The sequence below is a fragment of the Bufo gargarizans genome, chromosome 2 (assembly GCF_014858855.1).
Source record: "Bufo gargarizans isolate SCDJY-AF-19 chromosome 2, ASM1485885v1, whole genome shotgun sequence".
Taxonomy (NCBI): Eukaryota; Metazoa; Chordata; class Amphibia; order Anura; family Bufonidae; genus Bufo; species Bufo gargarizans.
The window spans coordinates 621,397,267-621,541,445 of record NC_058081.1 but is presented as its reverse complement, the minus strand read 5'-3'; the positions used below and the strand labels follow the sequence as shown (position 1 = coordinate 621,541,445).

The 144,179-nt window shown below is 46.2% G+C and overlaps 3 protein-coding genes across 3 annotated transcripts in view; all 3 read left to right on the top strand.

Annotated features, from left to right (window-relative positions):
- The first annotated feature begins 43,777 nt into the window (after positions 1-43,777).
- On the top strand, positions 43,778-70,431 carry UBE2M (ubiquitin conjugating enzyme E2 M). Its single transcript, XM_044282111.1, has 6 exons — positions 43,778-44,184; positions 47,648-47,742; positions 64,195-64,233; positions 67,595-67,698; positions 68,366-68,429; positions 68,898-70,431. The coding sequence occupies exons 1-6, from the start codon at positions 44,076-44,078 to the stop codon at positions 69,036-69,038; spliced, it is 552 nt and encodes a 183-aa protein (XP_044138046.1). The 5' UTR covers positions 43,778-44,075; the 3' UTR covers positions 69,039-70,431.
- Positions 70,432-86,058: 15,627 nt separating this feature from the next.
- On the top strand, positions 86,059-94,285 carry LOC122926841 (charged multivesicular body protein 2a). Its single transcript, XM_044278342.1, has 6 exons — positions 86,059-86,198; positions 87,167-87,349; positions 87,708-87,887; positions 88,418-88,548; positions 89,693-89,754; positions 93,835-94,285. Exons 2-6 carry the CDS (start codon positions 87,182-87,184, stop codon positions 93,954-93,956), a joined length of 663 nt encoding a protein of 220 aa, XP_044134277.1. The 5' UTR covers positions 86,059-86,198; positions 87,167-87,181; the 3' UTR covers positions 93,957-94,285.
- A 39,582-nt stretch (positions 94,286-133,867) lies between these two features.
- Positions 133,868-144,179, top strand: part of LOC122926840 (charged multivesicular body protein 2a-like) — a 14,144-nt gene continuing 3,832 nt past the window's right edge. The window contains exons 1-5 of the mRNA XM_044278341.1: positions 133,868-133,985; positions 137,560-137,741; positions 138,098-138,277; positions 139,032-139,162; positions 140,269-140,330. Of these exons, the coding sequence (XP_044134276.1) occupies positions 137,652-137,741; positions 138,098-138,277; positions 139,032-139,162; positions 140,269-140,330 (463 nt within the window). The 5' untranslated portion in view covers positions 133,868-133,985; positions 137,560-137,651. The remainder of the gene's footprint in view (positions 133,986-137,559; positions 137,742-138,097; positions 138,278-139,031; positions 139,163-140,268; positions 140,331-144,179) is intronic.

Sequence of the window (144,179 nt, the reverse complement as noted above, 5' to 3'; positions counted from 1 at the left end):
CCAAAGTCTGAGAGCCATAGTGTTTTATGTTCTCTAGTGAACTGTTGGGGATTATAAAAATTTAGTACTCCATGGAAGTGTGATACTCCCTGAAGCAATCGATAACGCAGAGGCCCGGATGATCGGGGCACGTGTCGCACTGAGTGGTGGTGTCCTTCCGTATCCCCCTCCTGCGACACACTCTGCACTTTTTTTGGGTTCGTCCCTTCTTTCCAGTATGGGGGACCACACCTGGAAAGTGTTGGCCAGGGACGATCCGGGCGCCTCCAGTTCCCGAGGTACTCCGGCCTGCTCTTTCCCGGTCCGAAAAGATCAGGTCCTTGAGGACTGCCTCATAGAATTGGAGGAATGTCCCTGTGCTGCCAGCGCTTCGGGATAGTACAAAAGAGTTGTACATGGCAACCTGCACCAAGTAGACCGCAACTTTTTTGTACCATGCCCGGGTTTTGCGCATGGCGTTATATGGCGTGAGGACTTGATCCGAGAGATCAACTCCTCCCATATACCGATTGTAGTCGACGATACAATCGGGCTTGAGGACCGTTGCCGCGGTACCTCGCACAGGGACTGGGGTGGTGCCGTTACCGTGGATTGTGGACAGCATAAGGACATCCCTCTTGTCCTTATACCTGACCAGCAACAGGTTTCCACTGGTAAGTGCACGGGTCTTACCCCTGGGGATAGGTACCTGGAGGGGGTAGGCAGGGAGGCCGCGCTGATTTTTCCGCACGGTCCCACAAGCGAACGTAGATCTGGCGGCAAGGGACCTGAACAAGGGAATGCTGGTATAAAAGTTATCCACGTACAAGTGGTAACCATTATCCAGCAGTGGGTACATAAGGTCCCACACGAGTTTCCCGCTAACACCCAGAGTGGGGGGACATTCTGGGGGTTGAATACGGGAATCTCGCCCCTCGTACACACGAAATTTGTAAGTGTACCCTGAGGTACTCTCACAAATTTTGTATAGCTTCACGCCATACCTCGCTCGCTTTGTGGGAATATATTGGCGGAAACTGAGTCTCCCCTTGAACGCAATGAGCGACTCATCAACCGCGACCTCCCTTCCAGGTACGTAGGCCTGCTGAAATGTGGCCCCAAAGTGATCGATGACAGGCCGTATCTTATACAGCCGGTCATAGGCAGGATCACCTCGGGGTGGACATGCTGCATTATCGGAATAATGCAGACATTTCCGGATGGCCTCAAACCGGGAGCGTGTCATGACCATACTGTACAGTGGGGTCTGGTACAGGACGTCCCCACTCCAGTATTGCCTGACACTGGGTTTTTGGACTAGACCCATATGCAGCACGAGGCCCCAAAATGTCCTCATTTCGGCTGCACTGACCGGCGTCCAGCCACCGGGTCTAGCCAAAACTGAGCCTGGGTTTTGAGCGACGAACTGTTGGGCGTACAGATTCGTCTGCTCCACCATCAAATTCACCAGTGGGTTACTGAAAAAAAAACTAAAATAGTCAATTTCAGTAAACCCCACTGTGGGAATCTGGATTCCAGGATTGCCAGCGAAATCCGGAATCTCAGGCTCAAAGTCCACTGGGGGACACCAGCTAAGTTCATCGGCAGGGGTCTCCGGTGAACTTATTTGGTGAGCCGGGAAACCAGTACGAACCCCAGGGCGGCTCGTACTAGGGTGGGCCACAGGATCCCTAGCATGTGCGGCCCCTGGCTCCGCCTGGCGGCGTCTCCGCCGCCTTGGTGGCTCATCGTCATCCGATGATGATGAGGAGGATGCTGATGATAAGAGGAATGTGGGGTCATCCTCATCCTCACTGGGGCTCTCGGAGTCGGAGGCAATCTGGGCATATGCCTCCTCGGCCGAGAACACCCGGCGGGCCATGGGTGTGTGTGCGTGTAGGTGTGCGTGTGTGTAAAACTTTATTATATGTGCGTGTGTGTGGGGGCAACGGGTGTTCGCGTACTAAAAAAAGGAAAAAAGGGCAAGTGTTAGGAAAAAAAAAAAGTTGCTGATTAGCGGTACAACGCTGATCAGCGGTGGGGCAGGCGATGCGCTAACAGTGGACGGACGCTAAAAAGTGCCGACCAGTCAGCGAACGCAGAAAAAAAAGTGGTGGTGAGGGGGCTAGTGGTGGTGGTGGGGGGGGGGGGGGTTGGGGGGAGTGGTGGGGGGATGGGTGGAGGGGGTGGGGGGGCTGGTGGTGGTGGGGGGCTGGTAGGGGGGGGCAAGTGGCAGGGGGGGGTCTGGGGTCTGATAGATGGATCAAAAAAAGTTTTGTGTAAAAGTTAAAAGTTTTTTTTTTTTTTTTTTTTTTCCTAACTAACTTTTCCCTTCTTTCCCTGCCTAACGATGCCTCTCCCTCACTGACCCTAACCTACCTGGGTGGCGATGGGTGCAGGAGGGTGATGGATGGCGATTAGGGGGACACAGGAGCTGGTGCTGGACGATGCTGCCGGGTGCTCGTGCAGAACAGGAAGAGGAGGGGAGAGAGGAGCGCAGGAAGTTTGAATCTCGCGCCTCTCTCCCCTGCACCAATCAGCACCCTGGACAGCAGTGTTCAGCACCAGGGCCAGCACCGCCTCCTCAAATCCTCGGACTGCGATTGGTGGTGTATAATTACGCCACCGATCGCAGTCTTTTTCCGGTTCATCGGGTCACCGGACACCCGAATGGACCGGAAACGCAGAAAACCGCAGGTCTGAATTGACCTGCGGTTTTCTGCGATCGCCGATACGGGGGGGTCAAATGACCCCCCCCTGCGTTGTTACGGGATGCCGGCTGAATGATTTCAGCCGAAATCCCGTTCCGATTAACCCCCGCGGCGCCGGAATGCCGATTTTAAGTCAGGACGTACCGGTACGCCCTTGGTCCTTAAGGACTCGGGAAATAGGGCGTACCGGTACGCCCTGTGTCCTTAAGGGGTTAAAGATAAAAGGGCATTCTCAAGGGAACCATCTTATACACATTTCTTCTTTAAGCTTTTACCTTCATACATATACTGCACAATACTTACTCTAATCCCAGAATCCAGAACTGTTTTTAACAAAGATATACTTCTAACTCCTTCATATTCTTAGATTGTAGAAAGAGCTTGCAGTTCATCTCCCTGTTTGCCAAAGTAATGGCGAGCAAAAAGGTAACTTTCATGGACAGGTATTTTAAGTCAACCTTCTGCAACAGCTGAAATGGAGGTAAGCGTAAGCCCTCCGGAGAATAGGTCTGAGGACTACAGGTCCTATTCTGACTACACTCCTGAGGACCTCTTGATAAGATGGCTACGGGCAAAAGGTGTCAGAAAGGTAGCTGCTAAGGCAGATATCTAAACTTTCATTCTAACAACACTAAGGACTTTTTCCAGACCCTCCTGTAAAAATTCAAGAAATTTAGTAAAGCAGAGTATTGAGGGAGTCCACCTCTTTTCTGTATAACAATTGGAAAAGATCCTCTTCATCTAGGCATAGCATGCTAGATTGCAATAGGAGCTGGTCAAACTCCAGGCTGTCAGGTTGAATCTCTTCAGATCTGGGCAGGCCTGTACTCCCAGTGATACCAGGTTCTGCGCTTGGGAACGTTTCCAATATTGCCCTCATCTAGATCAGCTGGGTAAACCAAGACGTCTACGGCCAGAAAGATATGATGGCAATTACCAAGGATTAGTCCTGTCTGATTTTCAGCAATACCCTTGGTATCATGGAAACAGGAGGGAATATATAGGCCAGCCTGAACCTCCATGATACAGGAAGCAGAATGTCTCTACCTTGGCATTGAACCTTTTAGCCATGAGATCTATCTTTGGAGCTCCCCATCTTAAAGTAATCTGCTGGAAAATATATGGATTTAAAGACCACTCTCCCATAACAGACTGTACATTGAGTGTACCACGGATGTGTACAACTGATAGATGGGTAGGTTCATCTCTGCCCAATTCAGGGTCATACCCACTTCCTTGAGAAGGAGTTGTGATTGAGTGCCTCCCTGCTTGTTTGTGTACAGGGCCAATGTCATGTTGTCTGATCTGATCCTAACCATTCTATGAATCACGGGAACAAAATGAAAAAGGGGTAACTGAATTGCTCTGAGTTTTCTCAGATCAGAAGATACTAGCCTCTCCTGTGAATTTCTAGTGGCTCACAGTTTCCCCAATCTAACCACCAATGCATTGGTGGTTAGTAAGGTCCTGCAGTTAGTTCCAAGACTTCCAGTCGGAACAGCCATTTGAGCGACCAATGGGCTACTAAAGACGCAGCACTTCCTCTCCAACCTACTTGGGTTTTTGCTTTAAATTGCAAAGGACCTCCTGTTGTGGAGGTCGAAGATGCCAGAGAGCCAAAGGTATAGTTTCCACTGTGGCTGATATAAGGACCAGTACCCTCATTAAAGTCCTGTTAGAGACCTTTAATGGAATGGATAGACATTTTACTGCAGCTATCAGCCTCTCTCGCCTTGCAGAAGTTAAAGGTACCGTCAAGTGTATGAAGTCTATTATGAATCCCAGAAATGTCTTTTCTCTGGCAGGCTGGACATCTGACTTGTCCCAATTTATTATCCACCAGAGAAGCTGGAGGAAGGAGACCGTGAACTCAAAAAGACTATTCAGAAGCTTCTTTGAAGACACCTTTATAAGCTAGTTGTCTAGGTAAAGGATTACGGTTATGTCCTGTGACCTTAGTGCTGCTGCCACCAGTGCCACTACCTTTGTGAAGGTATGAGGAGAGGATGATATCCCAAAGGGAAGAGATCTGAACTGCAAGTGTCCTATACTGCCTTCAAGCAAGACTGCTATTCTCAGATATTGCCTGTGCTGTTTGGCAACTGGAATATGAAGTCTAGAGTGGCCATGTAGTCTCCTTGTTCTAGTATCCATGTGACAGATCTTATTGTCTTGATAAGAAACTTCCTCCCCCTGATATGGCAATTAAAGTCAAGAAATCTATGGAGTATCCATAGCGAATCATGTTTAGGACCCAAGAGTCCCGCATAGTCAACACTTATATGTTTTGAGGGACAACTATTTGAATGTCTCCTACTTCCACAGGCCACTTCTAGATTCAGAATTATTTTTTTTCCCCTTTATAATTCCCTGTCTGATGTCTGGCCCTTCCCTTTCTGAAATCAGTTCCTCTACGAGCCCAAAAACTACCACATCATGCAGTGTGGGTTCTTTTGATGGCTCCTGGGAAAGTCACTGGCAACATATATTATATCCTTTGTTGTCCAGAAAAGGTATATCATGGTCCCTGCAGCTGAGTTTGGAGGTAGATTTCCTTCCACCCCTTGGTGCCAATCCCAAGCTCTGAACCCCCTTCCCAGAAATTACATCAGATGAGCAGAAAAAAACTTCAAATAAAATCCGCCTGCAAAGGGTGAGCAACTAAAGGGCAGACAACATAAATGTATAAGCGTAATAGAATAATTCCCCAAGAGAAGAAAAAAATTTGTGCTCTTCAAACAGCTGAGAAGCAGAAGTGACGTCACTTCCACAGGATGTGACACCATGCCACATACTTCAGGTGGCGCTGGCAAAATCATGCTCTGCCAACGCATCCCAACCGAGAATGGTAAAGCAACTTCTCCCAATGCTCCAGGAGCAATCTGTTGATGAACAATGTTATTTCCAGCCTGATGTCACACAGCAAAAGTGATACCTAAGTGGCTTGGAGAACAAAACATTGACATTTTGGGTACATGGCCAGTAAACTCCCCAGATCTTAATCCCATTTGGAACCTGTGGTGAACCCTAAGTGTATGTTCATCTGGCTAAAAAAAATACACTAATCTGACACTGATTCAGCAAAGGAAAACAGGCATTTTCAGCTGTTGAATCCACAACCAAAACCCACCAACAGTTCTCCCATTTAGGCCTCATGCACACGACAGTTTTTTTTCACGGTCCGCAAAAACGGGGTCCGTGATCCGTGACCGTTTTTTCGTCCGTGGGTCTTCCTTGATTTTTGGAGGATCCACGGACATGAAAAAAAGTCGTTTTGGTGTCCTGCCTGGCCGTGCGGAGCCAAACGGATCCGTCCTGAATTACAATGCAAGTCAATGGGGACGGATCCGTTTGATGTTGACACAATATGGTGCCATTTCAAACGGATCCGTCCCCATTGACTTTCAATGTAAAGTCTGGAGTTCTTTTATACCATCGGATTGGAGTTTTCTCCAATCCGATGGTATATTTTAACTTGAAGCGTCCCCATCACCATGGGAACGCCTCTATGTTAGAATATACTGTCGGATATGAGCTACTTCGTGAACCTCAGATCCGACAGTATATTCTAACACAGAGGCGTTCCCATGGTGATGGGGACGCTTCAGGTTAGAATACACTACAAACTTTGTACAAGACTGCCCCCTGCTGCCTGGCAGCACCCGATCTCTTACAGGGGGATATGATAGCACAATTAACCCCTTCAGGTGCGGCACCTAAAGGGGTTAATTGTACTATCATATTCCCCTGTAAGAGATCAGGGCTGCCAGGCAGCAGGGGGCAGACCCCCCCCCCTCCCCAGTTTGAATATCGTTGGTGGCACAGTGTGCGCCCCCCATCGGGCCCCCCCTTCCTCCCTCTAATGTTAGAAATCGTTGGTGGCACAGTGTGCGCCCACCATCGCCCCCCCTCCCTCCCTCTATTGTAATAAATCGTTGGTGGCACAGTGTGCGCCCACCATCGCCCCCCCCCTCCCTCCCTCTCTATTGTATTAAATCGTTGGTGGCACAGTGTGCCAACCACCATCGGCCCCCCCCTCCCTCTATAGCAGTAACAACATTGGTGGCAGTGTGCGGCCTCCCATTCCCCCCCCCCCCATCATTGGTGGCAGCGGAGTTCCGATCGGAGTCCCAGTTTAATCGCTGGGGCTCCGATCGGTAACCATGGCAACCAGGACGCTACTGCAGTCCTGGTTGCCATGGTTACTTAGCAATAGTACAACAGTAGAAGATTCATACTTACCTGCTTGCTGCTGCGATGTCTGTGAATGGCCGGGAGCTCCTCCTACTGGTAAGTGAAAGGTCTGTGCGGCGCATTGCTAAAGAACTGTCACTTACCAGTAGGAGGAGCTCCCGGCCGTTCACAGACATCGCAGCAGCAAGCAGGTAAGTATGAATCTTATACTGTTGTACTATTGCTAAGTAACCATGGCAACCATGGCTGCAGTAGCTTCCTGGTTGCCATGGTTACCGATCGGAGCCCCAGCGATTAAACTGGGACTCCGATCGGAACTCCGCTGCCACCAATGATGGGGGGGGGGGAATGGGAGACCGCACACTGCCACCAATGTTGTTACTGCTATAGAGGGAGGGGGGCCGATGGTGGTTGGCACACTGTGCCACCAACGATTTATTACAATAGAGGGAGGGGGGGGGCGATGGTGGGGGCACACTGTGCCACCAACGATTTATTACAATAGAGGGAGGGAGGGGGGGCGATGGTGGGCGCACACTGTGCCACCAACGATATTCAAACTGGGGAGGGGGGGGGTCTGCCCCCTGCTGCCTGGCAGCCCTGATCTCTTACAGGGGAATATGATAGTACAATTAACCCCTTTAGGTGCCGCACCTGAAGGGGTTAATTGTGCTATCATATCCCCCTGTAAGAGATCGGGTGCTGCCAGGCAGCAGGGGGCAGTCTTGTACAAAGTTTGCAGTGTATTCTAACTAGAAGCGTCCCCATCACCATGGGAACGCTTCTGTGTTAGAATATACTGTCGGAAATGAGTTTTCACGAAGTGAAAACTTAGATCAGAAAAAGCTTTTATGCAGACGGATCTTCGGATCCGTCTGTATGAAAGCAACCTACGGATCACGGACACGGATGCCAATCTTGTGTGCATCCGTGTTCTTTCACGGACCCATTGACTTGAATGGGTCCGTGAACCGTTGTCCGTCAAAAAAATAGGACAGGTCATATTTTTTTGACGGACAGGATACACGGATCACGGCCTCGGCTGCAAAACGGTGCATTTTCCGATTTTTCCACGGACCCATTGAAAGTCAATGGGTCCGCGAAAAAAAGCGGAAAACGGCACAACGGCCACGGATGCACACAACGGTCGTGTGCATGAGGCCTTACTTTAATGTTAAAAACTCCACCTTGTGCACAATGTAAAATAGTAGATGTTTTTTCAGTACCTTATTTGAAAAATGCTTGGGAAGTGACGTTACTTCTTGGAAGCAAATTTGATTGTGGATTTTATAGTAGTCAATGGGGAAGCAGAGAAACCTCAACCAAATACTCTTCTAATACTTGTTGGTAGCGGATTAATCAGGTCTCCATCAGACGTAGCACGATGAACAACAGGGTTTTATTCAGAAATAACAGCACAACATAGGAATTTTAGTAAGATCAGAATCTCAGCACATCTGCTTCTGGCTTTCTCCTTTCAGCTCTCTGTACATGTGCAGAAAGTCACTGCCCCTTCCTGCCTTTTCTTTTTAGCAGTACTTTATTAGCAACATAAATAGAGATGAGCGAATTTTTAAAAAATTTGATTAGTCCGGTTCGCCGAATTTTCAGAAATGTTTCGGTTTGATCCGAATTTATTGGCGGCGAATCGCCTTAAAGAAACGCCTATTTCCTGGCTGCAAAAAGCCTTTAAAGTGGTGTAGAACACTGTGCCTTGCAGTAACACGCTTAGGGAGTCTGCTGTGGTAGTGAAACAATACTGTGAGTCAGTATGACATGCAGATGACAGACGTCGCTCTTAGAATCACTGCACACTTCACTTATTTGGGCAGTCACGGGGCCAAAACTGACCAAATAACTCAAGTATGAACTCAGCCTTACAGGTCGATGTTAGTATCAAGAAGAAGCGCACTTTTTTATACACCATCGTCAGCTGATTCCACATACAGTTGTGTTCAAAATAATAGCAGTGTGTTTAAAAAAGTGAATAAAGCTCAAAATCCTTCTAATAGCTTCTATTTCCATACACAAAAATGCATTGAGAACACTTACACATTCTATTCCAAATCAAAACATGAAGAAAAATATATAAAATTTGTGTTGTTCCTCTAAAAAAATGGAAGAAAAGTGAATATTAGACTGTTCAAAAAAATAGCAGTGTTTGTATTCTTCTTTACAAACTCAAACATTCACTATATAAACTTAAAAATGTTTGAAGATTTTGCTTTCCTTTGAATCACTTAACTAATATTTAGTTGTATAACCACTGTTTCTGAGAACTGCTGTACATCTGTGTTGCATGGAGTCAACCAACTTCTGCAGGGCCGGCTCCAGGTTCATGTGGGCCCTTGGGCGATAAATCCCAGTGGGCCCCCATGAGGCATTTTTTTACAATGACATGTCCCCCTGTGGCTCCCACACTGTATAATGACCCCCAGTGGCCCCTATACAGTATAATGACTACTAGTGGCCCTTCACACAGTATAATGAACCCCCAATTCCCCCCCCCCCCACTGTATAATGACCACCTGTGGCCCTGCATTCAGAATAATAACCCCCAGTCGCCCCCATTCAGAATAATGACCCCCAGTAGCCCCCACACTGGGGGAATACTGTATGGAGGGGGCTCTGGGGGTCATTATACTGAATGGAGGGTCATTGGTGATCATTATACTAAATGGGGGACACTGGGGGTCATTATACTATGTAAAGGGCCCTCACAGTATAATGACCCCACAGTGACCCTCCATTCAGAATAATGACCCCCAGTCGCCCCCACACTGGGGGTTATACTGTATGGAGGGGGCACGAGGGGTTATTATATTTAATGGGGGCTCTGGTGGTCATTATGCTAAATGGAGGGTCAATGGGGATCATTATACTAAATGGGGGGCACTGGGAGTCATTATACTGTGTAAGGAGCCCTCACAGTGTGATGAATGACCCCCCAGTGGCCCCCTCACATACCTATCATTGCAGGGGAGCTGGTGGTCCTGTCATTCACTAACCGCAGCTCTCTGCGCTCCTGCAGCAGTGAGCCAGGCCTGGTGGAGAGAAGGAGATGTGCAGTGATGTAGCTAGAACTGACTGGGCCCCACAGCAAATTTTAGTACGCCCCCCTCCCCCCCAATGTGTGTTCACATCACGTTTTTCCTATCGGTTTGATGTATACAAATGTGCAGCACTCCACGTTTTTGTATGCTGCAGAGTCAAGTAAAAAATGCATACGTTAACGTATATGTTTTTTTACAATGGAACTGTATGGTGAACGGACGCCACTGTACGGCATCAGTCTGAGGCATCTGTTAACGCATACATTTTTGGTATACATTAAATGGATGGCACAAATGGGATGTAAACCCAGCCCTAGTGTCAGAATAAGCCCCAGTACACAGCGGAGCAGCGCGGCGGAGAGGGGAGGCCGCCATGTACTGACAGAGCGCTACCTGGTCCTGGTGGTCAGGGATGAGGACTGTGCTTCCCAAGGTTCATTTTCTACAAGGAAATACAGGGCACAGTATAATACACTAGAATCTATGTAATATAAAGATATTAGCCCTACCCCGAATAATAATACAATTAGGGGGTCATTTATTATATAGAAATACGTCTATATTAGGCGTATTTCTGACACAGATTGTGGCGCAAAGGTCCTTAGCAACGCAATCTGTATCTTTTCCCGCTCATGCCAGGTCTAAAAAAAGTGGTGTGGGCATGGAAGGGGATACAGTTATGGCCATGCAGTTATTGGATACCACCGCCATATAGTGATAACACCGCCATACAATGATAAAACCACCATACAGTGACCGGATAAAAGGGTATAAGAGGGCACAGTACAGGGAATGACTATGGGCACTGGACAGGGTGTGGTAAGAGGGCACAATGCAGGGTATAAAGGGGCACAGTACGGGGTGGGGGGCACAGTCACATGACCCTGTGACGTTAGAAGGTCCTTATGGTGAATGCTGTTCAGATGCCACCATAATGAGAGGCAGAGGAGTGAGACAGGGGCCCTGGATGGACAGGAGGGGTGGACACAGCAAGTAGGTGGAAGGGGCTCTGAGGGGATTCATACAAGTAGTGGCAGGAGGTCTGTGCAGGGTAGCAACAGGAGATAGGAGGGTGAAACAGGAGCTCTGGATACATGAGGGAGGAAAGGAGACAGCAGGGGCCCCATGAGGATGAGATAGGGCAGGATATGTGGGGGGGGGGGGGGGGCAGGTGTCATGGGGGCAAACTGCTTAATGAAACAGTAACACAACTAAATAGAATGAAGCAGCAGTAGATTAAAGAGTCCCCCCCCTTCTGTCCCACAGACAAGAGACAGTCACAGTGCAGACTCACTCACAGACTGTCTACACACTTCTCTGCTCCAGCTCCAGCCCTGCGGTCTCTCTCCTCAGGCAGCATGTGTCCTGTGTAGAGGGGCGTGTCCTGTGTAGAGGGGGCGTGTCCTGAGTCTCTGCAGCTCAGAGGGCCCACCAAAGGGGTACTGCGCAAGTGAAATGACAGCAGTGAGAGCTCCCATCTGTATTGATGGAAGTGCTCATAGCAGCTCAGTGAGCCCCCCCCCAGGAGCATTGGGCCCCGGCACTTGCCCGGGGATGCCGGGTTTTGACGCCGGCCCTGAAACAGGTATTCCAGCCCAGGATGATTGGACTACATTCCACAGTTCTTTTCTATTTCTTGGTTTTGCCTCAGAAACTGCATTTTTAATGTCACCCCACAAGTTTTCTATTGGATTAAGATCCAGGGATTGGGCTGGCCACTCCATAACGTCAATCTTGTTGGTCTGGAACCAAGATGTTGCACGTTTACTGGTGTGTTTGGGGTCGTTGTCTTGTTGGAACACCCATTTCAAGGGCATTTCCTCTTCAGCATAAGGCAGCATGACCTCTTCAAGTATTCTGATGTATTCAAACTGATCCATTAACCCTGGTATGCGATAAATAGGCCCAACACTGTAGTATGAGAAACATCCCCATATCATGATGCTTGCGCTACCATGCTTCACTGTCTTCACAATGTACTGTGGCTTGAATTCAGTGTTTGGGGGTTGTCTGACAAACTGTCTCCAGCCACTAGACCCAAAAAGAAAAATCTTACTTTCATTAGTCCACAAAATGTTGCGCCATTTCTCTTTAGGCCAGTCAATGTGCTCTTTGGAAAATTGTAACCTCTTCAGCACATGTCTTTTTTTTAACAGTGGGACTTTGCGGGGGCATCTTGCAGATAGATTGGCTTCACATAGGTGTCTTCTAATTGTAACAGTACTCACAGGTAACTATAGACCTTCTTTGAATTTCCTGGAACTGATTGTTGGCTCAGTCCTTTCTATTTTGGCTATTCTTCTATCCAGGTACACTGTTCTTCTGAACAATGTCTGGAACAACCCATTTTCCTCAGATTTTCAGAGAGAAATGCACTGTAACCAGCATGTACAACATTTGCTACCTTCCTTTCTTAAATAAGGGCAATAATTGTCACCTGTTTTTCACTAATTGAACTCCACACTGCTATTATTTTGAACATGCCCCTTTCAATAAGTGATTGAATTACAGAGAGTCAGCAGCATGCATGGCATGACTGCTGGGTCAGTTGGATTTCTATCACTCTACTACACCTGCTAGTAAATTATTTGCCATTTAGAAATACATTTTTTACCAAAAACAGTGATTGATCAGGTTAGTGAAGTCTGACTGCTATTATTTTAAACACAACTGTAGATGTCTACAGAGACTGTTCGACAGAGTAGAGCAGAGGTCTGCAGTAGGTTTGTGTTAACGTCACTGATTATTTTGCCCTTCCTCTGATCCGTCAGCATTTCGTCAGTAATCCATGAGTAATGCTAATGCCCAAAAAACAGGAGTGGATCCAAAACAGAGATGACACATGAATGGAATATTTGCATGTCTTCCCTTGTTTTGTACCCACTCCTTCTTTTGGCTACCAAATCACAAGTCAATTCTGATGGAACCATACAGGCCTTACAGCTGCTACACAGACAGGATCCATTGTGTGTCTCATTTTTCCTTCCTTCTGACAGATCAGAAGAAAGGTCAAATAAATGATGATGTCAGGCAGGCTGAAAGGCAAAATAGTGGCCCAGTCATGAAGTGGGGAGGGTGGGAACAGCATGAGAAATCCACAGAGTGGCCCTATGAAATAGTGGTGAGGTGGAAGTAGCATAAGGAGGCCACATAGTGGCACAATGACAGACTGTGGAGGTGGCGGCAGCAGCATCAGGAGGAGGCCACAGAGTGGCACAATGACAGTGTGGAGGTGGCGGCAGCATCAGGAGGACACAGTGGCAAGGTGACAGTGTGGAGGTGGCAGCAGCATGAGGAGATCACAGAGTGGCAAGGTGATATAGTGTGGAGGTGGCAGCAGCATCAGGAGGCCACAGAGTGGCAAGGTTACATAGTGTGGAGGTGGCAACAGCATGAGGAGACCACAGAGTGACCTGGTGACACAATGTGGAGGTGGAAGCCGCATAAGGAGACCGCAGAGTGGCAAGGTGACATTGTGTGGAGGTGGCAGCAGCATCAGGAGACCACAGAGTGACCCAATGACAGTGGGAGGTGAGTGGCAATAACAGTATCCGCTGACGATGGTGGGTGTAAGAAGGAGCACTTGGCATCAGGCGAGTGGCAGCATCAGAATAGTAGCTGAGGCAAGTAGACAGAAGAAACCGGTCTCTTTTGTCAAAGTGTTGGTGTGGCACCATGGATGATCTAGTCTGATGCATCAGGCATTGGTGGGTGGAAATCCTGTCTGATCCATGCCTGATTCATCTTGGAAAAAGGTCAGGCGAGTTCTTTTTGGGGTAACTATGGCCCCCGCTGCCCTAAACACCCTTTCTGATGCCACACTACTGGCCGGCAGGACAGCTTTTCCAGGGCAAACTCTGCCAGTTGCGGCCACAAATCCAGTTTGGCTGCCCAGTAGTCCAGCGGATCTTCAATGTGGGGTAGTAGGTTGCTGTCCAAGTATGCCACCACCTGCTGGTTCAGGTTCTGCTCTATGTCTGGCTGCTGGTGAGTAGTTTCTTCACTATGCGTGTGAAGAAAGCTGCTCATCAGCGACTCTAGACTCAGGCTGCTGCTGATGGAGCTGGTACTGCTCCTGCCACCCCATCTCTCCCCAGCAGACATGCCGCCCAGTCAGACCTACGAAAGGATGGATGATGGCGCAGATAGGCAGAGGCCAACTGACTACATAGGATGTCTCTATAGTAGTTCAGTTTGTCCTCCCTCTCAGCGGGTGTAAAAAAAGGTGGAGAGACAGAAGTCATCCCACTGCCGAATGGTGACAATTCGGCTGTCACTACGCAGGCAAGTGAGCATGCATCGGGCAATTTGTGCAAGTGACTCGGAGGGACTCCCTGCCTCCATCTCCACGGCATACTGCCACGGTGTGTCTTGGTCCTCTTCCTCATCGCCCTGTAGGTCTTCTGGCTGCTCCTGCTCCTCCTCTCCTATCACCTGTGTATAAAAACCACCCATTTCGCTACACATTGCTTGTGCTCCAATGTGCTCCTCCTCCAGTTCAGCCCCCACTGAGCTGCCAATAACTGACATCGAAGTTACACAGGGGAGTACTTCTGTCCATTTAGATCATCAAGAAATCATTTATGGCCTTTCTCTGTTCATATAGTCGGTCCAACATATGGATTGCGGAATTCCAATGGGTGGAAACGTCGCATATCAGCCTATGTTTGGGGATGCCGTTCTGCAGCTGCAGCTCAATGAGGGTGTGCTTTGCGGTGTCCGAGTGGCTGAAATGCATGCTAAGTTTCATGGAGATTTTTAGGATGTCTTGCAGATGGGTGGAAGACTTCAGGAACTGCTTGACAACCAGGTTGAACACATGTGCCATGCAGGGCGCATGGCTCAGCCCTTCTTGACGCAGCACCGACATCATGTTCTTCCCTTTGTCGGTCATCATGGTTCCGATTTGGAGTTGTCGCGGAGAAAGCCAGTATTTGATTTCTTGATTAAGGACACGGAGCACTTCCTCCCCTGTGTGCCCTGCACATGTGGTATGCTGGAGGGGCACTGTGAATTGTCCCTGCAGTGGAGGCTGAGGACACGGTGGAGGATGAGGAGGCAGAGGCGGACATTGTCGCAGGACCAACGGCGTGAGAACGTGGAGGCGGCATTGGCATCACCTGGCCAAGTTGCTGGTGTGGCTGTGCAGAAACCACATTCACCCAGTGGGCCATAAAGGACATGTATTGTGCCTGACCATAGTTACACACGTCGGCGCAGCCGTGCACTTTGGCAGACACCGACAGGCTCAAGGACTGGCCCACCTTTTGTTCTACATGTGTGTGCAGGGCTGGTACTGCCTTTTTGGCAAAGAAATGACGACTTGGGACTCTCCATCTCGCCTCGGCACAAGCCATCAGTTTTCTGAAAGGTGCAGAGTCCACCACTTGGGAGGGACTGCAGCACCAGCAACTTGAACAAGAGCACGTTCAGCTTCTGCACTGTTGGATTAGTGCACGCATACTGTTGTCTCTCGGCAATCGCTTCGGTGATCAATTGCTAACGGAATGACTGACGAGGAGGAGGAGGAGCATCAGGACCAGCAGGTGATGGGAAGGACAGACAGCTCCCTTTGGCTGAGGTGATGGAGCCTTGACTGCCTGAAATCGGCTGCATGCCACTGGGTGATGCACCGGTTGCTGCCGCAGGCTGGATCACCACATCGGAGCCACGGTTCTCCCAGGCCAACGTAGGGCCGTGGTGCCAAAATTGACACCCTAGCCACGCTTCACTTTCTGCCCACAGATTCTACATATGGCCATTTTCACCTCCTCCGGCGGCTTAACAAAAAAACTGCCACACCGCTGAGTAGGTGATTTTACACCCAACACTACGCACTGACTGACTGCTACCGCCGCTGCCTCCGTGAACCGCTACTTCCCTGGCAGGTAGGCTCCTGCGAAGCGGGTGGTCTACCCCGGGACGTTTAGCTGCCGACCTCCCACTGCTGCCACCCTGCTGACTCCTTGCCACTCTAGCGACTTGCTGCCTCTGCTGCTGCCTTACTGGTAAGCTGCCACCCTCTTCTCCTGATGATAATGGAGCCCCTTCATTAACCCAGCTACCATGTGCGATCAGCTACATCATCATCATCGAGTACTGTCTGCATGTCACTGATGTCCTCCTCAATGGTCTCTGGGTCAGGAGCCTGACTGCTTGCAACACCAGCTCCCATGACACTCTCTTTATCACTACTTGCCCGCCTAGTGAAGGAAGCGGCGGATATCTCCTCCACATATTGGCTTGCCAATAGCTGCTGACTTTATTCTAGTAGCTCACCCTCACTGTATAGTGGAGCTGAGCCCACAGCATACATTACTTCTCTGGCTGCCACCACACAACAGCTAATAAGCCTTCACACTAAAAAACACAAAAAGGTTATTTAGAATATATAACTGCATAGCTGAACAGCAGATTTTTATTTTGCCACTATTACATGACATAGAGGGCTTTAAACATATACAGTGGGATGCGAAAGTTTGGGCAACCTTGTTAATCGTCATGATTTTCCTGTATAAATCGGTTGTTACGATAAAAAATGTCAGGTAAATATATCATATAGGAGACACACACAGTGATATTTGAGAAGTAAAAAGAAGTTTATTGGATTTACAGAAAGTGTGCTATAATTGTTTAAACAAAATTAGGCAGGTGCATAAATTTGGGCACCACAAAAAAGAAATGAAATCAATATTTAGTAGATCCTCCTTTTGCAGAAATTACAGCCTCTAAACGCTTCCTGTAGGTTCCAATGAGAGTCTGGATTCTGGTTGAAGGTATTTTGGACCATTCCTCTTTACAAAACATCTTTAGTTCATTCAGGTTTGATGGCTTCCGAGCATGGACAGCTCTCTTTAAAGAGGACCTTTCACTAGTTTAAAAACTAAAAACTAACTATATCAGTGGGCAGAGCTGCGCCCAGGGGCACCCCTGCACTTACTAGTATGTCTGGGCGCCGCTCCGTTCGCCTGGTATAGGCTCCGGTGTCTGCAGCTCCCTTTGTTGTACTGGGCGGAGTTTTTGTATTAGGCGTGTCCCTTGCTGCAGCGCTGGCCAATCGCAGCGCACAGCTCATAGTCTGGGACTCCCTCTGCATAAATGCCTTAGTGGATTTTGAGCAGTGTTTAGGGTCGTTGTCTTGTTGAAAGATCCAGCCCCGGCGCAGCTTCAGCTTTGTCACAGATTCCTGGACATTGGTCTCCAGAATCTGCTGATACTGAGTGGAATCCATGCGTCCCTCAACTTTGACAAGATTCCCAGTCCCTGCACTGGCCACACATCCCCAAAGCATGATGGAACCACCACCATATTTTACTGTAGGTAGCAGGTGTTTTTCTTGGAAAGCTGTGTTCTTTTTCCTCCATGCATAATGCCCCTTGTTATGGCCAAATAACTCAATTTTAGTTTCATCAGTCCACAGCACCTTATTCCAAAATGAAGCTGGCTTGTCCAACTGTGCTTTAGCCCACCTCAAGCGGCACTTTTTGTGCTGTGGGTGGAGAAAAGGCTTCCTCTGTATCCCTCTCGCATACAGCATCTCCTTGTGTAAAGTGCGCCGAATGGTTGAACGATGCACAGTGACTCCATCTGCAGCAAGATGATGTTGTAGGTCTTTGGTGCTGGTCTGTGGGTTGACTCTGACTGTTCTCACCATTCGTCACTTCTGTCTATCCGAGATTTTTCTTGGTCTGCCACTTCGAGCCTTAACTTGAACTGAGCCTGTGGTCTTCCATTTCCTCAATATGTTCCTAACTGTGGAAACAGACATCTGAAATCTCTGATACAGCTTTCTGTATCCTTCCCCTAAACCATGATGGTGAACAATCTTTGTCTTCAGGTCATTTGAGAGTTGTTTTGAGACCCCCATGTTGCTACTCTTCAAAGAAAATTAAAAGAGGAGGGAAACTTACAATTGACCCCCTTAAATACTCTTTCTCATAATTGGATTTACCTGTGTATGTAGGTCAGGGGTCACTCAGCTTACCAAGCCAATTTGAGTTCTAATAATTAGTTCTAAAGGTTTTGGAATCAATAAAATGACAACAGTGCCCAAACTTATGCACCTGCCTAATTTTGTTTAAACAATTATAGCATACTGTAAATCCAATAAACTTCATTTCACTTCTCAAATATCACTGTGTGTGTCTCCTATATGATATATTTAACTGACATTTTTTATCGTAACAACCAACGATTTATACAGGAAAATCACGACGATTAACAAGGTTGCCCAAACTTTCGCACCCCACTGTAACTGCACCACTGAACTGCAAATATATTTTACTTTTGCCACTAATACATGCCACAAAAGGCTTTAGAACATATAACTGCACTGCTAAAGGGCAAATATATTTTTCTTTTGCCACTAATACAAAAAGTACTTTAATTTTAGCACTTCACCACACAACGGCTAAGCCTTTTTTTTCCCACTGATACAAGCAAAACAATGACTACCTATCCTGATAGTTCCATAGCTGGCTTGAGTTTTTCAAGTTTTTAAGTACTTAACAGCGGCCCAGTCTCTTTGACTGGTTTGCTTAAGTGTTTGCAAAGAATTCAAACTGTTGCTGTGATATCTGGGCGAGTCGTGTTTGCTACATACAATCAGTGATGGTCAGTTCGCCGTGTTCGCCAGCGAACAAATGCGAGCTGCCATCTTAACTATCTAAACTCACAAGTCGGCGAGGCACAGGTAAGCACTTACCTGTGCCTGCGCCGGTCTGAAACAAATGCGGTCACCGGGAGCAGGCAGTTCCGAGAACAGCCCGATGAATGCCCCCACTGCTTGTCTGTAACTGTCACTTTCTATGTTTGGTAGTCTATTTTGAATATAGAAAGCTGTCATGATTGCTTCAGCCTAATATGCTGTTGGTAGATCTGCGTCAAACAGCGTACTTCTTCCACTTTCACAGAGAGGTCAATTCTTTCTATCTACAACACCGTTTTGTTCGGGTTTGTATGGTACAATAGTCTGGAATAAGATTCCATTTCTCTTTAAAATGGTTTGTGTCTTCTCACTTGTGTATTCAGTTCCATTATTTCCTTGTTGAATCTTTGGCTTTTTCCCAAACTTATTCTTGAAGTTTCTCTGAAACAAAATGTATTCTGTGAAGCAAATAAACAACTGTACACCCTGAATAATCAATAAATAAATCATAGTATTTACTGGTTCACAAACATCTGTGTGTATTAAGTCAAGTGGCTGCTCTGATCTTGTGGCACTATTTTTTAGGAAATGTTTTTCTGGACACTTTCCCTTTAAGGCAGTTTGTATATTTCATCACCTGATTGCACTGGTCTATTTTAACACCTTCAGCAAGTTGGTCTGGAACTAGCTTTCTTATTGGGCCTGGGTCTCTATGTGCAAGACCTCTGTGCCATACGTGAACACAATCCTTGTGCTGTTCTTGTTGGCAGTACACACACTATCTTTGCATCTTAGTTCATACAGTTCATCTGTAATTTTTCCTTCTGCAAATATGTACCCTTGTTTTGAGATGATGTAGTGGTCATTCTTAGGCTGGTTTCACAAGGGCGTTGCGGATTGGGGCCAGGTGCGTTCAGTGAAACTCGCACTATTTTGCAAGCAAGTTCAGTCAGTTTTGTCTGCGATTGCGTTTAGTTGTTCAGTTTTTTCTGCGCGGGTGCAATGCGTTTTGATGCGTTTTTCACGCGCGTGATAAAAAACTGAATGTTTACAAACAACATCTCTTAGCAACCATCAGTGAAAAACGCATCGCACCCGCACTTGCTTGCGGATGCAATGCGTTTTTCACGCAGCCCCATTCACTTCTATGGGGCCAGGGCTGCGTGAAAAACGCAGAAAATAGAACATGCTGCGATTTTCACGCAATGCAGAACTGATGCGTGAAAAACAACGCTCATGTACACAGCACCATTGAAATGAATGGGTCAGGATTCAGTGCGGGTGCTATGCGTTCACGTCACGCATTGCACCCGCGCGGAAAACTCGCTCGTGTGAAAGGGGCCTTACTGGAATGTGGAGACCTGACAATTAACGTAGCCATCTCCTAGTCCTTAATTAGCTATGATCACTTTCTGTGTCTTAGGGTACTTTCACACTAGCGGCAGGACGGATCCGACAGACTTTTCACCCTGTCGGATCCATCCTGACACTATTTCACTGTGTCGCAGACTGCCGCTCTGTCCCAATTGACTATAATAGGGACGGGGGTGGAGCTCCGGCGCAGCATGGCAGTGCACGGCGAGAGGCCGCCGGACTAAAAAGTTGGACATCCAGTACTTTTAGTCCGACGGCCTTTCGCTGTGCACTGCCATGCTGCGCCGGAGCTCCGCCCCCAATCCCCATTATCGTCACGGCGAAATAGCGGCAGGACGGATCGGACAGGGTGAACAGCCTGTCGGATCAGTCCTGCCACTAGTATGAAAGTACCCTTAGGCCTCATGCACACGACAGTGAAAAATGGCTGTGTGACGGCCGTCTAAGTAACGCCCGTCGCACGGCCATTTTTAGCACCAGTGAAAGTCTATGGGGCTAATCACATGGCCGTTATTTTAACGGCCAGTGAATAGCGTCCGTCCAGAAATAGGATATTGTGACGTAGTGGTCTGTGACGGAGTCTGCGCACACACAGAGACCTCACGTGACCGGGGTATTACCATCCGGCTAACACCCCCCACTACACTTCGGTAACTGCCACCACGTGGGTTCCCGGTCCACGAGCCGACTATCCGGGTCATTCACTATCACACAGATCAGTGGATGAACCGGATATCACTTACTGACCAACCGCAGTCAATCACCCCCAGCTACAATTCCTAAATGCAATTTAACTAACTACCTGGTAACGTCTCTTCAAAGGCAGGGTACGTTGTTCAGCAGCTTAGAATATGGAAGACTTGGCTATTTAGATTTTATAATCTTTAATAAGAGGTAAAAAGCAGTGCATACAAGTCTAATGAAAATGACTATAAATCTACAGAATAATAATAACACGACAGTTCAAAGGAAAGGGAAAAAGATGAAAGAAAACTTAGTTTCTCTGGAGGGTTTCAGATGGTCGTTCCTATGTCCTTTTTGAATCCTTGCAAACCCCTTTTCAGTATGTATCAGGGGAGACCCTCAAAGTTCTTCTGATACAGGGATATGCCGTCAATGTCCAATTAAGTGTCTGGTTTTGTTCCATGGGTCTCTCTCCTCTGTCCTTGTGCACAGATTTTTATGAACTCTCCCATGGGCAGGAGACTTACTCCTGTCAGCCAATGGCAGCAGAGTGACTGTGAAACTTAGGGATTGGCCTCCAAGTGTTTTATGACCCCATCAAAGTTCAGTTCCTACAATGAGGAATATACTTAAGCTCGTATCTCCCTGATACATCGGCATATTTTTATACAGAATACATATTTGCGATCCTTATTTATTTACATACAGAATGAGACCACACACGGTAATGCTGGGACCTGTAGTTCTTCTACCACCCATAGGTCAGCTACAGAATCACATCCTCTAGTCATATTTAATACCCAATTAACCACAATACTCTGTAGAGCCTGGATCTGGTGTCAGAAAGGGCATAAGTTGATTCATAAATGAAATATGAAAGTGGACTGGTTTTATGCCCAGAGCTAATTAAGGGCTATTAGCTCTCCTCAAACCAGACCTGGAAATTAATGACGTCACGCTCCAGCCAGGCTTGACAGCGAGCTGATCTTATCTTAAAGGACAGGATGAGCTGGGCCTGGTATAGCCTTTATGACCTTTTTATAGCCGGCCTCAAAGAGTAGTGGTAATAAAAGTGTCCATCTATATCATAGGTGACCCACGCTTCAGGAAGATGAGAGTTCACCGTTTTTTTACATATGCCAGAAGCATATAAGATGGCTACCCAGAGGAGATATGTATGTATGCCGGCACAGATATGTCCTATCTTTGGCCGTTTTCACGGCCGGACGGACCCCATTGAAATCAATGGGACCGTTTTTAAAGGCCAATTGACAGGAGTGCACCCGTCTAAAGGGACGTTAAAAACGGGTACACAGGCCATTTAGGGGTTAAAAAAACTCACCTCATCCACTTGCTCGCGGTGCGGCAGTCTCTGCTCTCTTCATTGAGCAGGACCTGCTATCTACGTGGTGACGTAACCATTCGGTAGGTCCTGTTCTGTGAAGAGAGAAGAGACTGCTGCAGCGCGAGCAAGTGGATAAGGTGAGGGTTTTTTTGTTTTTGTTTTTTTACGGGACACTATGGGGGCATTATAAAGCTGGGGGCCCTAAAAAAAACACACTATGGAGGACATTATTTAAGATGGGGCTCTACATTGGGGACATTATTTAAGATGGGGCTCTACATTGGGGGCATTACTAAAGCTGGGGGCAGCAAATAAAAAAAATTATATACACTGTGGGGGACATTTATTTAGCTGGGGGCCTACATGGGGGGCATTATTAAAGCTGGGAGCAGTAAAAAAAATCCTACAGTATGGGGGAAATTATTTTAGCTGGGGGCCTAGCATCCTGTGGGTGTTCTCAGAAGGGTGGGTCTAGAAATAACTGACAATCAAATTCATCCATTTTCTATGTCCGTTTTTAACGGCCAGAAAATGGATGCACACACTGATGCAAAATAGCCATGAAAAACTGAGTGTGTCCGTTTTTAACGGAGGTTTTTTTTCACTGTGGTGTGCATGTAGCCTTACTTTGGTCAAGGTTAGAGAAGAAGTTTCTGTCATTTGTCATATGACTACTTTCTCCAGATTCTATACACCATACATGTTTTGATGTATTTGAATTAATAATAAATGCAAGATCAGTACTTGGAGTGTTAATTTCTTCTCTGACAGTACTTTTAACTCTTTGTTGAACCCTTTGCCTTTTTAGCTGATTCATTATTCATAGCTTTCCAAACTCTGCAGTCAGCTTTCAGATGACCGGTTTCTTGCCTACAAAACACTAACATGTCTCTGCTTGTGACTAGATCCTGTGTCTTAGGCCTCATGCACACGGCCGTTGTTTGGGTCCGCATCCGAGCCGCCATTTTGATGCGGACCCATTCACTTCAATGGGGCGGCAAAAGATGTGGACCGCACTCCGTGTGCTGTCCGCATCCGTTGCTCCGTTCCGTGGCCCCGGTAAAAAAATATAACATGTCCTATTCTTGTCTGCGCTTTGCGGACAAGAATAAGCATTTATATTGACGGCCGCCTGTTCCGTTTCCCAAATTGCGGAAGGTACACGGGCGGCTTCCGTTTTTTGCGGACCGCTAAAAAAACGGCACGGTCGTGTGCATGAGGCCTTTCATGCAGATTCTGCTCTGTGACTTTTATTTTCATTTTCTGATTTTCTCTTTAACTCACCTACAAACTTTTCTTTAACCAGTACAGGACCGCCGCACGCAGGATTGCGTCTTTGCGGCGGCCCTGTTATTCCTCCTGGACGCGCCGGGGCGTCATCTCGCGAGACACGAGATTTCCTGTGAACGCGCGCACACAGGCGCGTGCGTTCACAGGAACTGCAGGTAACTAGATGCGATTTTTTAACCTCTAAAAGGTATATTAGACGCTGTTTTGATAACAGCGTCTAATATACCTGCTACATGGTCCTCTGGTGGTCCCTTTTGCTTGGATCGACCACCAGAGGACACAGGCAGCTCTGTAAAGTAGCACCAAACACCACTACACTACACCCCCCCCTGTCACTTATTAACCCCCTGATCACCCCATATAGACTCCCTTATCACCCCCCTGTCATTGATCACCCCCCTGTCATTGATCACCCGCCTGTAAGGCTCCATTTAGACGTCCGTATGTGTTTTGCGGATCCGATCCATGGATCCGCAGATCCTCAAAACACATACGCCATGCCCCTCACGGAATACCTTGGGGTATCTTTCCAAAATGGAGTCACATGTGGGGTATTTATACTGCCCTGGCATTTTAGGGGCCCTAAAGCGTGAGAAGAAGTCTGGAATCCAAATGTCTAAAAGTGCCCTCCTAAAAGGAATTTGGGCCCCTTTGCGCACCTAGGCTGCAAAAAGTGTCACACATGTGGTATCGCCGTACTCAGAAGAAGTTGGGCAATGTGTTTTGGGGTGTCTTTTTACATATACCCATGCTGGGTGAGAGAAATATCTCTCTATAATGACAACTTTGTATAAAGAAATGGGAAAAGTTGTCTTTTAGAGAGATATTGCTCTCACCCAGCATGGGTATATGTAAAAAGACACCCCAAAACATATTGCCCTACTTCTTCGGAGTACGGCGATACACATGTGTGACACTTTTTTGCAGCCTAGGTGGGCAAAGGGGCACAAATTCTAAAGAGCACCTTTAGGATTTCACAGGGCATTTTTAACACATTTGGATTTCAAACTACTTCTCACGCATTAGGGCCCCTAAAATGCCAGGGCAGTATAACTACCCCACAAGTGACCCCATTTTGGAAAGAAGACACCCCAAGGTATTTCGTGATGGGCATAGTGAGTTAATGGAAGTTTTCATTTTTTGTCACAAGTTAGTGGAATATGAGACTTTGTAAGAAGAAAAAAAAAATCTGCATTTTCCACTAACTTGTGACAAAAAATAAAAAGTTCTATGAACTCACTATGCCCATCAGTGAATACCTTAGGGTGTCTACTTTCTGAAATGGAGTCATTTGTGGGGGTTTTCTACTGTCTTGGCATTGCAGAACCTCAGGAAACATGAAAGGTGCTCAGAAAGTCAGAGCTGCTTCAAAATGCGGAAATTCACATTTTTGTACCATAGTTTGTAAATGCTATAACTTTTACCCAAACCAATAAATATATACTTATTGCATTTTTTTTATCAGACATGTAGAACAATACATTTAGAGAAAAATTTATATAGAAATGTAGTTTTTTTTCAAAAAAAATTACAACTGAAAGTGAAAAATTTCATTTTTTTGCAAACATTTCGGTAAATTTCGATTAATAACAAAAAAAGTTAAAATGTCAGCAGCAATGAAATACCACCAAATGAAAGCTCTATTAGTGAGAAGAAAAGGAGGTAAAATAAATTTGGGTGGTAAGTTGTATGACCGAGCAATAAACCGTGAAAATAGTGTAGTGCAGAATTGTAAAAAGTGGTCTGGTCATTAAGGGTGTTTAAGCTAGGGGAGCTGAGGTGGTTAATATACTCCAGAGTGAGCTCATTATCTGCACGTGTATCCAGTGCGGTCACAAGTGTGTCATAACTTACTGGAAAAACCGCTGAGTAAGTGTGGCGACATAGAGATCTTTTATTTCTTCTTTAATACCCTGCAGCTGCTCTACAATTTGTAAGGTATTTCTTATATAGTCCTGCATATTCTGGCCCTTGCTTAGCTTAGACTGATACAGTTTTCTCATTAAATAGAGCTTGTTTCTGAGATTCATTCTTTCACACACTTTCTGTAGCTCCTCCCACATCTCTTTTGCAGTTTCACATTTACATATGTGCACAATCTCATCATAATCTTTACTGAGGGAGATGGTGCTCTGTGCTTTCTGATCCTTCTCCAGCCAATCCTCTGGTGGTGGGTCTGGTTTACATTCTTGTGTGTATTTCCACATACCTTATCTTATTAGAAACGTCCTCACTTTGAATTTCCAGGATTGGTAATTTTGGTTAGTCAGGACTGACACTGTGAATCTCACTGAAATGCTGGTGTTGGCCGTCTTTGCTTTTTTTGTCCTCCTATATGCTGTGTGCTTCTGGGCCCATAACCGACCCTGCCATTTTTCACCTTAAGGACCAGGCCATTTTTTGCAAATCTGACATGTGTCACTTTATGTGGTGATAACTTTAAAACGCTTTTACTTATCCAGGCCATTCTGAGACTGTGTTCTCGTCACGTATTGTACTTCATGACACGGGTAAAATTAAGTTAAAAAAAATAAATTATTTATAAAAAATTCAAAATTTACCAAAAATGTAGAAAAATTTTCACATTTTCAAATTTCAATTTCTTTACTTTTATAATAGATAGTAATACCTCCAAAAATAGTTATTACTTTACATTCCCCATATGTCTACTTCATGTTTGGATCATTTTGTGAATGCTTTATTTTTATTTTTTGGGGGACATTAGAAGGCTTAGAAGTTTAGAAGCAAATCTTGAAACTTTTCCGAAAATTTCTAAAACCCACTTTTTCAGGACCAGTTCAGGTCTGAAGTCACTTTGTGAGGCTTACATAATATAAACCACCCAAAAATGACCCTATTTTACAAACAACACCCCTCAAGGTATTCAAAACTGATTTTTACAAACTTGGTTAACCCGTTAGGTGTTCCACAAGAATTAATGGAAAATAGAGATAACATTTCAAAATTTCACTTTTTTGGCAGATTTTCCATTTGAATCTATATTTTCCAGTAATAAAAAGCAAGGGATAACAGCCAAACAAAACTCAATATTTATGGCCCTGATTCTGTAGTTTACAGAAACACCCTATATGTGGCCGTAAACTGCTGTACGGGCACACAGCAAGGCGCAGAAGGAAAGGAATGCCATATGATTTTTGGAAGGCAGATTTTGCTTGACTGTTTTGACACCATGTCCCATTTGAAGCCCCCCTGATGCACCCCTAGTGTAGAAACTCCAAAAAAGTAACCCCATTTTAGAAACTAAACCCGTGAAGGCATACAAAACTGATTTTACAAACTGTGTTAACCCTTTAGGTGTTCCACAAGAATTAATGGGAAATAGAGATGAAATTTCAGAATTTCACTTTTTATGGCAGATTTTCCATTTTAATAAAAAAAATTGCCACAAACAAATCAGGGGTTAACAGCCAAACAAAACTCCATATTTATGGCCCTGATTCTGTAGTTTACAGAAACACCCTATATGTGGTCGTAAACTGCTGTACGGGCACAAAGCATTGCGCAGAAGGAAAGGAACGCCATATGGTTTTTGGAAAGCAGATTTCACTGGGATAATTTTAAGCTGCCATGTTACATTTGAAGATCCCCTGATGCACCCCTAGAGTGGAAACTCCAAAAAAGTGACCCCATTTTGGAAACTACGGGATAAGTAGGCAGTTTTGTTGGTACTATTTTAGGGTACATATGATTTTTGGTTGCTCTATATTGTGAGGCAAGGTAACAAGAAATAGCTGTTTTGGCACCGTTTTTATTTTATTTATTTTCAGGTGGTATATTTATAGAGCAGGTTGTTACGGACGCGACAATACCAAATATGACAACTTTTTTGGGTTGTTTGTTTTAGTTCCACATAAGCATTTTTGAGAAAAAAAATGATTTTTTTAGTGTCTCCACATTTTGAAAGCTGTAGTTTTATTTATTTTTTGGGCGACTGTCTTGTGTAGGGGCTCATTTTTTTAAGGATGAGATAACGGTTTGATTGGTACTATTATAGGGTGCATATGACTTTTTGATCGCTTGCTAATACACTTTTTGTGATGTAAGGTGACAAAAAATGGCTTTTTTACACCGTTTTTATTTTATTTCTTTTATGGTATTCACCTGAGGGGTTGGGTCATGTGATATTTTTATAGAGCAGGTTATTACGGACGCGGCGATACCTAATATGTCAACTATTTTTTTATGTAAGTTTTACACAATGATTTCATTTTTGAAAAAAAAATAAAAATCATGTTTTAGTGTCTCCATAGTCTGAGAGCCATAGTTTTTTCAGTTTTTGGGCCATTATCTTAGGTAGGGCAAGATTTATGCAGGATGAGATGACGGTTTGATTGTTTTTTTTTTACACCGTTTTTATTTTAATTTTTTTACTGAGGGGTTAGGTCATGTGGTATTTTTATAGAGCCGGTCGTTACGAACGTGGCAATACCTAATATGTATACTTTTTTTATTTATGTAAGTTTTACACAATAATATCATTTTTGAAACAAAAAAAAATTATGTTTTAGTGTCTCCATATTCTGAGAACCATAGTTTTTGGGGGATTATCTTAGGTAGGGTATCATTTTTGTGGGATGAGATTGGCACTTTTATGGGGTGCATATGACAATGAATGCATTAGCTGTATGGATAATACAGTGTGTATTACTCATACAGCTTCCTGCCTGTGAGATCCAGGGGGCTGGATCTCACAGGCTCTACACCGGAAGGCTTCGGGCTGCCTTCCATGCCATCGAGTCCCCGTTACCTGCACCTGTTCGATCCCCATGAAGTATATGTACAGTACAGACCAAAAGTTTTGGACACACCTTCTCATTCAAAGAGTTTTCTTTATTTTCATGACTATGAAAATTGTAGATTCACACTGAAGGCATCAAAACTATGAATTAACACATGTGGAATTATATACATAACAAAAAAGTGTGAAACAACTGAAAATATGTCATATTCTAGGTTCTTCAAAGTAGCCACCTTTTGCTTTAAATACTGCTTTGCACACTCTTGGCATTCTTTTGATGAGCTTCAAGAGGTAGTCACCTGAAATGGTTTTCACTTCACAGGTGTGCCCTGTCAGGTTTAATAAGTGGGATTTCTTGACTTATAAATGGGGTTGGGACCATCAGTTGCATTGTGGAGAAGTCAGGTGGATACACAGCTGATAGCCCTACTGAATAGACTGTTAGAATTTGTAATATGGCAAGAAAAAAGCAGCTAAGTAAAGAAAAACGAGTGGCCATCATTACTTTAACAAATGAAGGTCAGTCAGTCCGAAAAATTGGGAAAACTTTGAAAGTGTCCCCAAGTGCAGTCACAAAAACCATCAAGCGCTACAAAGAAACTGGCTCACAGGCGGACCGCCCCAGGAAAGGAAGACCAAGAGTCACCTCTGCTGCGGAGGATAAGTTCATCCGAGTCACCAGCCTCAGAAATCGCAGGTTAATAGCAGCTCAGATTAGAGACCAGGTCAATGCCAGAGTTCTAGCAGCAGACACATCTCTAGAACAACTGTTAAGAGGAGACTGTGTGAATCAGGCCTTCATGGTAGAATATCTGCTAGGAAACCACTGCTAAGGACAGGCAACAAGCAGAAGAGACTTCTTTGGGCTAAAGAACACAAGGAATGGACATTAGACCAGTGGAAATCTGTGCTTTGGTCTGATGAGTCCAAATTTGAGATCTTTGGTTCCAACCACCGTGTCTTTGTGCGACGCAGAAAAGGTGAACGGATGGACTCTACATGCCTGGTTCCCACCGTGAAGCATGGAGGAGGAGGTGTGATGGTGTGGGGGTGCTTTGCTGGTGACACTGTTGGGGATTTATTCAAAATTGATGGCATACTGAACCAGCATGGCTACCACAGCATCTTGCAGCGGCATGCTATTCCATCCGGTTTGCGTTTAGTTGGACCATCATTTATTTTTCAACAGGACAATGACCCCAAACACACCTCCAGGCTGTGTAAGGGCTATTTGACCATGAAGGAGAGTGATGGGGTGCTGCGCCAGATGACCTGGCCTCCACAGTCACGGGACCTGAACCCAATCGAGATGGTTTGGGGTGAGCTGGACCGCAGAGTGAAGGCAAAAGGGCCAACAAGTGCTAAGCATCTCTGGGAACTCCTTCAAGACTGTTGGAAGACCATTTCAGGTGACTACCTCTTGAAGCTCATCAAGAGAATGCCAAGAGTCTGCAAAGCAGTAATCAAAGCGAAAGGTGGCTACTTTGAAGAACCTAGAATATGACATATTTTCAATTGTTTCACACTTTTTTGTTATGTATATAATTCCACATGTGTTAATTCATAGTTTTGATGCCTTCAGTGTGAATCTACAATTTTCATAGTCATGAAAATAAAGAAAAGTCTTTGAATGAGAAGGTGTGTCCAAACTTTTGGTCTGTACTGTACGTCACGGGTCTTTAAGTCCCGCAAATAAATTACATACATGTACGTCATGGGTGTAGCACTGACTTTCTTCTTTCTCAGCTCTGTGTACCTGTGCAGCAAATCTCCGCCCCTTCCAGCCTTTCCTTTTTAGCAGCACAAAAACACATAATTTTTTAAAGCCTGGATGCAGAAGGGTAATACAATTATTATAATATATGGAGATGCACCTTGGGGAAGAGATGCCAAAGCCTGTTCTGTATGGATCAGAAATGCATCATCCATGACTCACCCATGATACATCATCCATGACTGAGATGTAAGAACAATGTAATATTTAGGGGGGTAAATTCATTCCAGAGGCCACATGGCAAGCCCATTATAGTCAGTGGTCGACAGATAATGTCGAATGGCATTTACCTTGCAATGGACACTTGCTGTCGGTGCTTGTGCTGAGACAACCCCTTTGAGGAAAATCAGGTTGCCAAACTATCTTTAAAAGACAAGAGATAAAAGAAAACCCCACTCTGAGCTGGTCCCAAGAATATGGCAACAAGGTTGTAAATTAGTGGCTGCAAATGACTAGCAGCCAGTTTAGACCCCTGAGTTCTTAGGCCTCTTTCACACGAGCGTGTCCGGATAAGGTCCGGATGCGTTGCGGCAAACCCGCGCGAGTAGGTATGCAATTGCAGTCAGTTTTGACTGCGATTGCGTTCCGTTGTTCAGTTTTTATCACGCGGGTGCAATGCGTTTTGCACGCGCGTGATAAAAAACTGAATGTGGTACCCAGACCCGAACTTCTTCGCAGAAGTCCAGGTTTGGGTTCAAGGTTGTGTAGATTGTATTATTTTCCCTTATAACATGGTTATAAGGGAAAATAATAGCATTCTGAATACAGAATGCATAGTACAATAGGGCTGGAGGGGTTAAAAAAATAAAATAAAATTTAACTTATAATTTAACCTTAATCCACTTGTTCGCGCAGCCGGGATCTCTTCTGTCTTCTTCTTTGAGGAATAGGACCTTTGATGACGTCACTACGCTCATCACATGGTCTATCACATGACCCATCACCATGGTGATGGATCATGTGACGGACCATGTTATGAGCGCAGTGACGTCACCACAGGTCCTTTTCCTGTGCACAGCAAAGATGAAGACAGAAGAGAAGCCGGGCTGCACGAACAAGTGGATTAAGGTGAGTTAAATAATTAATTTTTTTTTAACCCCTCCAGCCCTATTGCACTATGCATTCTGTATTCAGAATGCTATTATTTTCCCTTATAACCATGGTCCCCATCCCGATCATCTCCTAGCAACCGTGCGTGAAAATCGCACCGCATACACATTTGCTTGCGATTTTCACGCAGCCCCATTCACTTGCGTGAAAAACGCAGAATATAGAACATGCTGCGATTTTCACGCAACGCACAAGTAATGCGTGAAAATCACTGCTCATGTGCACAGCCCCATAGAAATGAATTGGTCCGGATTCAGTGCAGGTGCAATGCATTCTCCTCACGCATTGCACCCGCGCGGAAATCTCGCCCGTGTGATTAGTGTGCGGTTCCAGTCCAAAAACATTTTTCGGCTTATAGCCTTCTTCAGTACAACCGGATCGAGCCGCATAGTTGAGGGAAGAAAAAAAGCATGGAGGTAGTGTACCCTCAGTGGGTGGCAGGAAGCTGCGTTGGTGGGGGGCTCTGTGGCCCTGTGTGACGAGCGTTGTGGTTAGGCAGTAGCCTGAATGCCAAGGCGCCATGAGCAGTTTGCTCTCTTCCTCAGTTATGTACCAATAAAGATACAAGCCGGCTATATAATGTCAGAGCTCTGGATATGACATCACAAATACAGAGCTCCGGTTTTAAATATTTGGGTTGTATCTCTATTGTTACATGCCTGTATTTAACTTATTACAATACTTCACTTATACATTGCGAGCAATGGGACTTCTATGAGATACCTGGATCGGGAGACAGTGGCCTAGTTACACATTTCCCAGGGTTGTGCCTGATTACACAACCCTTTCTGGTGAACGCAGATAATATGCCTGTATGATGTTAAAGGGTGTGGGGCAATGCACTAGAAGCACAATTTCTTGGCCCTTTTTTTATTTTTTGGTCATTGTCGTTCAATTTTGTGGAACTGCGGGATTCCTGGTACTGTGGCAGTAAGGCTGTGTTCACACTGCGATTTCAGTCCATGTTTGGCATAGCGTATTTTTGTCCTATAAGACGCACCCTGGTTTTAGAGGACAAAAATAAAAATATTTTTCATTAGACCTCAAATCGGACCATCAATCAGACCCCCAATGTTAATAAGACCCCAATAAGACCTCAGCTCAGACCCCAGATAAGAGCCCCAATATAAATAAGACCCCCCATTGAGACCTCAGATCAGCCCCTCCGCCTCCAGCCATAGATGAGCCCCCCCCATGCCTTCAGCCATAGATCGGCCTCCCATGCCTCCAGCCATAGATCAGCCCCCCATCCCTCCAGCCATAGATCGGCCTCCCATGCCTTTAGCCATAGATCGGCCTCCCATGCCTTTAGCCATAGATCGGCCTCCCATGCCTTTAGCCATAGATCGGCCTCCCATGCCTCAGCCATAGATCGGCCTCCCATGCCTCCAGCCATAGATCAGCCTCCCATGCCTCCAGCCATAGATCAGCCCCCATGCCTCAGCCATAGATCAGCCTCCCATGCCTTCAGCGATAGCTCAGTCCCCATGTCTCAGATCACATAAAATAAAATCAACTTATCTCTCCTGCTTTGCATACCGCCGCTCCTCACCTCCAGTGCTGCTCTCTTTTTTATGCCATCACAGAGCGCCCTCCCGCTGTGCGCAGCCACAGCACAGCCGACAGCAGAGTACCAGGAAGAGGCGAGTACAGAGCACGGGGAGCTTCCCAGTCCTCCGGTACTAATGACCGCTTCTATAATGGAAGCCTTCATTAGTATTCGCCCCATAAGACGCAGTGACATTTTTGTGGCACAACTTTTACTCCACTGACTGTCAGGGCTCTTTCACACGAGCAGATGCTGTGTGTGGAATCCGCTACGTGAAAGAGAGCCAGGCCATTTGTCGGGACTAGACGGGGTAGGGGAGTGGAGAAGATATGGGATTCAAGCGCTGGGGGATTATCACGATCGGCGTGACTATCACATACGTGACACAGAGGGAGGGAAAGAGGAAGGCCCTGCCCAAGTGAGAGGGAAGGTGGTGACCCCTGACTCACCTTGCGGCTGGCACCTGGCTGCCCTGACGTCCCTAGACGGGTTCCTCACCCGTACGCCGATCACGTGCCTAAAACCCTGGCTTTCCCTAAGATGAGCCCTAGATAGTGAACAGGGCGGTGGGAACACTAGTCCGCACCACTAGCTCTAAAGGAAAACACCAAGGGGAGGACAGACAATACAGACTAAACATATAATCCCAGGTGGGCGACAACAGGAGACAACAAAAAGCCCAACAGGGATCCGGAGGGAAACACTCTGGAACAACAACCAGGATTCACAGCTCCAGTGGGTCAGTATAGATGTCCAGGCAGGAAGCTCTATAACTGGCAACTAGAGAAGTGTGAGAGGAGAATATAAGGAGGTTGGGAGTGGCAGACAAGAAACAGCTGAGGAGGAGAAGCTACGGATCCCTGAGTGAGACAAAAAGGATTGCAAGGCAAACACAGAAAACAATCACTAAGAAACAACGTGATCTTTAGACATAGAGCGCGCAGCCACCCGCTGCGACTTCCTGACCCCGGGTATAACGGAGTCAGACGTGGCTCTTGACACCCTCGTGACAGGGATATATACGAAGGCAATCAGCTGCTCACATTCTCTCGGATCCAAGACAAATTCTTGGTGCCAAGTACCCTGTTTTATAGGTACCTGCAGCTGCGTCATGCACTTCAAGCCCAGTTTAGGGGTGGAAGTAGAGGTATATCCAAGTATCCTATCATTGGAATTCTGAGGTCTCAAGGCCCTAGAGGAATAGTGTCGGTCCTCTACACTCACTTGCTCGATTGCCGCATGCTGGTGACCCCGTTGGCCGTCGAGGACAGGTGGAAAAAGCTCATACCCTCCTTGACCTCTGAGGAGTGGGAGGAGGCTTTAATAGCTCCAACTAGAGTGCCCCCCTCTATTAATACCAGGATGATCCAGCTCTTTATTCTACACTACAGTTATTTAACTCCCACTAGGCTCCACAAGATGGGCAGGATGGATAACTCCAGGTGTCACAGATGCGGTGTGGAGGGGGCAGATTTTTGGCACATGATCTGGGTTTGCCCATCTATCTATCAGTATTGGATATCGGAACTGGAGATTCTCAAGGCACTGGTGCCTCCAACACTGCAGCTGTGCCCCAAGATGTGCATCCTAGGTATAGTGGATGAAGAGTCTTAGTCACACTATCATAGGATTTTCCTGGAAAGAACACTGTTTATGGCCAGAAAGGCGATTGCCCTGCGTTGGATGGGGGACACTCACCCCACAAAAGGTCAATGGCTTTCCTTAGTAAATAGCGCGGTCTCTATGGAGAATATAGTCTATAAGCATAGGGGATGCCCGCAAAAATTTGACAGGGTCTGGGGGGACTGGTGTTCGTCCCCACTTACCATGCACGGAACGCGCCAATACTCGGCGGCCGACGGCCCTCACTAGCCCTTTCGAAGCAAGTGGTTGGGCTTGATGGATAGTTTTGTATGATCTATTTAAGCTTAAGTGTTCACCTGTATGTGTTATGTACCTGTAAGTCTATGTCCCATAACAGTACCGTATGTGCAACTATTGTGCATGTCGTGCCTAGATGTCCATAGCTGATTGATTGTTACCTTAGCCTCTAATGTGCATTGTATCTGCATTTATGAATGGCCCCTGCGAGGGTCACTGTGATATTCTGTGTGGCATACTTGTCATATTACTCTTCAATAAAACGAGTTAAAAAAAAAAAAAAAAAAAAGAGAGCCAGGCCGCGCTCTGGACAGCAGAGACACAGAGCATTAACATGATTGATAATGCTCTGTGACCTTTTTACTACAAAATCACAGTGACAACTTTATCGAACTGTGATTTTGTAGTAAAAAGATCACCGAGAGGTGCGGAGCATTATCAATCATGTTACTGCTCCGTGTCTCTGCTGGTCAGAGCGCTGCTTGGCACTTTTTCACGCAGTGGATTCCACGCACGGCATCCGCTCGAGTGAAAGAGTCCTAAAGGGGTTGTGCAGTGCAAAGATACGGTAATCAATATCAGATCCGCAGTGGCCCAACTCCTGGCACCCCCACCGACCAGCTGTTTGGAGTTCTTGTGCCTCAAAATTAATCTGCCTCAAAATTCCCTGTGCACAGTGTGCACGAGCACCACTACACCTCCAAACGGCTGATCGTGGGGGTGGCGGAAGTTGGGCCCCTGTATATCTGATACTGATGACCGTATCATTGCACTTCACAACCCTTTTACAGTCAATGGAATAAAAGTTGTGCCACCTGCAATACAAAATCCATCCGATTTTTTGCGACTGTTGTATGTTGCACTGCAACACCATTCATTACATTCCATGTTGCTATGTATCCCCAGCCTAAATCTCCCTTTTAAACCACCACCTCTAGGGGAGAATATCTCTGTAATACTGCATGTGCACTGTACTTTCATTAGAGCCATAGAGACATATCAACAGTTTGTAAGTAACTGTCCCTTACAATTTTGATCAGTTGGGGTCTGAGCGCTGAGACCCTCACCGATCTCTAGAGAGGGACATGCTTTTAGGACAGAGCCCATAGACTTTTTATTGAGTCCATTTCACTTCCTGTCCTGCAGTGAGGATCGTGGGGGCTGAGCGCCGAGAACCCAGCAATCTAAACTTGTGATATGTCACTTTAAAGGGGTTGTCTCACTTCAGCAAGTGGCATTTATTATGTAGAAAAAGTTAATACAAGGCACTTACTAATGTATTGTGATTATGTGATTGTCCATATTACCTCCTTCCCTGGCTGGATTCCTTTTTCCATCACATTATACATGGCTCATTTCCCTGGGTTACTACCACCCTGCAATCCATCAGTGGTGGTCATGCTTGTAAACTATAGGAAAAAGTGCAGGCATTTCAAGTGGCTAGGATCACAGGAGTGTGCATAGGCTGGAGCTTTTTCCTATAGTGCTCAAGCATGGCCACCGTTGCTGGACTGAAGGGTGGTCGCAACCCCAGCCCATAACTGTGCCATCCACAGATCCCCCCCCCCCCGCCGCCGTTGCTCCAGTATACAAATATAAGATGTCATATTCAATTAATAGTTATTAAACATGCCCCCTCACTCCTATTACTACCTTACATCCTAATCGCTTCTGTAGAATTCAGGCAGGCAGGCCGGCGCGTCTCTCACTGACGTCACTTGCCTGCGCCGCCTGCTTCATTCATAAAGTAGGCGGGGCAGGCACGTGACAAGAGTTACGCTGCCGCCCGCCTGAATTCTACAGAAGCGATTAGGATGTAAGGTAGTAATAGGACTGAGGGGGCATGTTTAATAACTATTAATTGAATATGACATCTTATATTAGTATACCGGAGCTATACTACACTGACTGCACCGCCCCGCCGCTATTGCCAGCCCCCAGATCCTCCTCCCAGTCCCTCCCCGAGTCCCCGCTCGCTCCTACATCGCAGCTTGCAATGTAAAACTGCAAGCATTCACCCCATAAGACGCTGGGGCATTTCTCCCCCATTTTGGGGGAAGAAAAATTGCGTCTTATGGGGTGAAAAATACGGTAAGTATAAAGTCCTTTTACAGTCGAGTCCATATTGATAAAGAACCTTGAAAGCTGAAAATACCTATGATTGTTGGGTTTAGTTTCTGATCATGAGCAACTTTGATTGGGATGTTTTTGGTCTGGCTTTAGGAGTCATGGTACATGTTTTGTTTGTTCTTTACTGTGTTTGGAAAATTGCAGAACATTATAGAAAGGGAAATCTCAGTAACAGAGTACACTAGGTGACATAGTGGGGAAGCTCTGGGGAAACTGAGGCTCAGTAACAGAGTACACTAGGTGACATAGTGGGGAAGCTCTGGGGAAACTGAGGCTCAGTAACAGAGTACACTAGGTGAATATAGTGGGGAAGCTGAGGCTCAGTAACAGAGTACACTAGGTGACATAGTGGGGAAGCTCTGGGGAAACTGAGGCTCAGTAACAGAGTACACTAGGTGACATAGTGGGGAAGCTCTGGGGAAACTGAGGCTCAGTAACAGAGTACACTAGGTGACATAGTGGGGAAGCTCTGGGGAAACTGAGGCTCAGTAACAGAGTACACTAGGTGACATAGTGGGGAAGCTCTGGGGAAACTGAGGCTCAGTAACAGAGTACACTAGGTGACATAGTGGGGAAGCTCTGGGGAAACTGAGGCTCAGTAACAGAGTACACTAGGTGAATATAGTGGGGAAGCTGAGGCTCAGTAACAGAGTACACTAGGTGACATAGTGGGGAAGCTCTGGGGAAACTGAGGCTCAGTAACAGAGTACACTAGGTGACATAGTGGGGAAGCTCTGGGGAAACTGAGGCTCAGTAACAGAGTACACTAGGTGAATATAGTGGGGAAGCTGAGGCTCAGTAACAGAGTACACTAGGTGAATATAGTGGGGAAGCTCTGGGGAAACTGAGGCTCAGTAACAGAGTACACTAGGTGAATATAGTGGGGAAGCTGAGGCTCAGTAACAGAGTACACTAAGTGAATATAGTGGGGAAGCTCTGGGGAAACTGAGGCTCAGTAACAGAGTACACTAGGTGAATATAGTGGGGAAGCTGAGGCTCAGTAACAGAGTACACTAAGTGAATATAGTGGGGAAGCTCTGGGGAAACTGAGGCTCAGTAACAGAGTACACTAGGTGACATAGTGGGGAAGCTCTGGGGAAACTGAGGCTCAGTAACAGAGTACACTAGGTGACATAGTGGGGAAGCTCTGGGGAAACTGAGGCTCAGTAACAGAGTACACTAGGTGACATAGTGGGGAAGCTCTGGGGAAACTGATGTCTGAATTTTGTTACTTTCTATAGTTGTTCTGGTAGTTGAAGCAATGGGGAATAATTTTAGTATACCCGAAGGTTATAAGACAGCCAAAAATATTGGTGAAGGAAAAAGGAGGTAAGGAGGGTCTGAAGAATGTGGACAGAGTATTAGAGAAGGCAGGGATGAAGTATTGGAATCATAACCTAGAGGTCTGGGAAAGAGTCAGTAGGACATATTGTGGTTAGATAAAGGATCATGGATGTGAAGAAATGGTTGATATATGGATAAAAGTAGCTTGTGAGGTTGAAACTGAGGGATGGAAGGGAGAAGTTGTACGAGGTAGATTGTTGTATACTCAGAAACAGAAAGACAGCACCATTCCTGGTCGACACAGGGGACAGCCAAAACAGTAGTAGACCAGAGTTTCTTGCAGCCTCATCAGTTAACCCCTTGTTATGTACCAGCTGTGGGATTCACAGGAGAAACTGTTTTGTCTGTGAATCTGAACCAGTTAAACTAAAGATAAAAGATAGTATGGTTACTTGTTACCCAATTGTTAGTTAAAGGAAACCTGCCTGAACCTATTTTAGGGACTGATGTTTTGCAAGCTCTGGGAGCCCACATACACTTTTACCCCGATGGCACTACCTTTGTAAGTTCTGGGGCCCCAAAGGAAGTATTATGTCCCTTAATAGTGACACTGGCCCTGCCTGAGACTGAACCATCAGAATTAACCCTTGTAGACAGGCTGTCCCGCTAATACCCTGCTGTTCCCAATAAAGAAGAAACCAGTTAAGGGACAGCCTGTCAGTTACAGGATGGTTCATGATCTTAGAGAAGTTAACAAGGTGAAAGTTTTACAAACTCCAATAGTGCCAAACCCACATACCTTACTGTCACAAGTTCCATCCACTGCTACGTGTTTCTCAGTGATAGATCTGGTAAATGCTTTCTTTAGTGTCCCTTTGCACCAAGACCACAGTATCTGTTTGCCTTTACATTTTAGGGTAACCAGTATACTTGTACCGTCCCGCCCCAGGGAGCGCAGAACTCCCCGACCATGTATTCACAGGCTCTGCAATATTTACAGACTGGGCACCGCCCGGCTCAGTGGTCCTGTTACAATACGTGGATGATTTGCTCCTGTCTGCTGAAGACAATGAGACTTGCTGTGAGGCAACTATATCTCTTTTAATGTTCCTACATCAGAACGGCTCAAAACAGAAGCTGCAGTTTTGTAAAAACAAGGTTGTATTTCTAGGACACCGCCTCTCCCATGGAGCTCGACACCCAACCCCACAAAGAAAGGAACCTGTTGAAAGGATACAAGTGCCCAAAGGAGCACAAAGCCTAAGGCCCCTTTCACATGATCGAGTATTCCGTGCGGGTGCAATGCATGATGTAAACGCATTTCGCCCGCACGGAATCCGGACCTATTTATTTGGCCTCATGCACACGACCGTTGTGTGCATCCGTGGCCGTTGTGCCGTTTTCAGTTTTTTTTCGCGGACCCATTGACTTTCAATGGGTCCGTGGAAAAATCGGAAAATGTACCGTTTTGCAGCCGAGGCCGTGATCCGTGTATCCTGTCCGTCAAAAAAATATGACCTGTCCTATTTTTTTGACGGACAACGGTTCACGGACCCATTCAAGTCAATGAGTCCGTGAAAGAACACGGATGCACACAAGATTGGCATCCGTGTCCGTGATCCGTAGGTTGCTTTCATACAGACGGATCCGAAGATCCGTCTGCATAAAAGCTTTTTCAGATCTAAGTTTTCACTTCGTGAAAACTCATATCCGACAGTATATTCTAACACAGAAGCGTTCCCATGGTGATGGGGACGCTTCTAGTTAGAATACACTACAAACTTTGTACAAGACTGCCCCCTGCTGCCTGGCAGCACCCGATCTCTTACAGGGGGATATGATAGCACAATTAACCCCTTCAGGTGCGGCACCTGAAAGGGTTAATTGTACTATCATATTCCCCTGTAAGAGATCAGGGCTGCCAGGCAGCAGGGGGCAGACCCCTCCCCCCCCTCCCCAGTTTGAATATCGTTGGTGGCACAGTGTGCGCCCCCCATCGGGCCCCCCCTTCCTCCCTCTATTGTTATAAATCGTTGGTGGCACAGCGTGCGCCCACCATCGCCCCCCCTCTATTGTAATAAATCGTTGGTGGCACAGTGTGCGCCCCCCATCGGGCCCCCCCTTCCTCCCTCTATTGTTATAAATCATTGGTGGCACAGTGTGCACCCCCCATCGGCCCCCTCCCTCTATAGCAGTAACAACATTGGTGGCAGTGTGCGGCCTCCCATCTCCCCCCCCCGGATCATTGGTGGCAGCGTAGTTCTGATCGGAGTCCCAGTTTAATCGCTGGGGCTCCGATCGGTAACCATGGCAACCAGGACGCTACTGCAGTCCTGGTTGCCATGGTTACTTAGCAATAGTACAATAGTAGAAGATTCATAGTTACCTGCTTGCTGCTGCGATGTCTGTGTCCGGCCGGGAGCTCCACCTACTGGTAAGTGACAGGTCTGTGCGGCGCATTGCTAAAGAACTGTCACTTACCAGTAGGTGGAGCTCCCGGCCGGTCACAGACATCGCAGCAGCAAGCAGGTAAGTATGAATCTTCAACTATTGTACTATTGCTAAGTAACCATGGCAACCAGGGCTGCAGTAGCTTCCTGGTTGCCATGGTTACCGATCGGAGCCCCAGCGATTAAACTGGGACTCTGATCGGAACTACGCTGCCACCAATGATCAGGGGGGGGGGGAGATGGGAGGCCGCACACTGCCACCAATGTTGTTACTGCTATAGAGGGAGGGGGGGCGATGGTGGGCGCACACTGTGCCACCAACGATTTATTACAATAGAGGGAGGGAGGGGGGGCGATGGTGGGCGCACACTGTGCCACCAACGATTTATAACAATAGAGGGAGGAAGGGGGGGCCCTATGGTGGGCGCACACTGTGCCACCAACGATATTCAAACTGGGGAGGGGGGGGGGGGTCTGCCCCCTGCTGCCTGGCAGCCCTGATCTCTTACAGGGGGATATGATAGTACAATTAACCCCTTCAGGTGCGGCACCTGAGGAGTTAATTATGCTGATCACGGCCCCCAGTAAGAGATCGGGTGCTGCCAGGCAGCAGGGGGCAGTCATGTACACAGTTTTTCAGTATATTCTAACCTGAAGCGTCCCCATCACCATGGGAACGCCTCTGTGTTAGAATTTACTGTCGGATCTGAGTTCCACGATGTAGCTCATATCCGACAGTATATTCTAACATAGAGGCGTTCCCATGGTGATGGGGACGCTTCAAGTTATGTTCGGGTGTCCGCCTGGCCGTGCGGAGGCAAGCGGATCCGTCCAGACTTACAATGTAAGTCAATGGGGACGGATCCGTTCGAAGATGACACACTGTGGCTCAATTTTCAAACAGATCCGTCCCCCATTGACTTTCAATGTAAAGTCTGGACGGATCCGTCTAAGGCTACTTTCACTAGAAATGTTTTAACAATATAATGCAGACGGATCCGCTCTGAAAGGAGCCACCGTCTGCATTATATGAACGCAAGTGTGAAAGTAAAGGGACTCATTCTTTACATTGAAAGTCAATGGGGACGGATCAGTTTGCAATTGCACCATATTGTGTCAACGTCAAACGGATTGACTTGCATTGTAATTCAGGACGGATCCGTTTGGCTCCGCACGGCCAGGCGGACACCAAAACGACTTTTTTTTCATGTCCGTGGAGCCTCCAAAAATCAAGGAAGACCCACGGACGAAAAAACGGTCACGGATCACGGACCTACGGACCCCGTTTTTGCGGACCGTGAAAATAAACTGTGGTGTGCATGAGGCCTTTCAATGGGGCTGTGTACATGTGCATTGGTTTTGGCGCAGAATATAGAACATGCTGTGATTTTCACGTAACGCTGGTCCTATAGAAGTGAATGGAGCTGTGTGAAAATCGCATCCGCAAGCAAGTGCGGATGCAATCTGTTTTTCACGGATGGCTGCTAAGAGATGTTTGTATACCTTCAGTTTTTTATCACGCGAGTGCAAAACGCATTAAATCGCATGGCACCCGCGCGCTAAAAACTGAACAACTGAATGCGATCGCAGACAAAACTGAATGACTTTGCGCATTTTTTACTGAACGCATTCGGACCTAATCCACACACACTCATCTACAAGAAGATACAGTAAATAATTTCCATACATTGAAGCTGTGCATAACCTCGGCCCCAGCCCTGGGTATTCCAAAATATGACGAGGAATTTAACCTGTTCTGTTCATATGTGGAACAATTAATTAGTCAGCAGCAGGATGTAGGGAGTTTCTGTGTACAGATAGGCCGCTCTCTCGCTTCCTTGTCAGAATTTGACAGAGGAGAGAGTTATGTTTGTTCTGAGTTTCGGGAGGCGCTGCTAACGAATACTAACTCTGAGATACGATGCTGCAGAAACCTTCTATAATTATTTGCAGTTTTTAACCATTAAAGACTAATTCTGCAATTATGGTGCGAAAGTATTGCCTTTTATGAATAACCAATCAAATCATTAGTTTCGCTTTCCACCCCTTTGGGGGGTCTATGCTTATCTGTAGTGTTATAAAAATGTATTCTCGTATGGAATAAATCAGAGAGAGATAATTTGATTAAAGGGAACCTGTCACCAGGATTTTGTGCATAGAGCTGGGGACATGGGCTGCTAGATGGCCGCTAGCACATCCGCAATACCCAGTCCCCATAGCTCTTTGTGCTTTTATTGTGTAAAAAAACTGATTTGATACATATGCAAATTCCCCCCCCCCTTTATTGATGTAATGCTCACTGATGATAATATTGTATTATGCCTGACAGATCTATTATGAAGGCGAATTGTTGCGTCTATATTTACACGATGCTAAATATCTGTACCTACAATATTACTCAATAAAAGAGTTAAAAGTTAAAAAAAAACCAAAAAAAAAAAAACAGTTTTGATCCATATGCAAATGACCTGATATGAGTCCTGTATCCGGAGAGGAGTCCAGCGGAAAGGAGCCCAGCACCGCCCCGCGTCCTCCGAATCTCCTCCTTGCTGGCTGACGTCACAGAGCTGGAGCGCCGAAATCTCGCGATGCGCGAGCTAGCGCATGCGCATTGTCGGCATCATGTTCATTCCCTGTACTGGCATCAGCACAGGGAACGAACTACGCATGCGCTAGCTCGCGCATCGCGAGATTTCGGCGCTCCAGCTCTGTGACGTCAGCCAGCAAGGAGGAGATTCGGAGGACCCGGGGCGGTGCTGGGCTCCTTTACGCTGGACTCATCTCCGGATACAGGACTCATATCGGGTCATTTGCATATGGATCAAAACTGTTTTTTAGCACAATAAAAGCACAGAGAGCTATGGGACCTGGGCAGGGGCGTAGCTAACGGCTCATGGGCCCTGGTGCAAGATTTCAGCTTGGGCCCCCCTTCCCTCAGTGCATTGTGTGTCTTCTTATGAGTCACAAGGGTCTTTGGGCCCCCTCAGGCTCCTGGGCCCAGTAGCGACTGCTACCTCTGCACCCCCTGTAGCTACGCCCATGGACCTGGGGACTGCAGATGTGCTAGCGGCCATCTAGCAGCCAAATCCTGGTGACAGGTTCCCTTTAAGCACGTGAGTCTGTGTCAGCTCTCCGGGCGCTCATAAAGAAAACTTCAATTGGGACCCCTCAAGACTTGCCACTCCATAATGATAAAAAAATTATAATTATCAAGAAGGCCTGAATTTTTTCCCCTGCAACTCCGGGCTCTCACTGGCCTCAGCTTGCAAGTTGCAACCCCATTTATTTCTATGGCTTCCCCGCTATATAGCAATCCCTGGTCACATGGATCCACCTGCAGGGCCGGCAGCATACCCAAAAAGGTGACAGCAATCTCTCCCGAAAGTAACCCTTGGCAACTACGCAGAGACTACAAAGATCCAATCATATCCAAACACTACGCGTCACTTCCGCACCTCGAGCTCCTTCCGAACGTTTCCGGAATTTGCCGCCTGACGCGACGAAAGTTTCGGAAGCCATTCGGGACGGCTTCCGAACGCCAGGGTCTCTGTTTCCGGAACTTGCCGAGTGCCGGGACGAGTGTTTCCGAACCTGCGCAGTAGCAGCAGCCAGAGTGAAGCGCCCGCAGAGCATAGTGTTTCCGCTGCCGGGCTCAGGGTAGAGCCGGCCTAGTGTTTGCTGCGTCCGGCCTCCTGACTAGCGCTCTCGGCGGAGGCTTCCCCGGCTGCGGCCTGGCCTGTACGTGAGGCAGACGGAGGAAGGGACGGAGGGAGGCCGGGAGCTTCCCCCGGTGCGGGACACAGGGAGAGCCGGAGGTACCGGGTGAGAGAAAGAGAGAGGCCCGCGGGGGAATCCAGCATCATGATCAAACTCTTCTCCCTAAAGCAGCAGAAGAAGGAGGAGGAATCTGCGGGCGGCACCAAGGGGAGCAGCAAGAAGGCGTCCGCCGCACAGCTCCGCATCCAGAAAGGTGAGCAGGGCCTGGCGCTGCAGCCCTGCTGGGCGGCCACTGGGGGGCGCTGCAGCCGTGCACTCAGCCTGTGGGGGGCGCCAGTGCCACACTACTGAACCTGGGGAAGGGGGGCGCTCTGGGGGGAATTTTCCAACTCCTAGTTGACCCAGTACCAAAAGTTTCTGCTTACCCTCAATGCTGGGACTTGTAGTTCCCCTTCTGCTTGAGATCCTAAAGCATTATCATAAAACCCTCTTCATTTCTGGACATTCCAAAAAAAAAACCTAATCGGATCCCAAAGATTGCCAATCGCAACGGCGACCATAATGGTTATCAGGGGGACACAAAGGACCTGGGTCACCGAGCGTGGCCGCTTCGTCCATAGCGACCAATCTGAGTTCAGCTTTCAGCTCCTGAAATGTGGTGGGAAGAGGAAACATGGGTTCTGATTGGTAGATTCGGTTGTAATGGCCATTCTGAAGCCAGGGTGCGCCCGGAGGGGTTGTCGGTGCCCGTTTCCATCCCCCAACACAGAAGCTGTTCTCAGTATTTTATTGGATGTCCTCTGTGAACTGCAGATTTTTGGGGTTCGTTCAGCTTTCCTTCACATTTGCAGCCCATGAAACCCCATTGGGGTATATTGAGGTAACGGGGGGTTAACAGCCGCAATTAAAATCAGCTCTATCGTATAACTCAGAAAATGGCCTCTTAAAGGGATTGCCCCATGGACATCATTAGGAGGAATTGGGGAGCCCCCACCTGTTAGTGACTGTGTAGCCGCCAAGATCTAGGTGTTTGAATGGCGGGTGAGCACACATGGCCCCCTGACTTCTCAGGGGTTGTCACTGTCACCGGTGCCTTGTCTGATGTGCCATACCAGCAGCGGCTGATAACAGAAAACAATAGATGGTTTGTTGCCAGATATACATTACATACGTGCTGCTCCCACTGATCTTTTTGGGGGGAGGGGGGATTAGTAGCCATATACACTGAACATGTAATGATCTGACCCTCGACCCCGATTCCTTGTGCACAGATCCTGCCGAAAATGACCAGATCACCCGTCAGTACTGGACCTAGCCTGACTGACCGCTCTGAGATCTGCAGGACCTGGTCCATCACAAGCGTCTCTTTTCACAATCGATGTGTTGATTTCGGTTCCCAGAGCAGCCCCCGTGCTGCCGGCCCCTCACATTCCTCAGCCCGGACCGTGTACACAGGCACCAGCAACACCCGCTGCAGGCTCCCAGCATATCAGTCGTTACATTGTAATCCTTGTCTGGGGGGCTTTTTACCGGTAGGGGGTCTTCCCCCAGCCAGACCTACCTGCCATCAGCGATCCCGGGAAAGTGGTTGTCAGCCGCAAATAGCTGGTGTTTCCGTTTTATGGAATGTCCAGGATTCTAGAGGAATGGGTCACATATCCTGGTCCATACTGATCGGGGGAGGGGTTTACCGGAGATCCTGAATTCTCATCTCATTATCAGATTGCCACTCCTCCTATACCTGGGATACTCCCATCGTCCGCATTGTCCACAGGATAGGTGTTAAGTATCTGACTGCTGCCTCTATAGGGCTGATGGAGATAGCAGAGTCCAGTCCTATAGACCTTGAGAGGGGCAAGCATGACCAGCGCTCCATTAGGTCTGAACAAGGACTTTGGGGAGGGGGGGTACCTCACTCCTTGGGGAGAGAACGCCTTAATCGGCGCAAGGAGACTTATAGGCTATACATACTTCTCTGGAATTCGGGGAAGAAAGGGATGCAAATGAGCTCTTAAAGGGTTTGTCATGAGAAATAACGTTATGTAGCGGACTGACATTAGCGATGTGCAGTACATAACCGTATGCTTTATAACTGCCTGCCTGCCGCCGTTCTCTTAAAATAAAGACTTAAAAAAAATGCTAATGAGCCTCTAGGTGCTATTAGGGCGTTGCTTCAGCATCTAGAGGCCGGTCTACGCACTCTTTGGCACGCCCAGGTCCAGTTGATTGACTTTCGAGTTCTCCTCAGTGTCCTGTAAATCCTGCGCCGTCTCTTTTAGTAATTGGTGCAGTGAGTGAAGGACGCTCTCCTGCTGCCGGCTTCCTTCCTTTGGCGCAGTGAGGAAGCCGGCAGCAGGAGCGCGTCCTTCACTCACTGCGCCTGCACTGAATACTAAAATGGACGGCGCAGGCGTGGGATTTACGGGACACTGAGAACGCAGACGTCAATCAGCTGGACCTGGGCCTTGCCAAAGGGTGCGTAGACGGAGCCTCTAGGTGCTGAAGCAACGCCCTAATAGCACCTAGAGGCTCATTAGCATATTATAAAAGTCTTTATTTTAAGAGAACTGCGGCAGGCGGGGAGTTATAAAGCATACGGTTATGTACTGCACATCGCTAATGTCAGTCCGCTACATAACGTTATTTCTCATGACAGAAACCCTTTAACAAGCTCTGCCTCTAACGCCACCAGATGTAAGGGTACTTTCACACTTGCGGCAGAGGATTCCGGCAGGCAGTTCTGTTGCCAGAACTGCCTGCCGGATTCGGCAATCCGGACTTAAACTGATGACATTTGTCAGACTGATCCTGATCCGTATGACAAATGCATTGAAATACCGTATCTGTGTCTCTCCGTTGTCATTCGGAAAAACGGATCCGGTATTAATTTCTTTTGCACTTTTAAAGGTCTGCGCAGACCGGAAAGCCGGATCTGTTTTGCCGGAACACTTAATGCCGAATCCAGCACTAATACACTTCAATGTAAAGATTTAAATGGATAAATTACAACCTTTTCCCACAAAACTATACCTCAGTCTGCTCCGCTCCTCCTGCTCTGTAACCTGCTGATTGCTTTGTATTTTGTGGTGAAAGGTCCTCTGAGATCTGAGCCAAGAGGTCACAAGCAGCCAAGAAGTTGCAGCGGGTGTGCCCCCTGGCACAGTTCTTGGTGAAAATAACTGGATTAAATAATTGGATTGTCCGGTGAAGCTCTTTCTTTGGCTACTATAGTGTCTCTATAACAATAACATATTAACCCCTTTATTTCATTGCAGTGTAGAAACCGCCAACAAGCTGCTGTTGACAGATTTGATTCTATGTTCTTCTATTCATTTAGCTCTGTTAGCCCTCGGTGGTGTCCTGCTGGGGATCTGATGGTCCATGAAGTGACTGCCTGCTGCACCCCCCAAGTCTAACAGCACACATACCATGTCTGTGATGCTGACGTCCTACCTATCAATCACATTGAGAGGACAAGTCGGAGGGCAGCAGCATTCCTCATAATCTTTCTGATTGGTTTCTCTGAAACAAGCTCACCTGGAAGGGTGTATTGGATCATAATTGGAATCTCCACAACTATTCACCCTAGAAAAAAAATTATATAATTTCACTAAGCGTGAATATGCCTGGTTTAATAGGGTTGGTCATGGCTGGAGCCGCACGTGGACCTGTGTAACATGCCGTTCTTATTCACAAAGCTGCTGTTTGTGTTCCAGATATTAATGAACTGAATTTGCCGAAGACGTGTGAAATAGAATTCTCAGACCACGACGACCTCCTAAATTTCAAACTAGTCATCTGCCCCGATGAGGTGAGTGTCTCAGGGTCGCGTTCTCCACAAGTCTATGCACGGACTATCTGCTGATCACACAAAGCAACGTCTAAGGCTACATTCACACAATCGGAAGTGTTTTGCGGATGCGTAAAACACAGGTACCAGCCATGTGCGTTCCACATTTTGTTGACCGCACATGGCCGGCACTATGTAGAAAATGCAAGAATAGGACTCTCTATATTTTTGCGGGCCTCGAAACAGAACTACATTGAAAGGACTGGGTCCGCAAGCGGAATGGATGCGGACCCATTCATACGGTCATGTGAATGGACCCTAACAGTGGTGGTGGCATTCAGAGCCCGTAGCTTGTATAGGCAGAAAGCCAGGGTTCATTAAAAATGACGTTATTTAATTTAAAGGTGTTCTCCGAGACCTGGGACTCCTTTTCATGTGCCAGGGTGCACAAGTCTCGCCTGTCACCGGTGCTCTGTTTCCAGCCATGAGCTCCCTTCCACACACATCACCGCTGGCAGCAGTGTCGTGCCTGTCGATGGCACGTCACACATCTGGTCCAGCGGGGACCAGAAGCAGAGGAGAAGGGAGCTTAGTGCAGGAAACATGGTGTATGAAAAGGGGTTCCTGGTCTCAGTGAACCCCTTTCATTAAAAATAAGTCCCACAATGAAATGCTAAACATATGTTATCTTCACAACTGCAATAACCTGGACAATAAATTTATAGCATTATTCATGATTATCGGTGTATGCTGTAAAAATAAATGGCTTTTTTTTTTTTTTTTTTTTTTTTCCTCTGCAAAATGAAATGCCAGTGTACTGTATGTGTACCAGAAAAGGGAGCGCACATAAAGTACAACCTGTCCCGTTAAATAACAAGTCCGACATAACAAACAGTTATGACACCAGAAGGCAAAAGAGGAACATTAAATTGACACTGTCCAGCCCGGGCAGCTAACTGTTCTGCTTTAAATGCTGCTATCTCCTGCATGGTAGCCGCTAGAAAAATGCAACTGGTCTTGTTTGAAAGCTGACATTTCAGAAGACCAGAATGACAGCTAAAATCCAAGCAACAGAGGAGAGATCACTGTTAGAAATCAAGTCAGGAATAATCGCGGGTAAAACCTGCTTTTACTTTCAGCTTCATTCACAGCATCCTGAATTCTATCAGTGATATCTTCCCCTGTACTGAACATATTGCTCTCATTCTGGTGTTGTCTGAAAGCTTGGAATGTCAGCTTTCAAACAATACAATATCTTTTGCTGGTACAAAACCATAGATATGAGCAGATAAAGCAGACCCCTTCCCTGTGAGTGTGGAGGAGAATGAGTGAGTAAAAATATGTAGAAATGTGGTATTATAATCCGTGTACAGACCCACACATAATAAAATATTTTTACAACACAGTGAACACCGTAAATAAATTCCACAAAATAATGTAAAAATTGCTGTTTTCCAATCTTTCCCCTTAAAAATAAAATAATAAAAAGTTATTTAATACATCATATATACCCCAAAATGGTTCCTAAAAACTAAAACCAATCCCGCAAAATAAAAAATTCAAAAGTTATGACTGCTAGAACACGAAGGGGGAAAATATTATTGATTCCTAAGGCTAAAATTAATGTCACTAAGGGGTTAAAAATGCAACAGTGTTCCCTGGGTTGTGTGCCAACAAGATTTACTGCAGACTCGCATTAATTATTAACAATAAAAAAAGTGACATTTTTGGGAGGGTTTTTCCAATTTTAAGGAGTTTCCCCTTCTGGCACGTCAATAGCATATGTCTTTGACCCGCTCCTCTATCAAGAATAGAGCCCGCTGTGAGCGGAGAGCACACCGCGCACGTGTACCATCCTCTCCATACACCGCCGAGATGTTCAAAAATGGCTGAGCCAGCGTTAGGTTATTTTCGAAGGTCCTGTAGGGTGGTCACACGTGTGCTGTTAGCTGTCCATTGACTTCTATCCCTGTTCTTGAGATAACAGCGGCGGGATATCCTATAGATTATGTCAAAAATGTCCTGAAAGGGAAGACCCCTTTAAGGAGTTAATTGGGCTCTTAAAAGGGACTTATAAAATGAGAAAAAAAACTTCCCTACCAGAAACACCACAACTGTCCATGGACTGGCCAAGGACCTACAACTAATTCGGGCTAAGCTGCAGTACTAGATACAGCCTCAGGGTGGCACTGTTCCTGGAAATAAACAACAGCTCTTGTAATCAGCAGCAGTCTGTGAACTGATTCTCTTGCAATTAGAATTTTGCTCTGTTTAGCTTTGTCGGGAAAGCTCCAGTCATACATGTTAGTCAGAAGGATTGGTTTTGGCCTCTATTTGGCAGGTATAAGTCAAGATATGGTGATGCCCAGTATTAGGTTAATGGAGGCTATAATAGATGCTACATGGCATCTGTCACTGGCCTCCATTAAACAGATTCCTTGAGGGGCTCCAGTAACTTCACTGCCTACATCTCACCCATGGAGAGTGGAGGCCGCCCTCGTGGCCCCTGGAGGCAGTCCCTTGTGGTCCTCTATAAACCAGACACACTGCCTGCATACTTATCACCTCTGACATCCAGAGTCATGGGAGCCGAGGTGACTCTTCTGACACAAGCAAGCCAAATTGCTAGCACCTTCTGTCTCTTCTTCCTTTGTGTGCCCCCACCCCAAGAGGTACACCTGTGACGCATGCGAGTGCAGAGAAAGGGGGGGGGGGGGGGAGTAGTCGGGCCACCATGCAGGTTGTCGGGTTTCATGTGAGACAGTCATGGGTAGAGAGGGGGAGATGTGGCACCTGTGCAGCCTCTGCCAAATGAAGTTGAGGAGCAGCCAGAACTTCACATAAAGTAGAATTTCAGAATCTGCATGGACAGACAGCACGTATTCTGCAACTTGTGCAGGTAACATAAGGGTACGATTTATCAAAACTGGTGTAAGGGAAAACTGGCTAAGTTATCCATAGCAACCAATCAGATTTCACCTTTTATTTTTATTTTTAAAGGAGCACTGAAAAATGAAAGAGCCTTGTTTTAATTTTTATTTTTAAGATGTTCACATAGCTGTATAAGGCCTTGTATTTTTTAACGCCACTATTTCTTTTACCACATCTTGTGTTGGAAAATGGGAAAACATTTCTTTGTGGGTTGAAATCGGAAACAAATTGCAAATCTAAAAGTAACATGACAAACGATTACTGTGATGCCAAATTTATTTAGTTTTCTTATGTTTTACTTTAAAAACATTTTTTTTTTTTTGTTCGCCATATTCTGACAGGCATAACATTTTTATTTCTGTCTACATAGCTGCTTGTTTTAGGTGGGGCGAACTGCTGTTTTTAACGGTACCATTTTGGGGTGATGACTTATCTTTTTTTATTCAATTTTATGTGGGGAATAAGGTGACCAAAGTAAAAATGGGAAAGGAGAGTTCTTAGAATTTTTTTATTATTTTTGTGTTTTTATATTTAAACTTTTTTTTTCCCCCCACTAATTTTTAGTCCTCATATGAGACTTTGACATGTGTTCTTCTGATCCTATGTCCCATAGACAAATAGCCAGGTCCATAAATATTGGGACATCGACACAGTTCTAACATTTTTGGCTCTATACACCTCCACATTGGTTTTAAAATGAAACTAACTAGATATGCTTTAACAGTCAGCTTTAATTTAAGGGTATTTACATCCAAATCAGGTGAACGGTGTAGGAATTATAATCTCATCGGGCAAAACATTGTGAACGGAGTATCAGGCTACATACAGCGGTGCCCAGGGATCTTAGTGCACTTATATGGGCGCCGCTCCGTTCTCCTGCCATGCCCTCCGGTATCTTCGGTCATTTTGGGGTGGAGGAGGAGACTACTACCCTTGTTCTCCTGGGCGTCTCCTTCTCCCAGGCTGTAGCGCTGGCCAATCGCAGCGCAGAGCTCACAGCTTGGGAGAGAAAAAACTCCCAGGCTGTGAGCTCTGCGCTGCGATTGGCCAGCGCTACAGCCTGGGAGAAGGAGACGCCCAGGAGAACAAGGGCAGTCTCCTCCTACTATAACCAGGAACTAAGTCTCCGCCTACTATAACCAAGTGACCAAAGATACGGGAGGGTATTAGAAGGAGAACGGAGCGGTGCCCAGGGATAATAGTAAGTGCAGTGAGATCCCTGGGCGCCGCTGTACAGATCGTGACACTTAGTTCACAATGTTTTGCCAGGTGAAAGGTCCCTTTTAAAGCTGACAGTCTGCAGTTAAAGCACATCTTGTTAGTTTCATTTCAAATCCATTGTGGTGGTGCATAGAGCCACAAACGTTAGAATTGTGTCCATGTCCCAATATTTATGGACCTGACTGTAATAGAATACTATTGTGGTCTTTGTGATTCTGATACTCTGGCTGAGAAGCCGTGCCAGGCTGTCATGTAAACAGATCCGAGCCCGCGATTTTGCCCGCCGGGGCTCCAATTGGAAGGCAGAGTTAGCCTCCTCTCTTAGATTAACCCCACTGATGCTGCGATCGCCGCATCTGAGGGGCCAAATGACTGTGATCATTTTTCCTGCTGGCCGTCTGAACCAGTGTCATCAGTGGGCAACTTAAAGGGAGTTCTCCACCATGACCTATCCTATGACGTCTAAGGCTAGGTTCACGTCATCTTTGGCTATTTTTTCCAAACCTCTCCCCCCAAACAGTGGAATTTGACGGTCCATAGGTTTCCAATGGAGCTTTCATCATGGTTAAAAGGGTTTGTTTGCCTCTAATTCTGGTTGGACTTTTTTCATCAGTACCAACGGAGACCCTCTCATTTTTCTACAACAACAATATCAGGATAGAAAAACTTGGTACCATGTGAACCTAGCCTTGGGTTGCAGCGGAAACAAACCCTTCCCCGCTCTGTTGTGCCGTCCGGTTCTGATACAGATAGTTGTCCTTTTGGAGCGTGGCCTGCACTATGATAGGAGCAGCAGCTGCTTTTCTGGTATACGCAGGATTTTTACTTTTTAATTTTCTGGATCAGCAATCTGTTAACTGGCGAGGAAAAGTTGATTAAGTAGGTTAATAGGAAGCAGACACACGACCTGTTTACTGGCTCTTATCTAGGACACCAGACGCTGAACCTCAGATTATAGGAGACAGGCTCTTCAGTAGACAACGATACCCAGAATTTTTAAAGTGTTTATATTTTGTACTTTATTTTTGCGATATTGCATCTGTTGCCATAATTTTACCACAATTCACATGTGGCTCTGGCGCAACCTTATCTAACTAAGGTTAGGCCATCGCTGTTCTGTCCTGGAGAACCCATGAATAGTATTTCTCACCCATATTCATTGGGGGACACAGGAGCCGTGGGTATAGCTATGTCCTCTAGTTGGCGTTGACTCTAGGAAAAGCTGTTAGCTCCTCCCCTGGCAGCTATACCCCCTCCAGCCTGGAGAGAGAGCTTCAGTTTTTTCTAGTGTCAATAGCTCCTGAAGGTTTTTTATTAAAAAATTTTATTTTTCAGGTGGGAAACAGTGGTCGCCTAGCCTCCCTGTTCTCCCGGGGGAGCACGCCAGCGTTGGTCCGCCACGCTGCCTCCTCCCCCACAAGAAGACCAGGTGGGCCAGGGCAGCCTCGCTCCCCTGCATCCCGCCAGCGGAAGGGTCACCCATCCAAGTTCCTCTCACAGCGTCCTGCCAGTAGCTGAAGGGGTGGCCCTGCTGGAGAAGAGGAAGGGTGAAGATGGCAGCAGGACCGATAAGTGATGCCTGCTCCCGGCCTTCGACCTCCCTCTCTAGAAGAGGCTCTCTCCGGTCTCCTGCGTGACTCGACCGGCAGCGATTCGGTTGCACAGTTGTGGGTGAATTTATTATACATGAGCCACTGCAGTAACTTGATCCGGAGCAGAGGAGTACATTCATGCTGGGAGGGGGAGGGACTATCGGGCGCTTGGTCCAGCCACATAGAGGAAGCGGCACAAGCTCCCACTTGCAGGACAGGCGGCACAGGCAGGTTACTGTTTGGAGGCGCTGTGGGGTTTACAGATTGGCACGCACACCGCTGCGGCAGATGCTGAGCGGGTGGGGCCTTCTCTTCCCGCCACAGTGTTCAGGATCCTCCTTTCTGGGACTGCGGACTTCGCTCCTGGCTCTGGTAGGAACTATTGTCTCCTCTCCTCAGGTCACTGTACCCTCTCCACCTCAGCTGTGTCCTTCCTGGATAGCCGTCATGTCTGACCCCACGGGTGCTCATACCAAGCTGCCAATAGCTGTCCATTATGTCTGCTCCATGTGTCAGGCAAAATTCCCTTGCGGGCAACCAGATTCTGCTTGTCAGGCGCCCAGGCAGGGGGGGGCCCCCCTTTAGCCTGTACTGCTACCTCCCCCCTTGACATCTGAGTTGCCGGATTGGGCCAGAACACTCTCTCAGGCGGTGGAAAACCTTGCTACAATTTCCCAATCCACCCTTTCTATAGTGGGTCGCTTAGTTGAGAATCCGCCACCAGCAAAAGCTGCATCTCCCTCGGATGCACCCTTCAGAGCTTCTTGCTCGGGTGAGACCCCCCCTTCCCCCCCCCCAGGTCACCTCCCTTTGGTGAATCCGTCAATCACAAAGCGTTCCAGAGTAGACCACGTTTCTTCCTCTGACGCGCCTCCTTTTCCACCCCGTGTACGATCTCTCAGGTTTTTCTTATCCTGGGGACTTGCCGTCCGAAGGAGAATTCTGTTGTGGACATGGATACGGAGCAGCCTTCCAAGTTGGCCTCCACTGTAGATAGCCTCATTGCCATCCGTGACACCTTCCAGGTGAAGGATGATAGGACCCCCCCTCCACTGACCAGCAGGGGGTGTCCTTTTTCTGTCCGAAACAGGCCTCGACGGTGTTTCCTCGCCATAATGATTTTTCGGCGGTGGTTTCTAAGGCTTGGGATTATCCAAATATGTGTTTTCCACCCTAAAAAAGCTGGATGTTCTATATCCATTCCCAGCGGATTGTGTGTCCATGTGGACATCCCCTCCTAAGGTCGACCCATCAGTGTCGGCTATTCCTGTGGCCGATGGATCCTCCCTTCAGACCCCTGAAGACCGTTGAATGGAATCCTTGACGAAGTCCCTCTTTGCTGCTACAGGGTCAGCCCTTAGGCCCGTGTTCGCTCCTGCGTGGGGGGCAAAGGCAATCTCTGAGTGGGGCAGCCAGCTGGACCAGGACTTGGTATCTGTGGTACCCGCTCAGGATCTTCGATCCTTGTCACAACTGATTGCCCAGGCGGGGAAGTTCCTCTGCGAAGCGTCCTTGAACGCAGGCGCCCTCATTGCGCGCTCTTCAGCACTTGCAGTCACCTTATAACGCGAGCTCTGGCTGAGAGTGTGGGCAGCGGACGCGACTTCAAAGCGTTCTCTAACCGTGATTTCCTTCACCGGCGCCCGTCTCTTTGGTACACGGCTGGGCAAGATTATTTCCGAGGCCACGGCAGGCAAGAGTACCCATCTCCCACAACCTAGAGCGAAGCGTGCCTCTCACGCTAGGTCAGGTTCCTCACGTGGTAGACCTTTTCGTTGTTTCGCTAGTTCCCGCCCCGCGTCAAGCTTTTCCACTGAGGGGGCGGGTTTACTTCCCAGGATTGACGCAAAAAGCCGTCCTTTCAGGCACAGCCATCCTGGCGTCTCAGGCCGCTAGACCTTCCGCGGCTAAGCAATCCTCAGCCTGAAGGTGCGCCCCCATCCAACAGGGTGGGGGGCAGCCTCCTCTTCTCTTCAAAGACGTCTGGTGGACCCACGTCTCCGACGCTTGGGCACTCGAGATTGTATCTTCAGGATAAGCAATCGAGTTCGCGTTTCAATCCTGTCCTCCACGGGACCCAGAGCGGGCGACTGCCTTCTCCCAGGCCATTCAGTCCCTCCTGGACCGAGGAGTCATCTCTCCTGTTCCCCTGCCCTAGCAGAGAGTTTCAATGGGTTCTACTTTGCGGTCCCCAAAAAGGAGGGCTCTGTGCGCCCAATCCTGGACCTCAAACTGCTGAACAGGAATCCCTTTGTTCCGTAATTACTTCTCTAGAACGGGGGGAATTCCTGTCGGCCGTAGATATCCAGAATGCTGACCTCCACGTCCCCATTGCGTGGAGTTATCAGCGCTTCCTGAGGTTTGCATTTAGAGACCATCATCACCAGTTTGTCGTCCTCCTGTTCGGGCTGGCGACTGCGCCTTGGGTCTTCACAAAAATTCTGGCCCCTCTTTTCGCCCTGCTCCGTTCCAGAGGCATCTTCCTTATGCCTTATCTGGACGACATCCTCAAGGTTCCCTCTTTCGCTGGGACCGGTCTTCCATCAGCATTTAAGGTCTCTTCGTTTGACAGCGTGGCCATTAAAACTGCCATTCTAACGCAAAGAGGTTTTTCGGCGGATGTCATCCGCACTATGATTCAGGCCAGGAAGCCTGCATCGTCCAGGATCTATTACAGGACCCGTAGGTCCTTCCTGGCTTTCTGTGAAAGCCGAAATGTTCCACCACTTCGTTTTTCTCTCCCTACGGTCCTGTCCTTTCTTCAATCAGGGTTGAACCTTGGTCTGGCCCTTAGTTGTTTGAAGGGTCAGGTGCCCGCACTTTCCATCCTTCTCCAGCACACCCTGGCCTGTAAAGACTCTTCTTCAGGGTGTGGCACATACGGTCCCTCCGTACCGTCCTCCTTTAGCGCCTTGGGATCTGAATTTAGTCCTCTCAGCGCTCCAGGCTTCCCACTTTTGAGCCCTTGTGGGAGATTTCTCTCCGACTCCTGTCCTGGAAGGTAGTTTTCCTTGTAGCCATCACTTCCATTAGACGGGTGTCCGAGTTGGCAGCGCTCTCTTGCAGAGAACCCTTCCTGGTTATTCATAAAGATGAAGCGGTTCTCCGGCCTGCTCCTTCCTTTCTTCCGAAGGTGGTCACTGACTTCCATATCAAAGAGGAAATTGTCCTTCCCTCACTGTGTCCCTCTCCTTCACACCCTAAGGAAAGGGAGTTACACAATTTGGATGTTGTCAGAGCTCGTAAGATCTATTTGGCAGCCTCCGGTCCCTTTTGCTGTACGGACTCCCTTTTTGTCATTCTGGAGGGTCCTCACAAGGGATTGGCGGCTCCAAGGTGGCAATCGCACGTTGGATTCGGGCTGCAATTGTGGAGGCATATCGCGCCCGGGGCAGGGTTTCTCCCTTAGGTGTCACGGCTCACTCCACCAGAGCTGTGGGCGCATCTTGGGCTCTGAGGAATCACTCTTCGGCTGCACAGTTGTGTAAGGCGGCTATCTGGTCCTCCTTACACACTTTCACAAAATGTTACCAGGTTCATACTTATGAATATGGGCGAGAAAATAAGATTTTTGTAAAACTTACCAGTAAAATCTATTTCTCGCTCTTTATTGGGGGACACAGCACCCACCTAGTATGTTGTTCGGCCACAGTGGTGGCAGTTGCTGGTTAGAACCCCGTTGGGTCCTTGGCATGGCTGATGTTCCACTTCTTCATTTTTTATTTTTTTTTTATTTTTTTCGTTGGTTGGCTTGCTTCTCCTACTGCTTGTGCACAAACTGAAGCTCTCTCTCCAGGCTGGAGGGGGTATAGCTGCCAGAGGCATAGCTAGATCTATGGTTCCTGTGTCCCCCAATGAAGAGTGAGAAAGAGATTTTACTGGTAAGTTTTACAAAAATCTCATATCACCTATCCAAAGGATACGTACTAAAAAATCAGATCGCAGGGGTCCAACTGCTGTCCCCTTTCTGAACGTAGCAGTAATGCACATGTTGGTCCACTGCTCCATTCGCTTCTATGGGTCTGACAGAGCACTGTCTACCTCCTTGTTTTTTTCTTTTTGTCAGGTTTTACACTACAGGTGCATTCGCATGACGTATGTCATTTGCGGTCCACAAATTGCGGATCTGCAAAATACTGATACTGGCTGTGTGCGTTTCACATTTTGCAGAATGCACATGGCAGGCCCTCTGATGAAATGCCTTTTCTTGTCCTCAATTGTGGACAAGAATAGTATATACTCCAGGATTGGGTCCTCTGATCCTGGTCATTCTACCAGGGAGCCAGGCTGTCAGCAAATGAATGCGCATCTGCTCTAGAGTGTACGGGACATGTGTGCAGTCTATTTTCTCGCTCATATCATTGGGGGACACAGGACCGTGGGTATAGCTTGCTGCTGCCACTAGGAGGCGACACTAGGCTGAAAGCTGTTAGCTCCTCCCCTGCAGGCTATACCCCCTCCAGCCTGGAGAGAGCATATCAGTTTTTAGCTTAGTGTCGTAGGAGGCAGACCTGGCGTTTGTATTTAAAAAAAAAAAAATTTCACAGATTCTTGGAAGGGGGCACAGGGTCGCTTGCGTCCCTGTATCCCCGGGAGGCTGGCCGGTGTACCTGATTCACCGCCTTGCTTCCCCCCCCCCCCCCCCCCCCCAGCAAAAGGGTCACCCTCTCTTCAGCCCTTCTCTGCCCGGACCCCTGTCGCCTGGTGCCAGCGGTCATAGGGTGGCCCTGCTGGTGTTGCATCTGAGGGTGAAGAACACAGATGAAGACAGGTAAGTAGATCTGCTTCGCCCTCAGCTGCCAGTGGCTTCCCCAAAGGCTCTTCCCTCCACACTCCATGTGGAGATGTCGGCAAAGGAGAGGGTCTCCTACATGTTCGTCCCCCATCGTCCGGTCCGATACCGCCAAACCCCCCCCCCCCCCCCACGCGCTTGTCCGCCTTCCTACCTCTCCGCTCCGCGTGATTAACCGGGTTCGGTATTAAACGGCAGCATAGCCCCAGTCTGCGCTTATGCGCCTGGGAACGCATTCTTAGGGCGCCGGGCACTACGTTCGCCGCAGCGGTCCCTGTACTGCTGCGGGCAGGCACGGATCATGGGGGAGCATTAGGCACGCTGACCGCAGCATCAGCGGTCACGTGGGGCTCCTCAAGGGGGGGGACTCGCTTCAGCATTAGGCTGCCGCTACCGAGCTGGAAGGGGGCGTGGCTTATTCTCCCGCCCTGATTAAACTTCCTGCTTCTTCTCCGGCGCTCCGTGGGTAGGACACAGGACCTGGGACCTCCATACTGGTAGGCGATCCATACCCCACCCAGCAGGAGATTTGACTATGTCTGACCCGGCCGCTGACCCCCCCCCCCCCCCCCTCCCTCGGGCACCTTGTAAGACCACTTACTATGCCTGCTCTGTGTGCTCAGCAAAATTCCCTCGTGGTCAGTCACTATCACTGTGCTCTGCATGTCAGAAACCTGCACAGAGCCATCCCCCTAGGGCACAACAGCACACAGAAGCCCTGGATCGTCCTGTCCAGGGTGAACCAGACTGGGCAAGGTCCCTGTCACGGGCAGTGGAAGACCTCTCTAAGATCTCCCATTCCACCCTTTCATTGCTGGGTCGTTTAGTGGAGAAATCGCCACCGGTGCAATCCGCACAGTCGCATTGCACACAAACCAGAGGCAGACTTCCTAGTAAGCGTCCCAGAGCAGGCACCCGTTCCTCCTCTGACGCCTCAGCATCCCCCCCCTGCTCCTGGCTCCCATTCACAGGCGTCCTCCCTTTTAGGCGACGCACTGTCAGAGGGAGAGCTTGGGGATTCGAATGCAGATATGGATCTCGAGCATTCTTCTCAGATTGCATCCATGGTGGATAGCCTGATTTCGGCAATAAGGGACACCTTCCGGGTTCAGGAGGACCTTCCCTCCACTAGCCAACAAGGGGTGTAGTTTCTGCGTGCAAAACAGACCCCCAAGGCGTTCCCGTTACACAAAGATTTTTCTGTCGTTGTCACCAAGGCTTGGGACCAGCCAGGTTTGCGTTTTGTTATTCCGAAACGCCTAGACCTACTCTACCCTTTTCCACGCGAGACCGTGGAACAATGGTCCTCCCCACCGAAGGTGGACCCGCCGGTGGCTCGCTTGGCAAAATCTACGACCATTCCGGTGGCGGATGGCTCTTCCCTCCAGGATCCAGTGGACCGTTGCATAGAGTCACTCTCTAAGTCAATCTTTACGGCGAGCGGTTCAGCATTGCGTCCGATTTTCGCCTCTGCCTGGGTAGCCAAGGCGGTTTCGGAGTGGTCCCTCCGGTTGAGCCAGGACATTGTGTCCAACCTCCCGCCCGCTGAACTTGAATTGTCGGCGCTCCAAATTTCTCAAGCGGGAAAATATCTCAGTGAAGCGGCACTGGATGCTGGGTCGATGGTCGCCCGTTCTTCGGCTCTCGCCACTTCGGTCCGCCGGGAGTTGTGGCTCAAGGCCTGGAAGGCTGATTCTTCCTCTAAACGCTCCCTGTTGAGGCTTCCAATTTCTGGGTCTCGGCTGTTTGGACCCAAACTAGATGTGATTATCTCAGAAGCCACGGGTGGGAAAAGCACCCATCTGCCCCAACCCAAGGCAAAGCGGCCTTTTCAGTCCAGATCTGCGTCTTCTCGCTTCCAGTCCTTTTCGCCGTTTTTCGGGCACCCGTTCAGCACCCACCTCTGTGGTGGGACCGCCCAGTCAGGATCGGCGGAAGGGCCCATCCTTTAAGCCCCAGCAGGCCTGGCGTCCGCGTGCTCAGCAGCCTCGCGCAGCCCCTGGTAAGCAGCCTTCAGCATGAAGGTTTGTCCCCACCCTCTCAGGTGGGGGGGCGTCTCCTCCTGTTCCAGGAGATTTGGCACGCCCACATTCCGGACGCATGGGCGCTCAAGGTCGTCTCCTCGGGCTACAAAATAGAGTTCAGGTCTCTTTCCCCCAACTGTTTTTTCCTCTCCCAGCCCTCCAGGGATCCCGTCTGGGCCGCGGCTTTCTTGCACGCTGTCCGGTCACTGCTCTCCCGGGGGGTGATTTCACCTGTTCCCGCGGAGGAGCGGTTTACAGGTTTTTATTCCAACCTGTTTGTGGTCCCCAAAAAGGAGGGCGATGTGAGGCCGGTGCTGGATCTCAAACTTTTGAACCGTTATCTGCGGGTTCAAAGGTTCAGAATGGAGTCCCTCCGTTCCGTGGTTGCTTCACTGGTAAAAGGGAGCACATGGCGTCATTGGACATACAGGATGCGTACCTCCACAGCCCACCAACGGTTCCTCCGATTTGCCATCCAGTCAGATCACTACCAGTTCGTCGCTCTGCCGTTCGGTCTGGCGACGGCCCCGCGGGTATTTACGAAGGTTCTTGCCCCTCTTCTGGGGATTCTGCGATCCAGAGGCATTACCCTTCTCCCAGTATCTGGACGACATCTTGGTCAAGGCCCCTACAGCGTCGCAATGCGAAGAGAGTCTTCGGATCACGATGAGCACGCTCACTCGCTTCGGGTGGATTCTCAACCTGAGGAAGTCATGCCTGTCTCCTACCACTCGGATCAGGTTCTTGGGCATGACTCTGGATTCCGAAGCTGCCGTGGTACGTCTGCCACTGGACAAGAGATCGGGCTTTCAGGATGCGGTGCGTCTGCTCATCCAGCACCGCAGGGTGTCGATTCGCAGCTGCATGCGAGTACTGGGTCTGATGGTGGCCTCATTCGAGGCGGTACCGTTCGCCCAGTTCCACACCAGGGAGTTTCAGCGGCTCATTTTGTCCTCCTGGGACAAGTCCCGGGATTCGCTGGACCTCAGGATCTCGCTGTCTCAGCCCGTGCGCGCGGCTCTTACCTGGTGGATGGTTCCGGACCACCTGTCCTTCGGGGAAGTCTTTCCTGCCAGGTGTCATGGACGGTAATTACGACCGACGCCAGCCTCCGTGGCTGGGGAGGGGTCTTCGGTACCCGGACAGCCCAAGGCGTTAGGTTAGTTTGGACTCCGACAGAGACCAATCAATATACTGGAGCTCCGGGCCATCTACCTCTCCCTCTGCCATTGGACCCCATATTTGCAGGGCCGTCCGGTCAGGATACAGTCGGACAACGCCACAGCGGTTGCCTATATCAACCACCAAGGGGGGACTCGCAGAGGGACGGTGATGAACGAGGCCGCAAGGATTCTGCAGTGGGCGGAAGCCCATGTCCCGGTGATCTCGGCAATATTCATCCCGGGTGTGGACAATTGGACAGCGGATTTCCTCTGCCGAACGACGGTGGACTCGGGGGAGTGGTCTCTCCATCCGGAGGTGTTCGAGGACCTTTGTCTCCGGTGGGGTCGCCCGAAAGTGGATCTGATGGCATCCAGGCTAAATCACAAACTCCTGTGCTTCCTGTCTCGCGCAAGAGATCCGATGGCGTACGACGTAGACGCTCTCGTGGCACCGTGGGACAACTTTGCGTTTCTGTACGTGTTCCCTCCGTTGCCGCTCCTGCAGCGGATCCTTCGCAGAATTAGGATGGAGGGCATTCAGACGCTTTTGATCGCCCCAGACTGGCCTCGTCGAGCTTGGTACTCGGAGCTCGTTCTTCTTCTGGGGGACGTGCCGTGGCCTCTTCCACTCAGACCCGACCTGCTCTCACAGGGCCCAGTCTTCCACCAGGGTTTACATACGCTGCGTTTGACGGCGTGGCTATTGAAACCTTCCTGCTGAAGCAAAGGGGTTTCTCAGATGCGGTCGTTCGCACGATGATTAGGGCTAGGAAGCCCTCCTCTGCCAAAATCTACTATCGAACGTGGAAGTCTTTCCTTAAATTCTGTGAGGACAGCAATCTCCCTTCCAGGAAGTTTTCCCTCCCTACGGTGCTGGCCTTTCTTCAGGCGGGTTTGGAGCTGGGATCTAGCTCTGAGTTCGCTGAAAGGGCAGGTTTCTGCTCTTTCCATTTTTTTTTCCCAGCGTACACTGGCGGTACTGGGCCCGGTCAAGACCTTCATACAGGGAGTGGCTCACACCGGGGCCCCTTATCGGCCGCCGTTGCATTCCTGGGACCTGCATTTGGTGCTGGTGGCGCTCCAGTCCGAGCCATTTGAGCCTCTGCGAGAAGCCTCCCTCCACATGCTTTCGTGGAAGGTCGCGTTTCTGGTTGCCATTACCTCCATCCGTCGGGTGTCGGAACTGGCGGCGCTCTCGTGCAAAGAACCCTTCTTGGTGTTCCATCAAGACAAGGTGGTACTCCGGACGGTGCCGTCGTTCCTTCCGAAGGTGGTGTCGGCGTTTCATGTTAATAAGGACATTGTTCTGCCCTCTTTTTGCCTTGAGCCTTCTCATCCTAGGGAGGTGGCTCTCCACCGTCTGGATGTGGTGCGGGCATTGCGGATCTACCTGTCAGTGGTGGCCCCCTTTAGACGCACGGACTCACTGTTCGTGATCTAGGAAGGTCCTCGTAAAGGTTTGGCAGCCTCCAAGGTGGCGATTGCTCGGTGGGTTAGATCGGCTATTGCCGAGGCCTACCGCTCCAAGGGCAGGGTTCCTCCTCCCGGTATCACGGCTCACTCTACAAGGGCGGTCGGGGCTTCGTTGGCTCACCTTCACCACGCTCCGGCGTCTCAATTGTGTAAGGCAGCGACTTGGTCGTCTTTTACACACCTTCGCAAAATTTTACCGGGTGCATTCTTTCGCCTCGGCGGATGCTGCTCTCGGCTGCAGAGTGTTACAGGCCGCAGTGTAGTGTCTTACATGAGGGAGTTGGGGCCAGTGGTTGTTTTCCCGCCCCGGGGACTGCTTTAGGGCGTCCCACGGTCCTGTGTCCCCCAATGATATGAGCGAGAAAACGAGATTTTTGTGAACTCACCTGTAAAATCTTTCTCGCTTTATTCATTGGGGGACACAGTACCCACCCATTTTTTCTTGTTGTTCTGAGGCCAGTGGGTCCGAGTTGCCGGTTGGGACTGGTGTCCGGTTCGGTTTTTGTTGGGCAGTGGTCCTTACCAGTTATGTTTTTGATTCGGTACTGTTTCTCCTACTGCTGAAGCACAAACTGATAGCTCCTCCCCTGCAGGCTATACCCCCTCCAGCCTGGAGAGAGCATAACAGCTTTCAGCCTAGTGTCGCCTCCTAGTGGCAGCAGCAAGCTATACCCACGGTCCTGTGTCCCCCAATGAATAAAGCGAGAAAGAGATTTTACAGGTGAGTTCACAAAAATCTCGTTTTATATTGCCGTCAAGGCTCACCCCCTCCCCATGACATAACATCCCATTTACTTGCATTATTATGTACTGTTTAACTGTAAGGATGACATTTTATAAAGATGCCATTAATATTTCAGGATGGAGCCATCTGAATTGTAAGCTCGGGTCAGGCTGCTGCTGTAAAGCTGTTATATCATTGTCAAGGTTTCAAACACAGGTCTTTGTAGTAAAGCTCTGACTATTTAAGGGTGCTTTTACACGGGCCGGCAGTTATCTGGAGTGAATTGATTGTTCCTGATCATAGCCAGCTCATTTATAGCTGTAGGTGTCGCGTGAAAGATGCAAACACCCAACGAACAAGTATTTGGTCGACCATTAGTTGATCATCTGCATAGTTACTGGGAAAGTCTGTTCATAGGAACATTTTGTTTCTGGTTATTGCTCCGATCCTTGGCCCATGTAAAAGCCATTACTCGGTGCCTCCTGATGGAGGCATCATCTGTCATCTGATCTATATGGTGGTGCTAATTTTCATTCTGTTTTCATTCTTTAAGGGTTTTTACAAAGGTGGAAAATTTGTCTTCAGTTTTAAGGTACGTTATCTGAGATGTTGGTAACATAGTTTGTAAGGCTGAAGAAAGACTAGATCAGTCCTGTTATCCTGTGAGTTGATCCAGAGAAAGGCATAAAAAAATGTGGAAGCCATGTTTCCTCATTCAACAAGCCTTCTCCAGAAATCTAGTAGCTATAGCCTGTAATATTATTACACTCCAGAAATACATCCAGGCCCCTCTTGATTTCCTTTATTGTACTCACCATCACCACCTCCTCAGGCAGAGAGCTCCATAGTCTCACTGCTCTTACCGTAAAGAATACTCTTCTATGTTTGTGTACAAACCTTCTTTCCTCCAGACGCAGAGGATGTCCCCTTGTCACAGTCCTGGGAATGAATAGATGATGGGATAGATCTCTGTACTGACCCCTGATATATTTATGCATAGTTATTACATCGCCCCTTAATCATCTTTTTTCTAAAGTGAATAACCCTAATTTTGATAATCTTTCAGGGTACTGTAGTTGCCCCATTCCAGTTATTACTTTAGTTGCCCTCCTCTGAACCCTATCCAGCTCTATGTCTGTCTGCCTTGTTCACAGGAGTCCAGAACTGTACAGTCCTGCTAGGTTACAAATCCCTAGTCAGACCGCACAGTACTCCATGTGCGGCCTGACTAGGGATTTGTAACGTAGCAGGACTATGTTCTCATCACTGGCATCTATGCCCCTTTTGATGCTACTCATTATCTTTCTGGCCTTGGTAGCAGCTGCCTGACACTGGTTTCTGCAGCTAGTTTGCTGTCCTTTTCCATGTCAGTGTTGAGCTACTTTCACACTTGCGGCAGAGTGATCCGGCAAGCAGTTTCGTCGCCTGAACGTATGCCAACTGATGGCATTTGTAAGACTGATCAGGATCCTGTAATGCCTGATCAGTCAGAAAAATGCATTGAAATGCCGCATCCGTCTTTCTGGTGTCATCCGGCAAAACGGATCCGGCATTTCTATTTTTCACCTTTTTTTTTCTTTTCGGTCTGCGCAAGGATTCGGCATTCAGGCAAGTCTTCCGTTTTTTTCACCGGAGATAAAACCGTAGCATGCTACGGTTTTATCTTTTGCCTGATCAGTCAAAATGACTGAACTGAAGACATCCTTATGCATCCTTAACGGATTACTCTCCATTCAGAATGCCTGATCAGTTCTTTTCCGGCATTGAGCCCTTTTGACGGAACTCAGTGCCGGAAAAGAAAAATGCTAGTGTGAAAGTACCCTAACCCAGTATTTTACCATTTAGTATGTACGAATGACTTGCATTATTCCTTCCCATGTGCATAAACTTACATTTTGTCAGTGTTAAACCTCATCTGCCAATTCTCTGCCCAAACCTCCAATCTATCCTGATCCCCAGATCCCTAGCAGTATACTGTCCTTTTCCGTGTTAATTACTTTACATGTTTTAGTGTCATCTGCCGAAATTGATATTTTACTGTGCAAGCCTTCTACAAGATCATTAATAAATATATTGAAGAGAATAGGGCCCAATACTGACCCCTGAGGTACCCCACTAGTGACAGTCACCCAATCTTAGTGTTACTGTTAGAAAACAGAGGGTGGTTATCATTGAGCCAGTTACTTACCCACATGGACATTTTCCCCCAGTCCAAGCATTCTCATTTTATATTCTAACCTTTTATGTGGTACAGTGTCAAGTCAAGATGTACGACATCCATTGACTCAATCTTCATGTTATCAGAAGAGGGACGTTATATATTTGTTAGGTGTTCCTACCAATATCAATGGGCGTTGCTGACGATGTTATCTCCAGCCCGTGGCTCAGAAGCCACACGTGCCTTGTTGACTCCCTGCGGTATAGCTCACCAAAGGAGTCCTGAGTTATGGCCATATTTACTAGTAGCTGACAGTACTGCAGATGTATCCTAACCACCAATTTGGATGGCAGAATACTAGTCACACTGATATAGGTATTGGCAAATTCATGATTCCCAGCCCCACCCCACACATACACATTTAAAGGGGGTTGTCAAGGTTTTTTATTTATTTTACCATAGTGCTATAAGCCTGGTAAAAAAAAAAAAAAACAATTCTCTTTCTGTGCGTCCGGCTCTGTCCTCTCCCTAAAGCTGAAGATAAAGGCAGTGCCGTCCTGTATACTGCTGCAGCAAATCACTGGCCTCAGCAGCGCATGGCGCGAGCCCGATGAGGCCAGTGATCGACTGCTGCAGTATGTAGACAATCACTGCTGCTTACCTTGGGAGAGGACAGTGATGGCGCAGGAAAGTTAGGGGTTTTCTTTAAAAAAATAAAATTATCAAACAAAGCTCCCAGCACTGGTAAAGTAAAAAAAAAAAAAAACAGATAACCATTTTAGTATGTCTGTCCTCCATTTTTGAGTTCAGTGTCGTCTGACCATCACTCAAAATTGAATATCAATGAAAAGGTTGGCAACCTGTGGTCTGTGGCATCTATAATTCTATTATGGGAGGTTTGATGTGATCATGTCTATGAGCAGATGTAGTTTGTGTGCTCAGACGTGTATAACGCTGTGGACCTAATATACCTGGCGTCCCAAACACACTGTTCTATGGTGGGCAGCCAGTCATACGGAGAGTGCTGTTTTTGTGGTGGACAGTAGTGTTGAGCGAAGTGAGCTTCGGATGCTTCATTCGAAGTTGCTTAGTTCAAAACTTCTGAATAATACTGTACGGAGATTCGTCTCCGTACAGTGTTAGAATGTATGGGCTCCGATGAGCCGAAGTCAGTTATTCGCAAACTCGTGCATGACTTTAAGAATCGACTACCGAAGTTATTCAACAAACTTTAAAACTTGAAACTGAACCCTGCTTTGGTTCCGAGGTACTTACTAGTCACGCACAACTTCGCAAATAATTTACTTCGGCTAATCGGAGACCATACATTCTAATACTGTACGGAGACGGATCTCCGTGTAGTAGTATTCTGAAGTTTTGAACAAAGCGACTTCAGATGAAGCATCCGAAGCTTGTGTCGCTCAACACTAGTGGACAGCCAGGCATACAGAATGTGCTGTTTTTATGGTGGACATGAGTTAAGCATACAGACTGTGTGCGGTTTTATGGTGAATAGCTAGAATCTTGGAACCCATAGACATCCTTGGTGGGAGCGTTTTACCCTGGTGCTGTTTACTCACTGCCTGGAATAGGACAAAGCTAAGTAGACAGCCCATAGTGTAACTTGCAGATACTAATATTCCAGCAGTACTAACCATCCCACATCAGAGGATTGCTCCAGAACAGACACAGCACAGGAATGTATGTGGGATGGGGGGCTTTTTTTGGTGAATCAGTCATTGCATTCACCTTTTGCAGCAGGTTAAGGATTCTTATCGGATATGTTCTTTTCCAGGTTGGACAGGGCTACCCTCATGACCCGCCAAAAGTGAAGTGTGAGACTATGGTATATCATCCAAACATAGACCTAGAGGGAAATGTCTGCCTAAATATTCTAAGGTATGGAACTGGCCCAGGACTTCTGAGTCTTGTAATGGGAAATCCCGGATCCCCCATGTGGAGATTGGGGAGATGGTTGGTGTGGGTTGCTTTCCTGGCTACATTCACATCAAGCTTTGGGCATTTTATTTTATGTGCGTTAAAGGGGTTATACAACCCCGATAATGCCCCTCATACAGGTTATACTTATCCTGCTCCCTGGCATCCTCATCGCTTCCGATGCCCGCACAGGTTGGGCAGCCAATAGCAGGCCACGACGGACTCCCTAGCCTCACTTACGTGCTGTCCTCTCAGTTGTAGTCTATTGGAGTTATCGGCTATTCTCAAGAGCCTATTTTAGGTGTATTATGAATCCTTATTACTCACAGGTGCCACGGCCTGACCCATGGTGCTGTGAGTTTGGGTAGTTAAACGTGCGAGTGATGCAGAATACGCTCCTTTGAATTGGATCTAAGCGGCAGTAACCTGGCACGGCTACTACACTTTGAACGCAGCTGAACGTTTGGCTCTGTTCAAAATGTTACGTCTGACATCAGAGGTTGATTGGTGGGGTGCGGGCTGTCAGACTGTCACCAATCTGATATTGAGGACTGATCATACAAACATACAATGCATTAACCCAGAAAACCCATTTAACTTTTTCTACTTTCTTCTGCTGTTTACATAGGGAAGATTGGAAGCCTGTACTCACAATAAACTCTATAATATATGGCCTGCAGTATCTTTTCTTGGTAAGTAGGAACATGTTAAAGTAAAAAAAAATGATGGGGGTTATATATTAAGACCGGCGTTTTAGACACTGGTCTTAATAAGCCCGTGCTCTGGATCCCCCTGAGTTATGAAGAAGCGCAGGCCTCTACATAACTTTGCCATATCCTCTGCCACTTCTAAATGGAAGACAGCTTCCGAAACCCTTTTCTACACCTAAAACGGGCGTAGAAAATGGTTAATGAGACAGGCCTCTGCTGGCTGTCCTTTTCCCTGCCCACTTTTTTTAGACCTGGCGTGAGCGGGGAGAAGTTACAGATTCTTGCAGTTGCAGGAACTTTGCGCCAGAAATGTTTAATTAATGACGATAAATTATACACATACTGTATAGAATCAATCTTATTTTGTTGAGGGCTGCGTAATGCCTCTTTATGCCTCTAGGTGTCACCATTGTCCTTACTCTCATTGATTCTAACTGGTTTCCCTTCTAGGAGCCGAACCCTGAAGACCCTTTAAATAAAGAAGCAGCCGAAGTTCTTCAGAACAACAGACGCCTGTTTGAACAGAACGTGCAGCGGTCCATGCGGGGGGGTTACATAGGATCCACCTACTTTGAACGCTGCCTGAAATAGAACTACGCAGCTTTTGAGTGCGAAACCCGCCATCCATCTCACCCACCTGTCTCTATCCCTCCCCATTCTTCCATGTTCCCTCTTGTTGCTCATTTATCCAAGTGTCGCCCCATTTACATTCGGCCCCCGTCCACCACCACAAAAGTTATATATATCCAAGCTGAGCTCCCGACATGGAAAGACCTATGCAAGGTCCAGCGTCTCCCAGTCCTGCTGCTGTCCCTGCGCCTCTGGGAGGAAGCGCCGCGTGCACATGAAACTTGCGTACTTACCGTGCTGCCACCTGGCTCTGCGATACTTCACTGCGCTCTTCCTTCTGTAATGGAGCAGACATATATTATTTCCTTAGGTTAATATATGGTCCCCAGCCTTTGTTCCCCAGTGTTTCTTGCCATCAAGAATAATTCTGAATTTGAGTTTGTGACAGGGAGACTTTCCTTAGTTTGACCCACCATAAGTCATTTCATCAGATTTGGTGGCCTTACTATTTTTTTTTTTTTTCCGAGCAGAATTTGTTTTCTGAGTCTTATTTGCTGATCTGACTACATAATTTTATTAAAGAAAGAAAAATTGATTGAATTCCTTTATAGCGTCCATATTAACACAGAGGCGCTCTGTTCCATGTGCTCTTGATGGGGGTGCACAGTCGCTGAAGCTCTTCTCCATTGCCTGGGGGAACTGTGTATGACAAATCCATGTGTAGACCCCAACACTGTTTACTTGAGGCCTTTTTTTCTGGGGTCAAATGGCGTGTACTTCCACAAGCTCAGCTGAGTTGTCTTTGTTTAATGCGATAGCGGGGAACAGTGCAAACACGCGACTGTCCTCCTATCTTCTGTCTTAGTCTACGTAACAGCCCCCATCTGCCCCACCCCTATCCTTCCTCTGTGCGGGGATCAAGGCTTACAGTGCACGTATTTATTAATGAACGGCTTCAGTGGGGATGAATAGGTGAGCAGGCAGGAATAAAAAAGCTCCGTAAAGAACCGGATCTCGAAACCTGACTGGCATTTCCACCTTCTATGTGAGGAAGCTTGCGGTGGTCTGTGGGTGGCGATGGGTTCCGTTCTCATCAGGGTTAAATAAGGACCCTAACAGTTTAAAGAGGTTTTAAGGCCAATATCATGGTGCCCGTCCCCTACCTCCCCCACCTTTTTCGTGACAGCCATGCCTGCGCCCTGATCTGTACTTCAGCGTGCCGGGGGAGGGGGGAGCAGAGGGTGCCCTTTTTCACTTGATGGTCTCATTCTCAAAATTTGGTAATGTTGACAATTACTGTGCAGTAATGGGTACCTCAGGTTTTGGGAATGAGGCTCTTGGAGTCCACTCATTGATGTGTATGGTTTTAAATAATAAAACAAAAAGACAAAAAATAAATAAAATATAAACCTGATTCTGGTGGCGTCTGGTGTTTTATGTGAGATGTCCATGGTGCCCAAACAGGAAGTAAAGGTGTGCCCATAACGGGGGTCTGCAGGTTCCTTGGTGTGTTTTACTTTTTGCCTGGCTGTTTGAGGATTGTGATTAGTGTTGGGATATGTTTCTCTATTCAAATCTGTTAGATTTATTTCAGGCTGGCAGCTCAGTGGGCATGTCCTTTCTGCTGTAGCTCTTTTCCTCTAACTGTCACAGCTTCTAACAGAATGTAGGGCTGGTGGCAGTTGAAGATTTAAACTGAGCGTGTGTGACCACCTCAGTGAGGTGGGCAAGAAATAAAATAAAAAAGAACAGCACTCTGGGTATACAATATTATTTTTTTTATTACATGCAATTACAAAAGTATTCAGTATCGGGTGCTGGTTTGAAAAATTTGAATATTTTTAAGATTGTGGCAATTTTTTTATTTTAGTTTTTTTTCATTGTCACATTTTGTCCGTTGATGTAGCTGTATGAGGGCTTGTTTTTACATTGGCTCCATATTGAGGTACATATAACTTACTGACTGAACTATTAAAAGGGTTTTCCAAGACTTTAATACTGATGACCTATCTTCAGGACAGGTCACAAATCTGCAATTTGTGGGGGTCCAGGACCCCCCCGCCAATCAGCTGTTTGAGAAGGCATCGGTGCTCATGTGCGCGCCACAGCCTTGTGACAGCTTACACGCACAGTGCTGTACATTGTATAGCGGCTGTGCTTGGTATCACAGCTCCGCTCCATTCACTTCTATGGGGCTGAGCTGCTCCTAGGCAATGTGATCGATAAACATGTCACTGGCCTAGGGAAAGCTGTGAGAAGACCATGGAACTACTGCGAGCGCTGCTAACTTCTCAAACAGCTGATCATGACATCCACCTGTCATTCACCTGGAAGCATGAATAACATGTTGCCATTATTCTGCAGGTCAGCATGGCAATAGCAAATTAATGTATTTATATATTTTTTTTAACCTTTTTGTGCACAATAAAAACACTTTTGCAAAAAAGTTTTTTGTCCCCATATCACAACTTTTTAGTAAAAGGTTTGTTGCTGAAGCTGTGTGATCAGACTACACAGGGTTTGTTTGTAGTCTGTAACCATGGGTAATTGCTTCTATTTCCTTTGATTCAGTTTTGATACATTTCTTTTAGTTGTGTTTTTAATTATGACCCTGGTCCTCGGAGAAAATTGCTTAAGCTTCTACATTGGACATCCACATTTATTGGATACTAGCAGAAGGACCCGGCTTCGCAGGCGTATATATTTAATCTATTTAATTTAATGTTTGTGTGTGTCGTTAAAAGATAGACAGTATCCCCCATAACAGTGACCTCCACAGTCCCTCACCCCTAACACTGACCCCCCCCCCCACAGTGCCCTGCCACTTTAAAATAGGACCTCCACAGCAGCATATCCCCTTAACTTCGACCTTCATAGCAGCCCGCCCCTTTAACAGTGAGTTTCACAGCAACCCACTCCCTTGACAGTGACCTCCTCAGGGGCCTGCCCCCTCCACAGTATTCTGCTGCCTTAACCTCTTCAGGACATAGGGCGTACAGGTACGCCCTTATGTCCTGGTACTTAAAGAGGACCTTCCACTAGTTTAAAAAGTAAAAACTAACTATATCAGTGGGCAGAGCGGCGCCCAGGGGTCCCCCTGCACTTACTAGTATGTCTGGGCGCCGCTCCGTTTGCCCGGTATAGGCTCCGGTGTCTGCAGCTCCTTTTGTACTGGGCGGAGTTTTTGTATTAGGGTTATCCCTTGCTACAGTGCTGGCCAATCGTAGCGCACAGCTCATAGCCTGGGAGTCACCTTACATCACAAAAAGTACAACAGCAAGCGATCAAAAAGGAGTTTGGCACTATTTTGGTGGGCAATCTAACTGTCGCCTCATCCCGCATAAAATGAGCCCCTACCTAAAACAATCGCCCAAAAAATAAAAAAAACTATGGCTCAGAATATGCAGACACTAAAACATATTTTTTTTGTTTAAAAAATATTATTGTGTAAAACTTACATAAATAAAAAAAAGTATACATATTAGGTATCGCCGCGTCCGTATCGACCGGCTCTATAAATATATCACATGACCTAACCCCTCAGATGAACACCGTAAAAAATTTTAAATAAAAACTGCTAAATAAACCATTTTTTTGTCACCTTACATAACAAAAAGTGTAATAGCAAGTGATCAAAAAGTCACACTCGCTCCAAAATAGTGCCAAAAAAAACCGTCATCTCATCCCGCAAAAATCATACCCTACCCAAGGTAATCACCCAAAAACTGAAAAAATTATGGCTCTGACTATGGAAACACTAAAACATGATATTTTTTTGCTTTGAAAAAGAAATCATTGTGTAAAACTTACATAAATAAAAAGTAAACATATTAGGTATCGCCGCGTCCGTGACAACCTGGTCTTTAAAAATACCATATGATCTAACCTGTCAGATGAATGTTGTATGTGGTTTACCACCACATATGGGGTGTTTTTGTACACTACAGAATCAGGGCCATAAATATTGAGTCTGGTTTGGCTGTTAACCCTTGCTTTGTAACTGGAAAAAAAAATATTAAAATGGAAAATCTGCCAAAAAGAAATTTTGAAATTATCTCTCTATTTTCCATTAATTCTTGTGGAACACATAAAGGGTTAACGAAGTTTGCAAAATCAGTTTTGAATACCTTGAGGGGTGTAGTTTCTAGAATGGGGTCATTTTTGGGTGGTTTCTATTATGTAAGCCTCACAAAGTGACTTCAGACCTGAACTGGTCCCTAAAAATTGGGTTTTTGAAAATTTCAGAAAATTTTTAAGATTTGCTTCCAAACTTCTAAGCCTTGTAACATCCCCAAAATATAAAATATCATTCCCAAAATGATGCAAACATGAAGTAGACATATGGGGAATGTAAAGTAATAACTATGTTTGGAGGTATTTACTATGTATTATAGAAGTAGATAAATTGAAACCTGGAAATTAGCAATCTTTTTAAAATTTTTGGTAAAATAATTTTTTTTTTGTAATTTTTTTTTTTTTTTACTTCATTTTACCAATGTCATGAAGTACAATATGTGACGAAAAAACAATCTCGGAACGACTTGGATAAGTCAAAGCGTTTAAAAGTTATCACCACTTAAAGTGACACTGGTCAGATTTGCAAAAAATGGCCTGGTCCTTAAAGGGAACCTGTCACCGGGATTTTGAGTATAGAGCTGAGGACATGGGTTGCTAGATGGCCGCTAGCACATCCACAATACCCAGTCCCCATAGCTCTGTGTGCTTTTATTGTGTATAAAAACTGATTTGATACATATGCAAATTAACCTGAGATGAGTCAGAGCTTGAAAATATGACTCTTCTCTGGCCACACAAGTAAGATATGACTCTTTTATGTTAATTTGCATATGTATCAAATCGTTTTTTTTACACAATAAAAGCACACAGAGCTATGGGGACTGGGTGTTGCGGATGTGCTAGCGATCATCTAGCAGCCCATGTCCTCAGCTCTATACCCAAAATCCTGGTGACAGGTTCCCTTTAAGGTGAAATAAGGCTGTGTCCCTAAGGGGTTAACAGTGACCTCCACAGCAGTTGCCCCTTTAATGGTGGCCCATGCCCGCTTAGGGTACTTTCACACTTGCGTTCTTCTTTTCCGGCATAGAGTTCCGTCCTAGTTTTATCCCCATGCATTCTGAATGGAGAGCATTCTGTTCAGGATGTATTCAGTTTAGTCTTTTTGACTGATCAGGACAAAGATAAAACCGCAGCATTCTACGGTTTTATCTCCGGTCAAAAAAAAACTGAAGACTTGCATTTTTTTTTCTATAGGAAGGTATTGGTTCGGGATCCGGCATTCAAAATACCGGAATGCCAAACCCATCCTTCTGGTCTGCGCATGCACAGACCGAAAAAAAAAGGTGAAAAATAAATGCTGGATCCGTTTTCCGGATGACACCGGAAAGACTGATCTGGCATTTCAATGCATTTTTAAGACTGATCAGGATCCTGATCAGTCTTGGGCTACTTTCACACTTGCGGCAGAGTGATCCGGCAAAACGTATGCCAACAGATGGTATTTGTAAGACTGATCCGGATCCTGATCAGTCTTAAAAATGCCTGACCAGTCAGAAAAATGCATTGAAATACCGGATCCGTCTTTCCGGTGTCATCCTTTTTTTTCGGTCTACACATTCCTGAACGGAATGCTCTTCATTCAGAATGCACGGGGATATACAGGTCCTTTAAAAAAAAATTCGCATATTGTGATAAAGTTCATTATTTTCTGTAATGTACTGATAAACATTAGACTTTCATATATTTTAGATTCATTACACACCAACTGAAGTAGTTCAAGCCTTTTATTGTTTTAATATTGATGATTTTGGCATACAGCTCATGAAAACCCCAAATTCCTATCTCTAAAAATTAGCATATTTCATCCGACCAATAAAAGAAAAGTGTTTTTAATACAAAAAAAGTCAACCTTCAAATAATGATGTTCAGTTCTGCACTCAATACTTGGTCGGGAATCCTTTTGCAGAAATGACTGCTTCAATGCGGCGTGGCATGGAGGCAATCAGCCTGTGGCACTGCTGAGGTGTTATGGAGGCCCAGGATGCTTCGATAGCGGCCTTAAGCTCATCCAGAGTGTTGGGTCTTGCGTCTCTCAACTTTCTCTTCCCAATATCCCACAGATTCTCTATGGGGTTCAGGTCAGGAGAGTTGGCAGGCCAATTGAGCACAGTAATACCATGGTCAGTAAACCATTTACCGGTGGTTTTGGCACTGTGAGCAGGTGCCAGGTCGTGCTGAAAAATGACATCTTCATCTCCATAAAGCTTTTCAGCAGATGGAAGCATGAAGTGCTCCAAAATCTCCTGATCGTTAGCTGCATTGACCCTGCCCTTGATAAAACACAGTGGACCAACACCAGCAGCTGACATGGCACCCCAGACCATCACTGACTGTGGGTACTTGACACTGGACTTCAGGCATTTTGGCATTTCCCTCTCCCCAGTCTTCCTCCAGACTCTGGCACCTTGATTTCCGAATGACATGCAAAATTTGCTTTCATCCGAAAAAAGTACTTTGGACCACTGAGCAACAGTCCAGTGCTGCTTCTCTGTAGCCCAAGTCAGGCGCTTCTGCCGCTCCTGTTGGTTCAAAAGTGGCTTGACCTGGGGAATGCGGCACCTGTAGCCCATTTCCTGCACACGCCTGTACACGGTGGCTCTGGATGTTTCTACTCCAGACTCAGTCCACTGCTTCCGCAGGTCCCCCAAGGTCTGGAATCGGTCCTTCTCCACAATCTTCCTCAGGGTCCGGTCACCTCTTCTCGTTGTGCAGCGTTTTCTGCCACACTTTTTCCTTCCCACAGACTTCCCACTGAGGTGCCTTGATACAGCACTCTGGGAACAGCCTATTCGTTCAGAAATTTCTTTCTGTGTCTTACCCTCTTGCTTGAGGGTGTCAATGATGGCCTTCTGGACAGCAGTCAGGTCGGCAGTCTTACCCATGATTGCGGTTTTGAGTAATGAACCAGGCTGGGAGTTTTTAAAAGCCTCAGGAATCTTTTGCAGGTGTTTAGAGTTAATTAGTTGATTCAGATGATTAGGTTAATAGCTTGTTTAGAGAACCTTTTCATGATATGCTAATTTTTTTAGATAGGAATTTGGGGTTTTTCATGAGCTGTATGCCAAAATCATCAATATTAAAACAATAAAAGGCTTGAACTACTTCAGTTGGTGTGTAATGAATCTAAAATATATGAAAGTCTAATGTTTATCAGTACATTACAGAAAATAATGAACTTTATCACAATATGCTAATTTTTTTAGAAGGACCTGTAACTGATCAGTTCTTTTCCGGCATTGAGCCCTTTTGACTGAACTCAGTGCCGGAAAAGAAAAACGCTAGTGTGAAAGTATCCTTACAAATGCCATCAGTTGGCATATGTTTTGCCGGAAACCGGGCAGGCAGTTCCAGCGACTGAATTGCTTGCCGCATCACTCTGCCGCAGGTGTGAAAGTAGCCTTAACAGTGATCTCTACAATGTTCACTCCTCTAACAGTGATCTCCACAGCGGCCTGCCGCTTTAATGCTAGGGCTACACGACAACCTGTACCGCGCAACATTCTCTCCAATTTTTATAATGATAGGCTATGGTGTCGCACTGCGACATGTGACATGCTGTGACAGCGACACGAGAGTTGCAAAAAAATGCATCCAAGAGGGATTTTTCTGCGAATGTTGCAGCATGTCACATGTCGCAGTGCAACACCATAGACCTATGATTTAAAAAATTGTTGCGCGACACATGTAGCAGTATAGTTGTGCCCTATGTGTCTTGACTTATTGTCGTTGTGTAGCAGTGATGAAAAATGGCTGGGTTGTTATGGAAACCTGGAGTAAAACTGTGTGTATGTGGAGACTAAGGGCCTGCGAGATTCTATTGGCTAAGGGACATGTGACCGTACGGCAGTTGGGATATGAAAAGAGACTTGCAGGCTTGTATTGGCTAATGCAGGTCATATTTTGGGAATATCTCAGGAACGGTACGTCCTAGAGAGCTGTGACCCCCCCCCCCCCCGCACAAGATTTCTTTCCAGATAGCAAGGGATGTGTATACTAAGTTTTGTTGAAATCGATGGTTGCGTTTTTGAGTGATCGCAGAACATACATACACACATATGTCTTTCGTTTCCAAATGTCAATTTCTCTACTTTTATAATAGATAGTAATACCTCCAAAAGTAATTACTTTACATTCCTCATATGTCTACTTCATGTTTGGATAATTTTGGGAATGCCATTTTATTTTTTGGGGACGTTGGGCTTGAAAGTTTAGAAGCAAATCTTTGAAATATTTCAGAAAATTTCCAAAACCCACTTTTTCAGGACCAGTTCAGGTCTGAAGTCACTTTGTGAGGCTTACATAACAGAAACCACCCAAAAATGACCCCATTTTACAAACTACACCCCTCAAGGAATTCAAAACTGATTTTACAAACTGTTAACCCTTTAGGTGTTCCACAAGAATTAATGGAAAATGGAGATAAAATTTCACTTTTTTGGCAGATTTTTCATTTGAATCTATTTTTCCCAGTTAAAAAGCAAGGGTTAATATTTATTGCCCTGATTCTGTAGTTTACAGAAAAACCCCATATGTGGTCGTAAACTGCCGTGCAGGCACATGGTATTGCGTAGAAGGAAAGGAACGCCATATGGTTTTTGGAAAACATATATCACTGGGATAATTTTAAGCTGCCATGTCACATTTGAAGCCCCCCTGATGCACCCCTAGAGTAGAAACTCCAAAAAAGTGACCCCATTTTAGAAACTACACCCCTCAAGGTATACCAAACTGATTTTACAAACTTTGTTAACCCTTTAGGTGTTCCACAAGAATGAATAGAAAATAGAGATGAAATTTCAGAATTTTACTTTTTGGGCAGATTATCCATTTTAATCAATTTTTTCCAGTTACAAAGCAAGGGTTAACAGCCAAACAAAACTTAATATTTATGGTCCTGATTCTGTAGTTTACAGAAACACCCCATATGTGGTCGTAAACTGCTGTATGGGCACACGGCTTTGTGCAGAAGGAAAGGAACGCCATGCGGTTTTTGGAAGGCGGATTTTGCTGGACTGTTTTTTTTAGACCATGTCCCATTTGAAGCCCCCCTGATGCACTCCTAGAGTAGAAAGTCCCCCAAAAAAAAAAAAAAATGGCATTCCCAAAATTATCCAAACATGAAGTAGACATATGGGGAATGTAAAGTAATTACTTTTGGAGGTATTATTATCTATTATAAAAGTAGAGAAATTGAAATTTGGAAACGAAAGACATGTGTGTGTATGTATGTTCTGCGATCACTCAAAAACGCAACCATCGATTTCAACAAAACTTGGTATACACATCCCTTGCTAGGGGATAAGGTGGCAGTTTTGTTGGTACTATTTTAGGGTACATTTTTGGTCCATATTACACTTTTTGTGAGGCAAGGTAACAAGAAATAGCTGTTTTGGCACCATTTTTATTATTTACAACAGTCATCTGACAGGTCAGATCATGTGGTATTTTTAAAGAGCACAATGTTACGGATGCGACAATACCAAATATGACAACTTTTTTGGGGTTGTTTCAGTTTTACATAACAAAGCATTTATTTTTATTTTTTTTAAATTCTTTAGTGTCTCCACATTCTGAAAGCTGTAGTTTTATTTATTATATGGGCGACTATCTTGTGTAGGGGCTTGTTTTTTTTGTAATGAGATGACTGGTACTATTATAGGGTGCATATGACTTTTTGATCGCTTGCTAATACACTTTTGGTGATGTAAGGTGACAAAAAAATGGCTTTTTGTACACCGTTTTTATTTTTTACGGTATTCACCTGAGGGGTTAGGTCATGTGATATTTTTATATGTATTTTTATATTTATACTTTTTGAAACAAACAAAAAAAAATCATGTTTTAGTGTCTCCATAGTCTGAGAGCCATAGTTTTTTCCGTTTTGGGGCGATTATCTTAGGTAGGGTATGATTTTTTTTGGGATGAGATGACTGTTTGGTACTATTTTGGGGTGCGTATATCTTTTTGATCGCTTGGTATTACACGTTTTGTGATGTGACCAAAAAAAATATTTTTTACGGTGTTCACCTGAGGGATTAAGTAATGTGATATTTTTATAGAGCAGGTTCTTACAGACGTGGCAATACCTAATATGTATACTTTTTTTATTTACTTAAGTTTTACACAACAGCATTTTTAAAACCAAAAAAACTATGTTTTAGTGTCTCCATATTTTGAGCCATAGTTTTTTTTTTTTTTTTTTTTGGGAGATTGCCTTAGGTAGGGGCTAATTTTTTGCATGATGAGGTGACTTAGATTGGTACTATTTTAGCGGGCATACATCTTTTTGATTGCTTGGTGTGGTACTTTAAGTGAGGTAAGGTGACAAAATGGTTTATTTAGAACTGTTTTTATTTTAATTTTTTTGACAGTGTTCATCTGAGAGGTTAGGTCATGTGATATGTTTATAGAGCCGGTCGATACGGAAGTGGAGATACCTAATATGTATACTTTTCTTGTTTTCCCTATTTTTTACAAAAACTTTTATACTTTATTTGGGGAAAATAAAAAATTGTTTTTTTTTGTTTTACTTCATTATTTGTCCCACTTTGGGACTTCAACTTTTGGGGGTCTGATCCCCTTTACAATGCATTCCAATACTTCTGTATTGGAATGCATTGGCTGTATGGGTAATACAGTGTGTATTACCCATACAGCTTCCTGCCTGTGAGAGCCAGGGGGCTGGATCTCACAGGCTCTCCATGCCATCGGGTCCCCGTCACAGCAGCATGGGGACCCGATGACAACTCAGATCCCCGCCCAACTTTGCATGTGCCGCGGTCAGCACATGAAGGGTTAATGCGCCGGCATCAGTGTCATCCACAGATCCCCCGTCCCCATAACAGTGCCATCCACAGATCCCCTCTATAGCAGTGTCATCCACAGATCCCCTCTATAGCAGTGTCATCCACAGACCACCATTAGTTCAAAACCCACCAAAAGCACACCTTTTAATTCAATTTTTTTCTTCTTCTTATTTTCCCCCAAAAAACCTAAGTGCGTCTTATAGGTGAAAAATACGGTATATAGATTCATGATTTTGCAAGTCTGCTCATGCACAATCTCCAAAAGACCATACAGAGAAGGTGCTGGTGTATATCCAGAGCCCAAGGCCGTGGATGATGGGGAAATACAGGTTCCCATAAAGTGTTCCAGCCACATTTACACACCAACCAGAAGATTTCACCCGGTATAGGCCGTAGCATATTGTTAGGATATCCCATGACTTATTGATTATGTGAGGTGTGAACTTACGATTGCTAACGTTTCCCTAGACATCAGATCAAAGTCGCAGATGTTTAACCCCTCAGATGCCATGGTTAAATGTGACCACAGCATTTGAACAGTGAAAACGCAGGAGACGTGTGCTCCCCCTGCCAGTGACAGCTTCACCTTGCTGAGATCGGGGAAGCTGTTAACTTGAAGGTCGGAGCCTTCTGGAGGCTCTGATGCCTAAGGGTACTTTCACACTAGCGGCAAGGAACTCCAGCAGGCTGTACATGTCGTAGTTTTTTTTTTCCGCCCGGCTCATGTTTGCCGTGCTGCCGCCGAAACTCCGGCCCACCCCCATCATAATCAATGGGGTCAGAGCAGTAGTTCGGGGGCACGCGTGCACTAGCGGCAGCACGGATCCGACAAGCTGTTCACCTGCCGGAGTTCCTTGCTGCTAGTGTGAAACTAGCCTAACACTGGTATATACCAGTGTAGGCCTGCAGGTGGCAGCAGTGCATTAGAATATACTGATTTCACCATTTGGCGATGGTTTAAAGGAAACCTGTCACCAGGATTTTGCGCATAGAGCTGGGTACATGGGCTGCTAGATGGCCACTAGCACATCTGCAGTACCCAGGTCCCATAGCTCTCTGCGCTTTTATTGTGTTAAAAAACAGTTTTGAGTGATATGCAAATGACCTGATATGAGTCCTGTATCCGGAGATGAGTCCAGCGGAAAGGAGCCCAGCACCGCCCCGCGTCCTCCGAATCTCCTCCTTGCTGGCTGACGTCACAGAGCTGGAGCGCCGAAATCTTGCGATGCGCGAGCTAGCGCATGCGTAGTTCGTTCCCTGTGCTGATGCCAGCACAGGGAATGAACATGATGCCGACACTGCGCATGCGCCAGCTCGCGCATCGCGAGATTTTGACACTCCAGCTCTGTGACGTCATCCGGCAAGGAGGAGATTCGGAGGACGCGGGGCGGTGCTGGGCTCCTTTCCGCTTGACTCATCTCCGGCTACAGTACTCATATCAGGTAATTTGCATATGGATCAAAACTGTTTTTTAACACAATAAAAGCGCAGAGAGCTATGGGACCTGGGTATTGCAGATGTGCTAGTGGCCATCTAGCAGCCCATGTACCCAGCTCTATGCGCAAAATCATGGTGACAGGTTTCCTTTAAATCCCATTCTTAGGGCTCTTTCACACCTGCGTTCTTTTCTTCCGGCATAGAGTTCCGTCGTCGGGGCTCTATGCCAGAAGAATCCTGATCAGGATTATCCTAATGCATTCTGAATGGAGTGAAATCCGTTCAGGATGCATCAGGATGTCTTCAGTTCAGGACCGGAACGTTTTTTGGCCGGAGAAAATACTGCAGCATGCTGCGCTTTTTGCTCCGGCCAAAAATCCTGAACACTTGCCGCAAGGCCGGATCCGGAATTAATGCCCATTGAAAGGCATTGATCCGGATCCGGCCTTAAGCTAAACGTCGTTTCGGCGCATTGCCGCATCCGACGTTTAGCTTTTTCTGAATGGATACCATGGCTGCCGGGACGCTAAAGTACTGGCAGCCATGGTAAAGTGTTGTGGGGAGCAGGGGAGCAGTATACTTACCATCCGTGCAGCTCCCGGGGCGCTCCAGAGTGACGTCAGGGCGCCCCACGCGCATGGATGACGTGATTGCATGGCACTTCATCCATGCGCATAGGGCGCTCTGACGTCATTCTGGAGCGCCCCGGGAGCCGCACGGACAGTAAGTATACCGCTCCCCACTACTACTATGGCAACCAGGACTTTAATAGCGTCCTGGCTGCCATAGTAACACTGAACACATTTTGAAGACGGATCCGTCTTCAAATGCTTTCAGTTCACTTGCGTTTTTCCGGATCCGGCGTGTAATTCCGGCAAGTGGAGTACACGCCGGATCCAGACAACGCAAAATAAATAGAAAAAGCAATCTGATGTTATAGACCCCTAAGGTGACTTAAAAATAAAAGTCTAAAAGTTCAGATCACCCCTATTTTGCTGAAATTAAACTAAAGATAATTTTAAAAGTATTTCATCTGTGCCACAGCTGGGCGACCGTTCCAAAAGATATAGAACATGCCCTACTCTTTTTGTGGATAAGAGTAGCCATTTCTACTGATAGGAGCTAGAAAACTGCAGAATGCACACGGATGGTATCCGTATTTTGCGGATCTGTGGTTTACGGACTGCAATAAGGATAGGGTTGTGTGCCTGAGGTCTAGGATGGTCAGTGATGGTCATGTGACCAGACACATCACTCAGTCTCCTCCATTCTAAACACTGAACTTCCAAGGATGCAAGTGAAGATGGCAGATGCGGTGCATTTAAATGGAGGAGACTGAGGCCACTTTCACATCAGCGGTTTTCATTCAGGTTTTAAGATCCAGCACAGGTTCTCAAAACCTGAATAAAATGCTTCCATTTTGTCCAGATCCGGCTGTATTAAATAGAAACAGAACAAACCAGATCCGGCATGAAAATCATTGTAAGGCCTCATGCACACGACCGTTGTGTGTTTTTGCGGTCCGCAAATTGCGGATCCGCAAAACACGGATGGCGTCCGTTTATGTTCTGAAATTTGCGTAACGGCGCGGACAGCCATTAATATAACTGCTTATTCTTGTCCGTAAAACGAACAAGAATAGGACAGGTTATTTTTTTGTTTGTTTTTGCGGACCACGGAACGGAGCAATGGATGCGGGAAGCACACTGAGTGCTGTCCGCGTCTTTTGCGGCCCCATTGAAATGAATGGGTCCGCATCCAAGCCGCAAAAACTGCGTCTCGGATGCGGACCAAAACAACGTTCGTGTGCTGAGGCCTAAGTCAGTGGGTGCTGGATCGGATCCGGCAACATTGACTTAAATTGATTTTCATGCCAGATCTGGTTTGTTCAGTTTTGCAGACCGGACAGAAAACTGCAGCGGTTTTCTGTCCGGTCAAAAACTGAACAAACAGGAAGAGAATGCACCCTGTTTGGTTTTGTCTCCATTAACAAATGGATCTCAAAATCTAAATGCAAAACGCATATGTAGTAGCCGGAGTCGTTTGTCTGGTCACATGGTGCTCATCAGCAACCACTTTATGGAAACTAGAGTTGAGCAAACCTGCCTTTTGGCAGGTTCCAGTTCGGATTTTAATCGAATTACGTAATTTATTCCGTTCTCACGGAATCCATCACATAATTCAATGGCGGCATGCCGCATAATACAAGTGTACGGCCGGCCCCGATATTTCCGTTCTGCTGGCCATACACTTGTATTATGACGGCATGCAAAACGGAATGCCTCTAAAGTCTTTCCGTTAGGCATGTCGGCATTGAATTACGTTATGGATTCCGTGAGAACGAAATCCATTACGTAATTCACTTAAAACCCGAACTCGAACCTGCCAAAAGGTTCGCTCAACTCTAGAAACAACATCAGTGTGGACAGCACAAAAGATTTGGCCAGCAAGGGAGCATACCTCAGTGCAGGGAAAGCATGCATGTGTATGGGGGAGTCAGGAGGAATAGCTGTCAGACCAGAGTCATTTCACACCGTGTGCTGTCCGTATCTGCACGTCCTTTCTGCGGCCCCGCAATAAAAAAATTAAAAAAGGCCTATTCTTGTCCGTTTTATGAACAAAGATAGGGCATTTCTACAGAAGTAAAAAAAAAATAAACGGTGGCATGCACTGAGATCTGAGAGCCATGTGCATGAACCCTTACCCTGGGTTCAGACCTGAGCGTTTTACAGCGCGTTCCTACGCGCTGTAAAACGCACAACAGGCAAGAACCAATGATTCCCTATGGGAATGGTTCTCACCTGGGCGTTTTACAGCGCGTACGATCGCCCTGTAAAACGCCCGACGCTCAAACAAGTGCTTGAGCTTTTTTTGGGGCGTTTGTCGCGCGTTCCCGCACATAGATATTCGGGAACGCGCGACAATGTGTGCACGCCTGTCTCTGTATGCGCGATTGTAAACGCCCGTACAATCGCGCATACAGAGCGCTCGTTTCAGAACGCTCAGGTCTGAACCCCCTGTAAGAAAATCCTGCAGCCCTATTCTAGTCATATGGTACACCACTGCTGTGACATAGCGTTCAAGCCCTGTGACTGGCCGCAGTGGTTACGGGACTAACCAGATTCTTGTTCCCCCAGGGACCGGAAGGTAACTGAGAAGTAGCAGGCCGCAGACAGGAGTGTTTTTTTTTTTTTTTTAATGTTCAGAGGGACGAGGAGAACCCTGAGGTTGTTGGGTCCAAGGCCGGACAACCACTTTAAAGGGATCCTGTCACCAGGATTTCGCTTACTGAGCTGTTAACATTACCACATCAGTCTCCATGATTTATATTACACTATACTAGTATTACTGCCCTGTGTCTTGTAATTTGTCTATAAAATGGCTTTTATTAATATGCAAATTACCTCAATAAGGAGCCTAAGGGGCTGTCCCTCTGTCTGTTGGAGCCCAGCCGCACCCCTGCTCCTTGAGCCCAGCACTGCCCCACTGCTAATTTATTCACTCCTCATCGTCGACCTCATATGCCTGGTGTGCTGTAATCTCGTGCATGCGCTATGGATAGACCTGTCAGCGCCCGCGCGGTGTCCTGGCATCGGCCTCACAGAACACATTGCGCAAGCGCTGACTGGTCTTTCCACGGCGCATGCAGGAGATTACGGCGCACCAGGCATATGAGGTCGGCGATGAGGAGTCAATAAATTAGCAGTGGGGCGGTGCTGGGCTCCAACAGACAGAGGGACAACCCCTTGGGCTCCTAATTTAGGTGATTTGCATATTAATAAAAGCGACAAATTACAAGACACAGGGCAGTAATACTAGTATAGTGTAATATAAATCACGGATACTGATGTGGTGATGTTAACAGCTCAGTAAGTGAAATCCTGGTGACAGAATCCCTTTAAGGCAACAGAGAGCCCTTTTTTGCGAGCTCCGAGGCCTGTAAACGATTGCCACACGCTGCCCGTGTCTGTGTCAGACGGACCTCCTAAAGACGTATAAAACGCAGATGCTTCCCTGGTTATCTTCAGTTCTGCCAATCAATCTACTAGATTGAAAAACAACAAACATTTTGGGGGATGACATAGACTAAAGACAATAGCCCAGATTTACTGATGTGTCTATGCCAAAAATCTGCCTAAAAAGCGGCACAATTTGGTGCCTCAGGGGTTTCTACACTCGTTTCTGACATGGGGTGGAGCTTTGTGGGAAATGGGTGGGGTCTAAACGGTCCCATTTTGCCCCAAAATTGCACAAAAATTCTGGCATAAAAATCTGTCTCAAAGTAAGCCAACCAATGGCTCCTGTACAATCAGTGTAAAGTGTCTCCCCTGTGATAAATCTGCTGCAGGCTGGACACTGTCGGCCAGTATAGGATTAGTAAATCTGGCCCATTTCGTTCTGCTGGAGAGGCGAACCCTGGATTACTACATCAAATGGGATTGGCAGCACCCAAAATTATGAAGTGAAAAGCTGACCTTTTTCCCATAACAACCAATCACATACTTTGTTTCATTATTTAACCTTAAATTGAAAAATAATAGTTGGCTTCTGATTGGTTGCCACGAGACTTTCCACACACCTCTGCGCTTAGGTCTAATAACCATTACTACATTGCAAACACTAGAGAACGATTGGCCACATTGAGCATTTCTGAGGCGGCGGCCATTTTTTCGAAGACCATTTAAGATTGAAACGTCATTCGCTCTGCTTCTCTCCATTCACCTCGCAGCTAGCCGACCGAGACCACGCCAGCAGTGACGAAGCGGCGCTCCCACGGCTGCTTGTGACCGGTGACATCACAAACCCGTCAAACAGGAACAGAGTGAGGAAGGAGAAGAGTAGTCGTCCGATCCGGTAGGAGGTGAGTGACGGCGGGGCTTTATATCATGTCCCCGATATGTGACACCCCCCTCCCCAGAGGCAGTCTAGGGGAGGGGTCGTGTGTTTTGGGGTCCCCGGTGTCCTGATACATTGCTTGCCTGGTTATGCTGGTACTTGTTGTGCCCCTCCTGTGTTGTCCTGTAAATCCTCTCCACACCTTGGTCCATACAATCGGTGGTGGGCTCCTGTATGTGTCACCTGCGCCCAGACATGGCAGTCCTCTGGTCAGTGGCCATCTCTTTAGAGGGTTCATCTGATTCGGTGTAACATTTGATTTCACTGCTGCTGGTTTTATGGAGTCGCCAATTAATTTGGGCAAACCCTGATCCTGCTGCCAATGCTGAAGTATGGTCAAGCTGCTGCCTAGCAACAGGCAACGCCTACAGGTGACCACTCAGGACCTCCTTACACCTTCCATGTTATCAGTGTGTATTGCTGGTGCTCAATCTCTTTTGTTTGGCATAGAAGATGTCCGCTGTCCTCGGGGGCCCTTCATTCTAGAGGTTAGTGGGGGGCCCAGTTATAGGACCACCGACATCTCATTACTGTACATGAAAACAAATCAGAAAGTCCTCGTACATCATGGAAGCCCATTGAGTCCCCAGTATGGAGAACTTCATGTGGAGCACCTTTTAGTAGACCCTTTAATTCCCAGAGGTGATCAGGATATTGAAAGGACATGGCTGATCCTATGATAACACTTCCTGTTCTCTGCTCTAGCCTGGACATTGTTAGGATTCCTTTCAGTATTCACATTCTTATTGGCAGTAATCATGTCAACCAGTGTAGACAGTGATTTAGATCGGGAAGATGTCCCTATGACAAAGCTGAACGTCCAGAGTGTAGGACAGGAAGGGTTGTCATTGGGGACACAGGGCCAAGCATCGGGGCTATCTGTTAGAACTGTTTTCTCAGTGGCTGTGACCTTGTACTGGTTCCTCCTATCAGATCTAAGAAGCAAAGATGGATTTTTTATTTGGCCGCCGGAAGACCCCAGAGGAGCTGCTGAGGCAGAACCAGCGGGCGCTCACCCGGGCCATGAGGGAGCTCGACCGAGAGAAGCAGAAACTGGAGCAACAAGAGAAGAAAATCATAGCCGACATCAAGAAGATGGCCAAACAGGGGCAAATGGTGGGTAACTGAGCAGATGGCATATGTGGTGTGTGTGTGTGGCAGCCTTACGTCAGAGCACCTGTATATAAGCTGGTTATTACGGTACAGGAATCATGGCTGTGAGGTGTCCAGTGTAGCGGTTGAATATCATCTATTATCCCCTGCGTTCAACTGTTTCGTACAAGTTGACTTTGTCGATGAGATGAGTGACAGAAAGTCCAGAAGATTTCCTTCCCCCAGGATCCCCTCTACATCCATATGTGACACTGTTAACAGCTGCTCCTCCTAAGCTCCAGACTTGGGTACCTGACACTTTAAGAAAAGGTATTATCAGCTGGCTGTACCTCAATTTAATGATGCTGTTTGTCATCTCCAGGATGCTGTCAAAATTATGGCTAAGGATTTGGTCCGAACGCGGCGATACGTGAAGAAGTTCATAGTGATGCGGGCAAACATCCAGGCCGTGTCTCTCAAGATCCAGACCCTAAAGTCTAACAACTCCATGGCCCAGGCTATGAAAGGGGTTACTAAAGCCATGGCCACCATGAACAGACAGGTACAGAGCAGCTCGGTCACTGCTGAGAAGCACAGGGCTACAAATGTGATGATTAACAGTGTATGGTGGAAATGTCCAGCCGTTGTAAAACTACAGCCCCCAGCATGTATTGACAGCCAAAGGCTGGTGTCTGGGATGAAGTGTTTTTGCACTTATGGCACAAACTACAACAGGTTCAGCTTATGGAACATTGCGGCAGTAGCAGGTCTACATGGTCAGATATTGCATTTTTGACCCAGCAGAGCCTGCTAGTTTATTAGTCATGGACTCCATATCACAGGGGCAACAGAAGCTTGTCTATAGTCAGAGGATTCTTGTAAGTGGCTCCTCATATCTCAGATTCTGGGATATTGGCTTTAACTACAGTCATCCCTAAAGTTTTTGTGTTCAGCTGGAGCTAGGTTGGAGCCAGAGTGGTTAGAAATGTCTCACTGGCTCCTACCATCTTACCACAGTATTTCTCCTCTCTCGCTTTCTGAGCTTTGGAGATTTCTTCTTCCGTCTTTTATTTTTCCTGCATTTTCTTGTAGTTGAAGCTTCCTCAGATCCAGAAGATAATGATGGAATTTGAAAAGCAATCAGAAATTATGGACATGAAGGAGGAAATGATGAATGATGCCATTGACGACGCCATGGGTGATGAAGACGATGAAGAGGAGACGTACGTAGACCGGTCTAAAATGTGGTGTCATTCAGAGTTTAGCATTTTTTTTTAGAATTTATAATATGGAACCCCATCAACTTCAAGACCTTGTCTTTAGATGTTTTGTCCTATTACAAACATCATCCCTTATCCACAGGATAGAGGGAGAAGTGTCTGATGGTTGGGGGTCATGTGTCCCATCTTTGAACTGAGCGGTGGTCATGCATGCGTACTGCTGCCTTATTCAGCTCTGTGAGTTGGACCCCCGCTAATCAGACGCTCATCCCTTTATTGTGCGGTTAAATGTTTGTAATAGAACAACCCCTTTTAACCCCTTTCCTACCAGCGCTGTTCATGTACAGCGCTGGAGCGATGGGCAAGCATGGTGCCCGCTCGGCAATAATGCCAATCGCGGTAATTAAAGCCTTTAGATGCTATGATCAAGTGAGAGCCCGGCATCTAAAGGGTGAAAAACCAGCTTCTTACTGGCATCTGCTGCGGACAGTGAGGATGCCAGTAATTGATTTAAATGCGCTAGGTCTCGCTGAAGAGACCCAGGACATTTAAGCTGCAATTCTTATTTTGGCCAGCTGGTGGCAGGCCAACATGAGAAATAAGCAATTTTGAACATTAAATGGATGTAAAAAATCCATGATTGTTCAGACTTAAAAACAAAAAAATGGATTTTGTAGGCTCAAATATGAGCTTCAAAATAATACCAAAAACATAAAAAAAACTTAAAAAAAATAAAAAATTAAAAGTTTAAATCACCCCCCACTTCCATAGAATAAAAAAAGGCTTCCACCTCATCATAAATTAAGTGCACCCTCCTGCACTCCATGTGCCTGTAATGAATTCCATGTCGGCTTGTAGCTGGCGTACATTTCATTAATCGTTTGACTGAAAACTGGTGTGAATAATGATGAATCTGCTGGGACTGTCGGCCTCGCTCTTTCCGCTCCCTCTTTTCAGAAACTGGCGAGGGTGGAGTAGAAATGCTAATTGCAACTAAATTTACCAGCAGTGGTATTTAAAAAGTTGCAAACCTATGGTTTGTAACTTTTATTTTTTTATGCAGTTTTTTTGGTGCAGCAGCATAGTAAATGCCCCCTGTTGTTCCATCAGTGCTGTGTAATGAATGACTCTCTCCTTCCATCTGCAGTGATGCTGTGGTCTCTCAAGTCCTGGATGAATTGGGCCTCACACTGACTGATGAGCTGTCCAGTGAGTATTTTTTAATCTATCCCTTCACAATGGATCAATTAAAGGAAATCTGCCAGGAGACACTACAAAAAGCAAAAACAGGGGGTCGGCACCACATAGATTAAACCACTACGTCGCAGCTGAGTGGTAGGGCAATATTCCATATTCTGTGCTCAGTAGTGGAAAAAAGAAACATGAATATGCAAATAGCGAGATAAACCCATGGCACTCACCCATGTATGAAAGTCCATTTACTGGAAATCAGTGCACGACGCAGGAGACATGAAGATTAGCACCACAAGCTGGCCTACGACCGTTTTGCGTTGTGCGACGCTTTCTCAAGGCCTCTGCCGGGAGAGTCATGGGGGAAAAAACTGTGAGATCTTTAAATGAATGGGTTCTTTAGGGTTGGACCCCCACCTATGAGCTGAGGGGTTTTCATTGGTGCTATGGTGTAACATGACACATCTGGGGGGGGGATCCTCTGGGATTTCAGGTTGCACCATATACTGTCCTTTCATTCTTAAAAGGTCACAAGGTTTTGATTGGTGGGAGTCTCAGTGCAGAGACCTCTATAGACAGGGTCGGATTGGCCATAGACCCTACAGCGAAATGCACAGGGGGCCACTCAAGCTCTTTTGATGGCCGCAGGTCAGGTACATAATGATCTGATGCTCAACGACCACAGGGGATCTCCTGAACTCAACTGTGATACAGTTGAATATTGTGGTTGGGGCAGCAGTTTTTTGTGCTGCCCTGTGGTATTTGATTTCGCTGGGGCGGTATTCTGGGCTGCACTATGGTATAGGGGCCCTGCCTACTTGTTTTGTCCCGTCTTTTGTCAATTTGGACTCCACCTACAACATGGGCCATTTTAAGTTCCCAATCCGCCCCTGCCTACCGATCACTAGAACGAGGAGAAAGAACGCCCGTATATCGCACTCTCTCCTCACTGCAGGAGACGGGCTCAATAGAAGTCTATAGACCCATCTCAGTTCCATCCTCTGCAGCGAGTAGAGAGAGCACAATATACCAGCGCTTCTCTCTCCTAGCGATTAGGGGGGTCTTAGCACTCTGAAACCATTGATCAAAACTTTTGATATATCTCTACATATCACATTTTTATGTGAACTCAGTGACCCTTATAAGTTGATTGACCTGATGCAGCAAACCCCCCACCCATCCAGCAGCTACCAACCCATTCTAGCAGATACAGTATGATCTTTGTAGGCATTAGATTTTGCAGCATGGCGCTTTACTTGCATTACTTTTTAATTTGTGTTCTGAAGGATTTACATAGGTAATCATTGCCTTCTTCATGTGATAAGTTGGGGACAACCCCTGTCCATATATCCTATAAGGGGCATATGCGTTTCATAGTTAGACCCTCCTCTGTTAGCCAGCTGCAGCAAAGGCCATCTCTTACCTCCAGGACCTGCTGTAACCTCGCATTGATTTCAGTAATAAAAACAATATTTCCAGTCCGTAGTTCGATGGAATATGCAGCGAGTCTCCAAAGTGTTGTGGGTTCAATTCACACAAAGCATTAATGGGTAAATGAGACCGCGAGTGTTTCAATCCTCCCAAATACAGGTATAATCACTCTCACCACGCCAAGCAGAAACCAGGGTCCACAGACGTCCTTTGCTTTAAAACATCCTGTGGAACATCAAAGTGCGCTAATAGTGAAGCACCGCTATTTTCATCTTAATAAAACTGCGCTGTTATACTCACAAGCGCATGCAGGTTACAGGCACATCAAGGGAATTCAAGTCTCCTTTTGTCTTTAATATCAGCTCAAACCATATATCATCCTAGGAAAAAGGTTGCCTCCATAGTGAAATACCATCAGTCACTGTATATAAGAGGTTTATTGTACTCACAAGCGTCTTTAAAAACAAGCGTTTACAGCCCAAGCCCCGCGTCCTCGAGCAGCCCAAGCCCCGCGTCCTCGAGCAGCCCAAGCCCCGCGTCCTCGAGCAGCCCAAGCCCCGCGTCCTCGAGCAGCCCAAGCCCCGCGTCCTCGAGCAGCCCAAGCCCCGCGTCCTCGAGCAGCCCAAGCCCCGCGTCCTCGAGCAGCCCAAGCCCGCGTCCTCGAGCAGCCCAAGCCCCGCGTCCTCGAGCAGCCCAAGCCCCGCGTCCTCGAGCAGCCCAAGCCCCGCGTCCTCGAGCAGCCCAAGCCCCGCGTCCTCGAGCAGCCCAAGCCCCGCGTCCTCGAGCAGCCCAAGCCCCGCGTCCTCGAGCAGCCCAAGCCCCGCGTCCTCGAGCAGCCAAGCCCCGCGTCCTCGAGCAGCCCGAGGGGCTTCCAGCCCAAGTCCCGCGTCCTCAAACAGCCCAAGTCCCGCGTCCTCAAACAGCCCAAGTCATATCGTTTGAGCTTCTATTAAAGACAAAAGGAGACTTGAATTCCCTTGATGTGCCTGTAACCTGCATGCGCTTGTGAGTATAACAGCGCAGTTTTATTAAGATCAAAATAGCGGTGCTTCACTATTAGCGCACTTTGATGTTCCACAGGATGTTTTAAAGCAAAGGATGTCTGTGGACCCTGGTTTCTCCTTGGCGTGGTGAGAGTGATTATACCTGTATTTGGGAGGATTGAAACACGCGCGGTCTTATTTACCCATTAATGCTGTGTGTGAATTGAACCCACAACATTTTTAAGACTCGCTGCATATTCCATCGAACTACGGACTGGAAATATAGTTTTTATTACTGAAATCAATGCGAGGTTACAGCAGGTCCTGGAGAGTAAGAGATGGCCTTTGCTGCAGCTGCCTAACAGAGGAGGGTCTAACTATGAAACGCATATGCCCCTTATAGGATATATGGACAGGGGTTGTCCCCAACTTATCACATGAAGAAGGCAATGATTACTTATGTAAATCCTTCAGAACACAAATTAACAAAGTAATGCAAGTAAAGCGCCATGCTGCAAAATCTAATGCCTACAAAGATCATACTGTATCTGCTAGAATGGGTTGGTAGCTGCTGGATGGGTGGGGGGTTTGCTGCATCAAGGTCAATCAACTTAAAGGGTCACCTGAGTTCAACGTCTGTGGACCCTGGTTTCTCCTTGGCGTGGTGACGAGTGATTATACCTGTATTTGGGAGGATTGAAACACGCGCGGTCTTATTTACCCATTAATGTACTGATTTCAGTGTGCACCATATAATATACAGTAAATCCTGCAGAGTTGGTAGTTTTTCCGGTGACGTTCCAGCAGCTTGACCCCCAGCTAATTGTTACAGGGCATCTTTCAGCAGATTTGTACCTATGAAACTGGCTAACCTGTTACGTGTGCGCTGAAGGCATCTGTGTTGGTCCCTTATTCATTTTTATTTTTATTTTTTAATATATGCAAACGAGCCTCTAGGAGCAACTGGGCCGTTGGCGATACTTCTAAAGGCTCTGATCTCTCTGCAACTGCTGCAACCTCTGTACCTAGATTAATAGGTCCAGGTGTGATCATGTTTACATTGCCAGGACCTATTTATCAAAGTGCAGATTGCAACAGTTGCAGAGAGAGCGGAGCCTCTAGGAGTAATAGCAACGCCCCAGTTGCTCCTAGAGGCTGATTTGCTTATATTTAAACTTCACTTTTCTCAGCAATGCGGGCACATATGAACATGGGGCCAACACAGATGCCTTCAGCTGCCAAGTGCACATGTAACAGGTCAGCCAGTTTCATAGGTACAAATCTGCTGACAGATGCCCTTAAATGGGGTTTCCCAACAAAGAACACCTATTCCCTTTCTACAGGATAGGTGATCAGTGTCTGATTCCTGGGAGGCTCAGCAATAATGAGAATAGAGGTCCCGGAGACAGGATGTGAATGGAGTGGTAGTGCCCATGCAGGACCACTGTTCTATTCACTTCGAGGAGACTGATGGAGACTCGGGGACCACTGTTCTCCTGATTGTTTTGGGTTTCAGCACTCGGAACTCGAGCAATTATTCCACATTTATCAGCTATCCTGTGAAAGGGGATGTATTCTATGTGGGAAAGGAGATTTGTCATTGCTGACTGTCTCCTATGTACCTCAGATAACCTGTACATGCTATTTCCTCTGGAACCTTATGCTGATTCTTTCCATCTTGCAGACCTTCCCAGTACAGGAGGGTCCCTCAGTGTGGCCGGGGCCAAGAAAGGAGAACCCACAGCTGCTTTAGCCGATGCTGATGCAGATCTGGAGGAGCGGCTGAACAATCTGCGACGGGACTAAAAAGTCACACCCTGCACTACACAGACTCTGGGTTTTATCTCTGTTTTTTTCTGAGTTATATATGGGGATGTAGAGAAATGGTTCAGAGCCTCGTATACTGAGAGCATTAGAATGGCTGGATTGCAGTCAGCGTGTTCATCTTCTGTCCCCGGCCATTAGCTGCCCCTTGCTCCCTTCCGTGCAGTAGTAACCGGACGAAGAAGACTGTTCTGATTTTATATGATTACCTTTTTGTTGCTGAGTTCTTATTCTTGTGTTTCTATCTTCACTCCGCTTTCATACAAGGCAACAGGCGTCATCTGTAAATAAAACCTGTCTGGAGAACCAAAGCCTTTTATACCACTCCCTCTGTGTCCCTACAGTGCTGCTTCTTTAAATATAAAAAATAGGAGCAAAATCGTAAATTACCAGCTACACGGCTCCAAAATCCCTGCACTCTGCCGTTAAATAAAATTCAGATTAACTGGGGAACGAACAGATCACTTATATGGTGCCCTCCTTTTTATCTTCTTAGTTGCAGATCTGCTAATTCTCAGGTTCCTCTTCTGCCACCCACTTCTCAGACTACCTCAGACTTTTCCAGCTTTGCTCTTGGCCAGCACTATTCACATGAGCAGTTCTGCCCAATCTAAGAAGTATACAACAGATGAGAAGCTGTGCGTCCATCTTGGATGGCAGAAGAGAACCCTGGAAATTGATGGCTCTGCAGCTGAAAAGATGAAAAGGAGGTCACCATGTAAGAGTTCTGTTCATTCCCCATTTAACGTAAACTATTTTTCTTGAACCGGAGGGTCTCTTTAAATAATAAAATCCTGGCTCTCTACAGCCACCACTAGGAGGAGCTCACTGCATATGATGTAATTATTGATTTTAATGCATAAAATGTATCCAGGAGGCGTCCACCTAGTGGTTGCTGCTGGAAATTCCAGCTACCGTACATCCTCTTCCTTCCCGTTCTGCTGCAATGTGGATATGGTGCTCTTCTCTTTGGTTTCCAAGGGGGCCCTCAACAGACTTCTGTGTAAGAACGTACATAAGCGATGAGGTCACATGACAGGAAGTCCATGCACAGAAGAGTTAACCTGGCTCTACACATTAATGTCTGCCAAACCTGTCAATTTCAGCAGTACTAATCCACCTTCTAACGTGAATAGGGGACCCTTCCTATTGCCCTCCGATGGCAAATATCGTGGTAGGGAAGGCTTGAGCAGTTGACCTTCAGAATGTCCAGTCCTTTGTTCTCAGGGAGATAAGCTGTTGCTGGGTGTCTTGTAGCATCTTTCTCACCTTTCCTCAAGTTTGTGTGAACTGAGTATGCATGTGAGGCCTATTTGGCAACAACTATTTGGTGTATGGCCAGCTTTAATCACATTTTCAAGCACTAGAGTTGATTTTTTTGCAATTCTGGGGTCACGGTCACTGCTCACCTGCGAGTTGCGCTGTGATCCAATTCATTTCTATGCTAGCACCGCTACACCACAAACCTTGAGCATGACCGTTATCGTGCAACCAAGGTCGCCGTGTAGACTAATTCTTAAAGTAGAACCCCTTTAATTGTGAACAGATGGTCCCTGCCTAGGACAATTTCTCCCTCCCCTCGAGATTTTTGCATTAGAGGTCAGATTAGCAGCCACCTGAATACATTGACAATCTTGGTCAACCTTGTATTCATCAGTCATATGGTTCTGACGTGTTCCAAGGTTTATAATTTTAATGATTTGTTATGATTATCGAATTTAAGTTTTGTCTAATAAAAGTGTTCATTATTGAGATGGATGACTACATTTAAAATTTTCGGACTATAGGGATCTGGGCTGCTCAAGGATTGCTGTTTATGGAGTCCCATAAGCGTCTTACTACATAGAACTTTTTTGTTACAGTCACATCATTGGTTTTGAAGGTTACTTATGTCACATGACTATTTCTGATAGCATTTTGCAAATAAAGTTAACTTAGAGGGTAAAATTGCACAGTTTGCTGCAGTCAGTGCGTGCTGGGAGTTGCAGTTTCACTAAAAGCCTGTTGGGAACATACCGGAGCCCGCGCACCCTGTCAAGGTATCTCAAGTGGCACGGGACCCAACGCTAACCTACCTTTGCCGTATGGGCAGTACCAGGGGCCAGTGAGCGAATTACAGGAGCGTAAGGTCCGATTCACAGCAAACAGCTCCCAGTTGCCTCCAGTGTGAAACCACACATACAATGGGAGGAAGTAGGAGGCTGTGAGTCCCACCCAAGGCTGACTAATATGACACAGGCCTCACAGGTGCACCTAGGTTAGCGGTATGTCCTCAATATAAGGATATATTGGCTAAAGTCTCATTTTAACATTAGTGTGAGGGTTTAGTCAGCACAGTAGTGCACCTATTCTTGTAAAAGTTTTTTTCATATAGTCAATTACATCCACACATTTTGCAATCTGGTGTAGGATCTCCTTGTGGCACTTGTGGTCTGCTGCTGGCATCCCCTATTGCAAGTATTTTTTTGCTGGGGATCGCAATTAGCAATGGACCACATGTGCAGGATTTGCTCCCCCGGGTATAGATTCACAACGCATATAGGGTTGAGTATTTCCTGCCTCTTAAGACCACGTTATTTTGTCATGTAGTTTGTATAAGGTTGTGGTTTAGTCACGACTCCGTCCATATTTCCGGGTCTTGTGAGTAGATCAAAAAAGAATAATGGGGTAATTATATTTGCAGCTTTTACTGTGACTCATGGACTCATGTGACTACTGTGAGGTGTTCAGCAGTTACGTCACACCTGGAAGGTAGCTGGCCCTGTCATTCAGGTCATGTGCCTTGCTAATGAGTCATTGAAGATGTTTAAAGGGAATTTGTCATCAGTTTTATGCTGCCAGGGTTCTAACAGTTCTATCGCATGCCTGATATCCATGAGCTTCTGGCTTTCCCTGCCCCCTGCAACTGATTGATAGTTGTTGTATTTTTTTCTCAAAATATTTTATTCAAAGTTTTACATGTTGGTCATACAAAACAATAGTAGCAGGTTATGTGCTTGAGTATGTTAACTGATAGTCAAAGCTTCGTGTGATGCAACATAAATTATGTAAAAGCACAAAAGACAGTAATACATAGATGCAATAATATAACAGAACAAAATAATATAATGTCCTCTGAGTTAGTTTTAATCAATTTAAGGAAAGAAAAAGACGACAACATATACCCAAACACTCTGGTTCTGGTAGCGTTTTGGGTATTGTCTGCACTTTAGGGATTATCTTCTCTTAATTTCCATAGACTTCCTTTTGATCTCCTCCAGTAAGTACCACCTAGTATATCTAAAGGGGTTGACCACCTCTTCTCTTTCCTTGTCATCACAGCAACATATAAAAAAGGACTTCCATTTCTTAAAAAAAACCTTTTTGTCTGGTTCTCTTTATCTTTGGAAGCTATCAACTGTTCTATCCACAGGATTTTTTTGTGGTTGAAATTACCTGATTGATGTTTGGCTACTCCCACAGATCCCAATCTGTTAGTATGCATTTTTTTTGCTGCCATAATAAAGGTGTGTGCTACCTGGTGGTAGTGAGTGGCCCTCCCCGCCGTGGAGTTGGTGCCACCGTACAATCGATAGGTAGTGTGTATTTACTTAGTCTCTTGATTAACCTGTTGGGGACATATGACGTATCGGTACGTCATGATGTCCTGGTACTTAAAGGGGTTATCCCATCTAGCGATATGCCCTCATTGTCTGATAGGTGCGGGTCCCACCTCTGGGACCCGCACCTACAAGGAGAACGGAGCAGGGGAGAGTTGTGGCTGGAGGACCCCGGGCAAGAAAAGGTATTTTTTTTTGTCACCTTACATCACAAAAAGTGTAATAGCAAGCAATCAAAAAGTCATATGCCCCCCAAAATAGTGCCAATAAAACCATCCTCTCATCCCGCAAAAGATTAGCCCCTACCTAAGATATTTGGCTAAAAAAAAGACTCTTAGACTATGGAGATACTAAAATAGTTTTTTTTGGGGTTTTGTTTATAAAAGGATAATCTAGTGTAAAACCTAAATAAATAAAAAAGTTTACATATTCGGTATCGCCGCGTCCGTAAGAATCTGCTCTATAAAAATATCCCATGATCTAACCCCTCAGATGAACACGGTCAAGCAAATAAAATAAAAACTGTCAAAATAGCTATTTTTTGGCATATGTAGTTTACGACCACATATGGGGTGTTTCTGCAAACTACAGAATCAGGGCAATAAATAATGAATTTTTTTGGCTGTTAACCCTTGCTTTGTTACTGGAAAAAACGGATTAAAATGGAAAATTTGGCCAAAAATTGAAATTCTGAAATTTCATCTCTATTTGCCAATAACTCTTGTGGAACACCTAAAGCAGGCATGTCCAAACTGCGGCCCTCCAGCTGTTGCAAAACTACAACTCCCAGCATGCCTGGATAGCTTACAGCTATTAGGGCATGCTGGGAGTTGTAGTTTTGCAACAGCTGGAGGGCCGCAGTTTGGACATGCCTGAGCCTGAAGGGTTAACAAAGTTTGTAAAACTAGTGTTAAATACCTTGAGGGGTGTAGTTTCTTAGATGGGGTTACTTTTATGGAGTTTCTACTCTAGGGGTGCATCAGGGGGGCTTCAAATTGGACATGGTGTAAATAAACCAGTCCAGCAAAATCTGCCTTCCAAAAACCACACGGCATACCTTTCCCTCTATGCCCGTACAGTAGTGCCTGTACAGTAGTTTACGGCCACATATGGGGTGTTTCTGCAAACTAGAGAATCGGGGCAATAATTATAGCATTTTGTTTGGCTGTTAACCCTTGCTTTGTTACTGGAAAAAATTGATTAAAATGGAAAATTTGCCCCAAAAAATCGAAATTCTGAAATCTCTATTTGCCATTAACTCTTGTAGAACACCTAAAGGGTTAACGACGTTTGTAAAATCAGTTTTGAATACCTTGAGGGGTGTAGTTTCTAGAATAGGGTCATTTTTGGGTGGTTTCTATTGCGTAAGCCTCACAAAGTGACTTCAGACCTGAACTGGTCCTTTAAAAAGTGGGTTTTTGAAAATATCAGAAAAATTTCAAGATTTGCTTCTAAACTTCTAAGCCTTGTAACATCTCAAGAAAATAAAATGTCATTCCCAAAATAATCCAAACATGAAGTAGACATATGGGAAATGTAAAGTACCGTATTTTTCGCTTTATAAGACGCACTTCCCCCCCCCCCCCAAAAGTGGGGGGGGGGAAATGGCCGTGCGTCTTATAAAGCGAATACTAGTGAGCGCCTCCTTTTTGGAAGCGCTCACTAGTATCAATTAGGCGCCGGGAGCCAAGCGCTTGTAGTACTCACCCGCCTTCCCGGTCTTCCTTGCTGGGGCCGGCGCCTCACTGGTGACCCTGTTTTCGCCATTGCGGCTCCTGCCCGATAGTCAGGAACAGCCAGAGAATGCCCTCTCCTGGACAGGCGGCGCGCTGAGGACACTTTACTACTTTTCCCAATCCCTGAGTGAGAGAGGCAGCCTGCGAGAGGCGACAGCCCAGGGAGAAGAGAGAAGCAAGCACAGCTTGTAACCGCTATGGCTCAGATGCTAACCATTCACTTCCAGGAGCACCTGCAGGTACCGGAGCGTCTCCCTCCAAGGCCCTGCCACCCGGAGCTGCAGCACGTCAGCTGGTGGGAGGTTAATTTGTTCGGCCGGGTAATCTGTCATCTGTCTCCAGTGCCACGGACTAGGCCGGCCAAATGAATTAACCTGACACCGTCCACAGCGCTCGAGTCCCCCGCCTCCTCCCCCTGACCCCTGCATCCGCTCTGTGCGCTCCAGGGTGATGGATGGAGCAGCCCAAAACCATGACCTCCGCCACACACTGCTCGGCCGTAGTCGTGACTATAAGCTGTATGGGAAAGGGCAAATATCCCTTCTAAGCAGGGCCTGACTTTCTGATCTTTCAGTGCTGCCCTTCTGGTATCTGGTAACAGCACTGTATAAATATGTAAATCACATAGCTAATAGCACTGTATATGTAAAACACATAGCTAACAGCACTGTATATGTAAATCACATAGCTGATATAAGGTCTGATGGGGTTCTGACATGGAGAGCTGATGTGATGGTCTGATCTGATGTCCTGATCTGATGTCCTGATATTTATGGGGGTCTAATCTGAGGATCTGATATGAGGTCATTTTCCTCCTCTTAAACCTGGGGTGCGTCTTATCATCGGGTGCGTCTTATAAAGCGAAAAATACGGTAATAACTATTTTTGTAGGTATTACTATGTATTATAGAAGTAGAGAAATTGAAACTTGGAAATTTGAAAATTTTTGGTAAATTTGGTCATTTTTATAAATAAAAATGAATTTTTTTACTCCATTTTACCAGTGTCATGAAGTACAATATGTGACGAAAAGACAATCTCAGAGTGGCTTGGATAAGTCAAAGCGTTTTAAAGTTATCACCACATAAAGTGACACTGGTCAGATTTGCAAAAAAATGGCCTGGTCCTTAAGGAGTTAAAGAGTGGATGTTATCCCAAAACGCTTTCAATTTTTGGCAACTCCACAACCCATGGTATAGATCAGACCTTGCCTCATCACATCTGGAACATTTGGGTTTGTGTGTTTGGCATACGGGCCGAGGGAGGTATATTGAAAGCATATATTGCCCTGTGCATAATTTTCTGTTGGGTTCCCTCAAATTTTCGGAAAGGATATGTTTTCTGAAATCTGTCCATCCACGAAGTATCTCTCTTCCCACCTCCTTGTCCCCTAGTTGATCTGCCCATCCTTTATACATTGGATGTGGGTTTCCTTGTTGTAGCTTGACTCTAAGAAAGGAGTATAAATCTGAAATGGATAATCTGTTACTAGATGCAAGGAGGGTATCAATTGCATTTGAAGGAGCCTCTTTGGATATATCTATCAGTTTCGTTTTACAACAATGCAAGAATTGATAATAAGGAAAATGTTGAGGGCCTTGGAGATTGTATTTATTGCATAGTTTGTGTTTCACTGATTAATTATCCTACTAAAACTTAACTTTTATCATATAAATTTAAAAATAAGTCCCACGTATACAATAATAATAGTAGTAGTCATGGATCACAGCAGTTATAAACAGATGTATCAATCCATCCTAAGTGATAAAAACGGTTATCACATACTTGGGAGGGACCCCACACCTGAATTTAGTAATGATCTAGAGTCCCTACTCGTGGATACTTTGGAAAATAAACTAATAACAAGCGATGAAATCAAATTCATGCTCACCCCCTATCCTCAGACTGCTACGTTCTGCACGATCCCAAAAGTTCACAAAGGACTCACGCCACTCAAAGGACGTCCCATAGTCTCAGGGATTAATTCAATAACCCAAAATATAGGTATATATATTGATAAGATACTGAGGGCCTATGTTTCAGCACTGCCATCATTTATCAGAGACACATCCGACCTATTACTAACATAGTACATAACATAGTACATAAGGCCGAAAAAATACATTTGTCCATCCAGTTCGGCCTGTCATCATGCAAGTTGATCCAGAGGAAGGCAAAAAAAAAACTGTGAGGTAGAAGCCAATTTATGGCTTGCAACTAGAGGATGGTATTTTACTGGCCTCTATAGATGTGGAGGCGCTTTATAGCAACATCCCTCATGACCTGGGACTATGCGCAGTCGATCACTTCTTAAAAACGAGGGGAATCCAATTCACAGCCCACAATCTGTTTGTTCTCAAGCTAACAGAATTTGTTCTAAGACACAATTACTTTCTCTTCGATTCCAAATACTTCCACCAGCTCAGGGGCACGGCAATGGGGAGCCCTTGTGCCCCTACCTATGCCAACCTGTTCCTGGGCTGGTGGGAGGATACATTGGTCTTTACAGAAGAGAGTGTCTGGACATCAAGGATTGTCTTCTGGGGCCGCTATATCGATGATATACTGATATTCTGGAGCGGCTCCAGAAGACGGTTCTCTGATTTTGTAGCACACCTCAACAACAACAAGATAGGTATGCACTTCACCTCATAGATTGATGAACATAGCTTGGCTTTCCTAGATTTATGTATCACTCTGAATAATGGTACGATAACTACAAAAACGTACAGGAAACCTACAGCTACAAACAATCTACTTAGATGGGAGAGTCACCATCCAGTGAATCTTAAATGCGGAATTCCAAGAGGACAATATCTCCGGATCCGCAGAAATTGTACCACCAACTCAGACTTTTATAATCAGGCTAGAGATCTAAAGACTAGATTCAATGAAAGGGGATACCCTGACCGTCCGCTACAAAAAGCCTTTAGATCGGCCCTAAACACAGAAAGAGGAGAACTCCTGTCCTCAAAACAAGTGATAAGATCGAAAACAGATTCTATTTTCCGTATTATAGGAACATATGACAATCACAATAGAGAAGTCAGGGAGATATTCCAAAAATACTGGGACATGCTACTGATGGACACTGACATTCAGGACATCCTCCTGTCGGGTGGTAATAATTCAATTAAGAATTATTAATTATGGTCATAAAAATAATTAACCATAAAAAATAAAATTTATAAAATTTGTCATAAATTCTTAAAATCATGACCTGGTGAATTGTAGACAACCTAATTGATACAATTCACATCTGAGTCCGACTATTTCCTCAGATAAATGAGTTCTTTTTGACGTGAGATGACGTTAATGATAAAACATGTAGTTCTACATTACACAATAATACAAAGGTATTATAAAAATATGCAGATTTATTGGATACAAGGTTATAAACATATATAAGTAAATAAACACAATGATACATGCAAATGAATATATATAGCATTACAAACTTAACAATACATGTGAGTGGAAATAACTTGTCACATTATAACAAAGCTATTATTAGGTTAGGATATCAAAGTAGGAAAATAAGTTATATATATTACCTCTGTTCAGAGAAAACCTCATGATATCAGGACGGGCATGTCTAATCCTAGACATCAATATGGAATGCTAAATACATTCCACCCCCTCTAACCAACTACACATCACATGACTTCAGGCATGGGCAAATCCATTCAAGGATATAACTTAGAAGAAATAACGGTATCCTTCCGCCCCATCCTGGACTATTTTCACACATATAACTTTGGTAAGACCATTAAGACAAATAAAAGGGATATAGGATCTTTGCTAGACCATATCTTAAATGGGAAGGACTTGAAATAAGTCTTTCCTGTGGGAATCCATCACTTAGCTTGGCGAAGAATGTTCTATCAATATATATATATATCTAAGCAATTATTTAATGCTTTGCTAGATTATGAGTCTTGATTCTTCTGCAGGTAGAATGAAGCCTCACAATATCCTAAAACTACATCTCAATATGGAGATGATCAATTCATTTAATTATTTATTTATTCGCCAATCTAGATGGTATAATTTCACCCACACTATCAAATTAGTCTTAATAAAATGAAATATCATTTTCTGTGTCTCTTACCAAGTCCTAGTAGAAATCTCACTTCTGCTCTTAGGAAAGCTGGGTGGTCCATCATAGCGCATCTCACTATGGCTTTCATCTTGATAGACCCCTCTAAAGAGCTTAACTTCTCTTTCCTCTCTTTCTTGTGTGTGTGTGTCTCCCCCCTGTGTATGGTTTATGATCACAAACTTATCAGTTAGACACACCTTCCTAGTTTGTAACTTTCCAATCATTGTCGGATGGGTGTGACTATTGATAAGAAATGACATCATAACCTTACCCAGAATTCACTTTTGCTACTATTGTAATGTCACCTACTGATACCTAGGTGGCACTGCTGTGTAAGCTATTTGCATCATAGTATAAAGGGTTAACTTCTGTAAGTCTGAATAAAGGTATAATATACATTTTGACCTTAAAAGCTTTAATTAAAGGCTATAGGGATTAATTCTGACACTTGTAGCAATTAGAGACAGACCTCTAGGCGTCTCTCTGAATGTTTCTCACACTGTTTATTTGTGCATCGTAAATAACTTCAATGGCTTTGTTTTCTCAGAGATATCAGTACCTCCTCTCATACCAAAGAGGTGAATAATTGTTACAAAACACACATCTTCACAGACACTCTTTTAGAGACAAAGATTCTCCTAATGAGAAATATATATAATATACTGGATACATGTTGTCTTCATAACATATAACAGTATAATATATATTATATGTCCTACTGATTGTCTTATGCTAAGGACTAAGGCTCATTAAATGAATACATACATATTATATATTTTGCTTCATTAATAAATGCCTAATTGTATAGGTAATTATCACCAGCTGCATAGAGCTTATCTTTACCTCCCTGTCATAAATTTTAAAGTAGACAAGGAGGCCTCTTCTCAGACTGGTACATTCATGAGAAGAATAACACTGAAGAGTATAAACCTTTTGTGTGACCTTACTTAAGACATACAAAATTGTAACTATAGTCGAGCATGGCTCTTAAAGGTAATGAACATTCATCTTGACTAGAATGAATTGGATATCAATGCATTTACCTATGAAAAGGCACAACACTCCCCACATATCCGGCTATAACATACCGCAGGGGAAGGTCATTGGGATATAGGTTTGTTCACAGTCACTACACTCCTATCAAAAAAACAGGAACGTGGCTGGACAGAAGGCCACTTGGCACCTTCAAATGTGGCTCCTGTATAGCCTGTCCACATGTTTTTTAAACAAAAACATTCACAAGTAATACTACCAAGAAAATATATACCATCAGGGACTTTGCAAATTGCAAAACTACAGGGGTAGTATACCTGTGTACTTGTTCGTGTGATTTACAATATGTGGGCAAGACCAAAAGAGAGTTCAGGAGAAGGATTGGGGATCATCTGGGTGACGTGAGACATAAACAAGATACCACTATATCGAGACACATACGGAGCTTCCATGATGGAAATGTCATGTCATTGAGGTTCTGTGTAATTGAAGTGATTCGCCCATCTCCTAGAGGTGGTGATCTCAACAGAAAAATTCTGCAGAAGGAGGCAGAGTGGACTCACAAGTTAAAAACAGTGAGTCCGCTAGGCCTCAATAAAATGTTGTCCTTTGGATGTTTTATTTAAAATCCAGTTGTATCTGTAGTTACTCGTAAACCACTGACAAGTTTATATGTATATATAAAAAATGGACCAAGCAGGAACATAATATATCGACCGTGATAGGTTATATACCTTTATATCAAAAAGTGGAAAGTAATATCCTGATAGGGTTTATCTTGAATTCTCTTTTCTCTATAATGTAATTACCCTATATGACCCCTTTTCGCAAGGTCCCGTTTATATTAACCACTGTAACCCTAAATACTATGTGCCCTAGACTGACATGGATAAGATCTGAGCTAGCATAATATCAGAGTCAGCACCTATATTGAGAATCTTATCTAGCTTCTCAAAATAGAAGCATCGGCATCATAAATAACATATGGGATGCATACTTTAATAGTTTAATATAGACGTATGGATTTGTATTGGTATCCCAAGAATATGCTGTACCTGGTAAACTATATGCATGAGGGATTTGATCGCCTTGCGCAAGCGCATTGGAACATGTGACACCCTATGCAGGTCTCAATAAAGCAGCTTTGGATGCACGAACGTGACATTCATGCGTTCCACGCTTATATGTTTTCGTCAGATCCGGTACTGGTGCCGCACTTCCTGCCTGCGCCGGCTGGAACGCATGATTTTACTTCATGCGTTCCACAGCGGACATTCGTAGCTACTGCGCATGCGCAGGATGACGTATTTCCGCATCCGGACTCACGAAGTGGAACGCACGCCACAGCATGTTGTAAGTGACTCACCGCTAGCAAATTAAGTTAATTTACAGGGTATTTTAAGGGGACGGTCCCAGACACTGTTCTGGACTGCATCCATCCAGTTGGGTTACCAAAAAAGACAGCGATTGAGCTTAATGGTTATCAAGCCGTAACTTCATCAATCTATACCCCCTGATGAATCTGACAGTACCAACTGTCAGAGGAAACGCGTCGGGAAGCAAAACAGAAAATATACCTGGCTATGCTGGTACTTGGAGGATTACTATAGGGTGAGAACAACAGGGACAGCCACCGATAAGTGGGGTCGCTCCTTTTGGGGGTGATTCTCCCGCATTTAGGCGGGAGACCTCTCCGCTTTCAGGCAGGGTTCAATTAGTTGATTAGGGATACATTTCCTGTCTAAATATTCCAGGACCCAGAGAATGAGTCACTAAATAACTATTGATACCACTTTTTAGCATACCAAACTACCTCTGTGGATCCTACAGAATCACCTACCTGCCTGGATATCCAGAAAAAAGGACCGCCTATCCCTCATGCAACAAACCGTGAGTGGTGATTGTAATAAGTGATCTAACTGTATTCCCATCTAATACACAGTACCCTGTACGGTCATTTGTATGTACAGCTTATCATATGCCAGATGTATAACACGCAGTCAATCATTATTGTATACGTGGGACTTATTTTTAAATTAATATGATAAAAGCTAAGTTTTAGTAGGATAATTAATCAGTGAAACAGTTTATATATACTCCTACAACATATCTTATCTAAACTACTACTGTGAATTTTCTTGCATAGTTCCTCCAATGTTAACCACCGTGGTTCTTGATCGTGAATTAGATTCCCTACCTTAACTATTCCTCTCTACCTCCAGCTCTTGTATAAGCGGCTTGTCTTTCCCTCTGGAAAATCTGGGGAACCCCATAGAGGGAGGTGTTTCAAACACTGATAAGATAGATGAAATAGCTTTCGTGTTGTTTTTATGTAATAAGGGTATCCCTGAGGAGGGTAGATTGTTTTATCTACGGCGGAAGATTAGCAAATTGAGTATGAACCAGCGCCATCAGGTCCCACGGGTGTCCCATGCTCTTATCTAAGGGTAGGTAGTAATTTGTGTTCCTTTTCCAATCTATATATCTGTAAAGAATAAATCAAGGCAACTGGACGTACTGTAGATTTCTTGAAAACGTTTCACTCGTTCTTCCAACGAGTATACCATGACCTGGATAAATGAGAACCTTCACAGACATTTTCCAATCTAGTATGTGGCGTAATAGGCAGGCTAGATTATATCCGCTAACGTTTGGGAAGTTTGCTCCCCCTTCTATTATGGGTCTCATTAGTTTGCTTAGAGCTGTTCTAGGTCTCTTTCCAGACCATATAAAGGTAGTGAAATGGGTATTTAGAGCTGTCACATCCCTATATTTTATTAGTACTGGGATTGTTTTTAAAGGATATGAGTCTAGCAAAGCATGACATTTTGACTAGGTGGCATCTTCCCACTAAATTAAGTGGAAGTGGAATATATTTTCCAATAAGGGTTTACAGGGAGTGCAGAATTATTAGGCAAGTTGTATTTTTGAGGATTAATTTTATTATTGAACAACAACCATGTTCTCAATGAACCCAAAAAACTCATTAATATCAAAGCTGAATATTTTTGGAAGTAGTTTTTAGTTTGTTTTTAGTTTTAGCTATTTTAGGGGGATATCTGTGTGTGCAGGTGACTATTACTGTACATAATTATTAGGCAACTTAACAAAAAACAAATATATACCCATTTCAATTATTTATTTTTACCAGTGAAACCAATATAACATCTCAACATTCACAAATATACATTTCTGACATTCAAAAACAAAACAAAAACAAATCAGTGACCAATATAGCCACCTTTCTTTGCAAGGACACTCAAAAGCCTGCCATCCATGGATTCTGTCAGTGTTTTGATCTGTTCACCATCAACATTGCGTGCAGCAGCAACCACAGCCTCCCAGACACTGTTCAGAGAGGTGTACTGTTTTCCCTCCTTGTAAATCTCACATTTGATGATGGACCACAGGTTCTCAATGGGGTTCAGATCAGGTGAACAAGGAGGCCATGTCATTAGATTTTCTTCTTTTATACCCTTTCTTGCCAGCCACGTTGTGGAGTACTTGGACGCGTGTGATGGAGCATTGTCCTGCATGAAAATCATGTTTTTCTTACCTTGCAGACTTCTTCCTGTACCACTGCTTGAAGAAGGTGTCTTCCAGAAACTGGCAGTAGGACTGGGAGTTGAGCTTGACTCCATCCTCAACCCAAAAAGGCCCCACAAGCTCATCTTTGATGATACCAGCCCAAACCAGTACTCCACCTCCACCTTGCTGGCATCTGAGTCGGACTGGAGCTCTCTGCCCTTTATCAATCCAGCCATCTGGCCCATCAAGACTCACTCTCATTTCATCAGTCCATAAAACCTTAGAAAAATCAGTCTTGAGATATTTCTTGGCCCAGTCTTGACGTTCAGCTTGTGTGTCTTGTTCAGTGGTGGTCGTCTTTCAGCCTTTCTTACCTTGGCCATGTCTCTGAGTATTGCACACCTTGTGCTTTTGGGCACTCCAGTGATGTTGCAGCTCTGAAATATGGCCAAACTGGTGGCAAGTGGCATCTTGGCAGCTGCACGCTTGACTTTTCTCAGTTCATGGGCAGTTATTTTGCGCCTTGGTTTTTCCACACGCTTCTTGCGACCCTGTTGACTATTTTGAATGAAACGCTTGATTGTTCGATGATCACGCTTCAGAAGCTTTGCAATTTTAAGAGTGCTGCATCCCTCTGCAAGATATCTCACTATTTTTGACTTTTCTGAGCCTGTCAAGTCCTTCTTTTAACCCATTTTGCCAAAGGAAAGGAAGTTGCCTAATAATTATGCACACCTGATATAGGGTGTTGATGTCATTAGACCACACCCCTTCTCATTACAGAGATGCACATCACCTAATATGCTTAATTGGTAGTAGGCTTTCGAGCCTATACAGCTTGGAGTAAGACAACATGCATAAAGAGGATGATGTGCTCAAAATACTCATTTGCCTAATAATTCTGCATGTAGTGTATAGTTCAGATTGTATAGAGAGGCAGGGGACCAGCCTATCTTGATTCCTAGATACTTAATATGATCCCTTGGAGGGGCTATACCATGGGCCTTATGTATCAAATTTCCTCTGCCAGCGTTGCCACCTAGGTCTAGTAATTCACATTTAGATAGGTTTACTTTATACCCTGAGTAAGATCCAAATTCTGACAGTGCAGATAATATTTTAGGTATGTGTGCTGTTGGGTCGTCTAAGGCCTCTTTCACACTTGCGTTGTCCGGATCCGGCGTGTACTCCACTTGCCGGAATTACACGCCGAATCCAGAAAAACGCAAGTGTACTGAAAGCATTTGAAGACGGATCCGTCTTCAAAATGCTTTCAGTGTTACTATGGCACCCAGGACGCTATTAAAGTCCTGGTTGCCATAGTAGGAGCGGGGAGCGGAGGAGCGGTATACTTACAGTCCGCGCGGCTCCCGGGGCACTCCAGAATGACGTCAGAGCGCCCCATGCGCATGGATGAGGTGCCATGCGATCACGTGATCCATGCGCTTGGGGCGCCCTGACGTCACTCTGGAGCGCCCCGGGAGCCGCACGGACGGTAAGTATGCTGCTTCCCCGCTCCACGCTACACTCTGGCGTCCCGGCAGCCATGGTAACCATTGAGAAAAAGCTAAACGTCGGATCCGGCAATGCGCCGAAACGACGTTTAGCTTAAGGCCGGATCCGGATCAATGCCTTTCAATCGGCATTTATTCCGGATCCGGCCTTGCAGCAAGTCTTCAGGATTTTTGGCCGGAGCATAAAGCGCAGCATGCTGCGGTATTTTCTCCGGCCAAAAAACTTTCCGTTCCGGAACTGAAGACATCCTGATGCATCCTGAACGGATTTCACTCCATTCAGAATGCATTAGGATAAAACTGATCAGGATTCTTCCGGCATAGAGCCCCGACGACGGAACTCTATGCCAGAAGAAAAGAACGCAAGTGTGAAAGAGCCCTAAGAACAAAATGACATTGTCTGCAAATAGTGCTAATTTGACTTCCTGTTTTCCCACTTTAATGCCTCTAAATATCTCTGATGTTTGAAGATACCTGGATAATGGCTCTATGGCTATATTGAATAGCAGGGGTGACAGAGGGCAACCCTATCTGGTACCCTTTTGCAGTTCAAAGGGGAATGACAAAAAACCTCCTGTGTGGACCCTCGCCTGGGCATAACTTTAAATATGATCCAACAGTCTTCGGAACTGTTGTGCATTTTCATAAGTACACAGTATTATCTAATGATATTATAGCCAAAATGAATGTTCATTGCCTTTAAGAGGAAATCAGCTTGAACCAAAGTTCTGTTATGTGGCTAAAAAGACCAAGATGAGTTCATGGCAAGTTCAGTTTAAATAAGAGTCATAGTGAATATGAATGGACATTGTATTTTAAAAGTTATTGCTAAAAGATATGGGTTTATCTATGGGGAGTATACTGGCTTCCCCAGACATGTCTGTCTAAAGGGAACAATGTTTGTTTCATGGCTAAACCAGGACAAGATAAAAAATAGACACATCTGGTACGTGATGTCTATTCATATATTCATAAGTATTATATATATTCATGTGTGCGTTTATTTAGCTTTTTAGTATGAGCATATCAATAATTTGTGTGTAATATGCAATATTGATGTATAGTATAACTAAGTATTAAGGTATACTTTATGCCGTGTGTTTCTTACTGAATGGATATAGTCTTAGAAGGTATAGAAAACACTGAGGTTTTCTACTAATAGAAGTTTCTCAGAAGAGATAATGTTATTCCAGGCGTCTTACTCAATAGTTTGGACAGTTAGATATACAAACCCACAGTGCGAGTGTAAGGCCCATTGTATTTCTTATCTTGCCATAAATAAGATGGTATGGGAACTATCAAATTGGTTCCACTAAGTCTGGAAAGATTTCTTCAAAGTGTCAAAGAAGCATCCCTCCTCTTTGATATACATTGAGAAAGGTCAAAGGTATAATATGTAGCAAAAATCTGAAGTCTGACATTACGACAGTGCCATCTGGAGGCAGATGGACAATATTACATTATTTTACCATTTGTTTTATACTATATCAAGGATTAATATGGCATTATTGTGTTATTAGCATACGAATACACCCACCTAAGGGCTCTTTCACACTTGCGTTCTTTTCTTCCGGCATAGAGTTCCGTCGTTGGGGCTCTATGCCAGAAGAATCCTGATCAGTTTTATCCTAATGCATTCTGAATGGAGTGAAATCCGTTCAGGATGCATCAGGATGTCTTCAGTTCCGGACCGGAACGTTTTTTGGCCGGAGAAAATACTGCAGCATGCTGCGCTTTTTGCTCCGGCCAAAAATCCTGAAGACTTGCCGCAAGGCCGGATCCGGAATTAATGCCCATTGAAAGGCATTGATCCGGATCCGGCCTTAAGCTAAACGTCGTTTCGGCGCATTGCCGGATCCGACGTTTAGCTTTTTCTGAATGGTTACCATGGCTGCCGGGACGCTAAAGTCCTGGCAGCCATGGTAAAGTGTAGTGGGGAGCGGGGAGCAGTATACTTACCGTCCGTGCGGCTCCCGGGGCGCTCCAGAGTGACGTCAGGGCGCCCCAAGCGCATGGATCACGTGATCGCATGGCACGTCATCCATGCGCATGGGGCGCTCTGACGTCATTCTGGAGCGCCCCGGGAGCCGCACGGACTGTAAGTATACCGCTCCCCGCTCCCCACTCCTACTATGGCAACCAGGACTTTAATAGCGTCCTGGCTTCCATAGTAACACTGAACGCATTTCAGTACACTTGCGTTTTTCTGGATCCGGTGTGTAATTCCGGCAAGTGGAGTACACGCCGGATCCAGACAATGCAAGTGTGAAAGAGGCCTTACCTGATTGTAAATCCCTAAGGCCTCTTTCACACGGGCGTCAGTTTTTTTGCCCGGATAAGAGCCGGGAGCGTTGCGGGAAAATGCGCGATTTTTCCGCGCGAGTGCAAAACATTGTCCAGGTCCTGTTCAGAGCAGAGGAGACACAAGGAGATGCCGTCTTCGCGATCAAGTGGACTAAATTTTTTATTTTATTTTTTTAACCCCTCTAGCGCTGTTTTACTATGCATTCTGTATTCAGAATGCTATTATTTTCCCTTATAACCATGTTATAAGGGAAAATAATAATGATTGGGTCTCCATCCCGATCGTCTCCTAGCAACCGTGCGTGAAAATCGCACCGCATCCGTACTTGCTTGCGGATGCTATGCGATTTTCACGCTTCCCATTCACTTCAATGGGGCCTGCGTCGCGTGAAAATCGGACAATATAGAGCATGCTGCGATTTTCACTCAACGCACAAGTGATGCGTGAAAATCACCGCTCATGTGCACAGCCCCATAGAAATGAATGGGTCAGGATTCAGTGCGGGTGCAATACGTTCACCGCACGCATCGCACCCGCACGGAAAACTCGCCCGTGTGAAAGGGGCCTAATCCAAAAGGGGATGATTCTTAGATAAGGTGGGGAATAATTACTCGTGTGCAGAGCATCAGCTCACTCAAACACACTCATTTACAAACCAAAAGAAAAACTCACAAAGGAAACTGATCACAAGAAAAATATACCCAAAAGAAAGTTGGATTATTTTTTGACTACTAGGAAAGTTCTTGAGAACTGGTCCCGTCTGAAACTCTGTCTGCCTCTGACCCGGTAACATATACTGTGTTTATTGCTTGTGATATTAATAAGATATTTCTCTCGGTATATAGCCAAAAGTCCCCATACTGTGGGAATATAGAATATATACTGTTTGGCGCCTCCATAATGCTGATTATTCTCTTAGCAAAGATGCATATTGCTAAAGGAAGATATGACATAATTTGAAAAGAGGACTAAACCCTTGGAAAGTTATTTTCCATAGTCTGATTGCCGAGCTGGATATTTTGTCATATTAATATCATATATTTTTGATTGGTCATAGGGGAAACAGAGTCAAGGGATAACATTTATTTTTCCTATATTAATCCGTGTTTTATTGTTATAGCCTGTTTGTTAAACAGAAGATCCTAAGTTTCTCCTGGTATATAAATCATTGGTCTGCTTGTTAAAAGTATAGCATTGACGTTTTGTGATAGTAAAATTTAAGTTGTACTGTGCTGGTGAGATAGTGGTGTGTTAGCACCACCGTGTGGCATATTTTGGGAATTATTTTACAGCTTCATTGTTTGTCTTTGCAATCGTATTGATTTTATATTCTTGATTTGTATCGTGTATAATAAATTGCATATATATTGTCCCTTTGTTTCACTGCTTGCACAAATCAATCTAAGATATTCGATAAAAAAACTTAGAGGAAATTATGTCCACCTGAAGGATTATATCAATTTTTTTTATTTATTTTTTTGATCCTCTCTTTTATATGAAGATTCTTTTTATATAGAAGATATTCGACAAAAGTGGAGGCACTGCTGAGCGAGATAATTCTTTAATTGATTGTGCAAATAGTGAAGGGTCCATATTTCTTCTTGGCTAGCCGGATTGTTACTGACATCTGTATATTGATTATTGATCAGAAAAAACACGAGTGCAACAGGCAGTGACCCAGGTAATCGCCAGGCTACAGCAGAGAGTCCATCTTACCCGGAGCAGATAATCTCTAAGGTTGTCAAGTATATTTATTCCCCGTTTAAATGGGATAAAAATATAGATGAATGGACTAATGAGATGCAGACAAGAGCCCTGGAAGAACGTGGGGATATATGGAAATTAGGCGGCATGGTTAATAGATACCTGACGTATATAGATGTGACTAAAGATAATACCAAGAGAGACCAACACCTTTTATGCACATTGCCACCTGTTTTGTATGCATCGTTGGCAGTCAGTACTCTTTCACAAAAGAGACGTGAGTCTGTGAACGGAATGGAGATCTATGTAGCCCAGCTAGAGGCAGATCTCAGAGTCACAGAGGCCACGAGTAAGTACTTAAAATACAACCTTGATCACAGCCATGATGCATACCAAAAGGCAAAAAGTGACTTAGAGGAGTTACATCTCTGGTATTCCAAAATTCAGCAGACAGGCAAATCGAGATATACTGTAATTAATGCTGATAGAGATCTGTCTAATATTGTGGGATCTCCAGACCCGCCAAATCTTACACCCCAACATCCAGACATGTCATCACATGCTCTTAACCACTTCAACCCCCCTAGCTGAAACCCCCTTAATGACCAGGCCACTTTTTACACTTCTGCACTACACTACTTTCACCGTTTATTGCTCGGTCATGCAACTTACCACCCAAATTAATTTTACCTCCTATTCTTCTCACTAATAGAGCTTTCATTTGGTGGTATTTCATTGCTGCTGACATTTTTACTTTAGAAATCTAACGATTTTTTTGCAAAAAAATGAAAATTTTCACTTTCAGTTGTAAAATTTTGCAAAAAATACGACATCCATATATAAATTTTCCGCTAAATTTATTGTTCTACATGTCTTTGATAAAAAAAAAAATGTTTGGGCAAAAAAATTTGAATTTCCGCTTTTTGAAGCAGCTCTGACTTTCTGAGCACCTGTCATGTTTCCTGAGGTTCTACAATGCCCAGACAGTAGAAAACCCCCACAAATGACCCCATTTCGGAAAGTAGACACCCTAAGGTATTCGCTGATGGGCATAGTGAGTTCATACAACTTTTTATTTTTTGTCACAAGTTAGCGGAAAATTATGATTTTTTATTTTTTTTCTTACAAATCTCATATTCCACTAACTTGGCAAAAGACAACTTTTCCATTTTTTTTATACAAAGTTGGCATTTGACCAAGATATTTATCTCACCCAGCATGGGTATATGTAAAATGACATCCCAAAACACATTCCCCAACTTCTCCTGAGTACGGTGATACCACATGTGTGACACTTTTTTGCAGCCAAGGTGGGCAAAGGGGCACACATTTTTTGTCACAAGTTAGCGGAAAATGATGATTTTTTTTTTCCTTACAAAGTCTCATATTCCACTAACTTGCGACAAAAAATAAAAAATTCTAGGAACTCGCCATGCCCCTCACGGAATACCTTGGGGTGTCTTCTTTCCAAAATGGGGTCACTTGTGGGGTAGTTATACTGCCCTGGCATTTTAGGGGCCCATATGCGTGAGAAGTAGTTTGCAATCAAAATCTGTAAAAAATGGCCGGTGAAATCCGAAAGGTGCTCTTTGGAATGTGGGCCCCTTTGTGTCACACATCTGGTATCGCCGTACTCAGGAGAAGTTGGGGAATGTGTTTTGGGGTGTCATTTTACATATACCCATGCTGGGTGAGATAAATATCTTGGTCAAATGCCAACTTTGTATAAAAAAATGGGAAAAGTTGTCTTTTGCCAAAATATTTCTCTCACCCAGCATGGGTATATGTAAAATGACACCCCAAAACACATTCCCCAACTTCTCCTGAGTACGGCGATACCACATGTGTGACACTTTTTTGCAGCCAAGGTGGGCAAAGGGGCACACATTCCAAAGAGCACCTTTCGGATTTCACAGGCCATTTTTTACACATTTTGATTGCGATCTACTCCTCACACATATGGGCCCCTAAAATGCCAGGGCAGTATAACTACCCCACAAGTGACCCCATTTTGGAAAGAAGACACCCCAAGGTATTCCGTGAGGGGCATGGTGAGTTCCTAGAATTTTTTATTTTTTGTCACAAGTTAGCGGAAAATGATTATTTTTTATTTATTTTTTTCCCTTACAAAGTCTTATATTCCACTAACTTGCGACAAAAAATAAAAAATTCTAGGAACTCGCCATGCCCCTCACGGAATACCTTGGCGTGTCTTCTTTCCAAAATGGGGTCACTTGTGGGGTAGTTATACTGCCCTGGCATTTTAGGGGCCCATATGCATGAGAAGTAGTTTGCAATCAAAATCTGTAAGAAATGACCGGTGAAATCCGAAAGGTGCTCTTTGGAATGTGTGCCCCTTTGCCCACCTAGGCTGCAATAAAGTGTCACACATCTGGTATCTCCATACTCAGGAGAAGTTGGGGAATGTGTTTTGGGGTGTCATTTTACATATACCCATGCTGGATGAGAAAAATATTTTGGCTAAAGACAACTTTTTCCATTTTTTTATACAAAGTTGGCATTTGACCAAGATATTTATTTCACCCAGCATGGGTATATGTAAAATAACACCCCAAAACACATTCCCCAACTTCTCCTGAGTACGGTGATACCACATGTGTGACACTTTTTTGCAGCCTAGATGCGCAAAGGTGCCCAAATTCCTTTTAGGAGGGCATTTTTAGACATTTGGATCCCAGACTTCTTCTCACGCTTTAGGGCCCCTAAAAAGCCAGGGCAGTATAAATACCCCACATGTGACCCCACTTTGGAAAGAAGACACCCCAAGGTATTCAATGAGGGGCCTGGCGAGTTCATAGAATTTTTTTTTTTGGGCATAAGTTAGCGGAAATTGATTTTTTTTTTGTTTTTTTCTCACAAAGTCTCACTTTCCGCTAACTTGGGACAAAAATTTCAATCTTTCATGGACTCAATATGCCCCTCAGCGAATACCTTGGGGTGTCTTCTTTCCAAAATGGGGTCATTTGTGGGGTGTTTGTACCGCCCTGGCATTTGAGGGTCTCCGCAATCATTACATGTATGGCCAGCATTAGGAGTTTCTGCTATTCTCCTTATATTGAGCATACAGGTAATGAGATATTTTTTTTCCGTTCAGCCTCTGGGCTGAAAGGAAAAAATGAACGGCACAGATTTCTTCATTCGCATCGATCAATGTGGATGAATAAATCTCTGCCCAAAAAAAAAAAGGAGGGACATAGGACATCCATACCCACTTAGCTCGTATGCCCCGGCAAACCAGATTTCGCCATTCACATCAATCGATGTGGATGAATAAATCATTGCCGGGATTTTTTATATTTATTTTTATATACAAAGTGTTTGCCAAAGCATAGGAACACCGCCTCCTCCTCAGCAGCTCATATGCCTCGGCAAACGTATCTTTTACTGCAGAGGAGAAATCTCGTCTTGCAGCGCCGCATACACCGACTTGTGTGTAATCTGACAGCAGCGCAATGCTTCTGTCAGAATGCACATCAGTGCTGCAGCTAGTCGATCGGTTTGTCCACCTGGAAGGTAAAAAAAAAAAGAAAAAACCAGGCCGCAACGCAATAATTTTATTAACTTTTGAACAGAACATATAAACTTTAACTTTTTGAACTGAACATTAACCTTTTTGCTTACTGGTGTTTTTTTTTTTTTTTTTTTACCTTTATAGGACAAACCTCTCCTTCCCCATGGGACAATGAGCAAAGCGCAAATCGCCCAAAGATGTGGCGAAGTACGTTATGCACTTTATCCCAGGTGAAAGGAGAGGTTTGCAGCAGCTGTGTGTGAATGGGCCCTAATAGCCCTGTGTGGCTGTCCTGGTGAGATGTGATCCCTATGCTAGGTGTACCTGTGTGTGGTACTTCCGGAAACACTCCCCTAAGCATAGGGCAGGATGGTCAGGACAGTCAGGACAGAAATAGCGGGTGTCACGCCTTATTCCACTCCTGCTACAGACACGACATCTTTTTCGGGGTGACGGTTGGGTTGAGGTACCGGCAACAACATTGGGGAAATGTCGCTCGTGTAGACGGCTAACTACACTGGTGGATGGGGCCACGGAACCTCCTGGGTACAGGAGGTTCTCGATGATCTCTTCCTGAAATTTGAGGAAGGATCGTGTTCTCCCAGCCTTACTGTAGAGAACAAAACTATTATACAGAGCCAATTGAATTAGGTATACAGACACCTTCTTATACCAGCGTCTGGTTCTGCGGGACACTAAATACGGAGACAACATCTGGTCATTGAAGTCCACCCCTCCCATGTGAAGGTTATAGTCGTGGACTGAGAGGGGCTTTTCAATGACACGGGTTGCTCGCTCAATTTGGATTGTCATGTCTGCGTGAATAGAGGAGAGCATGTAAACGTCACGCTTGTCTCTCCATTTCACCGCGAGCAGTTCTTGGTTACACAAGGCAGCCCTCTCCCCCCTTGCAAGACGGGTGGTAACGAGCCTTTGGGGGAAGCCCGCGCGACTAGTTCGCGCGGTGCCACAGCAGCCAATCTGTTCTAGAAACAAATGCCTGAAGAGGGCCACACTTGTGTAGAAATTGTCCACATAAAGATGGTACCCCTTGCCGAATAAGGGTGACACCAAGTCCCAGACTGTCTTCCCACTGCTCCCCAGGTAGTCAGGGCAACCGACCGGCTCCAGGGTCTGATCTTTTCCCTCATAGACACGAAATTTGTGGGTATAGCCTGTGGCCCTTTCACAGAGCTTATACAATTTGATCCCATACCGGGCGCGCTTGCTTGGGATGTATTGTTTGAAGCCAAGGCACCCGGTAAAATGTATTAGGGACTCGTCTATGCAGATGTTTTGCTCTGGGGTATACAAATCTCCAAATTTATGGTTGAAATGGTCTATGAGGGGCCGAATTTTGTGGAGCCGGTCAAAAGCTGGGTGGCCTCTGGGACGGGAGGTGGTGTTGTCGCTAAAGTGCAGGAAACGCAGGATGGTCTCAAATCGTGTCCTGGACATAGCAGCAGAGAACATGGGCATGTGATGAATTGGGTTCGTGGACCAATATGACCGCAATTCATGCTTTTTAGTTAGACCCATGTTGAGGAGAAGGCCCAGAAAAATTTTAATTTCGGAAACTTGGACTGGTTTCCACCGGAAAGGCTGGGCATAAAAGCTTCCCGGGTTGGCGGTTATAAATTGTGTGGCATACCGATTTGTTTCTGCCACAACTAAGTCTAAGAGCTCCGCAGTCAAGAACAGCTCAAAAAATCCCAGGGCCGAACTGATCTGAGCTGTCTCAACCCGAACTCCAGACTGGGCGGTGAAAGGGGGAACTACAGGTGCGGCTGAAGTTGGGGACTGCCAATCAGGGTTTGCCAGCACCTCAGGGATTCTAGGGGCTCTACGGGCCCGTCTTTGCGGTGGCTGCGACGGGGTAACTACTGCACGTGCCACCGTACCAGCTTCAACTGCCCTTCTGGTGCTCGCCACTTCACCATGTTGTACGGCAGTGCTGGTACTAGGATGGGCTGCGCTGCTGGTGTATGCCTTACCACGTAATCCGACAGCGCCAGCCCCACTCTGCTGCCCTTGAAGCGGATCCTGCGCAACCTGTGGTCTAGCGACACGGGGCCGGGTACGCCTGGTGCTATCAGGGACCTCAGCCTCCTCGTCCGAACTTAGGGTCAGAGTGCCACTGCTTTCTACAGGTTCATATTCTGACCCGCTAGATTCATCAGATGAGGGTTCCCATTCCTCATCCGACTGGGTCAGAAGCCTGTAGGCCTCTTCAGAAGAATACCCCCTGTTTGACATTTGGGCAACTAAATTTAGGGGTATTCCCTGAGACTACCCAAGAAAAAAAGCAAGCCTGTCTTACAAATGGGAGGCTAGCGAAGTACCGGAGGCCGCTGCGGTTGATAAAAAATATCAAAACTGATTTTTTTATCGCCGCAGCGGGTGTAAAGTGATTGTGCAGTGATCAAAAAAATAAATTTTTTGTCACTGCGGTGGGGCGGGCGTGGGCGAACGCACGTGTGGGCGACCGATCAGGCCTGATCGGGCAAACACTGCGTTTTGGGTGGAGGGCGAACTAAGGTGACACTAATACTATTATAGATCTGACTGTGATCAGTTTTGATCACTTACAGATACTATAAAAGTACAAATGCTGATTAGCGATACGCTAATCAGCGAATCAGTGACTGCGGTGCGGTGGGCTGGGCGCTAAACAATCGCTAAACTACCTAACCAAGGGGCCTAAACTATCCTAAACCTAACAGTCAATACCAGTGGAAAAAAAAAGGGACAGTTTACACTGATCACTTTTTTCCCTTTCACTAGGTGATTGACAGGGGGCGATCAAGGGGTTAATTGGGGTGATGGAGGGTGATCTGGGGGCTAAGTGAAGTGTTGGTGGGTACTCACAGTGATGCCTGCTCCTCTGCTGAGACCAACCAACGAAAAGGACCAGCAGAGGAGCAGGGAAGCCATTTAACACATCATATTTACTAATATGATGTGTTAGCTGGCTTCTGATTCGATTTTTTAAAAATCAGCAACCTGCCAGCAACGATCATTGGCTGGCAGGTTGCTGACGAAGTACTCCTTGAACTTTTGCCGGCCCGCGATGCGCATGCGCGGGCCGGCTCTGACCGAAATCTCGCGTCTCGCGAGATGACGCACAGATGCGTCCAGGAGGAATGATTCAACCACCTTCCGGACGCATCCGTGCGTTAGGCGGTCCGGAGGTGGTTAAAGCAGACTCCATCCCAGCCCATAAGCCACCAGAAAGTGATAGCATGATTACGCAGGAGGCGTTGACCCAATTAAGTTGGGCATTCCAAACTGTAACCTCCTTACTAGGTGTCAGCAACATGGAAGCCCCTAGAAGTGTCTCTCCACATATTCCCCTGGAGAGAGATGTAAGGGTTAAATCCCCTATGCCATATGTGTCTGATGGAAGTGATCAAAATGCATGTGATTCTGACAGTGATGTGGAAAAATGTGTGTCTTATTGCCTACCACACAGGCATGAGTTTGCCTATAAGGGGGATCAGGGTCCCAGACGACCATCATATGCTGAAGTGGTCTCTAGGAGGAAAAATCCTCAGTATTCAGAAAAGGATCAGAGTTCCTCAAGCATCATTAAGTTTCTGAATGCCACTGTGCCCAAGTTCTCTAAGAAAGGTTCTTCTCAAATAGCAAACCACTTAGAACTGTATGAGTCCACTATGGATTCTCTAAAGTTGTACTCTGATGTTGATAGGATCAGATTCCTACCATGGGCATTTGAAGATAAGTCCCGTCACTATTTTATTTCCTTTAGGTATAGACGAATTCAAGATTTGCAAGATGTCTTGCATGAAATTAAACTGGAATTCGGACCTTACTGAACCATTATCAGAGTCCCCATGAATTCCTCTCTGTCCTTAAAAATGCCTATGGGTTGGCATATAGATCCCCAAATTGGGAATCTAAAGAGTTTAAGCAGCTGTTCTATGATGCAATGCCAACCCAAATCAAACTTAGCCTAGCTGGAGATCTTGATGTTGAAGCTCCCTTGGATAGGTTGGTGATGGCTGCCATCACACTGTATAATATCAGTGAGTGGCATGTTACAGGTGAGAGGAGGTTCAGTCCCCAGAGCAGAATATAACTGAAGCTAAGGTAAACCCTAGCTTGGGATTTGAAACACAGCCACGTAAGTACCCTCAATCTACAGGACCTTTCCAACAAGCCCAGCGACAACAGGTAGAACCCAAACAGATAAAACCCCAAAACCTTAATGGGTCAGAAGCGGATAATTCTGGTGCTGGGAGGTCTAACTACCAGGGGTTCCCAGGGATATAGGCCATCTAACAATAGGGGTTCCCAGGGATACAGGCGCTGGAATAACAGGCCCAGACAACAAAGGGAAGATAGGCAAGAACCCTCAAATTCGTCTAGGAAGTAGGTCACCCACCAATAACCAAGGCGCCCCACAAAATCAAAATGTGCGCAAACCAAACAGGTTTGATCAACTGGCAGAACAAGTGGCCCAGCTGAGGGACATCATAAGTTGTCCCAGGGGTCCCAAGAAAAACAGCCTGAAACTTTTTTAGGGGCAACTCCAGGTCCCTGCTCAGCCCCATAAAGCAAATAGGACAGGGTCAGAGCCCAGGCCACTGCAAGGTTATCAAGGTGGTTGAGGAAGAATCTAAATAGATTTCTAATCATATTTTGCCTTGCAGTGTTCCTGACCCTAAAATTGGGGCCAGGGAGGAGGTGTCTAATATGTTATCTATTTTGCAGACTAATCTTGTCAATCCCTGCAATCCTGTGTCTTCTCCAACAAGTGATCCTATCGTATTAGCGTCAGGCTGTGAACGTCTATAAACTGTGACATAGTCCAGTTTTCCCCAAAGGTGGGGGCTACTACTGCTTTCTGCAGCAGAGATGTGAAGGATTCACCAGAGGTCGCGACGCTGCAGAGAGGTCACGCTCTCAGAAAGCATGAAAAGAATAAACACCCTAACTTCCTATGTGATTTATTTCAGGTTGAAGGCCAATATTTTGTGGAGTCTTATCTTCAAGATGAACATATCGAGCCAATCAGGAGTTTAATTGATACGGGATCAAAGGCCACTATCTTATCACATAGTTATTTCCAACAGGTTCTGGATTTAACAGCAAAGAGACCGAGATTGAAATTGTTCGATGGCTCTTTGATAAGTGTAGGTGGAGATGCTTTGCAGGTAAAAGGTACATCATAGGTTGACATTTAAAATTGGCAAGAGGACAATTAGACACCCCACACTGATTGTGGACCTTCCATATGATCGGCTGATCATAGGAATTGACCTTCTGAAAAGGTTGAGTTCCATAATAGACTTCATTAATGAAGCAGTATGGACTCAGGTGAAGGCACCCATTGCCTATGATTACTCTTCCAATGCACAAACCAAATGTGGTTGTCATGTGATTAAAGAGAGGCCTAACTTTGTTGAAAGTTCATTTTAGGAACAGTCAAACGCCTGATGTATCCTGAATAATGGTAAGCCTGAGGAAGCTGTCAATGGTGCCGCTCATATCATTACCATCCAGAGGGACAGAATCGAAAAGGTAACCTTGGATGAGGATGTATTGACTATTTCCCTTGAAGGGGGAAAGTCATGAAGTCGCAGACCTGGCCAAGGATACTCAATCCATGGTACGGATTGAAAAGGTCAATGACAATTTACTGATTCCCATACAGGTGAACTATATAGCCCGGGGGAAATATGCCAAATTGGATCTGAAACCCGAAGCCAGCTACATAAGCCTAGGACTCTTAAAACAGGTTACCAATAGAGTTGAGTGGACACCTGAATGTTCGGGTTCGACGGGTTCGGCTGAACTTCACAAAAAAGTTCGAGTTCGGGACCCGAAATTGGCCCAGAACCCGAACCCCATTGAAGTCAATGGGGACCCAAACTTTTGAGCACTATGGCTGTAAAAATGTTATGGAAAGGGCTAGAGGGCTGCAAATACCAGCAAAATGTGGTTAAGACCATGGCAAGTGCTCTGCAAATAAAAGTGGAAAGGCAAATGACTTTAAAATTGTTATTGGAATGATTAATAAAAAATTACAGGGAATGTCACTGCAGTATTTTTGATTTGTAAACGTTAGCCAGGAGAGGCCCTGCTGCCGCTTTGTTGACTCTAGATAACTTCTGCCTGATCGCACGTCCCGGTGACGTCCACCATCCATTTGGATATCTTCTCTATCAACTTTCGATGTTCTTTTCTGAGCCTACCATGTTGATCACGGTTATCGGCGAATCAGGGTTCCACGCCGGAGAGGGACCGTGAGAAAGAGAGACCACATCCAAGGGAGGTTAATTGTTTCAAATTAAAAATGAGTGGAAATATGGGACAAAGTATTAAAGCGTAAATGTGGGACAACTTTTTAAAGTTTAAGCATTGAATGAAAGGATGTGGCGTGCATCAATTAATGAAGAATTTCTTAAATTTTATTCCCTGTCCACTATGCAGAGCAGGGGTTTCTAGCCGGCAAAGTTTGAAAAATGTCACCTGACAATGTAACAGACGATTTTTATTTATTTATGTTCCTGTCACCTATGCAGAGGTGCCCCAGTGACATCCACCATCCATTTGGATATCTTCTCTATCAACTTTCGATGTTCTTTTCTGAGCCTACCTTGTTGATTACAGTTATCGGCGAATCAGGGTTCCACACCGGTGAGGGAGCGTGAGAAAGAGAGACCACATCCAAGGGAGATACATTTATTCATTTTTTGGGGGGATCGACTGGAAATATGGGAAAAGTTATTGAGGCGCAAATGTGGGACAAATTATTAAAGCGCAAATGTGGGACAAATTATTGAAGCGCAATTGTGGGACAAATTAGTAAAGCGCAATTGTGGGACAAATTATTGAAACGCAAATGTGGTACAAAGTTTAAGCATTGAATGAAAGGAGGTGGCGTGCATCAATTAAAGAAGAATTTCAGAAATTTTATTCCCTATTACCTATGCAGCGCAGGGGTTTGTTCACGTCCAAAATTGGAAAATGTCAACCCAATAATGTAACAGAAAAATTACAGAAATGTATTAACTAGGTAGAGCAGGGATCTATAACAGAAAAAAATTGTTTATTGTCACCCGAAAATATAAAAGAAAAATTATTGAAATTTATTAAGCTGTCAACTAGGTAGAGGAGGGGTATATTACACCCAGAAATTGGTGAATTTCACCTGAAAATGTAACTGACAATTTTTTTATTTTTTGTACCTGTCTACTAGGTATAGCAGTGGTACATCACACCCAAAAATTGGTGAATCTCACCCGAAAATGTAACAGACAAAGTAGTGAAATGACATAAAATAACCTTTGTACAAATAAAAAAAAAAAATTGATTTATGAGGTGGAGTTCCATATGAAATAGAAGTTAGAGGAGGCGGTGGACGTAGCGGTGTAGGCGGAAGCGGCGGTGGAGGAGGACGAGGTAGCCAACACTGTTTTTAGTTTTTAATAAATTTTTTTTTTTTTATTAGTGTACACTCCAAAAGAGTGTGAAATATCCAAAATACAAGAATGAACAATTGCGCTGCAGTATAACAATGGCTGGTTAAGGCCGGTATACATGTCTATTCTGCACAAGGTAACTACAAGTCCTGTGGGATCCATGCCTGGTTCATTTTAATGAACGTGAGCTTGTCCACATTGGCTGTGGACAGGCGGCTGCGCTTGTCTGTGATGACGCCCCCTCTTGTAACGGGGATCCAGCAGCATGGCCACCCAGTAATCAGCACAAGTTAGAATGTGGGCAACTCGGCGGTCGTTGTGGAGACACTGCAGCATGTAATCGCTCACGTGTGCCAGGCTGCCCAGAGGCAACAAAAAACTGTCCTCTGTGGGAGTTGTATTGTCTGTGTCTTCTGTATCCCCCCAGCCACGCACTAGTGATGGCAATGAGCTGGTCTGGGTGTCACCCTGCTGTGAACATGGTTTCTCCTCCTCCATCTCCACCTCCTCATCCTCCAGAACTGTGCCCTGGCTGGACAATTGTGTACCTGGCGTTTGTGGGTGCAGGAACCCACCCTCGGAGCCACTTCGGAATGACTGGCCGCAAATCCTACGAAATGATCCCTCTTCCTCCTCCTCCTCCTGTGCCACATCCTCTTCCATCATCGCCAGAAGCGTTTTTTCAAGGAGGCATAGAAGTGGGATAGTAACGCTGAGAATGCCGTTATCGGCACTGGCCATGTTGATGGAGTACTCGAAACAGCGCAACAAGGAACACAGGTCTCGCATGGAGGCCCAGTCATTGGTGGTGAAGTGGTGCTGTTCTGCAGAGCGACTCATCCGTGCGTGCTGCAGCTGAAACTCCACTATCACCTGCTGCTGCTCGCACAGTCTGGCCAGCATGTGCAAGGTGGAGTTCCACCTTGTGGGCATGTCGCATATGAGGCGGTGAGCCGGAAGGCCGAAGTTACGCTGCAGCGCTGACAGGCGAGCAGCAGCATGGTGAGAACGCCGAAAGCGTGCACAGACGGCCCACACTTTATGCAGCAGCTCTGACATGTCGGGGTAATTTTTAAGGAATCTCTGCACCACCAAATTCAGCACATGCGCCAGGCAAGGGATGTGCGTCAAACCGGCTAGTCCCAGAGCTGCTACGAGATTTCGCCCTTATCGCACACCACCAGGCCAGGCTTGAGGCTCACTGGCACCAACCACTCATCGGTCTGTTGTTCAAGGCCAGTCCACAGCTTCTGCGTGGTGTGGGGTTTGTCCCCCAAACAGATAAGTTTTAAAGCTGCCTGTGTAAGAGGCAGCCCTGAATCAACCAGCAGCATTTCCAGCACTTATATCCATGCAGACTGTCATGTTTCCCTCCGGCCACCAGAGGCCACTGTGACTAAACAGGAACCTGAGTTGTGCTGGCCAGAGGCTAAGAGAGAGTTAAGAAGTTTTTCCCGGGCTGTTGCAGAAGTTGCTGGGGCCTTGCTGAGATAACAGGGAGAGATGGACTGCTGAGAGATAACAGTAAAAGACTGGAGCAGCAGGAGGCTACAATAGCTGAGTTTTCCCTGACAGCTGTGGAGCTGCACACAGAGGACTTCACTGTGTGTTCCAGAGGAGTGGGACCGCGTATAGAGACTAGTACAAGCCGGATCCTTCCTGCTAGAGCTGAAACTAGGTGGAGATCTGCATCTGTTGTCACCAGAGAGAGAAAGACAGACAAGCAAGCAACTGTACCTGGAGCCAGACTGCATCTTATGGGATCAAGGAGAATCTGCAGAACTGTGAGTGGCACCGGTGCTTATCTGTGATAGGTTATAGAGTCAGGGACTTAGTCAGTGCGCTGTAGAAGCGTCCCCTGGGTAGCAGGGCTAGATAGGAGTATACTAGCTGAGTGTAGCCTGGACTTTGATGTGCATACTGTGGAACGCATTTATTCTAACTCGTGTTCATGTAATCTGTATAAACCTGTTTATACTGTTAATTCGATTTTCCGGCAGTTATATCTGGTTCCTTAATAAAGCCGGTTTTTGCTTCAGTCTCCTTGTCCGCTGTACTGTATTTGAATCCTGCCTTGCAGTCTCTCCCTCCTCTGACCGCTACAAGTGGCACTGCTAGCAGGGTACAGTCACAGAGATGGAGGGGCTGAAGGCAATGTGCATAATGCTAATGTGAGCACCTCAGGCAATGGTGGAACCCCTGCAAGGGCCCTCCCTATTGGCACGTTGTTTAACTTGCTACCTAAATTTGATGGCCTGAACATGTCACTGTCTGACTGGGTGTCAAGATTACAGAGTGCTGCTAGGATTTACAATGTCAGGCCAGAATTACAAGTAGAAATCGCTTTGGCCGCTCTAGAGGGTGAGGCCCGACAAAATGTCCTACTACAACCGGAAGCCACGCACAATACATTAAAAGAGATGTGCGATTACTGGAAGAAATATACGGTGAAACAGCCAGCGCAGGGCACCTCAGGGCGAAATTCTTTTACCGAATTCAGCGGGAAGACGAAGGTGTCTCGCAGTATGCAATGGCGCTACAGGAAGTGTTGGCCGAGGTGCAGAAAAAAGAGGCGGACGGAGTAACCGCCATGGGAACTGCAGATCGGAACCTGCGGGAACAATTCATTCTGGGACTCTACAGCGCTCCCCTGAAACAGGCCCTGAAGGAACGAGTTAGGGTGGACTCTACACTAACATTTAGACAAATATTAGCAGAGGCAGTGGCACGAAGCAAAGAAGAAAGTTATGTGTCCGGAGTGATACGGACCCAGACCGTCATCCTCCCCCGGGGTTTCAAAGAGCGAAGAGGTCCTAGTCAGAGTAGTACAAGACTTACAGAGCTCTCTGAGTGCTATGCACGAAAAGTTGACACACCTGGAAAAACAGATGGAGTCGCACTATACCCCTGAAACTGCCTACCCGGCTTGACAACAAATTTATCAGGCGCCCCCATGGATTCCTATATCAGAATATCCTCACCCTAATGTACCTTCTCACCAAGCTCCTCAATATCCTCCAAGGAGGCTCATCAATCAAGTCCTAAGGGCACCCCCCATACGCAGACAAGGAGAAGGCTGTCAAGGGGCACAGTATTGGCGGTGTGGAAATTATGGACATTATGCCAGAGAGTGTCGGAGTGATGTGGCTAGACACCCAGAGCCACCGTTAAACTTCCTGCCCCCGCCGTAGTGGGGCGTACTGCGGGGGAGGTGGAGAGCCAAGATACCCAGTATGGCTCCGAACACCTGGTCGCAGGGTGTCCCACCATTCGAGCTGAATTTGAAGGCATTCCGGTCGACTACTTAGTGGATACCGGGTCACAAGTAACGACTTTGCCTGAGTCACTCTTCTACCGTTTCTTCCAAGCACTGGCCAAGCCAGAGCGAGAGACGCTGGTCCGGGTTACAGCGGCCAATCTACAACAGATCCCTGTCACAGGAGTCGTGTGGATGAATGTACGGCTATGTGGGCAAGAAGTGGGACGGAAAGGTATCCTGTTGGTCCCTGAGACGTTCAAAGAAGATGTGCCTGTGATAATGGGCATGAACATTCTGCGAGAGTTAGATCAGATAATGTTCACCAAACGGGGGCCAGGCTATTTGAAGCAAGCCACTCCGCACAAACCTACTCAGAAAGCGTTTCAATGGCTGATCCAATTCTGTGGGACACAGAAAAGTGTCCCAGCACACCAGTCTGTGGGAACGATCCGAGGCTACCTTCACTATCCCCCCTGGACGGGAGACCGTGTTGAGGTTACCTGTGGGAATCTTCCGCAATCTTGAAGGTATGGAGGTGTTCATCGAACTGACGGCCCTAGGAGTGTTGGGTCAGGATGTCCTGGTGGCCCGAACACTGGCAGTGGTCCGGAATGGACGAGTACCCATAAGAGCTGTGAATATGGGACATCTAGACGTTTCCTTGACGCCAAGAGTGGAACTGGCTCGTGTGTACCTACATCGGGGAGAAGTATTGAGTCGGAGAGAAGTGACTCTAGCTCCGGTAGGTGTTGCTGTTTGGACCCTGGCAGTTACTGCCAGTGTAGAAGAGATACCGACCCCAGAATGAAATGGGAGAACCATCTTGGATCAAATGGAAATAGATGTGAAGGCTTTCAGTTCAGACCAACGGCAAGCAGTTGAAAACATGCTGTGGGAGAATTTGGCTGCATTCGCCTGTCACGCCGATGACTTTGGCTGCATGGATGCTATCACACATGAGATACTGACGGGGGACACTCCTCCAATTCGGGAAAGATATCGGCAGATTCCGCCCAAGTTGTACCAGGAAGTGAAAACGTTGAAACAGATGATAGATTCCGGAGTGGTGCGGGGTAGCCAGAGCCCTTCGGCGGCCCCAGTGGTGCTTGTTAAGAAGAAGGATGGCACTATTCGGTTTTGTGTGAATTACCGGCGGTTGAATGCATGCACCGCGCGAGACTCATATCCTCTGCCACGTATCGAGGAGTCTCTGACTGCTCTAGGACGAGCCAAATACTTCTCTACCTTGGACCTGGCGAGCGGGTACTGGCAGGTACCAGTGGCCGAGCAAGACAAGGCAAAGACGGCGTTCATACTCCCCATGGGACTATTCGAATTCAACAGGATGCCATTTGGGCTGACTAATGCCCCAGGGACCTTCCAGCGGCTGATGGAGAGATGCCTGGGAGACCTGAATTTTGAAGCCACTCTGATATACCTGGACGATATCATTGTATACTCTGCTACTTTTTAAGAACACCTGAATCGGCTAGGGCAGGTACTCCAGCGACTGCGATCCCATGGCCTGAAGGTAAAGCCAAAGAAGTGTCATCTCTTCAAGAGGGAGATCAAGTACTTGGGCCATAGGGTGTCCCAAGACGGAGTGTTGCCGTCCCAAGACAAAGTGGCTGCAATACGACAATGGCTAGTGCCCAGAACGCTGCAGGAGTTGAAGGCCTTCCTTGGACTGACCGGGTACTACCGGCGGTTCATCAAAGACTATGCCAAGATAGCAGGCCCTCTGAATGAGTTGTTGAGAGGAACGAATGGGCAACCCAAGGGCCAAAATATTCCCTGGGAGCAGAAGCAGGAATAGGCCTTCCAGGCCCTGAAAGAAGCTCTGACATCGGCCCCCATATTGGCTTATGCCGACTTTGATAAACCATTTCTCTTATCTACTGATGGCAGTCTCTACGGACTCGGGGCAGTCCTGTCGCAGGTACAAGATGGACATGAGAGGGTGATCGCCTACGCCAGTAGATCCTTGCGAGAGACAGAGCGAAACTGCCACAACTACAGTTCCTTCTGGCTAGAACTCCTTGCCCTGGTGTGGGCCATGACGGAGATGTTTGCAGGATATTTGACAGGAGCTAAGATCTTTGTACGGACTGATAACAATCCCCTGGCCCATCTGGACACTGCCAAGTTGGGAGCCCTGGAGCAACTCTGGGCAGCTCGCCTTAGAAAATATGATTTCTCAATTCGCTACCGTTCCGCTACGGAGAACAGTAATGCCGATGGCCTGTCGAGGGTAACTTATGAGACCCCAATAGGGGAAGTCGATGAACAAAAAGAAGAAGATGAAACTCTGGATTTCCGCAAGTTCGTTCTGCCCATGGTTGCGGCACAGTGGGGAGGCCCGTAAGCTACCCAAGGCATTGAGGAGGACTAATGAGGACTGGGGCCGATTACAGGATGAAGATGGACTGCAGCAGATGAAAAGCTGGGTAACCCAGCGAAGGAAACCCAACAAAGAAGTAAGGGCTGACCTGGATGCCGAGATGAAGTCCGTTCTACATCAATGGGACAGACTGGAAATGCACGGAGCTGTTCTGTACCGCAAGTGGCAACAGCCCAATGACCTAGGAGGCGAAGTGGCAAGTAGTCATAACCGGAAGTGTGGCATGTGAGATAGCCAAAGAAGCCCATGAATTTGGAGCTCATTTCGGGCCCGCCAAGACTTACCAGTGGCTGCAGCGTTATGTGTATTGTCCGCGACTGGAGGCCGTGGTGGAGGAAGTTTGTGTGTGAACTCACTAAAAGCACGGAACAGAGGGCACCCCTCCAGTCCATACAAACCAAATAACCGCTGGAATTATTGATGATAGACTACCTCCTCGTGGGACAATCATCAAGAGGTCCACAGTACTGCCTGGTCATGGTTGACCACTTCTCCAAATTTGCAGTAGTCTCCCCAACTCGGGATCAGACGGCTGAGTCTGCAGCACACACGCTATCTGTCAGGATTTCTCTCGGGTCTACGGGTGTCCCAAGCGGATCCACTCAGATCAAGGGGCGTGCTTTCACGGGAAAGTAATGGAGGAGCTACACCGACTGTACGGTATTAAAATATCCAGAACGACCCCCTATCATCCCCAAGGGAATGGGGCCTGTGAGCGCTTCAACTGGACGCTGCTGCAAATGCTGAGAACGCTAGAGGAAGACAAGAGGGCACACTGGCCTGATTACCTGCCGGAAATAGTCTGGGCCTACAATAATCGGGGCCATTCCACCACCGGTTACACCCCGTATATGTTACTGTTTGGGAGAGCTGGTAGAGAAATCGTTGAATTGAACCTGGAACAGCCAGAAGACCTAATAGAGCGACCAACCACCTCATGGGTGAAAGAACACTCCAGACCATCCGCCGTTTGGCAGGCCAGCAGTTACAGGAGAGAACTCATACGGACCGTCCTCCAGTCCAGGAGGTGCCACTGAAGCCTGGAGACCGGGTCCTGGTACGAGAGAGCGTTGGGAAGTACAGCCATACAAAGTGATCAAGAGAGTGTACCCTAATGGTCCGGTTTACGAAGTGCAAGTTAAAAATGAGGAGTTTGCTTCACGGACTTTACATAGGAATATGCTACGGCCATGCCGGTCCAAAGATCCTGCACCTATTCAGAGGATACCTTCTCCTCCTGCCCCATACCCAGAATGTGTTTTCTCAGATGGAAATAAATGTGAAGACTGGTGGACCGTTCCGGACACTGCGGAAGGTCCCCAGGCTGTAGGTGATGAGGCTCCTGCTACAGAACCACTACCATCTCGCAGTGAGGAGGAACCCGCAACCACATCCAGATCTCCTGCTCTAAGGGAAGAGCCCAGGTTAACAACTCCCAGTGGAGAAAGTCAGGTTCTAGCAGATAGTCAAGACCTCCGGAGATCCAGTAGGTCTACTCAGTGGCGGATCCAGAGCCTGGTCTCGGGAGGGGCACTTTCAGATTATTTTCTGTCCGCCGCCACAAAACAATGGTGCTTATAGAACAGATTACACAGTGTAGAGGTATACTGTATATTGTGTGGCACAGTGTAGGCTATATGTGTATAACAAACATATTTCACATGAACACTCACAGTTACTTGGCTTGGCCCTTCGGGATCTCGGACGCCACTTCCACACTTTGTTGGGGGGCTCGGCGGAGCTGATGTGTTTTATCCTAATGAGAAAGATTTCATAATAAGTATTTGGAGAAGGGGCAGAGGGATAGCAGAGCAGGGAGAGGATGGTGCTGCTACTAGGGGGTCATACCATGGGGGAGTAATAAAGCCCACCATAATGCCCCCCCCCAGTAGTAATAATTCTCCTTATAATGTGACAGTGCAAAAAATACCCCCTTGTAATGCCCCCAGTTGAGCTAATGTCCCCATAGTGCCCCCATAATGTGCCAGTATAAAATACCCCTATATAGTGCCCCTAGTAAATGACCCCATAGTCCTCCACACCCTCCTTCCTCCTAGTGCCCCCCATAATGTACCAGTATAAAATGCTCCAGTAGATGCCCTCAGTGTCCCCCATAATTTGCAAGTATAAAATACCCCTTCTTAGTGCCCCCCGTAGATGACCCCATAGTACTCCTCTCCCCCCTTCCCCATAGTACCCACCATAATGTGTCCCAGTATAAAATTGTACTGTACAGAGAGCCCATATAAAATACCCCTTCTTTGTGGCCTCAGTAGATGCCCCTATAGTGCCCCCAATCATGTGCCAGTAATAATAGCCCCCCTGGTGCCAGTAATAACAGCCCCCCCCCCGGTGCCAGTAATAACAGCCCCCCCCCCCCCCGGTGCCAGTAATAACAGCCCCCCCGGTGCCAGTAATAACAGCCCCCCCGGTGCCAGTAATAACAGCCCCCCGGTGCCAGTAATAACAGCCCCCCCGGTAATAAGAGCCCCTCTGTGCCAGTAATAACAGCCCCTCTGAGCCAGTAATAAGAGCCTCCAGTAATAACAGCCCCCAGTAATAAGAGCCCCCCTTTGCCAGTAATAACAGCCCCCCTTTGCCAGTAATAACAGCCCCCCTTTGCCAGTAATAACAGCCCCCCCTTTGCCAGTAATAACAGCCCCCCCTTTGCCAGTAATAACAGCCCCCCCTTTGCCAGTAATAACAGCCCCCCCTTTGCCAGTAATAAGAGACCCCCCTTTGCCAGTAATAAGAGACCCCCCTTTGCCAGAAATAAGAGACCCCCCCTTTGCCAGTAATAGCCCCCCTTTGCCAGTAATAGCCCCCCCCCCAGGTGCCAGTAAAAGCATTGTATATAATTAAGAAAAAAAAAAACACACATACTTACCTCCATGTCAGCGATGCGATGCAGGCCTCTTCAGGCCTGTGTCCCACGCTGTATGGCTCAGGCGGCGTGATGACGTCATCACGCCGCCTGCGCCGGCCTCTGATAGGCTGCAGGCACTAGTCCGGCAGCCTATCAGAGGAAGGGAAAGGGACACGCCTCTCCCTTCCCTGCCGCAGCACAGGCAGGCATCTGTATCGCTGTCCTGAGGACGGCGATACAGATGACTGGAGATGAGCGCTTCCACAATGGAAGCGCTCATCTCCCTGTGCCCCGCTGCCGCCGCCGCCGCCCGCCGCCAGCTCGGGGGGGGGCAATTGCCCCGTTGCCCCCCCCCTGGATCCGCCACTGGGTCTACTGCATGGGTTCCACCAAACAGGTACGCTGCTGATGATTTCATTTGGTCTGCCTGTAGGTATTGTGGACAATGTTGTACTGCTGTTTAAATGTTCTATTAACCCCTTTGTTTTCCATGGACTTTATAGCGAGGCCGAGGACGGCCACCTTTAAGTGGGGAGGCATGTAAGAGGCATCCCTGAATCAACCAGCAGCATTTCCAGCACTTATATCCATGCAGACTGTCATGTTTCCCTCCGGCCACCAGAGGCCACTGTGACTAAACAGGAACCTGAGTTGTGCTGGCCAGAGGCTAAGAAAGAGTTAAGAAGTTTTTTCCGGGCTGTTGCAGAAGTTGCTGGGGCCTTGCTGAGATAACAGGGAGAGATGGACTGCTGAGAGATAACAGTAAAAGACTGGAGCAGCAGGAGGCTACAATAGCTGAGTTTTCCCTGACAGCTGTGGAGCTGCACACAGAGGACTTCACTGTGTGTTCCAGAGGAGTGGGACCGTATATAGAGACTAGTACAAGCCGGATCCTTCCTGCCAGAGCTGAAACTAGGTGGAGATCTGCATCTGTTGTCACCAGAGAGAGAGAAAGACAGACAAGCAAGCAACCGGACCTGGATCCAGACTGCATCTTATGGGATCAAGGAGAATCTGCAGAACTGTGAGTGGCACCGGTGCTTATCTGTGATAGGTTATAGAGTCAGGGACTTAGTCAGTGCGCTGTAGAAGCGTCCCCTGGGTAGCAGGGCTAGATAGGAGTATACTAGCTGAGTGTAGCCTGGACTCTGATGTGCATACTGTGGAACGCATTTATTCTAACTCGTGTTCATGTAATCTGTATAAACCTGTTTATACTGTTAATTTGATTTTCCGGCAGTTATATCTGGTTCCTTAATAAAGCTGGTTTTTGCTTCAGTCTCCTTGTCCGCTGTACTTGAATCCTGCCTTGCGGTCTCTCCCTCCTCTGACCGCTACACCTGCTGTCGTTTACCTCTGGCTGTGCTGAATTTTGTGGTGAAGATGTTACGCTGACCGGATGAGGAGCCGGTAGAGGATGAGGAAAGCGGAGTAGGAGGAGGAAGCAACAGGAGGCAAACTAAAGCGCCCTGCAATCCTCGGTGGTGGAAGGACATGCGCCAAACTGGTATCCGCCTAAGGCCCAGCCGCCACTGCATTTACCCAGTGTGCTGTTATGGAGATATAACGTCCCTGACCGTGCTTACTGGTCCACGTATCCGTAGTGAGGTGCACCTTGCCACAGATGGCGTTGTGCAGTGCACACCTGATTTTGTCCCCTACTTGGTTGTGCAGGGAAGGGATGGCTCGCCTGGAAAAGTAGTGGCGGCTGAGTACGATGTACTGTGGGACAGCCACCGCCATAAGGCCTTTAAAACTATCCGTCTCCACCAGACGGAATGACAGCATTTCAAAGGCCAATCATTTAGAAATGCTGGCATTCAGGGCTTGGGATCGCAGGTGGGTAGGGGGGTACTTCCTCTTCCTCTCCAGTGTTTGGGAGATGGAGAGCTGAACGCTTCCGTGGGACATTGTGGAAATGCTTGGTGACCCAGGTGGTGATCTTTCTGGCAGATCCTCTGTTTGCGGGGTGGCAGGTGGCACTGTCACTCCAGAGGTGGATGAAGAGGCTGAGACTGCAGCAGAAGAGGAAGCAGGAGGAGCCAGAGACCTTTCTTGGTTTTTGAGGTGTCTACTCCACTGCAGCTCATGCTTAGCACTTAAATGCCTGGTCATGCAGGTTGTGTAGTGATAATCTTCAGATACCTTAGTTCAGGTGTGTAGAATCAAGGTATCTGAATATTATCACTACACACATAAATTAGATTATAATCATGTTAATCATTTATAAATATATGAATTTATGATTACTGAATGTTTTTAAAGAGTGTTTGATCACTGCACTGTTGTCACTTTACCTTACAATATGTAATACACATTATGAATTATGGCCACATTATGCTATATCTGGTATTTTTGTACATTTGATAGTTTATTGGATTAACCAGAGTAATTAATGATTTATTATGTGAATCTATATAAATATGCACATTGCGCCATTATGTTTTGTAATTGCTTGAGAAAGATCCTAGGAAGCGGATCGAAACGTTGCGTGTCTGGTGAATAAAGCCGCTATACTTAATTTTACTCCTTGGATGTGCCGTGGAATTCCTTCATTCTTTTAGTTTGGAGGGGGATCGCCTCCTCAGCCGCAGGCACTCCACATATACGCAAAATACCGCAGTGCTGCCCAACTCAATTTTTTTTTCTTGATAGATATATAGATAGATCTCATATTCTCCTAAACTTACATCATCAATAGCTAATTGTATAGCAGTGCCTAATTGATCTATTAAGCAAATGCAAATGGTGCCACTAGATGCTAGCCCATCTGAAGACTAGGTGAGACACTCCCCATTCTCAGAGGAAGCCCCGATTTAGCACTGGCTTGCTAATTGAAAACCATTTGGGCATCCTAATGAAGACCTGGAGGGAGATACTTAAAATGCACAGCCACCCTAGACATGTTGGCTGCTAGACCAGTGGGTAGTCTAGCCCATTCAGTAGATGAATGAAATAATATCAGAAGACATAACTCCGACCTAATGGCACCCACAGCCTCAGAACCCTAATAATTGTGTTCAGCCTGACATGGGCTTTGGGCAGAACCTATACACACCATACTGGACAGGAGGCATTTCTCGGTATTCAGGATCTGGCCTTCTGGAATTCATAACCCAATCATATTTGGTGTCTGTATGACCAGGACAAAGCGACTCAGATTATGGGGATCATATGTGTACCCGCAGTCCCTGTCATACAGCGAGGAATCGCCGTGATTCATATTGCCACCTCAGTCAGTCTTTTGGGAAGGTGGGGCAGAAACCTGAATAATATCAGACGTCCCAGAAGGTTGGACCGAAAGGAAGGAGGTTCCCTCACAGCCCACCCCTCGGCTGAGGGGGGATAAAAATGGGTGTTTGGGAACAGGTAATTGTCAGCCATTTTAGGGATCCACATCGTTTGGAGTGACTGCCCATATCTTCAGCTGTCCCCACAGCTGGAATATAACTGCTGCATCTCAGTAAGCCAATATTCAGTATTTTATCCTTTTTATTTTATCTGTTCACTGCATTGTTATTGTATGTATATTTTTATCTTTTATCTGACACTTTCTTTTTGTACTGCACTGCACTATTGTGTATTAAATTTAAACGTAATAAGTCCCTTCCTTGTGGTCTTATAGAACTTGCTCTTTCGGAGGGAATAACGTTACCAGTAGTGTTTCAGAGGATTTTAGGTCCCATATAGATAACCTGTGTTACTGTGTTAAATTTGGGTTGAGAGAATATTTGAGTATAGGCCCCTATTGCCTTATAGTATAGGTGGTGGCAGCTATTGTGATAGAAAATATTAGTTAGAATCTAGGGGAGTAAGTTAGAATAATTCCGTCATCTAGAATAGGTGGGTGGGAATTTCTGTGGTAACTTGATGATCTCACTGGTATTATTCACCCCAGTGATGTGACCTATTGAGTAGGGATCGTGACAGTGTAACATTTGATTTCACTGCTGCTGTTTTTATGGAGTCGCCAATTAATTTGGGCAAACCCTGATCCTGCTGCAAATGCCAAAGTATGTTCAAGCTGCTACCTACAGGTGACCACCCAGGACCTCCTTGCACCTATCATGTTATCAGTGTGTTTTGCTAGTGCTTCATCTCTTGTGTTTGGCATAGAAGATGTCCACTATCCTCAGGAGCCCTTCATTCTAGAGGTTAGTGGGGGGCCCAGTTATAGGACCCCTGACATCTCATTACTGTACATGAAAACAAATCAGAAAGTCCTCATACATCATGGAAGCCCATTGAGTCCCCAGTATGGAGAACTTCATGTGGAGCACCTTTTAGTAGACCCTTTAATTCCCAGAGGTGATCAGGATATTGAAAGGACATGGCTGATCCTATGATAACACTTCCTGTTCTCTTTTCTAGCCTGGACATTGTTAGGATTCCTTTCAGTATTCACATTATTGGCAGTAATCTTGTCAACCAGTGTAGACAGTTATTTTGATCCGAAAGATGTCGCTATGACAAAGCTGAATGTCCAGAGTGTAGGACAGGAAGGGTTGTCATTGGGGACACAGGGTCAAGCATTGGGGCTATCTGTTAAATAACTGTTTTATCAGTGGCTGTGACCTTGTAGTGGTTCCTCCTATTAGATCTAAGAAGCAAAGATGGATTTTTTTTATTGGACCACCAGAAGACCCCAGAGGAGAAGCTGAGGCAGAACCAGTGGGCGCTCACCCGGGCCATGAGGGAGCTCGACCAAGAGAAGCAGAAACTGGAGCAACAAGAGAAGAAAATCATAACCGACATTAAGATGGCCAAACAGGGGAAAATGGTGGGTAACTGAGCAGATGGCATATGTGGTGTGTGTGTGGCAGCCTTACATCAGAGCACCTGTATATAAGCTGGTTATTACGGTACAGGAATCATGGCTGTGAGGTGTCCAGTGTAGCGGTTGAATATCATCTATTATCCCCTGTATTCAACTGTTTCGTACAAGTTGACTTTGTCGATGAGATGAGTGACAGAAAGTCCAGAAGATTTCCTTCCCCCAGGATCCCCTCTACATCCATATGTGACACTGTTAACAGCTGCTCCTCCTAAGCTCCAGACTTGGGTACCTGACACTTTAAGAAAAGGTATTATCAGCTGGCTGTACCTCAATTTAATGATGCTGTTTGTCATCTCCAGGATGCTGTCAAAATTATGGCTAAGGATTTGGTCCGAACGCGGCGATACATGAAGAAGTTCATAATGATGCGGGCAAACATCCAGGCCGTGTCTCTCAAGATCCAGACCCTAAAGTCTAACAACTCCATGGCCCAGGCTATGAAAGGGGTTTCTAAAGCCATGGCCACCATGAACAGACAGGTACAGAGCAGCTCATCTTTACCATACTGAGCGTCATTAGGAGTCACTGCTGAGAAGCACAGGGCTACAAATGTGATGATTAAAGTGGCTGTAATCATCACCCAGGCAGCCCCCCTGAGGCTAGCATCGGAGCATCTCATGCTCTGATGCGCTCCCTTGCCCTGCACTGTATCACGCAGTGCAAGGTCTCCTTTGAACTGCTCTGATGCTCAAGTCAGGGGGGCTGCCGGGGTGAAAATAGAGTTCTGTCCAGGTCCAGCTCTGAACCCGGACAACCCCTTTAACAGTGTATGGTGGAAATTCCAGCCGTTGCAAAACTACAGCCCCCAGCATGTTTTGACAGCCAAAGGCTGGTGTCTGGGATGAAGTGTTTTGCACTTATGGCACAAACTACAACAGGTTCAGTTTATGGAACATTGCGGCAGTAGCAGGTCTACATGGTCAGATATTGCATTTTTGACCCAGCAGAGCTGCTAGTTTATTAGTCATGGACTCCATATCACAGGGGCAACAGAAGCTTGTCTATAGTCAGAGGATTCTTGTAAGTGGCTCCCCATATCTCAGATTCTGGGATATTGGGTTTAACTACAGTCATCCCTAACGTTTTTGTGTTCAGCTGGAGCTAGGTTGGAGCCAGAGTGGTTAGAAATGTCTCACTGGCTCCTACCATCTTACCACAGTATTTCTCCTCTCTCGCTTTCTGAGTTTTGGAGATTTCTTCTTCCGTCTTTATTTTTCCTGCATTTTCTTGTAGTTGAAGCTTCCTCAGATCCAGAAGATAATGATGGAATTTGAAAAGCAATCAGAAATTATGGACATGAAGGAGGAAATGATGAATGATGCCATTGACGACACCATGGGTGACGAAGACGATGAAGAGGAGACGTACGTAGACACGTTCTAAAATGTGGTGTCATTCAGAGTTTAGCATTTTTTTAGCATTTATAATATGGAACCCCATCAACTTTAAGACCTTGTCTTTAGATGTTTTGTCTCATTACAAACATCATCCCTTGTCCACAGGATAGAGGGATAAGTGTCTGATGGTTGGGGGTACATGTGTTCCCATCTTTGAACTGAGTGGTGGTCATGCATGCGTACTGCTGCCTTATTCAGCTCTGTGAGTTGGACCCCCGCTAATCAGACACTTATCTTTTATTGTGTGGTTATTTGTTTGTAATAGAACAACCCCTTTTAACCCCTTTCCTACCAGTGCCGTACAGCGGGCAAGCATGGTGCTCGCTCGGTAGTAATGCTAAAGCCTTTAGATGCTATGATCAAGTGAGAACCCGGCATCTAAAGGGTGAAAAGACCAGCTTCTTACTGGCATCTGCTGTGGACAGTGAGGATGCCAGTAATTGATTTAAATGCGCTAGGTCTCGCTGAAGAGACCAAGGACATTTAAGCTGCAATTCTTATTTTGGCCAGCTGGTGGTAGGCCAACATAAGAAATTCACAATTTTGAACATTAAATGGATGTAAAAAATCCATGATTGTTCAGACTTAAAAACAATTTTTTTTTATTTTAGGCTCAAATATGAGCTTTAAAATAATGTCAAAAACATAAAAAAAGTAATTAAAAATAAATATAAAAGTTTAAATCGCCCCCCACTTCCATAGAATAAAAAAAAGGATTCCACCTCATCATAAATTAAGTGCACCCTCCTGCACTCCATGTGCCTGTAATGAAATCCATTTTATTTATTGTTTATGACTAAAAACTGGTGTAAATAATGATGAATCTGCTGGGACTGTCGGCCTCGCTCTTTCCGCTCCCTCTTTTCAGAACCTGGCGAGGGTGGGGTAGAAATGCTAATTGCAACTAAATTTAACAGCAGTGGTATTTAAAAAGTTGCAAACCTACGGTTTGTAACTTTTTATTTTATTTTATATACTTTTTTTTTTGCCGTTTCTTGGTGTAGCAGGCATAGTAAATGCCCCCTGTTGTTCCATCAGTGCTGTGTAATGAATTACTCTCTTTCCATCTGCAGTGATGCTGTGGTCTCTCAAGTCCTGGATGAATTGGGCCTCACACTGACTGATAAGCTGTCCAGTGAGTATATATATATATTTTTTTATCTATCCTTTTACAATGGATCAATTAAAGGGAACCTGTCACCTCCTAAATGCATGTAAACCCGCCAGCAGAACCTCAGGGTAGCCCACAGTGTGATACTAATCATACTTTTCATCCTGCAGTCCGATGCTGCATAAGGTCAGAAAACAATCTTTTATCCTCCGTCCGCGCTAATTTGCATGTCAGCTTGAAGTCAAGGGGGTAGCGGCCTCCTTGCTTCAAGTCAAGGTAACCACGCCCCCCTCTTGCCCCTTAATTTGGCTTCGCTTTCCGAAGTCTCGCGCATGCACATTGCCATCTATTTTACTGCGCGATCCCATGCCCTGGCAGTAAAACATTTATTGGAAATCAGTGCACGACGCGGGAGACATGACGATTAGCACCACAAGCCGGCCTACGACCATTTTGCGTTGTTTGACGCTTTCTCAGAGGCCTCTGCCGGGAGAGTCATGGGGGGAAAAAAACTGTGAGATCTTTAAATGAATGGGTTCTTTAGGGTTGGACCCCCACCTATGAGCTGAGGGGTTGTCATTGGTGCTATGGTGTAACATGACACATCTGGGGGGATCCTCTGAAATTTCAGGTTGCACCATATACTCTCTGTGGCGGAACCCGCCTCGCCACTGGGCATTGGAGAGGCCTGGCTGGCCGCCTCCTACCTGCTGACTATGGCCCCTGGTGATTTGGTACGTTTGAATGCAATATTTGGGCATGTGGTATTTTATATTGCTGCTACTGGCCCTTTAATGGCCATCCGTGGACATGTCTGACTTTTAGGAACAATGCCCCTTTAAGACTGTGTAGCAGATTGCATTCAGGCTGTCTTAAATACTATGCATGTTATTATGTGTTCGGTTACATTGTATCTGTGTATGCCAGGGTTCAAGTTAGTCCATTACGTTTGATAATTGTATTTTGTGGATTGCGTCTGAGACAATGCTTATTGTGTTGGTTAATTACATCTCAGACAATGCTCATTGTGTTTTGTTTATTGCGTTACAGACAGAGGGAAGGGGATTTTGTGTACAATTGCTGGGAAGGTTTAAATACTGTAGATACATATGATTGGCTGTGGGTGGTACCTTGTTGGAAGATGTGTATAAATCAATGCTTGTGTTAAAATAAAGTGAGTTCCTGTTTTAAACCTCAAGGTGAAGTGTCGTCTCATTCTTGGGGGAGGATTTATTGCATGCTGTCCCAGTTTGACTGCTAGGAGTGAAAACCTATTCGTATGGTTCCTATTCAACTGCCTACAGCATTCATTGCTGGGAGAGGATATATATGCTGGTTCGGTGATTGTGGTGTCTGCCAGAGTGCTTGGAAGCCTCAGGAAAACGCTAGGCGCATCCGTAAACGGAGGTACTCAGTCGGGGTGCCAGGTGATCCGTTACATTGGTGGGAAGCAGTGGGATGGCGTCCTGGTGTGAGAGGAACAACACCCTGGAGACACAGGAATTATTATGGAGCGGCATAGAACCAGCGAGTCCCTGGACGACGCTCGAGGTAGAAAATGAATGTAACCGGAGGTTACAGAACCTCTTGGCACCACTGGTCAAGCCAATAGGAGAGGCAACCAGGTTGGACTGCAGAGAGAGCGCCCGACAAGAGATGTGGGAAGAAACCCTAGAAGGTGTCCAGCGTTGGCGAGGTGAGCGTCTTCCCAGCAAGGAGCAGCGGTTACAAGCCAGAGTGGCCCTACGGATACCTTTGCTGGGAGAACAGGCCCAGGAGGAATTGGTGAGGCAACTTAATTCACTGGCATGGAGGGAACTGGGTCTCGATGATGCATACCAAGCGCTACGTTGGTACGCGGTTCAGCGGGTTCCCGGAATGGCCAAATTTGACAAACCCGAGGGCAAGGATTATAATGGCCCTGGCTTATTATGGGGGGCCTTTGCAGAACCGGAATTTGGGAGTGCGGCAGAGTCACGGCTTTGGGACATTTTTGACTACAGAGAGGCCGTGCTGGATCTCCCTATGGCCGAAGACCTAAGGCCAGACCTGATTGAACTGGCTGTCCAGGAATGGGAACTGGAGCAGGATTACCAGCACCTGGTCAGCTCCAGTCAGTCACCCTATACCCTGCAAGTACCACCAGAGCAGTGGGAGATCGAACAGAATTATGCGGACTTATATGATCAAGTGACACCGCCTGTCTCTAACCTGATGGGGCTTATGGACTGTACACCATTGGGAGCGTTGAGTTTCGTTCCCCCTCCCCAACAACTAAGTCCGTCATCAGGAGACCTGCATTCGGTACCTCCTACTCCCCAACCAGCCCCAGAAATGAGGGACCTTATCGACTGGTCCTGGGAAGACCCACAGATGGCAGGTGGAGATGGGACTGCGGTCTCTCTACCGGCCCTACAGGGATACTGGGCAGCCGGCCCAGATCTCCAACTCCAGCAGCAGTACCAGGAGGAGGAGGTAAGCAACCCCTCCCCTCCACAGCCAACTCCAAACCAGGTACTGGGGTCAGTAGAGGAGTCGTTAGCCCCCTCTGGCCCCCTCCCAGCAGAAGAGCTGGCATCTGGGCAGAGCGCCGCTGGCCTCTGCCCTACTTGTCCCCTTACTACCCAGCAGGACTGTACTCCAGTCCCTCCAGCAGAAGAGCTGGCATCAGGGCAGAGAGCTGCTAGCCTCTGCTCCACCGACCCCCTTGTTACAGGGCTGGCTTGTACCCCCCTCGCCCCAGCAGAATTGCTGGCATCAGTGCAGAACACCGCTGGCCGCTGTTCCCCAAGTAGCCCCAGCGGTTTGCCTAGCACACCAAGGGGAGACAGAAAGCCCCACAACAGTGCAGATGGGACCGTAGTCTCTGTACCTGCACCACTGGAGATATGGACAGTCTGTCCGGGTCCACAACAACAGGACAATGTATTGGAAGGAGAGGCAGTCTGTTTTCCCCTACAACAAGGGAGGGTGTCGCAGAGAGAGGAGCCTGTTACCCCTTCCCCCCAGCAACAGCTTTGTTCAACCAGGGGAGAGGGCACCCTGGTTACCTTCCCCCCAAGTCATGGATCTACAACTGGGCACAAGTGGCAGGGGGCCATAGGGACAACTACACCCTTGGAGAAAGGCCGGCTGACTATCAGAGCCCCAGACCGCCTGGAGGTCTGGAGTCTGGATAGTCTCAATGGGAAAGGGGAGAAATGTGGCGGAACCCGCCTCGCCACTGGGCATTGGAGAGGCCTGGCTGGCCGCCTCCTACCTGCTGACTATGGCCCCTGGTGATTTGGTACGTTTGAATGCAATATTTGGGCATGTGGTATTTTATATTGCTGCTACTGGCCCTTTAATGGCCATCCGTGGACATGTCTGACTTTTAGGAACAATGCCCCTTTAAGACTGTGTAGCAGATTGCATTCAGGCTGTCTTAAATACTATGCATGTTATTATGTGTTCGGTTACATTGTATCTGTGTATGCCAGGGTTCAAGTTAGTCCATTACGTTTGATAATTGTATTTTGTGGATTGCGTCTGAGACAATGCTTATTGTGTTGGTTAATTACATCTCAGACAATGCTCATTGTGTTTTGTTTATTGCGTTACAGACAGAGGGAAGGGGATTTTGTGTACAATTGCTGGGAAGGTTTAAATACTGTAGATACATATGATTGGCTGTGGGTGGTACCTTGTTGGAAGATGTGTATAAATCAATGCTTGTGTTAAAATAAAGTGAGTTCCTGTTTTAAACCTCAAGGTGAAGTGTCGTCTCATTCTTGGGGGAGGATTTATTGCATGCTGTCCCAGTTTGACTGCTAGGAGTGAAAACCTATTCGTATGGTTCCTATTCAACTGCCTACAGCATTCATTGCTGGGAGA

What these genes read in the sequence shown, in the direction of transcription:
- UBE2M (XM_044282111.1), top strand. Translation starts at nt 44,076, where the DNA reads ATGATCAAACTCTTCTCCCTAAAGCAGCAGAAGAAGGAGGAGGAATCT. An exon ending in GTCTGCCTAAATATTCTAAG is followed by an intron (nt 67,699 to 68,365) that starts GTATGGAACTGG and finishes CTGTTTACATAG; the next exon opens with GGAAGATTGGAAGCCTGTAC. An exon ending in GCCTGCAGTATCTTTTCTTG is followed by an intron (nt 68,430 to 68,897) that starts GTAAGTAGGAAC and finishes TTTCCCTTCTAG; the next exon opens with GAGCCGAACCCTGAAGACCC.
- LOC122926841 (XM_044278342.1), top strand. Translation starts at nt 87,182, where the DNA reads ATGGATTTTTTATTTGGCCGCCGGAAGACCCCAGAGGAGCTGCTGAGG. An exon ending in TGGCCAAACAGGGGCAAATG is followed by an intron (nt 87,350 to 87,707) that starts GTGGGTAACTGA and finishes TGTCATCTCCAG; the next exon opens with GATGCTGTCAAAATTATGGC. An exon ending in GAAGACGATGAAGAGGAGAC is followed by an intron (nt 88,549 to 89,692) that starts GTACGTAGACCG and finishes TTCCATCTGCAG; the next exon opens with TGATGCTGTGGTCTCTCAAG.